The sequence below is a fragment of the Lissotriton helveticus genome, chromosome 12 (genome assembly GCF_964261635.1).
Source record: "Lissotriton helveticus chromosome 12, aLisHel1.1, whole genome shotgun sequence".
Classification (NCBI taxonomy): domain Eukaryota; kingdom Metazoa; phylum Chordata; class Amphibia; order Caudata; family Salamandridae; genus Lissotriton; species Lissotriton helveticus.
The window spans coordinates 116,886,678-117,030,856 of NC_136073.1; the positions used below are offsets into that span (position 1 = coordinate 116,886,678).

Sequence of the window (144,179 nt, forward strand, 5' to 3'; positions counted from 1 at the left end):
GCCCTGGGGACAACAATGGTATTCACACATTGTATACTCTCAACCTTTAAGGACATAGAAACACAACAAAGAATTGCTCTCTCTAAACATCTGTGCACATGATACTTTCCTACTTAGATAAAACACAGGGGCATATTACCAACGTTAAGCGATATTTATCGCTAACAATGCTTAGCAACGAATTTTTTAACGCTATGCATCGTCAGAAATTATCGCAGATAAACCTTGCTATTATCAAGGTTTATCGCAAATGCAATAAAAAACGGCCGCAATGCATGAATATCGCTGAAAAGTCAGCGATATTCATGCATTACCGAGCTAATGTTCTTAGCCATGTTATCCACCTCCCATTGGATAACATGGCTAAGAACTGCTCAGGGCAGGTGTTAGTTTTTGGAGATATTCGCGCTTAGCGCGAATATCTCCAAAAGTTGGTAATAGGAGATAGCGATGTTAGCGACTGTTTCCAGTCGCTAACATCTTGGCACGCCCACTTTGCATGTCATTAGTGATAAATATCACTGACATGCAAAGTGGGGCCCAAGATGGTCGCTATCTCCTACTAGCTGTCGCTAACTGGTGTTAGCGACAGCTAGGTAATAGGGAGATAATTTTATCTCCACTTTCTTGGCTTTTAAAGCAAAAAAAGCGGAGATAAACCCCCTTGATAATATGCCCCACAGTTCTTAGAGATGAAGATTAGAGATAACAGTCGGGGTTGGGGTTCACAAGAGTTCTTTCTTTCATTCATTTGTTTGTTCCTACCAATCATTCGCCTAGGAATACTGTAGCGCTTGTGGTAGGTCCTGCATGATTCGGCAGAGAGACTACATGTACTCACCAACATATGTCTTGTATTCTCTAGCCTCCCTGTATTACTATATTTGACATGTCTGAGATATAAAATACCTATTACATTTTTATTTTTTTAAAGTACCTTCTGTGGGGAAGAATAACTAAGGAAAATGCTGCAGCTGCACAATTGTGGCTTAGATTTAAGTGGCTTAACATGACTTGTTCAAGAAGCAAAAGAGGCCAGTGTCCCAAAGCGACCAGGATCTGTCAAGAGATGTTAGATTGTTGTGTGTGGCAGACAAAGGGCAGTTTTTTTATGTTCATGCAGACATATTAAGGTAAAGCAGGGTATAAATTAGCTGAGGCTCATGTGAACGAGATGCTGGCTCGACATTTGACCCTTAACAACATTCTGGACCCGTCTCAAAACGGCTTCAGAGCCGTGGAGGCCTTGTTGGCCTCCACGGAGTACCTAAGAACTACTCTAGACGCCGGTCAGAGTGCAGCGCTTATATTATTAGATCTTAGCGCTGCCTTTGATACAGTGTCTCATGACATCTTGCTGTACCGTCTGAAGGCAATTGGGATCACGGAGCAGGCTCTGGAATGGTTCCGTGCATTCTTGACGGGTAGATCCTTCCGGGTCTCGGCACCACCTTTTCTGTCTCAAGCCCATTCCATCTGCCAAGGGGTTCCGCAGGGCTCTGCGTTGAGCCCGACGTTGTTCAATCTTTATGTTCAACCTCTCGTGGCTGTGGCAAGAGAGTGGGGCCTAACGTTAGTTTCGTATGCTGACGATACTCAGCTGATTGTCACCTTGGCTGAAGGTCCCTCTGCCGCTGCCACTAGGTTCAGAGATGGGATGGCTGCAGTCGCCCAATCGATGGCTGAAAACTGCCTTCAACTGAATGCCACTAAAACCGAGGTGATGCTGGTAGGGGAAAAACACCTCCCTTTGGAACGAACACTGGTGGCCAGCTTCCTTAGGCATTATGCCTGCAGCCAAGCCAGTGGTTAAGAACTTGGGAGTGTGGCTGGACGCAGATCTCAATTTTCAGTGCCACACGAAGAAGGTGGCAGCGACATGTGTGGGCTTGTTGAGAGGCCTTCGCCCTATTCTGAAGTTCTTTAGTGCGCCTGTTCGGCAGCTTATCATCCAGGCCACAATTCTATCGCGCTTGGATTACGCTAGCGCGCTACTTTTAGGCGCAAATAAAGCTGAGATTCTGCGTTTACAGCGAGTTCAGAACTCGGCAGCCCGAGCTCTTGTCGGACTGCCCCGCAGATGTTCTGCTAGAGCCACTATTAGAGCCTTACATTGGCTGCCGATTCAAGCTAGAATCCAGTTTAAGACACTTTGCCTAGCATTTAAAATTTAAGGTACCAGCCCTGAGCTACTCCGCCCACTGTTAACTTCGTATACTCCTCAGCGCAATCTGCGCTCCTTGGGTCAACATCTGGTAAATACACCCAAGTTCAGACTTTGTCGTGTTGGAGGTCGTTCCTTTCGACTGTTGGCGGCCAAACTGTGGAACTCCTTGCCTGTATCTATCCGTAGTATCGATGAGCTTTTCCCTTTTCGGAAAGCCATTAAAACCTATCTTTTCCCTTTGATCTAAGGTTTCTCTCTCTCAGTTTAATTTTTTCGGTACAATGATACGGTCAGCGCCGGGACGTCCCTTAGCTGGGGCAGCTGTGCGCTCAAACAAACCTTTAACATAACATAACCTATAAAGTCTAGAGGGATTGCAGCGCTAAAATCTATCGCCCCAAGTAAGAATGCACCCCCGAACTTCCCCATTCCTCGGTCAGGTCAGGTTACCATTCCGTTTTTCTCTCATACTTGGACAGTACAACTTCTTTAAATGATTCACTGGTTCCGTAAAACATTGAATGGATTAGTAGTAAGCCATTTGTATTTATCTGACAAAATCACATGTGATAAACCTCGAAAAAACAAAAAGATACGAAATAAGGAAATATTTGAAACTGGTTACAAGTAGTTTTGTAAACTTATGGTGCAAAGCAGGTGCCCAAGAAATCTACATCAAATGCACATTTTTTATAGACCAGGTTTTATCAAGACTGAATAAAACTGATGCGTCAATACTAATATTGTTTTCTGGTGGGTTCGTGGGAGGAGAAGAATAGTTGTTGATGAGGAAATCCCTGTTGAAAATACCCTACTATATATGGTCTGTCTGTAGCAATATCGATCACACTATTGGGGCAACATTTGCATGATACACCACTTTTATGACACTGTAATCCACTCTATGCCATTCTGACACTTTACTCCATGACAATACGCTATTCTCCTCTTTTCCACTAGCTATTAGCCATGCTGGACAGCCACGCTGGTGTGCAATGTGGGTAAAACACAGGCTGAACTATCACTCCCTGAACCACTTTGCCCCAGATTGGAGATTAGGTTGACCTAATCGAACCGCACACCCCCGTCCAGAATCCCCACTGCTTTGTCATTCTCTCCTACAGCACACTAACTCCTCTTACTACTACCAATATTTCCACCACCTGCACAAACTCCTATATAAAAGATCAAAGCAACAAAAACTCTTTAAGCCCCTGCTTCAGTTGACATAGTTTCCTCCCTACCGATGAGACTATAGATGCATCAACAATCTCTCTACTAACTCATCTACGTGTAGAAGGAATTTAATACATTCTTTGTTCCCACCCTTCCTGAACCCCAGGAAACCACAAATACTCAAGTTGCTGTGCAGCCACCTTGCATACGCTATCCAAGTTTAAATGCGCTCTTACAGATAAAGTCCCGTTTCAATGAAACAAAGATCATAACCACAAAAATCTCAAGGCAATAGTCTATGGATTTCTATCATACTTGGACCTTGCTACCTACCTCACCCGGATGGTGATCTCCCCCATCTCCCACAAAGAAATGTATTCCTACTGGCTGATGACCAACATACTTCTGACAAGAAACACAATCTTGTGCTTAAAGTCCTGATCACACCCAAAGAGGACCTGGACCGAACTCCACCCTGCAGTTTAGGATTATCCCTGTTTGGTAGGAACTTCCAAGAAGCAGTCATACAACCATATGGTTAAGCCATAGAAGTCACATTAGATATTCCTCTAGTGTCTATGTCATACAAACTCACTCCTCTGCTAATTTACAATGCTCACTCGACAACTCCATGTCCGCTATCAAACACAAAACTGAAATTGCTGACTCGATTCTTGGAACTCCGAACAGCACGTTAAGTAAGTTCACGCAACTGCATGAAACTCCGTGCACTTTTTTTTGTTCACTTTTTTTTTTCGTTCATTTTCTTACGTTCACGTTTCTGAGCACTATTTTGCACCTCACCATCGCGTTTGCATGAGATCACGCGGCCCGCGCGCTTACGTGTGTTCACATTATACATGTTATTGATTGGCTATATCTTTTGATTTCGTAGAGCTCCTGGATAAAGGGCTGAGTAGCCCGAAATGCATTGGAGCACGGATAAATTTTGATGGATTTCATTGTATGAAGATATTATGTTATGGAACTTTTGATCTTTGATTGATATGATTCAAAATATCTAATGAACTATCGGAAAATAAAAAAGGATAATAAAAGGAAAAACCTGTTGCGGAGTCTAATATATAGAACCCAAGGAGTGCCCTAATTTGCAGGGATGCATCCATATCCTATGTTTGCACACACTTAGCAGCAAATGTTCAAAACGTGACGGACGGACACATTTCCTGCAGGAGCACCCGATCCTACACAGTGAATACAAACACAAAAATAAGTTGTCAAACAAATTGCTGTGCACCTTGCCCACTCTCTTAAATTCGATATTAAGTGAAAGAAAGCTCCCCCAGATTGGTGACATGCTCATGGTGATAACCACCCCTAGTAGATCATTGAATCTGAATTTTTTCAGATAGTCAAAGCAGTTAAAAAGTCCATGAGCAGCCCAAAAATATTAGATCCCAAAAAGAAATACGAGGAATTTGCACGCTTCTTGTATAACAAAAGCAAAAATATCAACTCATCCCTCCGTGCAAAATCTGTAACGCCTATTCTGCACTGGACAGCAAGTCTTCCTCCATTTGGTCAACTTTAAGAAACTTCTAAGTCGATCTACCAAATAATATCTACCCAATTAACCCATCCAGTCACTTCCTAGAATTTTTACCATCTAACTCAGCAAAAGAGATACAAAAACGTCTTAATGGCAAACTGGTCAATTCTCTCTTTACAACAAAGCATATTTCCTGTTTGCTTAAAATAGGGTGAGTCTCTCATAACAAGTTTTTTTTATTTTTTTTTTTAAAACCTCCTTCCCAGTTTCTTGACCAAAATACTGGATAGCTGTGTTAAGATTTGACATAAACAATTTGTTGAGAACAATAATCTGCTGGGTGAGTTCCAGTGTGGGTTTAGAGAAAGCCATAGTACAGAGAGAGCCTTCATGCAAATAACAGATGGTGATGTCAGATTCAAGGACGATGGAGACTCCTGCCTGCTCATCATCTTTGACCTCTCCTCTGCATTTGATACGGTCAACCATGAAATCCTTCTGCATAGCTCAAAAGATCAAATGGGCTTTGAGTGGAAAGTTGTGGAGCTGTTCAAACCTAGAGAACGTTTCTCAAGTGGTCAAAGTAGACCATGTCTCAAGAATCAAGAGGGAGGGAGAAGTTAAATGTCCACTCAAATTCCTGTAAAAATTAACATGTAAAATCAAAAGGAGTGGAAGAGTTGACTCCTTTTGAATTTACAAAGTAGAACATGCACTGTCAGATCCTGTCCCTGATTCTCAAGGGGTTCCTCAAGGCTCTGGCCTCGTTTACTCTCTACCTTGAGTCATTAGGTGATCTAATTGCCACTAATTCGCGAACGACACTCTGCTCTACCTGAAAGTCTGACATCTTCTGTCTGGCTTCAAATCTAGACAAAGTACATCATTGGATGACAACTCACCATCCAAAGTTCAACCCCGCAAAAGACCAAGTGTCTTTTCTTTGCACAAAAGTCATCATCCATAACAGTCCATGAATGGCTATGGTCTACTACTAACCTAGGCGTCTCCCCATCTATTTAAAAAAACACCAATACTCCGGCTTTCCTTTTAGTCAGTGGTTTAAATTCGATCAACTATATCAATACGGTACCAAAAAGTGCAAATTACATAATGGTATGCATGACTGTGATAAGCAATGTATTTCCTATGTGCTATAAGAGATACTTACATTACCCTTATATTATTATGCCTGTAACTTGATTTGAAAAATACAATAAATAATCAAATTAAAAAGTGCAAATTACCAATTCAAATTTATCCGAGGGAAACAAGGCCCTCCGACCCGCTCAAGACCTGAAAGAAGTTATTCAAGCACAGGTGCAATCCAGAATGGACTACCGAAATCTCATCTATCTGGTATTCCCAAAACTCCAGTGAAAGCCTCACAGCATACTACTGCTTGTCCAGCCTCTGGAGCTGATTGATTTGACCGGATCCTGTTTATGTAAACATTGAGTTGGCTACCTATAGAAGAGAGCTACATGTTAAAAACTGCCTGCCTAGCTCACAGAACCTTCCAAAAGTAAAGAAGCTACAATAATTGTCTAAAAGAAATCCACTCTGTGGTTCCTCTGGCAGGCATACTGACTCACTATTGCTTGAAAGCCTGTAATGAAGATTTTTTTCCATAAAAAGTCTTTTCAACTCGATCCCTCCTGAAATGCAGACTGCAAACCATCTACCAGTCTCCAAAGGACAACTCTAACTCTTCCACAAACGTTTCCCAAACATCACACAAATCTAGACCAACTGATGGTTCTGGAGCATATGAATGCTTTCAATCAAACATTTGTAAAGTGCACTACTCACCCGTAAGGGTCTCAAGGCGCTAGAGAGAGGGGCGGGGGGGGGGGGAAGCAGCTACTTGTTGAACAGCCAGGTCTTGAGAAGTCTCCTGAAGGTCAGCAAGTCCTGGGTTTGCCGCTGGTGGCTGGGGAGGGTATTCCATGTCTTGGCGGCGAGGTGGGAGAATGATCTGCTGCCGGTGGTCGTTCGGTGGATGAGTGGGACGAGGGCGAGGTCCGCGGAGCGAAGATGATGTATGGTGTTGTGGAGTGCTTTGTGAGCGTAGATGAGGAGCTTGAAGGTGATCCTCTTATTGAACAAGAGCCAGTGCAGGTCTGTCAGATGGGTGGTGCTGTGGCTGTGGCAAGGAATTCCAAGGATGAGGCGTGCGGAGGCGTTCTGTATGCATTGAAGTCTTTTCCGGAGTTTGGCCGTGGTTCCCGCGTAGAGGGCGTTGCCGTAGTCCAGACTGCTGCTGACGAGGGCTTGGGTGACTGTTCTGGTTTCGGTGGGGATCAATCTGTACATCTTGCGCAGCGTGTTGATGCAGGAGGAGGAGACTGCGTTGACTTGCTGGGCCATAGAGAGCGTTGAGTCCAGGATGAACCTCAGGTTGCGAGCGTGGTTGGTGGGTGTCGGGGCAGTTCCCAGCATGGCTGGTCACCAGGAGTCGTCCCATGCGTAGGGGGTGGAGCCGAGGATGAGGACCTCCATCTTGTCAGAGTTCAGTTTCAGGCGGCTGGTCTTCATCCACTCTGCAACGACCTTCATTCACTCGAGGAGGTTGGATTTGGCGGTGGCCGGGTCCTTGGTGAGGGAGAGGATCAGTTGGGTGTCAGCGGCATATGAGATGATGTTGAGGTGGTGCGCTCGGACGATGTTGGCGAGAGGTGCCATGTAGATGCTAAAAAGGGTTGGGCTGAGGGATGATCCTTGGGGTACACTGCAGGTGATCGTGGTGGCTTCGGATCGAAATGGGGGAGGCGGACTCTCTGGGTTCTGCTGGTGAGGAAGGAGGTGATCCAGTTCAGGGTTTGGTAGCGGATCCCTGCGTCGTGGAGACGTGTGCGCAGGGTGTGGTGGCAGACGGTGTCGAAGGCAGTCAAGAGGTCCAGGAGGATGAGGGCTGCGGTTATGCCATTGTCCAGCAGGGCACTTATGTCGTCGGTGGCAGCGAAGAGGGCGGTTTCGGTGCTGTGATTGCTTCGGAAGCCAGATTGGGAGGAGTCCAAGATGTTGTTCTCCTGAAGGAAGTGTGTCAGTTGTCTGTTGGCGGTCTTCTCAATGACTTTCGCCAGGAATGGGAGGAGGGAGATGGGTCAAAAGTTCTTTAGGTCCTTTGGGTCCGCCTTGAGTTTCTTGAGTAGGGCGTTCATCTCGGCGTGTTTTCAGCTCTCCGTGAAGGTAGCGGTCTCGAACCCGTTAATGATACTCCGGAGTTGGAGTGAGATGATGGCACTTGCTTTGTTGAAGATGTGGTGGGGGCAAGGGTCTGAAGGTGAGCCGGAGTGGATGGTGTTCATGTTTTTGATGATGTCGTTGACGTTGTTTTTCACAAAGCTTTGTGAAAGGACTTAATTTAGTCTATTGTTCCCTTTGGTTGTTATGGTCTCTCTAAGGAATCTTTCTGGGTGATACGACTATCATTCCTAGAGATGGGTAGGATGGTCACCATTTGCATCCTTGCTGCCTAAATGTTAACTATTTGTGTATAGTTTTTTATGCCTATCACCCTCCATTTTGTGTGTCCCCTTTTTTCATTTTACATAGCTTGCTTTCCTCAGTCTTTGTATAAGTTTTCATGCACAGCACTTTGATGGGATAGGACCTAATTCCAGTGGCGGCTGCTGTGGGACAGGGTGGTGAGGTTGGGGAGGATAGAGAAAAAATAAACACTTACCTGTGAACATCCGCGCCTCTCCTACGTCGTCTTCTCTTCTCAGCAGCATGTAACGGTAGCACACAGGTTCCCATCTCCCCATATCCAATCACGATGCTCCCTAACACATGCTACATAAAGCCTGTGGTACACTTGTGAGATGACTAAGAAAATAAGTTACTTAGAGCTGCAGACTATTTACCTGGCATTGAAAGCTTTTCAAAACAAATTTTTAAAAAACAAGACTGTCAATTCTGATAGACAATACGGTAGCACTGTTCTGTCTGAATAAGCATGGGGGAACAGTCTCTTGCCATCCTGAGTAAGAAGGGAATGCACTGACATGAAGCTAATCTGAGACTTTTGCTCATACTCCCTCGCCCCAAATACCATAAAACTTGTATTTGTAAAGCGCACTCATCACCCATGGGTCTCAAGGCGCTGAATAACAGATGTTTATTGTTATCCAACTCAATGGCACTAATTGACCTCAGATGGACGAAAAGCTGAGTGGACCAGCCAGAATTTTAACCTGTGACCATGAGGTCAAACACAGGACCCTGAAGTGGATGCATTAGTCCACTAAGCCACCAGACCCAGCACTGGTCTGGTGGCCATACCACTGATTCTAGTTGTCTTGAAGAGGTAATGAGTATTGGAAAGGCATGTAACAAGTAGAATTGAAATGTTAACATGTCCTTACAGGTACTATCACCCAAAAGCTATTTTCACTGAAGGAAGGCTGGCAGGCCCATGGAGAAAACCAGAGTGCAGTTTAAAATACTAATACTGCTACTTTGGGAAAGGGACCAGCTAGAAAAATAATTTAAAATCAATTTTTATAATCTTGTGTTTGTCTGAGGAACCTTGTATTACATGTTATCGTGTAAATCTTGTACCAAGCAGTGTTATAACCATAATGTAAGTAATTATTTTAGTGACCCAATTTTACAGTGCAACAACCTGACATTAGAAACATGAAGGTATATAGAACAAGAGATTATTCGACCCTAGTTCAAGCCTCAGGTCTCACTCTTATTCCTCAGATCATGATCCTGGATCTTAGAGGTGTCCGTTGAGATATCATCGAAACGGTCTAAAAAGCTTTTGAGGGATATGCAGTCACAGACAAAAGGTGGGCAGATCCTTGAGCTATAACACGGTATCTTGCAGGGCAAGCGAAAGAGTATTGGATGCCCAACGTTTTCATCCTTGGACGGAGCACTAGGAAGCTTTTCCTTGTTTAAACTGTTGCTTTCGAGTAGTCCTGTGAGATGAAGATTTTGTTCAAGTTCCAAAGCAAATGAGTTTGCTTCCTCATTAAAGCTAATATTACCTCTACGTGCTGGCACCGGAGCAGTTTGCAAACAGTTGGTCTGGGTTGAGACTCATGGACCATTACGGAGGAATGCACAACTCAAGCATATTGACCTGACACAGATCTGCCAAGTACAACTTGGCGTGTATGCGGTCTCCTCGAGGACTTGGTCATTAAGGCCTACTGCATTCAAAGGTTGCACACTCACTAACTTGTGTCCCTTTGCATTGATCCGATTGTAATGTACCGTCTGATCCACCGCTTGCTGTCTTCTGGTACTGGCGACATGGTTGATGTGACGTACACACAATACTTTGCACTGTCTTTTATGTGTTTTGTGTTTGTAAGGAAAATCAATAAAATGTCTTGGAATTTAAAAACATTTATTTTTAATAGCTATTAAAAATTAAATTCCGTGGTGAAGTTGAACTTTTAATAAAGTCCAAGGAAAAGTAACTTTTAAAAAGATACCTTATCCCTGTCTGAAGTTCCTGGAGACTAAGTTGCACTGGCTCTCCAGCTTTACCCAGCCAATGATTAGCCTTTGATAGTTGTGAAAAAGTGTTAAATCTCTCCCAGAAGTGAATAGGCTGACCTGAATGGGCAGAGATTGCTCCTCTGAACTCCAGACTATTCAGAGTGGGGCTGTGGTCATCCTGTGACACCACACTGTCAAATCCTGCTGGACAGGTCTGATGGCTTCACATATAGCACTGAGGCACACTTAATTGAGAAAGATCAAATGTTATGATTATTTGTAGAGTGTTGTGAGGTAGTGGTAGATGCACACCAAAAGAATAAACTGTAGTTAAGAAATTTGTGTTGAAATTCTGCGTGCAACCAGGGTATTGCTGACTGATCAGCAGCATAATGAAAATTAATTGAGGAAGCTTTATCCCACAGGGTAACGTCCCCTGGTTGCACAGCCAAACTCCCAAAGGAGATTCATCCAATGATATTCAAAAGTTGGACAGTAGATTGAAGTCTAATAGTGTTTATTCTACATAATAGTTTAAATCAATTTCAAATTCTTTCAACTGTGTTTCCAGTGAATTGTAACTGATCAGTCACAATTCACGGGAAACATCGTATGGGCAAATTAGTTGAAAGGTTTGCCCGAAATGCATTGGGTTTGAACAAATTGACTCATCTATGTCTATGATGACATTTTTTGTTGAAAGAATTCGAAATTGATTTCAACTATTATGTAGAATAAACACTATTTGACTCATCCACTCAAAACCGCACAACAGCACAAAAGAAAAAATGCGCCTTGGAGAAACTTAGAAATAAAAGACATAAAACAACAAGTTAGAAAGCTGCAACATACTTGGCTCAAAACAAACGCCAAACTTCACCTACAAAAAATTAACATATTATACAAGTCAGCTATCAAAAAAACTAAGAAAAGGTACTATTCAGACAGAATTCAAAATGCTAAATGTGCAAATAAAGAAGTCTATAAAATACTCAATGAATTTCGCAAACCAAATTGCCTAGAAGGACTCATCCTGTTACTCAAGATTTCACAGACAAACTGGCAAATCATTACACAGACAAAGCAGACACATTGGACTCGTACTTAAAACAGGAACAGAGCACCAGCACTAACCCCTGTACAAAATAATCCAGGAATACTCTAATCCAGCCTCTCCGTTCCTTCCGACACATCTCACACAATGAATTTATGGACCTGGTCAAAGCAAGCAGGCCTGCCGGCAGCCCTTCTGACCCCTGTCCACCACAAACTTTCAAGACAATTCTTTTAACAACCTCTGCTGCCACTCCAGTAAGAAAAATTATCATCAACGATTCCTTAACTACCGGAATATTTCCAGAACTCAAAATATCACGCATACGCCCTTTACTGAAGAAAACAAACTTGGACCCGCGGAACCCTGACAACTACAGACCCATTACAAATGGACCTTTCCTGGGCAAACTGATAGAAAGAGCAGGGTTCGCCCAGATGTAACAATTCATTGAAGAGAATGACATACTCTCAGACTTCCAAACAGGATTCCGTCCGGGAAGAGGCACTGAATCTGCCCTCCTTGCCATCTGGGATGACCTGAGGAATACAGCTGACCACCGCGGGGTTTCTGCGCTACTCCTCTTGGACCTCTCAGCTGCCTTTGACACGGTTGACCATGACACTCTGAAACAAAGACTATATGAACCCAGCACTGAGGGAACTACCTTCGAAACAGAACTAATGTCATCCATACCCCACCTTTCTCGTCCAAACCATACTGATGCCTAAGCGATGTTGACGAACCTATACTTCCACCTGGGCTTTAGGTTGTTCAGCACTGTGACCAAGGCTCGTGCCTATCCCATTCCTCGAACTGAGAAGCTTAAGGATAAGTCGGGCACAGGGTAATCAGATTGACCAGTGGCTACTGGCAAATTGCTTATCTTGTGTAGCCAAGGAAAGAGTGACATTTTAATGACCCCTGAAAGCATTCATAGGGTTGCACCATATGTATTAAAGAGAGTTTTTAAAGTTTGATGAGCTAGGCGCTGTCTTTCTTTTGCATATCTCCTCAAGGGTGTTGAGATCACCATATCAACAGCCACTTCTTTTCTCAGTAAATTTACCAGAAAGTTCCATATTGTTATTTTTGATCAGATCTACTCCACTTACCTTGTTCATTTGGGAGGTGGAATCCCCAGTTGGAATCTAGAATCACATGCTGTGCATAGATTATGTAGTAGTAATGCTTCCCAAGTGCGGGGGTTTGATAAGGGAGAATATGAGAATAAGGGTTTTATTACTGGTTGTCCCACTACGGCTTCCTTGCATGTTTCTGTATCTACATAATAGTGTCTTGTGTATTCTGAAGACCAGTTGGCTGCATTGCAGAAGTCCTGCAGTGAGACATCAGCCATTATTGCTAATGTTCCCTCTTTTTCGTGGTGGAATTGTGGCTTCAACCTCACCTCCAGTGCTTTGTTTGCCATGAAATGAAAGCACATTAATCCGCACTATCCATCTTGAGACATTCGTCATCACTGCTGTGCCCCGTGCCTGTGATAGGTGCCCTACAAACATCTGTGTGTTGTTCCTGCTGTACATTACTGGTCTCTTTCTATCAAAGGAGTGCAGTGCTTTCTCTGCTGTGTTACTCTGCTTCTGGCAGAAAGGTGGGTGGGTTATTGCCTGATTTTTTTTATCGGGGATAAAAAATGCATTTACTAATGCTGTGCAGCAATAAGTACTCGCAAATTGCGCATGCAATTTCAAGAGTGTCAAAATGACACCCTGTTGCACCCCTGAAATAGTAATGTGCACCCATATTGGGCACACACATGCCCCAAGGGCATGTGTGTGCGCAACATGAAACTTTGAAAAATGCATTAAAGTGCATTTTTCAAAGTATTTTGCAAATTACCATCAACTTCAACTTCATGGTAATTTGCGGCCTCTATTAGCGAAATCGCTATTCTAAAGTGGTTCTTGCATTGCATTTAAGGAATCGCAAATTGTGATTGCTTAAATGTGCATTGCAATTTGAAAAATCGCAAATAATTGCGAATTCTGAAATTGCGAGTGCCTTGAACCTTGATGCATTACAAATGCCCTTTTTTGCAGGCGCAAACGGGCGATTTTTGCTAATTGCATGGTTTGCGCTTGCAAAAAATGGTTGATGCAGGTGTCTGTCAGCCCCTCGTTGGTTGTTAAGACGAGCCTGTCATCGATACATCCTGTATTCGATATGTGGCCTTTCATTCCAACCCTCGCGGCGGAATGGTTAATGTGAAAGTCATTCTGAAAAGCTTGCTTGTCGGTGGTTTGTTTTACTGTATGTCCCTCCTGCTCATGGCTAGTTCCCTACCCTGGAGTATTGGCCAATTACAAGTCTCCTTTCTCTGTAGTCTTTTTCCCTTTGTGCTTACTCACTTTTTGTAATGTTTTCATTAAGCTTGTGCGTGATGCTTGTTTTTGTGAAGCTTGTGCACAATGCGTTCTATAGTTTTATTTCTATAATGTGCTAACTTGTTTAGATTGTCTACGTGACGTGTGCCATAAAGGCTTCGCGTAAACACTACTTTGTTCCTGACCGCCACACTTGATCATTGCGACCGCAGCTCCTGCTTAGTTTCTTGTTTCTGTTGGCGTATATTACGTTTTTGCTCTTATGGATAGTCTTTACAGCATGCCATCAAACATACAGCCAGCTCCACCCTTACGTTAGCAATCTTGTACAATATTGCAGTTTATTTTTACAGTAAGTTTCCCCGTTTACTGCAGCTTCCACTGCCATAATGCTTGTTACTGTTATTCCTTTCTCCGTCCCCAATACTGATCCACCACAAATTTAGCTTTTAACAATCAGGCTTCAGCCACCTCATGCCCCAGCTCACCCCCAACAAAAACTGGTCTAACATCAATGCGAAGCTGTGTGCACTCCTTCAGTTTCTCACCCTTCTTACCTGGACTTGTGATCGGGCCCTCACTGAAGCCTGGGGGCCTGCCACCTACCATCCTCCGACACTGATGCCTCTTCATTGTGCCTGATGGTTCCACTGCCTCCTGTAACGCCCCAAGCTCCTTCACCAGATCAGTGTCCACAGGCCTTCCAGTGTTTAATTTGAGCAGAGGGTTTCGGTGCTCGGCCCTAGCATTTAATTGTCAACCCCAGCGCTTTTGACAGTCTGCCACAAGACGGTGCTGTCTGGCTAATATACATTAGAAATGACGATTGCCCGTCGCCCAAACCATTCGTATAGCTTTGAGGGCCTGCAATAAGCTGCATTGTCACAACTGTAGGAGTGTGAAGGGTAGTCGTTGTGTTGGTACTGCCAATGGCAGCACTGAGAGGGGGCAATGTGTGGTGCAAGCAGCAGTGGCCTCCTGACGAGAGCACTTGCACTTATTTATTTACAAATTAAGCACTGCCTTTGCTGGCCACTCAAGTCCACCGGCGCCATTAGTCATCCCCCTCACCCTTCCGTTCGTTAAATGTGCTTTTTATTCCCCCCTTCTGCTTCGACCCCAGTACTACCTGTCTGGCCACCTGCCCAGGCAACTTCTTTCTTTACCTGCCAACCCACTTTGAGGCTGCATCTCTGTAGTGATGATGTCCACACAGAAGATGATGTAGAGATGTTTATTTGTAATCAAGTAGTTAAGATGGTAATAACGCCCCACCAGGAACATCTCACATGATGCTCAGCCCAATGCCAACTGAACTCTTCAGTCCACAGAGCCCCAACATTCTACAGTGCATCATAGCTGCAACATTCCACAAGCTGGGGTAGAGAGGGATATAACATGTAATGCATTAACAGGATACCAGAATACTACATTTCCCCTTTTGTCTGAAATGAAAACAAACAGAGAAAGAACACAGATCAAAAAGAACCTCGGTAAGAAAGAATCAAAGAAAGGTAAAATAAACAGAAGAATAAAACCCATTCTCCTTTAGAATAGAAACATGAATAAGTCAGGAAGACAAAAAGAAGTAAGCAAACTTACAAGAACCAATCCACTCTCCCTTCAATAATAGAAGAAAGATAAGGAAACAGTAGACAGGAAAACGAAGATAGAAAATACTAACGACTAACCGACATACACACCTATTGGCCAGACAGGAATGCAAAACGGATAGACAAAAGTATAAGAACCAAGATAGCGTTAAAAGACCAACCCTCAAATATATGTGGTAAAGAATTACAACATGAGAGTGAGAACAATATAAATACAAGAGAAAACAGATAAAATTGTAACATCAAAAGAAGACAATATTACCCATTTTCCCACCAAAAAGTTAAACATAAGCATGTAGAAAAATTATTACAATGAAGGAAACTCTCCCACAAGAGAGATCCAGTAGTGTCTCAAACAGAATAATAATAAATGTATAGGCATAAAATACTCAAATCCAACCCCAACAGAGGGATAAAAAAAGGTTCCTCATATAGAGAAGCAGAATGTAGACTGCGTATATGGGAATATAACCCAACAAAGTCCCTTAGTACTGAGAAAATGGAACTTAGATAAACATTTTAGAAACCTAGGTGGGACTAACACCCCAAAACAGGTAAGTCCCTTAATACTGTGAAAATGGGACTGAGACCAAAAATAGAAACAAAATGGGATTAACACTCCCTTGCCAGGTGGGACTGACACCCCTTAAACTTAGGTGGGACTAAAACCCCCTAAACAGGTGGGACTAACACCCCCATGTCAGGTGGGACTGACACCCCCTAAACTTAGGTGGGACTAACACCCCCTAAACAGGTGGGACTGACACCCCTTAAACTTAGGTGGGACTAAAACCCCCTAAACAGGTGGGACTAACACCCCCTTGTCAGGTGGGACTGACACCCCCTAAACTTAGGTGGGACTAAAACCCCCTAAACAGGTGGGACTAACACCCCCTAAACAGGTGGGACTGACACCCCCTTGTCAGGTGGGACTGACACCCCCTAAACCTAGGTGGGACTGACACCCCCTAAACACTAGATAAATAGAACTTAATCCAAAATAATGCATATAGGATATGGGACTTAAAACCCACTCCTAAGGATTTTGGGACTATAACCCTCTCCTACAAAAAACACATAGCGTCATTAATAAATAAATACAATATAAAGCACGAACTCCACTCCAAGACACAAGATGGCAGTGTAATCTATTTAGTGCCTTGTAAAACTGTTCATGTTTTTAAAAAAAGATATACGTCTCTCCACTGTTGGTGTAAACAAAAATCTCTGCCAAGAAAACAAGTTAATGTTGCGCCGGTGAGCGAACTAACTCACCCGAGATGGGAATTCCACGATCTCAGTCAAAGAATAACGAACATTTTAAAAGATTCGTTAATGTAAATTCATCCGGTTAATCAAAAGTGAAGTGCTTTTCCATTGTCAATCGTGAGATGTTTTTACTTTTAATTTGTCTTTACGGACAAAAAAAAAAACGTGAACAGTAGGCATTTCCTCATTCTCCGATTGTAGGGAGGACGTGACTTTCCAATATGGTGGCACGTTTTTTTGACGTAAGGCCGGGAGGTTCTGGTAGTGCTTCCGCAGCTCAAGACGTAAGTGCTGTATGACGAGAAAGACTGCGTCACAAGAGGCTGAGGCGAAGGTAGGCTTTCTGCGCTCCTCAATGTTTAAAATAAAAAGTTGACGGTTGAAAGAAAACAAATGTGCTGCTCAAAACAATGGTTTCCCTGCAAAACAAAAGTGCGTAGCACCCAGACAAGTATCGCCAACAGTGCCTCGTCAATTACACCCTCCAAACGCTTGACCATAAAGTGTGGTGAAGGTCTCGAACCGCTGTGAGAGGCACACAGATTTCTCTTCATTTTGAACTGATAACGGCTTTTAAACAACTTGAAAACAGACAGTTCCAAAAGCGATGTTAGAAACTAGTAAACTACTTCCTCGAATACACAATTGTCAAATTTCCTCGAATATACAGCTGACATCTATGGTGCACTCATCCTTGCACAGTAAATAACATGCAGGTCTTTTAAAATCGAAGATCAGACTGACATTTATATTCTATTTGTCAGGTGCGCAGTTTCAAACGTGCTGCTGCTAGAGATAGTGACGAACATCAGCTTCAAAGCATTAAATTAATTGGTTGCAGCATAAGCAAAAACATCGACAGTATCTTAAAATGAGTTCGCAAGACGCATGAACTTTTGAATTGTTTAAATAGTACGCATTAGCTGACGCAGAATATATTTTTTTTTTTAATGTCCTTGCGCCGGTTTCATTTGATTTATAGCAAACATAGACAAGGAACAAAAACGTGCTTACTCTTGTTGAGTGTCCAGGTGAGCACTGCACAACACGCTTGGGCAAGGCTGTCCGATCTGAGGGACACTGGTGGGGCTTTAAAGCGTGCTGATTTTCCCTTGGTGGCTCCTTGGTTTTTGGCTCTTTAAGTTCCTTAGTTTCTTCATTAGATTCATGTAGCTCACGTTTGTTGTGGCTTCTTGCTGAATTCTGCGTCATGTCTAGTTGCTGTAAACTGCACCAGTCGCTTTTTAGAAGTAATGTAGAGGTTTCTTTAGTCACTTGTACCTTGATTTAGGCGTAGGTTCTTCTAGTCCTCGTCGCCATAAATAATGTAGTGATGATGTCCACACAGAAGATGATGTAGAGATGTTTATTTGTAATCAAGTAGTTAAGATGGTAATAACGCCCCACCAGGAACATCTCACATGATGCTCAGCCCAATGCCAACTGAACTCTTCAGTCCACAGAGCCCCAACATTCTACAGTGCATCATAGCTGCAACATTCCACAAGCTGGGGTAGAGAGGGATATAACATGTAATGCATTAACAGGATAACAGAATATTACAATCTCTTCACCCTTTCCCCATTTCTGACCCCTTCTCTGCCCGATTACTGCTCTCTATTGCCACTCAGGTCCACTTCCATGTATTCATTCACCAACCAAAGACGCCCCATTGAGAACCAAGATTGTCTTCTCCCGCGCTCATCTGAGGGTGCATGGTCTTTAATTAGTTCCATGGGTGGAAAAAGGGACAGTTTACAGATAATGCACTGCAGACCATTTGTGAAAGGCATTAGTGAAAAGTGGAAGAGCGCTTGTAGCAGCCGCTCTGTCTCTCACAGTGGAGGCTAAACCTAGCCTTCTTTAGATAGGGGAGACAAAGATTCCCCCGGCAAGTAGTGCGGTGCAGTGAGTGACCATAGAACCCCCTTCTAGAGGACGCTCTCTGGGGGCTTTAACACGGTGTGCTGGGCACAACCAGGGATGATGTGCCCCATTACATATGGCAGCCTGAGGCAGCACATTAGTGAAAGGCAGAGTGGTTCTTTGAAGCTCTGGTTTTCACAACGCAGGTGGCTCTCAACTTGCACCTCTGAAGAGACAATGGTCCCACTGCAGGGGGATGCTTGGTTGGTCCACTCTCTTTTCCTCTTTTCGGAGGGCACACTAGTGAGGTGACCTTACTGCGCGCCACCTTTTTGTAATGCACCTCCTGGAGGCCGCTTAATCTCTGTGCCCGTATCCTTAATATGGAGTGGACACAAAGGCAAAGTGTTTCCCACAATTTACATGGAGATATGTCTCTATGCAAATAGAGTGCCCACTTGAGATAGTGCTGGTGCTATATGTGTGATGGCACCGACTGCATTACTGAGGGAGCTGCCAAGTGTCTACGGCTCCTTCTGTAAAACTACAGTGCATACAAAATGGGTGTGCGCACACACACTCCTTGCATCCCCAGGGCACTGTATGTTATACAGCCTCAGGTGTTCCCAGCTACCCTCTATGAAAAGTGCGTCTCCCCTGTGACCTGCCTCACTTTACAAAAGTGATTTTTCCACACTTTTCTGGCTCCTCTGTCAATTGTGCTCTTCTAAAGACACCCATGCTCTTCCACTGTACCCAGTGGTTTCAGTGTCTCACCACTCCTCCCCTCTACCAAGTACTGCTCTCTCCTGCCCCCCCTGGTGTCACAAGCGACTCAGTGCGGCTTCTCTCCCAGTGCTCTACCTGTGCCTACGGATGCTTCTACATCAACTTTGGGCCCACTGTCCCTTCCTGTCACTACTGCACTATTGTGCCAGGTGCAGCTTTTCTCCTCTTCCATCCTTTCTTCTTTTTAAATCATACATATATTAACAGAATATCTATGACACCTCTGTATGTTCTCCAACCTTACTGGGCATATGTTGTTCTCTTGAGAATTTGAAAATGTATTTGATTTTTAGAAATCTTGGGATACTTGTGTACCGTTGAATGTCCCCAGACAAAACATGACTATCTGTCACTTATGGAATCATTGCACAAGTTACTACTTGTGTAACAATATATCTGTAAGAGACATTAGTTAGTGATAGATTCCTTACTTTAGAATATCCCCAGGCGTCAGACTGGATCCGGAAATTTTTGAGTAGCAATACCCCTGCGCATCGGTAGGCGTCGTCTGCGGCTCCACGTCCGTCGTCGGCGTCGTTAGCGCCGGAATGACATCGTCGGAGTACTTAGACGCCGCCCATGCGCGCTGACGTCAGTTCTGATATACAGCTTTACCGCGCCAGATACGCAGAGCCATGATAGAACCAACACTGGTGCCAAGAAACTAGGGCCCTGAAAGGGGTTGACCTTAACCCTAGATATCGGTTCGCAGAACGGGGAGGATGGGTGGTCGGTAAGGAATCTATCACTAACTAATGTCTCTTACAGATATATCGTTACACAAGTAGTAACTTGTGCATCTGAAAGAGACACGTTAGTGATAGATTCCTTACCTTAGAATAGATACCCCAGCAATACCAACCCCGGTGGTGGGTCTGCGAACCAATAATCACACCAGAAAGTCCTGGAGGACGGAACGGCCAAAGAAGCCATCCCTCCGGACTTGACTGTCCAGGCAGTAGTGTCGTGCGAACGTGTGCAGCGAGGCTCACGTAGCTGCCTGGCAAATGTCCTGTAAGGGAACTCCCCGGCCCAGGGCAGTTGTAGTCGCCGTGGCCCGAGTGGAATGAGCCCTCAATCCAACAGGGGACTCCTTCTTAGCCATGGACTAACATGCCTGGATACACAAAATGATCCACCGGGAGATGGTCCGCTTGTGTACCGCCTTCCCCTTCTTAGCACCCACGTAGCCAACCAAGAGTTGGTCATCCACCCCGAACTGGCGTGTGCGATCCAAATAGAATGAGAGCGCACGTTTTGGGTCCAGACGGTGGAGCCGCTCTTCCTCTTTAGAGGGATGCGGAGGCGGAAAGAAGGTTGGCAAGGTGATGGACTGCCCAATGTGGAAGGCTGAGACAACCTTGGGCAGGAAAGATGGCTTGGTACGCAACACAACCTTGTCCAGATGGACAGAAAGGAAAGGTGGAGTACAAGAAAGGGCCTGGAGCTCACTCACTCTCCTGGCAGAGGTGACGGCAACCAGGAAAGCAGTCTTTAGAGTCAGAAGACGAAGAGGACAGTTGTGAAGTGGCTCAAAGGGAGCGCACATCAGGAAGGTAAGAACAAGGTTCAAGTCCCACTGGGGCATCACGAAGGGAACAGGAGGGAACATGTGCGTGATAACCTTAAGAAAACGATTTACAATAGGGGACTTGAACAAAGAAGGCTGATCAGGTAGCCTTAAGAAGGCAGAAAGGACAGAAAGGTAGCCCTTGACAGTGCCCAGAGCAGAGCCCTGCTGGGCAAGAGAAAGAAGGAAGAGGAGAACCTCAGAAAGGGGGGCAGAGAGTGGCTCCACAGCCTTTGCTGTGCACCATGCCACAAATCTGTTCCACCTGCAGGCGTATACCGACTTTGTGGAGGGACGCCTGGCTGCCAGAATGACATTACAGACTTCGGGAGGCAAGTCAAATGGCCTCAACTGTCGCCGCTCAATCTCCAAGCTTGTAGGTGGAGACTGGACAGGTTCGGGTGGAGGACCGTCCCCTGCTGCTGCGACAGAAGGTCCTCCCGAAGGGGCAGACGAATCGGGGGATCTACTGACATGCTGAGTAGCTCGGGATACCAGTATCTTCGTGCCCAGTCCGGAGCCACAAGGATAACCTGGGCCCGGTCGCGCCTGATCTTCTTCAGCACTCTGGGCAGAAGTGGTATAGGCGGAAAGGCGTACAACAGACCGCAACTCCACTCGCGACGAAAAGTGTCTCCGAGCGAGTGCCACCTTGGAAATTCCAACGCGCAGAATTGATGACATTGCGCGTTCTCTTCGGTGGCGAATAGATCTAACCAAGGCTCTCCCCATTGCTGAAAGAGGCCTTGCGCCACGTCCGAGTGCAGACGCCATTCGTGATCCATCATGCACCGATGGCTGAGCTCGTCCGCCCTGGCATTCAGAGAACCTGCCAGGTGTGGAACCACCAGGGTCACACCCTGACTTTCCAGCCACTGCCAGAGGCGCAGAGCCTCCTGGCATAGGGTCCACGACCCCACCCCGCCCTGTTTGTTGCAGTACCACATGGCGGTGGTGTTGTCCGTGAACACCTGCACTACACTCCACCGGACAGAGGGGAGGAATACCTTCAGCGCTAGACGAATCGCCCGTAACTCCAACAGGTTGATGTGGAGCCGGGCCTCCGCCGGAGACCAGAGTCCTCTGATCTCCGCCTCTCCCATGTGGCCACCCCAGCCCTGGAGGGACGCGTCCGTCACAACTACGTGCTCCGGGTGGGGTAGGGAGAGGGACCTGCCACTGACCCAATCGCGGTCCGTGAGCCACCACTGCAACTGTCTTGCAGTGCCCTCCGAGATCAAGACGTGATCGGACAAGTTGCCCTGATGCTGGGCCCACTGAAACTTCAGGTCCCACTGCAGAGCCTGCATCCGCCACCGGGCGTGACGCACCAGTAGGATGCAGGAGGCAATCAGCCCCAGAAGCCGCAGCGCCAACCTGACCGAGACTCGGGATAAAGGCCGAAAGATGGGAATATCCCGAACCCGCTGTTCGGGAGGGTAAACCCGAAACTGCGCCGAGTCTAGAACCGCTCCGATGAAGAGGAGCTTCTGAGAGGGACACAGGTGCGACTTCGGCACATTGATGGAGAACCCCAGCAAATGCAGGAGGTCGGCCGCAGTCTGGAGGTGGCGGACGACTGTTTGGGTCGAGCCCGCCTTCAACAACCAGTCGTCAAGGTAGGGGAAGACTGACACCCCTAACCTGCGCAGATGAGCTGCGACCACCGCCATCACCTTCGTGAACACCCGTGGGGCGCTGGTAAGGCCAAAGGGGAGCACGGTAAACTGAAAGTGCTCGTGGCCTACCGTGAACCGCAGGTAACGCCGGTGGGCCGGCAGGACGGGGATGTGAAAATAAGCGTCCTGCAAGTCCAACGCTACCATCCAGTCTCCGGGGTCCAGGGCAGCTATGACCTGAGCCAAAGTCAGCATCTTGAACTTCTCTTGACAGAGGAAGCCGTTGACGTTCCGTAGGTCCAAGATCGGGCGCAGGCCCCCCTTGCCTTTCTTGGGCACCAGAAAGTAGTGGGAGTAACATCCACACCCTACTTCTGGTCCAGGAACGCGCTCGATGGCCCCCTTGACCAAGGGGGCCGTGACTTCCTCTTGCAGAAGTTGCAAGTGATCCCCCGACACGCGGCGGAATTGAGGTGGCATGGCTGGAGAGGTCGCCTCGAAGGGGAGGGAGTAGCCCCTTCGGACGATTTGCAGCACCCACTTGTTCGATGTGACAGTGCGCCACTGGAAGTGGTGATGGCGAACCCTGCCTCCCACAGGCGTCACATGGGCCTGAAAGCTCGGACTAGGAAGGTTTGGAGGCAGGTGCTGCGGAGGGAGGTGTGGACTGGCCTCGCCACTGACCCCGACCGCCGCCGCCACGGCGGTTTCCACGGCCGCCACCGCGCTGCTGGGTATTCTGCGGTGCGTGGCTGGCAGCACGTGTGGGGACGCCCCTTCCGTGGCCGCGAAAGGCACCCGATTGCTGGCGCGTGGTCGAGAGACCTAAGGACTTGGCCGTAGCCCTGGAGTCCTTAAAGCGCTCCAGTGCATGGTCTGCCTTGTCCCCAAAAAGGCGACGGCCATCGAACGGCATATCCAGGAGGGTGGCCTGGACATCGGCCGAGAAATTGGCGGACCTCAACCAGGCGTGGCGTCGAACCGCCACCGTTGTTGCCATCGCCCTGCCCAGTGAGTCCGTGGTATCCAGTCAACACCGGATTGAGTATCGTGCCGCATCTCGACCCTCCACAAGGGCTTGGGCGAGTTTAGCCCGGACCTCCTCCGGGCATTGTGGCAGCACGTCCGCAACCGCATCCCACAGGGTGTGGGTGTAGCGGCCCAAGAGACATGCGGTGTTGACAGACCCAAACTCAGGGACGAGAACACTTTCTTTCCGAACTGTTCGTATCTCTTGGATTCCCGATCGGGCGGGGCCGTCGGGAATGCGGTCTGGGAAGTGGAGGCCTGGATAACCAGGCTCTCGGGGGTGGGGTGGGTGGACAAAAAGCAAGGGTCGCCCGGGGCCGGGCGGTAGCATCTGGCCACGTTCCTATCCACAGGCGGACCTGTGGCGGGCTTGGACCAAGTGCCCACAAGAACGTCACATAGGGCTTCATTAAACGGCAGCAGAGGCTCACTGGAGCTTGCCTGCGGTTTAAGAACCTCAGTGAGGTTAGTCCTCATGGCCGCGACGGGGAGCTCCAGGCCCAAGGCCTTGGCTGCCCTCATCAACACTACGCTGTAAGCAGCCCCCTCCTCCGTAGCCACAGTAGGAGGGGAGACAAATCCAGTGTCTGGCGAGGTGTCAATACCACTGGCCTCCCCAAGCTCATATGTCCAGTCCTCCTGTGACTGGCAATCCTGTGCCAGAGGGTCCTCAGACCCCTCCCAATCACCTCCGTCATCAGTCTCCTGTAATCCAGGGTTAACAGACTGGGCCTCCTCATGGAAATAGAAATCTCCAAAGGCCGTCGGAAGCGGCGCCCAACGGCGCCGTTCCGGCGCCAGAGTCGGACCGAAGGGAAGATTGGGGACGGCGTCCACAATGGGCGCCGGGGGCGACACCCTCGGGGCCGGCGCCGGTGAGGTCGTCCGGCAACGACCCAGATCCGAAGCGGATCCGGTGAGGTCCCGCGGCGCCGGGACCGAAGTCGCCGGCGGCGCCGGGGCCGAAGCACCCGGCGGCGCCGGGGCCGAAGCGCCCGACCCGCTAGGGCCTCCAGCCGGGACCGCTGGGCCCGGAGGCGCCGCGGGGCCCGGCCGAGGAGGGAGGGACTTCATGGCCATGAGGTACCGCTCGACCTCCTCAGGTGTCGCGCCGTGCCCAGGGACCCGAAGGTGTGGGGCCGGCGGTGATGCTTGCGACTCTCGCGGAGCCGCGTGGGCGGTGTCGCCCGAACCCCCGGCCGCATCGTGCGAGCGTCGGGGTGGGTCGGAGGAGCGATGATGCCGCTCCGACCTCTCATGCCTCTTACCTGAGGACTTGGATCCCGACGACCGATGTCCACTCCCGGAGCTGCGAGGACTCCGGTCCCTCGACCTCTTGTGGGACCGGGACCTGGAATGGCGCGGGCCGACTGACGGAGCTCGAGTCGCTTGCGGGACCGCTCCCGTCTAGCCTTCGACGTCAGGGCCCGGCAGTCGGAGCAGGTGCGGTCGTCGTGGTCGAGGCCTAAGCACTTCAGGCACCGGCGATGGGGGTCCATGACCGACATCAGTCGGTCGCACTTCGAACAGGGCTTGAACCCGGGCATCCCTACCGGCACCGATAGAGTCGAGGACTCAAGAAAGAAATGATTGAAAAAGATCAAAAAGTTTAGTCAAAAAATGACTAGGGGTAGAGCTTCTCCGGATCTGCGCTAGCTGGCGCGGAAAAAAGAAGAACTGACGTCAGCGCGCATGGCGGTGTCCAAGTACTCCGACGACGTCATTCTGGCGCTAACGACGCCGACGACGGACGTGGAGCCGCAGACGACGCCTACCGACGCGCAGGGGTATTGCTACCCAAAAATTTCCGGATCCAGTCTGACGCCTGGGGATATTCTAGGGTAAGGAATCTATCACTAACGTGTCTCTTTCAGATATCATCCTCTACCATTCCTGTGGTTGATGGAACCTCTCTAGATAGTGCTCAACACTCCAGAAGACCAACATTGACAATCATGTCCCTCCCTGAAACACAGATCAGTAAAACATAAGCCTTCCACACCATGGTAAGATCAACAACTGATCAAGAGGAAATGAGCCCATCTGCAAAATCAGACTTACCCAAGCCCTCTTACATCTTAAAATTCCCCACTCTAAACTCATCTTTAGTCAAAAGTTCTCCTGTTCTCAGTCTACAACCAGAGATGCACTCACAAATGGAAAGTCACCAAACGTTCACTCCACATGAAAATTCTTGCAGTGGACTAGTCGAACACTATCAATCTGGTCTTCATTAAGAAAATAGACAAAATCAGTCATCACATTGACAGATATGCAGTTAGTGCTCGCTCTACAAACAAAAAGTGTCACTGAAAAAGCACTAAATCCACTTCTCAACACAATCAAAGCAAACGTCATCTTCCCAATTTGACTGTAGCCAAACCATTGATGAATCAGACAACCACCCTTGCTTAGAAAGATTTCTGAGAAAGGCATCACGACTTGATTACCAAAATGAATCAAAGACAACTCCTTTGTGACTACCAGTCAGGCTTCGAAAGAGAGCGCAGCACTGAGACACCACCTTTCCAAGTTATCCATGACACCATTATTATAACAGAAAACAACAAACTGCACTTTCTGGATATGTTAGGTTGCTCTGCGAGCTTCAACACTCTGAAATGAAATGAAATGAAAAAGGTACTTAATAAAGCGCACTGTGACCAAGCGGCTTCCTGTCGCTAGAGGTGTGAAGCTGAGGGAGATAGGGGGAAGCCAGAACTGTTTTAGCAGGAATAAGCAATGGAAAACAAGTGGGTTTTTAAGGCCTTACGAAATTGGGAATAGATGGTGATGGATCTGATGGATAGAGGGAGAGTGTTCCAGAAGGAGGGACCCAAAACAGAGAATCTGGTGCCTCCGGTTTTGGATCTACGGAACCGAGGTACATTGGAGACGAACTGATTAGAGGAGCAGAGGGAACGGTTAGGGGTATAGGGAGTGATGAGAGAGTTAATAAACACTGGGCCGATGCGGGCTCGAGCCATGAAGACCAGACAGCCCATCTTAAAGAGAGATCTCTGAGAGATGGGGAGCCAATGCAGTGTTTTTAAAACGGGGGTGATGTGAGAGGACTTGGGAAGGTGGAGGAAGACGGGCGGCCTGGTTCTGAACAACCTGTAGGCGGCGAAGTTCATACGCTGGAATGCCCACATACAGGCTGTTCCCGTAATCGAGACGGGAAAGAATCATGGCCAAAATAATAAGTTTAAGAGCATCAGAAGAAAAGAAACGGGATACCTTTCGGATGATTCGGAGGGAAAGAAAACAGGAGGAGACAACCGAGCTGATATGGGCATGCATAGAGAGGTCCAGACTGACTCTTATGCCCAAGGTCTTAGCCGAGGCCACTGGTAAAGGTGGAGGGCTAGAGATGGAGGGCCAAAAGGCAGTCGACCAAGGGGAAGGAGAAGAGCCAGTCAGTACCAACTCCGTCTTGTCCAGATTGAGCTTCAGTTGATTCCGATTCATCCAGTCTGAAATAAAAACCAATGTGGAGTGAAATTTGGGAGGGGAGTGCAAGGGAGAGGAAAGATCAAAAACAAGCTGGAGGTCATCCGCGTAGTTATACACGGAGACCCCCATCTCAAGGAGGGAAAGAATGAGAGGACGGATATAAAGGTTAAAAAGAAGAGGGGACAAAGAGGAACCTTGGGGAACTCCACAGGGGACCGAGCGTGAAGGGGCGGAGTAGCAGGAAAGATGGACCGCCTGAGTTCGATCTTTAAGAAAAGAGGCGAGCCAAGAGAGGGCAGTACCCCGAACGCCCGCTGCGCTGACACGGTCGAGAAGGATGGCATGGTCGACCGTGTCAAACGCAGCGACAGATCGAGGAGCACCAGAGCTTGGGGCAGGTTAGAATCTGCCTTACTCTTTAGCTCGTCCAAGACGGACAGGACAACAGACTCAGTGGAGTGAGCCGGTCGGAAGCCCGCTTGGTGAGAAGCCAGGAGGTGGTTGTCCTCGATGTAAGAGGAGAGACCAGAAGTAATATAGCTCTCTAAGATCTTTCCGAGGTAGGGGAGGAGGGAGATGGGCCTAAAATTAGAAGGGAGGGAAGGATCTAGGCCGTTTTTTTTAAAAATAGGACGAACTATGGCGGATTTAAAGTACTTGGGGACAGAGCCAGAGGAGATAGAAAAGTTGGGGAGTGAGAGGGGAGGGTCGGGGCAATGGGTAAAGAGTACTTTCAGAAAGCGGGCTGGCACACAGTCAGCTGGTGAACCGGACTTGACTTTCTGGAGTAAGGCCAAGAACACATCCAAGGATCTCTCAACATCAAACACTATTTAACCCCTTGTAGAGAGTGATCACTCTCTATTAGTCTCCTCATTCCTCTCCAAATGACAACTCAGACAGATGAGGCCGGCAAATCCAAGCAATGATCAGTGAGCTGCAGGGTATCACATGGTTCCATCTTTTCACCTTAGGTGTTTACTCTCTTTATGGAACCTCTAGGATCCTTGCCAGCCATTTAATGAAGATATTAACTGAAGAAAGGCATTTTTCCAGCCTCCTGGAAGCAGGCCTTCTTAGTGCCGCTACTGAAAAAGCTTAATGCTGATTCAGCAGTACCAAGTTATTTTTGTCCAATCTCACTTCTCCCGGCACCGGCTAAGATGCTGGAGAAGCTAGCCCAGCAACAGCTAGCGGATTTCATCGAGACAATCAGCTTCCTACATGCCACTCAATCGGGCTTTTGTACTGGTTGTAGTACGGAAACAGCATTGATTGAAGTAGCGAGTCAGTGAGGAGGTCTGTCGATAGTGGCGCCTCTGCTATGCTAGTGTTGTTAGACCTGTTGGCAGCCTCACACTCAATGTGGCAGGATAGACTCAATCAGTCCGGTAAACAAGGAACGGCTCTTGCCTGGATCCAATCGTATCTTGAGGATCGTGCACAACAGTTGTTCTTGTGCCCTTTCCATTCTACACAAAAACTGTTAGTATGCAGAGTGCCTCAGGGCTCGGCGTCCGCTGCTTTTTGATTTATACTTGGCACCTTTTTCAGCTTTCATCGTAGAAAGGGGGTTGAAAATGGTTTCCTACGCTGACGATACCCAACTGGTGTCCTTTTTCAAAGAACAGTCCAATGACGCTTTTCATAACTTGAAGGAATGCCTGGCAAACCTTTCCGGCTAGATGAATATTAACTGCCTAAAATTAAATGCAGATAAGACAGAGGTGCTGCTGTTTGGCCAACTACCCCCTCCTGTAGCTTGCCTCTGGTAGCCCACTGAGATGGGTCCTCCGCCGATTCCAACAGTCAGCCAAAAACCTTGGTATTAAGTGGGATACGGACTTATACATTACTGCCCAAATACATCATATCTTGTCAACGTGCTTTGAGAAGCTACGTTGCATTAGGAAATTTCTCCACCTCGTCCATGAGGAGAGCCGCAGGATAATAGTCCATGCGTTAGTGACTTCCCAGTTGGACTATGCCAACAGCTTTTATTTGGGACTTCCTGCCAATATAAAACATTAGATGGTTCAAAAAGCCGCAGCTAGGTTGATTCGCCAAGTCCCTTTTCGGCAGCATATATTCCCCCATCTGAAATACTAACATTGGCTCCCAGTAGTCAGGAGAATTGAATTCAAGACCTTGATCTTGGCCTTTTGAGCAAGAGAGGACGGAGGTCCTGACTACATTAAGAACCGGCTCAGGCCATATCAACACGAACGGTCCCGGAGATCTAACCACCACCAGCTGCTTTGCGTCCCTCATTATGCAAAGGTGCGCCAGGTGGTAGATCCTTCTTGGTGAGGACCACAAGTCTGTGGAATGCTCTAGCAGCATACTTGCATCAACTTGACTCGGAACTCGAGTTCAGGAAGGCCTTAAAAACGTGGCTTCTCAAGCAGGGATAATACATATCAGCTATGTGCTCGCTGCTGTAGTCTGTGCAGCGCTGGGAAACCTCTGTTTGAGGTAGCTGTGCACTTTAGAAATGCTTTATTTGTATTATTATCTATCAACATACCAACAATCCAAATGTCTCCTCAAATGTTGACAAACTTAACACAAGAGTCAATACTCCCTCTTCCGGTCTTGAAAATCCACATCATACTTCCAAATGTAAAATCACCAGCAACAACGCCAAAAAGCGAACACATCCAGAACTAGTCTCCAACACAAAACTGGAGGAATATACTCTCCAATTCACCCAACACTAAAATAAACTGACAGTCTTGTGTCAACTTTCTTGTGAGAAACAAAAACCTTATCCCCTCCACAAAGCTGGCTTCCTTGCCACTGACCAAGTCCTGTTCCTTTTGCATCCAGCAACACTAGACACACACATGGCCCAATGAAGTTTGTTCTGTAAGCTGCTGTCCGCCTCATTAAACTTCACTTTAACCAGGCAAGAAAATGCACTGGCCATTCAGCTTCCAATCCTGCGTCAAAGAAGTAACCACATTCTTCCCTGTCTCATTATAAGAGGCCAACACAAGAAGCCATGACATCGCCAAATTAGAAATCAATTAAAAAAGGACAGCCCAGTAAAAAGCCTTTCTGAAGGTATGCACCAAGAATTAGGAGCGACTTTCTGAAAGATTAGGCTTACTTGTCCACTTCTGAAGATAGCTGAATACTCTCTTCAGAGGGCATCTTCTCCATTACCAGTGCAGGACCTCATGCTCCTCCATGCTGGAAACCAAAAATCCTCTCCCTAAGTCTACAAGGCCCTGATTCGCCCACCACTGCTCCCACCTATATCTCTCTGCTGCTCACCTTCCTTGTTTGTGCTTAACACTTTCCATCACATACACTAGGAAATATTTTGCAAATGTTCTAATAGATGCAGCGATGGTAAAATATCCTTCATATAACATTTTTAATACAAATGGGCTGCATCTTTCGACTGTAGGTGCATCACGAGTATGCAAACATATAATCTTGGTTTCCGTATGTTTTTCGCCTTTTAGGATTTAGAATCTCCAATGAACTTGCAAATTACTAACTTAATTTGAAAATGTTTGTTTGAAAGAACACTTTTGTATTTGTATGAAGTATGTTATTTTTGCAATTTGTGATGTGCGCATCTGAGGATTTGGACTAATAAAGAATAAAGGATAACAAAACCTCTGTGATTAAGCACACAGGAGTGAATATTAAGTACAGTGAACAAACAAATACAAAGTTCAAGAAACAAGTAGAGTCGCAGACAAAAAGTGCCTCCAGTGCATTTTAATCATGAAACATTATAGCCTTTGGGCCAGAATTTCTTTTCCCAGCCCGCAGGAACATGTTATAAATAAATTAACAATTAAACTTAAATAAAGTGCGTTAACTCAACTGAGAAATCTAAAACAGAACTCTAAGACAATGATGTAAGACTTAAGCACCCTGCACACATCCTTGTTGGTGCCTCAAAATGGTTCAGGTCTCCAGTGTAGGAAAAATAAATAACTCTGGGTGGTGACTAGGAATGCTCCCTTCTCCCTAGTCATGCTACCCATAAAGCTTCAGCAGGAATCGAAAGGCTTTCCAGAGTTACAGACACCGCACCATGCATGGGCTAGTGCAGGCTGTTAAGGACTTAGTGCTTTAACCCCTTCCGTGCTCATGTCATGAGGCACGGTGCTCGTGTGCTCATGACGAGCCAAGCTCGTCATGACCACACCCATTTGTATTGATCCTCAGCACAGGAGGGGAAAACTCAAAGCAGCCAAGGTGTTAACATGCAATTTAGGCACCTCTTTTAATTAAGTGGCTTTGTCGTGAAATGCACAAGACCATTGGATACCAGGAAGTGGGGCAGTGAACATTGTACAGCTTCCCTGCAATTACACAATCAGGAATGTATTAAGAAAGGTTGGACTAACGTGGCACGAGACATACCACAAAACTACTTGCTTTCCAAGGAGGATCTGGCAATCAAGTGACATACAGGTTTTCCATTGGCAGCATGCCAACACATAAAGTACACCCAGTGGCATTTCAAGATAAGTCAACTGTGGGCGCAGACTGTAAACATATGGCACTGGGCCAAACTAGCCCAAACCTCTGCCCAGACCTCTGCCCAGACCTACTTCACCAGTGGTAGGTGGCTGGCTATACATGATTTATAATAATCAGAACAATTGAAACACACAATTGCTCTCTCAATTCAATCCAGAACATTAGGACGCAATCCTGTGGGGGTCTGTATAAATAAATGCTATCAGTACCCCATCATTGCACAGGCACATATAACTGTCCAATGGTAGCCTGATCTTCTGAGAACTTCTCAAAACTGGTGTGGCATCCCTAATGCAGCCCTGTGTGAAGGCCAGAAGTAATGGAGCAACGGGAAGAATGAAAGAGCAGCTGTTTGGGGGGCTCACTGCCAGTTCAGCTGTTTAGCTTACCAATGAAACACAGTTTCCCACCACAACCGCAAAAAAACTACTAATATCTGTTAGAAAATATATTAAAGTACCACAGAATATAGTCGATTCATCACAGAACTGCTAGAAGATTAAGCAGACATACAGGGCGCAGCCACGGCTACCTGTGGTCCATGACGGAGTCATACACAATGGGTAGGGTGGCCTTGCTACTGATATGCAAAGCCTAATGTGTGCTTCTACACCAAGACCTCAACTTCACGTCCTTCAACCCTAACGCACATGGTGGGAAGAGAACATACCAGCATTTAAAAAAAACAAAAGAACATTTAACATTAAAAAAAAAAACTTATTAGAAACACTTTTGTAAACTCTTGTAAAATTATGACAAAGAGAAACACACTTAAGAATGTGGATGGGGAACAGCAGTAAAGATGCTAGTTTATCTCAGGATAGAAATGACTGTCAACCCAAAAACCTTGCTAGTGCTTAGAAATTCCACACAGCCGACTGGCTGAATTCTTCTAGTGTCTGTGGCAAGGCCGGTTTTCAGTTCACTCACAGGTGGCTTCCTGAAGTGGGAACTTTTCTTCATGCTAAATCTAAATATTGCTATACCAAGCGCTCTACGCACCCTAACATAGCATGTGCCTCAGAGGCATAGTTATCAATGGCTCAGGCGAAGATTTTCCCAAAACCAAACACAACATAGGGACTGTTAAACCAGTTCCAAACATAACATTTTATGATGTGGCAGTAAAGCCTCTTGTTTCATCCTGTCCTACAATACCCAATGAGGGTAGCATGAAATCAGAATTGGATTGGTAAAATAGCATGCAAGTACCTTTGTGGCGGGGCCGAAGTAGAGGGAGCAGTAAGAAACGCTCTGAAGCTCGCTAGTGGTGAGAGCGGTTAGTAAACAGTATGAATGGGCATTTGTTCCCTGAACACACAAACTGCGGCAGAAAAAGGTAGGGATTAAAAGCAGACAACCGTAAATGGAAGGTTCCATAGTTTGCGCCTCTGTCCTCGGCTCAATCCACCACTTTCAAAACACAATTTTTGGGAGCTGGAAATCATTAGTGAAACATTAAAACATAAAAGAGGAGTGTCCAAAAACCAGCAGAATCCAGGAGGCCTGGAGTGGGGACTGCACAGGTGAAGGGAGCTGGCAAGAGCACCACCATCAGGCCCAGCCTTAGTGGAGGGCATAAAGCAAACCAGGCCCATGAGATCTGCGTGCAAAAACCATCCCCTGGGAAGGGATTTGGTGAGTGCTGCCCTGCTTCATGCCAAGGGGGAAAGGGTAGAAACACCCTTCATGACCCTACTCCAAGTATCTACTCATGGCTGATTGTGCTCTGGTCATTCAAAAATGAAGACATCAGCGACAAATGTGGCAAAGCTTCTGCAAAAATACAGCCCTACCTGCTTGCTCCATACGGTTGTGCCTTTGCAAGCACTGAGTATTTAGTAGAACATTCATCACATAAGTTTGGTCCTTAATGTAAACACATATTCCAGATCCATGCCCCCACACACCCACAGGCAGAACCTTCCGCAGCCATGTCTACATATTATGGCATTAGTTGTGGGGCTTTGTACCAGCAAGAGCAAGGAGAGGAAACTTAAAAATTGCTTTGAAAAATAAAAGCAAAATGTTAAAACATGAAGAGGAATGATGGTTTGTCCCATCACGCTTCAGTGTGTACCTAAGGGAGCTACATCAATGCCTAAAACAAATCTGTACAGCAGCTGGCGGCCGGCGCAGTCCAGTCTTGCAATTACTACAACTATACAGGATAGTGGACAAGGAGGGCTTGTCCTTGGCATCTTCTGGAAGTCTCCTGTATCGAGACCACCGCAGAAAGAGGAAACATCTGGACATCAGCTGCTACTTCACTGGCTCCACTACCAGCACCTTGCACTCCCTCTTGGCGATCTTATCCAGTGACAACACAGCCCTTTCAGGGGGCAGGTAGAGGGGGCGTCCAACCGGTGACCCCACAGGAGGCGTGATGGCACGCCGCTCCATCACACTGCCAGTCCTACGGAGAGAGAAGACAGTTGAGAAAGTTAGAGAAGTGTAGTAATGTCTGCTCTTGTTTTGATGTAGGCCTTCAATATTTAGAATGTTCTTTCATCTTAGTTCTGATACAATCTTTGTACAGCATGGATTCTTACTTTGTCAGTTAACCTGTGGCTGGCGAGTGGAGGATCAGGTGTCATCTGGCTTTGCTTAAGTAAAGGTTTCTATTATTGAAAACCATAGTACAGAATTGAAGGGGACAGAGTTCGGACCGATCTTCAAAGCCATTCAGGGCTAGAGGGAAATGGCTCCATATCTTTGTGATGATCCTCCCTGGCTACCCGGCCCCAGAGGTGACCGGCTCGTTATCATTGGCAGTACCTCAAACCACACAGAGCTATAGGAGACAGGCTCTGCATCTCCGTCAATACCCCCAAACCAAACAATACAGTCCTAACGCCCTCTTTATCTGTGTGCCAATTCCTCAAGCCACTCCGTATTTGGTAGGGGCTGAATCTAAGTTTGTCCTCCACTAGCCCACCACACACTACAGGTGATAGGCTCAGCCTCTGTGTCGGTCTCGCCCCATTCAATCATATTGGTGACAGACTATGTAGCCTGTGCCAATTTTTAGGCCTTACAAGTCCTGAAGGGGAAAAGGCTCTACTCCACTCTCTCCAGAAAGGATCTGTGACACAATCAGCCCTGAGGAGAGAAGGTATGTAACCTGTGCCAATGTTCAAGACTGACTATAATTATACTCTGTGTGTAGGAAACATCTCACTCCTAGTATGGTATTTTATATAGCATTTTCCTGACTCTAGCGAGGACTAAATAGTTTTCTCTGTAGTCATATTGCATTATTTATATAATGCTCGAGACCCTAAAGAGGTCATGAAGCGTTGGATTTGCATTTGATTATTGATTCCATGGTGAAAAGAGTGTTCCGTGTGGCCTTTATAGGACATGTTAAGTGTGATGCATGAGATTTGACAGCGTGGTGGAGTCCAGATGCTTTGAATGTCTTTTTTCATATTCATGATGTGTGTTAAGAATAGACACAGTCTCACACGCAGGTACTTACCATCTTTAGGGATGAAAGGTATTATATGCTGAAATCTCGGTAGATTCCAATATCTGGGAATCTATGCGACATAGGCCCCTGGAGAGATGCCTCGAGCAGAACCTAACGAAAGTGTAGATGGCCTTCCATGCAGACGCAGACCGCTAGAGGGCGCTGGCCTGAATGATCATGGGAAGGGCGGCTAAGTTTAAGATGGTCACCCTCCCAAAGTTTCTAAACTCCCTACAAGATACTTACTATAAGATCCCTGATAAGTTCTTTGTGAAAAAAGACAACAAACTCCAGAAATTGATATGAATAACAAGCATCCCAAAGTGACCTTCAAGACACTGCATCAAAATCAGTACAACGGAGGTCCTGCTCTTCCTGATGTCAGACCCTATTTGAGGGCGTCCCATTTGATTGTCATAAATGATTGATGCTGCATGTCTGGAGATCGTCCCCCACCCCACTAGAAAAGACCAATTTTTAAAAGTGTCCCTTCCAACATTAAATTTATGGGGGAGCGGGATGGGACAATTCTTACCAGCAACTCAGGTGGCATTTGAGGCATGGTTCAAAATGAACAAATATATAGGGTGGGCACGTAGAGTTACTCGGGAGACCCTGCTGTGATTGGAACGAGCTTCAAGGAACTGGGAAAACTTTGGGGTTTGAAGCTGGGGCCTCATCAGTATATCCCACGGGTGAAGCTATTCTTCTGTAACTTGGGATTTGTGTTGGCGAAGAGGTATGTGGCAAAACGCTGAAGGGCTTCTGAAATACCGTCTATGTCCGAAAAAATATGATAGCAGAAAAAATCATTTATAGAAGTAGAGGGTGCCCACTTAAATTCTATAAGGTATGGGGCAGATAATACTTTCGGAAGAGGGAATCGAGACCCTGCCTGCTAAAACCGAACGGTACATCTGACTCCAATGACTGTAACTGCCTGATGTTTATTGCGTACCTAAATGTTCTCAGCTCACTATTGATGATGTATGTAATGATTACTGCTGCATCAATGCCCACCTGCACTGCATATTGGTTTGTCATGGGTATTTGTTCGTGCCCTTCTATGCGGTTTTCTCAAAAACGAAATAAAAATACTTTGGAGAAAAAACCAGTTGAGATGCATAAGTGGGGTACAATAGTGTGAAAGACCCGAAACGCTGGAGGTACTGTTAAACTACTAAGGGAGTTTGTCCAGGCGCAATGGACTACCCTTGCATGGTGGCATCGATGAACTACAAGATTACTATTAAGAGCCTAATCTGCAGCAATCAAGCAACTAGATATAATCAGATATTGAAACAATGACCTGGGGCTGGGTGGAGACAAGATGGCTGGGTCAGTGTGTTATTTATTTAAAATATTACAATACAGCATCCGTCATAATCTGGTGGATGTCCCAGCCGTTAAAAAACAAATAATTCAATATGCAAGTGTTCAAGGCTTGGGGCATTTACCTCTGCTAACAGGTTTTCTCATGAGAAGCTGCTCTTAAATCAAGGTGGTTAAATCAAGTCCACCGAAACGCCGAGTCGACAACTTGTTTTTATTATATATGTATTATTTATTTTGTTCTTGTAAAATTCTTTGTTCATATGGGGTTGATGGATATCTGATATATGTATCGACTGCAATTCGTGTTAAGAGACTCATATCAAAATCAGTGTACAACGAGATAACTGTTTAAATATGAGAATGATAAATTACAATTAATATATTGTTCATGAAAATTTCTGATTTACATATAGGATTTTCATCCCTATGATTCTTTGTGTGTATATATATGCCTTCATGTCTTAACAATGTATGTTTCTGTTATATGACAGCAACAATTTTTAATAACGGAGGAGATACTTTTTGCAAAAAACAGGACTTGTAGCATGATAGGAGTGTGTATGCATGAGTGGAAGAAGTTAGATTAACCCCTTCCATGCTGGTGACGAACCCCAGCCGTCACGCTCCACAGTGCTCGTGTGCTGATGACGGCTGGGGTTCATCACAGCCCTGCCCTGTTCGTGCGGCTGCCGCACACGGGGGGAATCGCGGCCGCACGGAAGGGGTTAAGAGCAGGTGGCTTCTTAAAGTATATGAATAAGCGCAGAGGGAAAAGGCATTGTTGTTGGGTTATCTGAACCCGGTTCCCTTTGATGTACAACAGGTTGCTCTCTATTTTTCAGGGATGCACTGGTATTCCATCATCTGGGACCTAGTCTATTATTTTGGAGCTGGTGCATCCAGTAGTCAACTAATTTGGGGAGCTGGCTGGTGATAGACTTCTCAAAATTCGAAGTCAGTATTCCTCTTGTATTAACTACAACAACCCCCCCCCCCCCAAAAAAAAAGATAACAGCACTCCTGAAGAGTAGCTATTGTTAACCCTGTTTTCAAGAAGTCTTCCTCAAACACACCAGAAGGTAGTTTTCTTACAACTGGGAACTGATCAGCATCCAAATTGGTGTATTGTCCTTTTCCTGTTTTGGGAAGCTGCAAAGAGACTTGATAAGTGAGTAAAAGACATACACAACACCAGGGTTCCATTTGCTTTACTGGGAATAGCTATGGGAGTTTACTGTAAACACTCTGTAAAACATTTTGGCCAGAAAGTTCTCTCTGTATCGCACAGGTTCACCAATTACTTGTTCTCTTTGTGCTTTCCATGAATATCCAGTTGGCGAAATAGGATTTCCCATGAGGGTTTAAGGAAGGATGTTAGTACGAAATCTTCCTAAATGAGTGTGTGTTGTGTGGAAGAAGTTTTATTTACCCTGTAGTTGACTTCCCTGGGAACATGTCATGCGACCTTCCATCTAAACATGCATCTAGCATGTTTGAGTTGTCCATGTGCAGTGGTGAATCGCAATGGAGATTTGCAAATGCCAGCTGTGGATGTGTCCTCTGGACTGTTTTCTAAACAGTGTGGAGAACTACCCTGTCTAACCTGTTGATTGAGTGATGGTGCAAGAGGTTGAGGTGCGGCCTAACTTGTTGAAAACCTCTGTGTAGGTTTTCTTCAACTGAACCTGGAGATACAACACTAGTTGTAAGGCTTGAGCTTTCCCTTGAAAATGGAAATTATATTGGTTTTCTAGCTTGGTCATGTTCAAAGTATTTTCTACTATTTTTGTTTAGTCTAGTCTATCCTAGCTGGTGTTCTGCCTAGTCCTGTGTTGCCCTGATCCCAACCTCTCCATTTTTGTTTCAAATGATTTCTATTTCTCCGGGCCTTGCTGTAGGGAGCTCAGACTGGTTTCAGTTCCTCTTTCAAAGATTTGTATTCTCTTTTTCGTTCCCTGCAGTTCTTCACACTCGTAACCCTAGCCACTATTTACTACTCCCCCCCCCCCCCCCCCCCTCATGGTATGTCTCACTGGCACCTTTTTTTGTAGGTTGTTGTCAGTTTAGAATATTGAGTTGGGCGATTGTTGTAGGGAGCTGGGTGCAAGAGAAATTGGTTGTCTTATTTGAGGAATTCCATTCAATAGTGGTGGTTGTACAATGTGATGTGATGTGATGTTATGCCCCAAATGATGTGGGTGTGCGGTGTGTCATGTTGGGTGTTGTCTTTGCGGCGCAGTGTTCATATGTGGTGGGGACGCTGCAAGTGGGGAACGGAATGATCAGCTCTTAGTTTTACTGACATTTCAACCAGAGGATTTGGACATCAGGAGAACTGGGACAGCTTCCTTAGAGAGATATTTCATGACCAGTTTAATATGTCGGGAAACACTCCACATAATAGATCACAGATTATTTCCTAAAACGCTGAAACATTGCACCACTTCTTGTACATTTTTAGGTCTGGTATTAGTCAAAACATTTTGTTTTTAATAGAACCACAAATCCTACTTATATAAAAAGACTTTCTATTGGTGCTTTTCTTCGATTGGTCTGCGGTAGGGTCATTCAGATTTAGCGTCCACCTATCAAAGTATACAGCACGGGGAAAAGGTTCAGCCCACATCAGCCAATGGTTTGCAGGACTGTTAGTGGCAGCATTCTGTTCTTATACAATGTGACATCCCCACAATAAGTAGTCCCATTCAGTATCAGGTGCTACTTGTACACTGCGTGCTTTTATGTTGAAAAAATTTGGCTTTTAGACATTGCTTTCCTTACTTAGGTGAGGGCCTAGCAACTTCCCCAACTCTGCTACTGGGCCCACTTCTGTGTCACTTGTCTACAGGCAAAAATATTCACAAATAAAATAAGGAATGGCAAAGCCAAAAGGTCAGCAGCCAACATATGACCTACTGGGTTTGCCAACATTTGTTACTTTGTGTGCCAACTGTCAATAGAACTTACCTTCATATTGTGTAAAAAGCATTTTAGCATAAGGGACAGGTTTGGTCTTTTTCCATCAATAAATGTGATGACTTCACCATGGTTTCATTCTGTGGGAAGCCTGGACAAACTACCCCGTTGTAAGAGAACTGATAAAATAATTGTCTTAAAAAAATATCTGCAAGTGCTACGTATGTCAGCACAATAGGCCAGTAACATTAGAAGCACAAGAGCAGTATTTCAATTACTTTATTAGTAGAGGGTTAAAATAACTAAACTGTCAGAATCTACCTTTTCGACATTAGTAAATATCTCTTGCAAACTAAATCAGCAGCTAGTATGTCCATAAGTCCCGCTGTAGCATGCAAAATGGTACCTGGAATGAGTTTTGTGAAGACAGGACTAACAAACTTCAGGTTTTGCTCTTGGGAAGGCAGCTTGCCTCTTCTACTCCCAGACTCATTTAGGCCACAGTCTAAACCAGCCGTCTCCAAGCTTTTTAGAAACAAGATCTACTTATGCTTATAAATAAAATCATTCCTACCTACTAATATTATTTGTGTTTCCCACATCAGACAAGACTGCGTTAGTGGCTACTGTATGCAAGATTACCAGCAACTATCGCTGTAGTCTGGGATTGCCAGCAGTAGTGTAAAAAGGCTCTGTCAACCTGAAATACTTCTACAAGGATAATACAAAACAGTGTATTTATATAATATGTACTACAATGCTCCTGGTACCAAGGTCATAATTTTAATAATAACTCTCCCAATGCAGCATGATTTAACATTCGAATATCCCTTTAAATAGATTTCAGATATTATGGATTTGAAAATACACACATTTTCGTCTTGAATACACACGTTTCTATTTTGGCATGCATATACTAATTCAACCAAGCTCCTAATTCAGTAGGCTGGGCTACACACTTAAGAGCTACTCACAGGTAGCAGGAGTGCTACTCCTTGAAGAAGCTGTGCTTAACAGACCTCTTAGTACTTATAGCTTTAGTGACGTCATGATAGGTCACCCCTTTGCAAAATAACGGACTCTCTGCCTCAGGGGGCTGGACAGTACGAGAACAGATATGCTCCGTTACTCTCAATGTGACTGTGGGTACCAGGGGGATATGCTGCTTGCCGGAGGGGACTGTATACGAGGCAGGTCATACCCCCTATGTTATAGTTTGACTGAGGATTCCAAGAGACGTCACAGCTCCTACCTCATGAGATGACTGCGCGACGGCTGTTGGTGCGAGAAGGACTGCGAGCGCCCCAGGTTGGCTTGGTTCCTCTCCACTAGATCACGCATGGCTGGGCTGCTTGGGCTGCTTTTGCGCGACACGGGCCGAGCATCTGGTGGCGGATTGGAGACGCTGGCTGTAAACTGGAGTTTAAGCTTCATGTGCTGACTGAGCTAGTAGACGAAGAAAGAATAGAAGGCAGAAAAACGGGCCAGTGAGCCAAAGCAGAATAATTGAAAACAGTCTTTAAATAAAAAACAAAAAACGCCATCAACCAACCCTTACCTCAAACAGCCCGGTTCGCAGGATCTGAAAGCCTACACTAAAGGTGCGCGAGCTCCCTTTTCTGCAGTAGCCGAGGTTGTTTAGTGGAGTGTGGCACACAACTGAATCCAGGGCAGCCTGCATGGCCCGTTTCTCCTCCTCCGAAAGCTTTTTGCCTAACAAAAGATGGAAACGGGTAAATTAAAATCAAGGAAAAGAAAGTTAATAACCTGTGAGAGTAGTTTTGAAACTTAACTATTTCCTAGATTCACACGCTGTGTACAGAGCCAATAAAAGTAAGCTTTTATTAATGACGCAAACTAAATTTTAGAACTGCATTTTAAATTCTGTGGTACTACAGTGGCCCAGCAAGTGATGAACTGAAAAATAGAATTAACTTTATGTTTTGCAAATGATCTGAATCTAGTTTTAAACTCTAGTTTATGCTGAGCACGGGCACATCCATAGTAGAACTTTCCTAAGATGTGTATATCTCAATGGCTCGACCAAGATTTATAAATAGCAATTAGCATACTTTGTTCATTGCACCTAATGGGACTAAGTGCTTTGCCGCCTAGAAAGTGTGACGCACTTTTAATTTCATTGAAAATGCTTGACGGAAGCCCCTGGTATGTGTGGACCAGGCGATCGAAGGAAAATTTGACATATATAGCTGGCGCAGAACCGAGGGATAGATGACATCAGCTTAGCTGAAAGGCCGAGGAAGATCATACATACGAAAGAAAGAAAGAAGCTGGGTGAAGGAGGTACAGCATTGGAGACGTGGACACTTAACCAGCATTCATGTGGAGGAAACTTAAGTGTGACGGATTCTTCAGTCAAATAGCTTAGTAGGCACTAGTTGACATCGCAAGCTATGGAAAGATCAGTCAAAGTCATCCATTGCTTTTGCTGTGAAAGAAACCTTCAGCCCAGCATTCAGGTCCTGAATTATTTGTAAACATGTATCCATAAAAGCTCTGTAGCACAAAATACAGCATGACTCATAGGAAACAAGCTGGATAATCTGGAAGAGGCTACAATGTGAAAAAAACTAAGAAATGTGTTTAGTTGGGTAACTAAAAGAGAGCTGGAAATCCATAACTAAGTGTGCGAAGAAACCAAGATGCGATTAAAGTTATTAACTGCACTTAAACTTCATTTATATGTACAGTCTGACTACATGGTGAAGGCATACAGGCCTCGTATGAAACCTGCATCAGGATCAATGCATACCTTTTACAACTGAATGAACACGGATTCATTTATTTGGAAAACATCCCAAGCAGAGGTTTATCAAGGATTAAATCATTTCATCACAGCAGCCCAAGCAAGCAGATTACCAAGGGAATTGATTTTACACTGTTTTACTTACTTCCTCTGCAAGGTAGTTCTCAAACTACACCTCGTTGGCGACGGGATACTCATTTCTGGGTAGCGTTTGTGTTCTACAAATACCGGTATTATTACAACAAACTTTGTATGCAAAGGACAACCATAGATTTTTAACTTTGTTTATACAAGTAGGACTGGGTCACTGAACCGCATACCTCATTTACAGCTCAGAAAGTGAGAGCCCCTCCTGTTTTACACCCAGAGCACCAAACTACATAGAAGGGGGACTGTCCTAGCTGCTGTTGGGAAGCAGTTTGCTGTAGTCGGTGAAGGTGAAGGGGGTAGATCCTTCTCCCACCTCGCTGCCAAGACCTGGAACACCCTCCCCACCAAACTACGGCAGACCCAAGACCAACTGGCCTTCAGAAGACTTCTCAAGACCTGGCTCATCGATCAGTAGCAGCACCCCTCCCCCCCTTTCCCCACCTCCCCCCCCTTCCCCACCTCCCCCAGCGCCTTGAAACCCTCATGGGTATGAGTATGGGTATGTAGTGTAATTAGAATAGAGTTTTTTGCCATTAACTGTAGGCAGAGTGTAGACGCCATATTTTTTGTATGATACCAAATGCTGGAAGCTTTTAGGCCCTGGTATGGGTATGTAGTGTGCTTTACAAATATCTTGATTGATTGATTGATTGAAGGTTCCCCAAAGATATACCCAAATCACCACACTGGTGCTAGATATGCACTGTTCCGCCATTTCTTGGGGGAAGTCCGAAAGGTAATTAGAATAGAGTTTTTTTGCGTTTAAATATAGGCAGAGTATGAATTTAACGACAATGGATTCTACCCGCCGCTTAAACTATCCTACAATATATACACCATCTTCAACCTACTGATCCCCTGTTGGTTTGTTGTGAGGAGTAGAATTTAAAAGTGATTCATTACAACATTTTGCAACATTGATCTTGACTGGAGAGGCCCAAGGATGTCCTGTGAATGTAAAACTGATGCAAGGAGCAAAACTGGAGTTACAGAGAAGAACTTTTCTTTTGTAGCGTGAAATGGTTATAGATTTATATTCATATCACGGTTTACTTGTCTTGCTCGAAAATCCAGACTGTAATATTTGTGTGAACAAATGACCAGGTAGCACACATTCTTTTCTCCTGGAAAGTACTTAGCTATTGACAGTATCCAGTCCTGAATCCCATATTGCTAAATGGTTTGAGCAAGCCATGATCGTAGGACAAACTTCACCCCCTACCAACTTGGATAGAACAATGTTCGGCTGTTGTCTCTGAATACTGGAACAACCAGAATACAAGTGAGGACTGGAACAACATCATGGAAAGCCCTACTTTCTGCTGCTCTAGGAGACGGACAGGTTCTGTCCGAGACCACAGATCCCTGCCCGTGCTTAGAACAGTAATAATAGGAACACATTTTGTGGTGTCCACCATTGCGGACTCTTTACCATCTTCTGCGACACTCAATCACTCAAGAATGTGAGATCAGGCACTCATGAGCTACTTCTGAAGCGCCTTCATGCACACAGGTGAGTGCAGTATTAGGTGAGTGCAGGGTACCATTATTTCTAGATTGCGGTCTCTTCTAGAGCCACAAACATTTGGCAAAAGGGCAATTGTGTTTATTTTTTTAATTGCTCTTTATTGAAATGTTTACATGTTAAAAACACAAAACTCACAAATACCATTGCAGGTGCTACACAAACAGGGCAAGCCTGGCTTTTTACCAAAGCTCCACGAAGGGGAATTGTGTTTATTAATTCCAGTAGTACCTCACTTTGTGAGGAACCACCAGTTCCAGTCTTGATATCCTTCCCGCAGATATTAATCTATCAAGTAGAGATCAGAGATTACTTCTGCATGCCGGCTGAGAAGTCCAGCAGGTACAAAACTTTTATGATGTGGTTTGCGCTACTGATGCATTGCTCTGACGTGCACCAACAAATCGTCCAGGTGAAGGCACACATGCATCGTCTTATTTTGAAGATGTGCTGCCACAACCAACAGAAATTTTGTGATCACATCTGGTGCTAATGTTTTTACAAATGAAAGTACAAGGAACTGATGTTTGCCACCTACCTAAAGATTGTGATCCGTCTGGTACATTGGGATGTGGACGTACACAATTTACATAAGTATGTGAAGAGAATCTCTGAGAATGCTAGGACATGTTGAAAAGGTAACATCTTGATTTTTTTGTCAATATGTAGCTATTCAGTGGATCTTCTAGTACACTACCTAACTTTGCTCATGTATTGATACTTCCTCCTGGCCAACTTTCGCAAACGTATCTCTACTAAGTCTAGCAAGACAGGCATGTGATGTAGTCAAAATGTCTCTTCTCCTTATTGTGGCTGCTACGTTTAGTGGAGAATCCATTGTGAACAACCTGCAGACTATATTGATCCGATATTCTCTCTTTCCAGAGCTCTGTGAAGCGCCTGAGATGTTTCCCCACAAGGGTGGAATTGTCACAGGGAATTAAAGATGTTTTAACAACTGGAGCTTTTGGCTTCTTCCATAGATTTACAATGACTACCAGAGTCTTGTAGTTCATGTGTTTCCTAGCTATTGTTGGTTGTTCTATGAGGCATAAATGGATGTAGTGGATACCTCTGATTGATGTAGCATGGCCTGCCCTGTAGTCTATACAGTGATGTCCATTCCCCTATATAGAGTGTCTCTTTACAGGAAGGAACCTACAACTTTATCTGTTTCAATGCAATTTGTACTCCGTTTCAGTAGTTCAACAATTCTGCGGGTGGAAGTATCCATCAGAAATGCCTTCACCCTTAGGTTTCAACCTTGAAAGGGGAAAGCATGTGCAACGTTGCAGCGCTACACGCACGGAGAGCGTCTGCTGTCAGTATCCATTGCATCTAATGTTCTTTAATATGAATTAAGTGTCAGCTTTCACGCTTGGATAACTGACCCTTCTGTTTTCAGATTCAACAAGCAAGTGCTGTATCAGTTCCTTAATGGTGTCCCATTGCTGAGGAGCAAAGCGATTAAGCAATGCTTTGGAATGGAACAGATCTCTCACAATCAGTGATGCACTTGGCAGCAGTAGGCCTTTGCACTATAATTGACAATGTTTTAAGAAGGAAAACTAGATTCCCCAGCACCTCTGCAGTTAAAAAGTGATGCAAGGGAAGTTTTAGAAGAAACAAACTTGTAAAACAACTGTTACAGCTGTTCAAGAGCCCATCTCTGCATCACCCAGTAGATATTGCTCTCCACGATCCCAAATTCAAAAGTCTCTTCCTGATGTCACAGGAGGGCACACAACATTGTGATATTGATACTATGATCCTTCCACCAATAATAATCCACATTTGTAAAGCGCACAATCACCCGTAAGGGTCTCTAGGCGCTGGGGGCCGTAGGGAAGATTAAGCAAGCTATTGCCCAGAGTCACATGGTGCTGGGCTAATCTGCCGCCGGTGCCAAGGATCGACCCGTGATCCCCAGATTCCGGAGTCAGTCGCCCTAGCCGCGGCGCCACACCTCTTCCTCACCACACCAATCACCACCACAACCATTTTTCAAAAGTAAAAAAATGGCAACAATCTAAGTGAAACTGTTAAGAAATAACACAGATGAGAGGCTAATTAAGTTGCCAATAGTTACAATCTCAAAAAAGTGCTCGAATAATTCCTTTACTTCTAGAATAACAATGCTCTGAGAATATTTGCTAGTTTTCAATCCCTGAAGCAGTTTCTGCTCAGTCTAAAAATAATCTACTCAGACACAAAAGCCTGATTATACTAGGCCCTCCTGATAAAAGAACTTCACAATTGATTCTTCTAATTTTTTCTTCATACATTACAAAGAGTCTGTTGTGAAAATCCAAGTTTGTTTCTTTAGCAGAGGGACTTCGTTTTGCATCCAGGAATTGAAGAAAATCAAATGTATCTTCGACAACACTACGCAACAAACAGGTTTACTTTGTTTCTTTTTGTATGTACATAGAAAGGGAATTGGGTCAACTTTGGCTACTGTCTGCATACAGAGATAATATATATATACATAGATTATATATATTAGTCGATCTACTTTACATTTATAATAATATTTAGATTCAGTTCATCCAAAAAATGATGACAGAGAGAATTGTGTTGTTGCGATCGCTGTAATGTGTAGGTTGTGATTTTATCTGCATGTTGCTTGTACCCCGGGGCATATTTTGTTTGTGATACTATGAGCAACAAATTGCGTGGAGAGGTTTTGCATTTAGTAACAGATTGAAATGTACATGGTAAAGGCACATCTTAGAAATATTTCTAAGTTACAGCAGATTTCTGATTGCATAGGAAGAAACAGTCTTTTTTGTAGTGTTAGGATACCATGTACCTTAAGGTTTGAGGAAAAACAATTGTTTGTTGTTAATGATAGAAATACCTGCACCACTTTTGTGTCATATGTCTTCCTAGTAAGGCATCCAGGAGGCATGTGGAGTATAAATCTCCCTATTTTTTGTAAAATTATTCGGCTTAACATACAGTATCAGGACTGTTATCTCTTTCCCACCTGAGATTCTCCTTTGTCATTCCCTCTCGTCACTTCACTTCTTACGTTAGCTTGATGTACATGTTCTAGAGTCCTCTGACCAGATCTCTTTAACACCGAAAAAACCACACCCATGCTCCATCGTGCTCACCTGCTCCAGCATTCTCCGGAGTCCACACGAGCCGCACAGCCAGGAAGTCCTGCAGTTCATTCAGCAATGTATAGGTCACGTTAAAGCGTTTGTGCACTTGCACAGGAGATTCGCACGATGCAGTCATGACGAAGCGAGGGCGGTCCAAGCGAATGTTTGGCAACCTATGGAAGAACGAAGGAAATTGAGCACTGTACATCAATAGTTTCGCATAACTGTACAGACACATGCACAAACACACAGTCAGATCAAATGTTATTGCACTTCAATATTACTAGGAGTCCAGCCCCTTATTAATGCGCCGAAAGCTGTCCAGGAAGTGTCTAACTGCTATACAAATTCCAGAGGCACCTCAATAACCATACACCTGCTATACAGACCCCAGAAGCTGTGCAGAGAGAATTTAACTACCTGAACTTGAAAGCTGCTCAGTGAGAATCCATCTCCTCAAACACAGAAGCTATTACAAATGGACAAGCTGTGAAGCAAGGATCCTGCTTGGATATCTTTCAGTAATTGGCAGCTCCCATTTATACAACCCAAAGCAATGATGAAGTGGTTGGTACTACTGCTTAAACAGGCTAGGCAGTGCCAGCCCTATACTCGATAACTGGAGTGTCCTGGTCCTGTTCGACAAACATGCAGAAGAAGCGGTCATAGGAGGACCCAGGCCTTAGGATCTGCCACTAAAGGACCATTCACGTTTTCAGATACTCAGTGGGAATCCCACCCTTTACAGGGAACCCAAACCCTGCGTGGTGGTCTCCTGAACCCCTGCACAGACCAATAGCTGCTCATCAAATATACTAGTAACTGTATAGCGCCCACACATTTCTTAGTAATAGACCAAGCACATGTTCAGGCTACTAGGAGTTAAATCTTAAAAGGTTAGAAATTAATAAGAATAAAAACAGGGTTGAATTTTAATTAGATGGTCACGTTAGTGTTTTATGTGTTTCCGACAAAATGCATACTTGGTTAAAACGAATTTGTTTGATCACCCTTTTTGACAGTTTTTTCTTTGACAATGGTTTTACCCAATAAGACAAAAAAAACAGGGTTAAGGGTGGAGACAAAGTTAAGTCAATGCTAGAGTCAGGGTTAGGATTAATACAGAGTACAATTTGGCATGTGGAAGTCAGTATCACAGAACTATGTATCAAAAAAATTAGAGTCCGGATTATAATTTATGGTAAAAAAGTAGTATTTTCTCATTTACATTTTCTAGCTGATAGTAATTACATGTTTTAGCATGTTTGAGATTATGCTTCTAAACTACAATTATTTTAAACTGTAATCTACAATCGTGGATGGATCTTTCGTATTTTGAAATATGGAGCTACTTCTTCGTAGTGACCACAGAAGCTGCTAAGTGATGGCTCCGAATGGTCTTACAAACACAACAATCATCGGCTAAGCCTATAGGTCTCAGCTTTGGGACACATTGGCGTTGTCAATCATTTTTAGCCGTGCTGCACAGCATCTTTGATGCTGTGCAGCATGACTAATGAATAAAAAGAAGAAATAAAGCTTTTGACTGAGGCGAAAATAGAAAAAAAAGTGGTTGTGTCATTTTGAAGGCATGCACACCAGGCATGCACAGGCCTACAAGTAATGTATGGGCTCAAAGCCCAATGCAAGCAAACAATACGTCCTGCAACAGACGGCGAATATCCTTTCTAGTAGGCGAGATCTAAAAAGCGGATTGGTGATGAGACAACCACCTGTATGGATTCAAGAATGTGTACATTGATCATCCAACAGCTTGCAGGGACTAAGGTCTATCCCCTCATACATATTTTGAAACTGTTACAGACTTAAGACGCTGGGCTGCGATTGACCTGCCAGTTGCACATCCTCCGTACGAAGTCAGTGGCAATGTGATTTCTGATAATATTACCATCCACTGCTGCAACCAGATAGCAGATCTCACCTGTAGTGAGTGTAGATGCTGGAAGTGAATGGTAGCTTTGGCGTTGACCACTGGACTATGGCAACTAAGGGTACTTCCAGACCCTAAGAAGAGAAGCAAAGAGATCAGCTCAAATTAGAAAAATCAGCAGCAACATCTCCAAAAGCAGAGGATTTTTGTATACAAGTATCCCTAGGTACCAATCTAGCAGGCCAGTGTCCATCAAGTGAAAGGTTTCTCTGTCATATTTAGGCATTACTAAAAAAACAATGCTTCATATATTCAAGACAAGACTCACCCAAGTGGACTCTGTTTGCTTCTCACCTCTTTTGTGTCCTCCTGCGGTCGCTCAACCACCTGCAACTGGAACAGGTAGTTCTGCTCTTCAAGGGCACTGAGCACGCTGGGAAGGCAGGAGGAGACACTATCCACGCGGTAGAAGGATGCCATGGACACGTCGCCAGACTGGTGACTGCAAAATGAAAACAGAGATGAAGAGTGAACTAAAAGAGATTAGGCCCACACAATGGCCAAGGTCTCAACCCAACCTCTATGATTTAGGTAGACTTTAGAGACCATCTGAAGTGTTAACTCATTTAATTGTGGGCATCTATCTTTCTTCTTTCTCTGATTAGCAGGGACCCAGTACTCTACAGTCAAAGTTGCATCAAAAGCCAGGCAAAAAGAGTGTGTGTGTGTGTGTGGGGGGGTACTGCAACAGAAACCCACTTTCTTGCAATCCTGGTACGTGTGACCAGTGTGAAGAGTAGAACTAGCATATGTTTATTCAGTCTGGTTTGGAAAAAGTGGATGCAGGAGCCATAGCGAACCTTCATCTTTAGAAGGATCATGCATCTCTCTGAAACCTGCTAAGTTAACCTCATGAAAGTTGATTGAGATCTGCTCACTATCGGTGGCAGGTGGGAATGTCTGCGCATAAAACCAGCCCCTGATATTGGAGGCAAAGACCGAGGACTGCATTTGCCTTGCTGTAATGTATATTTGGGCCCAAAGAGCTGCCTTGCAGACATGGAACCAGACTAAGCGAGATCTTGGCTAACACAGGTTTTTATTTTCTTATTTTACATGTCACCTATGCTTTTTGGCGCTCAGTGAAACAATGCGTTTTGAGTGCTGGAGATGGCCTGCAGTCAGCTAACATTCATCCCTCTTCCTCATGGTACTAGAGTCACGATTTTGAAATCTTAGTTAGATGTTGTGAAATCTAAAACAACTTGTTCTGTTCCGATTGGGGAGAGACTGGGACCAATACAGCCTCACCCACCCAAACATCCTCCTGTTACACAACAAGGGATGCAGTAACTAAACGAATGTCCTATCCAGCAACACTAGGTTTGCTTGGATTCACTGCTCAGATGAATACTGAACGTACGTTTGTCCTCCTTGGAACCACGATAAAAAAGGCTTTGCAGAAGGCATGTTTGGGTGGATTATCGAAGTTATAAAGAGATCTGGGGGAGGGGGGGGGGGAGGGGAGTGCGCGAGAGAGCCAAAATTAGCGCTGGAAAGTGTTTAATGCCAAAGCTACATTTCACTTTTTAAGAAGGCATGATGAGCAAGTCTTCTCTGGGGGATCTCCTGGGGGGCATGGTAGGATTCTCCCATAAGACAAAGGCTACCAATAGCCACTGATTAGAACAGCTAAGCCAACAAGCTGGAGCTGCCAGGCTGAGACCTCAGGCCCAAGAGCTGCCAGGCCCCAGAGACCTTGGGGACCCAGAACTACCGGGCCCCCAGAGACCTCAAACCCCCAGAGCCAGTACCCAGACCTTTAGGACCCAGAGCCAGGCCCCCAGAAACCTCAGGTCTACAAATTCTGGGCCCCCAGAGACCTCTGGCTCCCAAACCTTTGGCATACAGAGTCGGGACCCAAACCTCTGGTACCAAGAGCTGGGCCCCCAGAGACCTTGGGGCCCCCGAGATCTCGGGGACCCAGAGATCTCGGGGACCCAGAGATCTCAGGGACCCAGGGATCTCATGGCCACAGAGCTATCCCCCAGGCCTCTGGCCCCCAGGCCCGGGCACCAGAGACCATGGGGTCCTAGACAACTTGGGCCCCCCGGAGACCTCGGGCCCCAGTCCATGGGGCCCCAGAGACCTCAGACCACCAGAAATCATGGGCCCCAAAGAGCTCGACCCCCAGAGACATGCCGGGTCTCAGACACCAGGCCCACAGAGCCGGCACCTAGAGACCGAGAGCCGGCACCCAGAGCCGGGCCCCCAGAGACCTAGGGTCTACAAAAGCTGGGCTCCACAGACCTCAGGCTCCCGGAACTTTGGCACCCAGAGCCGGTACCCAGACCTCTGGCACCCTGAGCCGGGACCCAGACCTCTGGCACCCTGAGCCGGGACCCAGACCTCTGGCACCCAGAGCCGGGACCCAGACCTCTGGCACCCAGAGCCGGGACCCAGACCTCTGGCACCCAGAGCCGGGACCCAGACCTCTGGCACCCAGAGCCGGGACCCAGACCTCTGGCACCCAGAGCCGGGACCCAGACCTCTGGCACCCAGAGCCGGGACCCAGACCTCTGGCACCCAGAGCCGGGGCCCAGACCTCTGGCACCCTGAGCCGGGACCCAGACCTCTGGCTCTGGCACCCAGAGCCGGGACCCAGACCTCTGGCTCTGGCACCCTGAGCCGGGACCCAGACCTCTGGCACCCAGAGCCGGGACCCAGACCTCTGGCACCCAGAGCCGGGACCCAGACCTCTGGCACCCAGAGCCGGGACCCAGACCTCTGGCACCCAGAGCCGGGACCCAGACCTCTGGCACCCAGAGCCGGGACCCAGACCTCTGGCACCCAGAGCCGGGACCCAGACCTCTGGCACCCAGAGCCGGGACCCAGACCTCTGGCACCCTGAGCCGGGACCCAGACCTCTGGCACCCTGAGCCGGGACCCAGACCTCTGGCACCCTGAGCCGGGACCCAGACCTCTGGCACCCTGAGCCGGGACCCAGACCTCTGGCACCCTGAGCCGGGACCCAGACCTCTGGCACCCTGAGCCGGGACCCAGACCTCTGGCACCCAGAGCCGGGACCCAGACCTCTGGCACCCAGAGCCGGGACCCAGACCTCTGGCACCCAGAGCCGGGACCCAGACCTCTGGCACCCAGAGCCGGGACCCAGACCTCTGGCACCCAGAGCCGGGACCCAGACCTCTGGCACCCAGAGCCGGGACCCAGACCTCTGGCACCCAGAGCCGGGGCCCAGACCTCTGGCACCCAGAGCCGGGGCCCAGACCTCTGGCACCCAGAGCCGGGACCCAGACCTCTGGCACCCAGAGCCGGGACCCAGACCTCTGGCACCCAGAGCCGGGACCCAGACCTCTGGCACCCAGAGCCGGGACCCAGACCTCTGGCACCCAGAGCCGGGACCCAGACCTCTGGCACCCAGAGCCGGCACCCAGACCTCTGGCACCCAGAGCCGGGACCCAGACCTCTGGCACCCTGAGCCGGGACCCAGACCTCTGGCACCCTGAGCCGGGACCCAGACCTCTGGCACCCTGAGCCGGGACCCAGACCTCTGGCACCCTGAGCCGGGACCCAGACCTCTGGCACCCTGAGCCGGGACCCAGACCTCTGGCACCCTGAGCCGGGACCCAGACCTCTGGCACCCTGAGCCGGGACCCAGACCTCTGGCACCCTGAGCCGGGACCCAGACCTCTGGCACCCTGAGCCGGGACCCAGACCTCTGGCACCCTGAGCCGGGACCCAGACCTCTGGCACCCTGAGCCGGGACCCAGACCTCTGGCACCCTGAGCCGGGACCCAGACCTCTGGCACCCTGAGCCGGGACCCAGACCTCTGGCACCCTGAGCCGGGACCCAGACCTCTGGCACCCTGAGCCGGGACCCAGACCTCTGGCACCCAGAGCCGGGACCCAGACCTCTGGCACCCAGAGCCGGGACCCAGACCTCTGGCACCCAGAGCCGGGACCCAGACCTCTGGCACCCAGAGCCGGGACCCAGACCTCTGGCACCCAGAGCCGGGACCCAGACCTCTGGCACCCAGAGCCGGGACCCAGACCTCTGGCACCCAGAGCCGGGACCCAGACCTCTGGCACCCAGAGCCGGGACCCAGACCTCTGGCACCCAGAGCCGGGACCCAGACCTCTGGCACCCAGAGCCGGGACCCAGACCTCTGGCACCCAGAGCCGGGACCCAGACCTCTGGCACCCAGAGCCGGGACCCAGACCTCTGGCACCCAGAGCCGGGACCCAGACCTCTGGCACCCAGAGCCGGGACCCAGACCTCTGGCACCCAGAGCCGGGACCCAGACCTCTGGCACCCAGAGCCGGGACCCAGACCTCTGGCACCCAGAGCCGGGACCTCTGAGATCTCAGGGACCCCGAGACCTCAGGCCCCCAGAGACAGCCAGCCCTCAGAGCCGGGACCCAGACCTCTGGCACCCTGAGACCTTGGGGCCCCAGAGATCTCAGGGACCCAGAGACCTCGGATCCCCAGAGACCGCCAGGACCCCAGAAACAGCCAGGACCCCAGAAACAGCCAGGACCCCAGAAACAGCCAGGACCCCAGAAACAGCCAGGACCCCAGAAACAGCCAGGACCCCAGAAACAGCCAGGACCCCAGAGACCGCCAGGACCCCAGAAACAGCCAGGACCCCAGAAACAGCCAGGACCCCAGAGACCGCCAGGACCCCAGAGACCGCCAGGACCCCAGAGACCGCCAGGACCCTAGAGACCGCCAGGACCCCAGAAACAGCCAGGACCCCAGAGACCGCCAGGACCCCAGAGACCGCCAGGACCCCAGAGACCGCCAGGACCCCAGAAACAGCCAGGACCCCAGAGACCTCAGGCCCTCAGAGCCAGAACACAGACCATTGGCTCCCAGAGCCCGGCCTCCAGAGATCTCAAGGGCCCCAGAGCTCTTCGGGGCCCCAGAGTCCTCAGACCCCCAGAGCCAGGACCCAGAGACCTCGGGCACCTAGAGCAGGGATTCAGACTTCTAGAACCCAGAGACCTTGGGCCCCCAGAGACATCGGACCCCCCTGAGACAACTGGGCCCCAGAGACCTCAGATCCCCAGAGCCGGGACTCAGACCTCTGGAATCTAGAGACCTCGGGCCCCCCAGAGACCTCGGGCCCCCTGAGCTGGAACCCAGAGACATAGGGGACCCCAGAGACCTCGGGCCCTGGAGCTGCCAGGCCCCAGAGACCTTGAAGACCCAGAACTACCGGGCCCCCAGAGACACTGGGCCCACAGAACCAGGACCCAGACCTCTGGCCCCCAGAGCCAGGACCTAGACCTTGGGACCCCAGAGCTGGGACCCAGACCTAAGGGCCCCAGAGCTGTCGGGCCCCACATACCTCAGGGGCCCCCAAGACCTCAGGGGCCCCCAGAGTTGCTGGGCCCCCAAGACCTCAGGGGCCCCCAGAGTTGCTAGGCCCCCAGAGACCTAAGGGGCCCGAAACCTCGGGCCCCACAGCTGCCCCCCCCCCCGAGACCTGAGGGCCCGTAGAGTTGCTGAGCCCCCAGATACCTCAGGGGCCCCTAGAGTTGTTAGGCCGCACAGAGACCTAAGGGTCCCCCAGAGCTGGGACTCCCACAGAGACCTCTGGGGTCCAGAGCTGCCGCGCCTTCCAGAGACCAAGGGGCCCCTCGATTCGCAAGGCCCCCAGAGACCTCAGGAGCTCCAAATGCTGCCACCCCCCCCTCCCCCAAGAGCTGCTGGGCCCCCTGAAACCTCAGGCCCCAGAGCTACCACGCCCCCAGAGACCTCAGGGGCCCCTAAAGTTGCTGGGCCCCAGAGACCTCAGGCCCCAGAGCTGCCGGGTCTCCCAAAACTTCGGGGCCCCAGAGCTGCCAGGCCCTCACGAAAACCTTGGGGCACCAGAGCTGCTGGGCCCCCCAAACCTAAGGGGCTCCCAGAGTTGCTGGGTCTGTAGAAACCTCAGGGGCCCCCTGAAACCTCAGGGCCCCAGAGCTGCCGAGACTTCAGGGGCCCCAAAAGATCCTGAGCGGCCCTTAGAGTTGCTGGGCCCATGAGACCTGAGACTTCAGGGGCCCCCAGAGCTGCTAGGCCCCAGGAGACCTGGGGGGCCCCTAGAGTTGCTGGGCCCCCACCGTCCTCAGGGGCCCCCAGAGTTAGTGGGCCCCCAGAGACCTCAAGAACCCCTAGAGTTGCCAGGTCCCCAGAGACCTTGGGGGCACCAGAGCTGACAGGCTCCCAGAGACCTCTGGGGTCCCGGCGGCTGCCGGGCCCCCTGAGCTGGGACTCAGACCTTGGGGCCCCAGAGCTGTGACCCAGACACCTCAGGTCTCCAGAGCGGAGTCTCCCACAGAGACCTCCGGGCCCCAGAGCTGCCGACCTCCCAGAGACCCCAGTGACCCCTAGAGTTGCCAGGCCCCCGGAGACCTCAAGGGCCCCATGAGGCCTTGGGGACCCCAGAGCTGCCAGGCCCCCAGAGACCTCGGGCCCCCAAAGACCTCGGGCCCCCAGAGACCTCAGGGGCCCCAAAAGCTGCCAGCAGCCCCAGAGTTGCCGGGCCCCCTGAAACCTCAGGGCCCCAGAGTTGCCAGGCCCCCAGAGACCTCAGGTGCCCCCTGGGACATTCTGGGCCCCAGAGCTGCCGGGCCCCTGAAACCTCAGGGGCCCCCAGAGCTGCAGGGCCCCCCAAAACTTCAGGGACCCGAGCTGCCGGGTCCTCGGAAACCTAATGACCGGCAGACCTCAGGGGCCCCAAAAGCTGCCAGGGTCCCCAAAAGCTGCCAGGCACCCCCAGAGCTGCCTGGCCCCCTGAAGCCTCGGGGCCACAGAGCTGCCAGGTCCCCAGAGACCTCAGGTGTCCCCTGAGAACTTGGGGGATCCAGAGCTGCCAGGCCCCCATAAACCTCAGGGATCCCCAGAGCTGCTGGGCTGCCCGAGATGTCAGGGGCCCCCAGAGCTACCGGGCCCCCTGAAACCTTGGAACCCCAGAGCTGCTGGGCCCCCTGAAACCTTGGGGTCCCGGAGCTGCATTGGCAGAGCTCCATGTGATGGTCAGTTGTGGAACAGGAAAGGATGCTACATGGTGTGACTGATGCACTGGGGGAGCTCCAGGTGATGGACAGTTGTGGAACAGCAAAGGATGTTGCGTGGTATGACTGATGCACTGGGGGAGCTCCAGGTGATGGTCAGCTGTGGAACAGCAAAGGATGCTAAATGGTGTGACTGATGCACTGGGGGAGCTCCAGGTGATGGTCAGCTGTGGAACAGCAAAGGATGCTACATGGTGTGACTGATTCACTGGGGGAGCTCCAGGTGACGGTCAGTTGTGTAACAGCAAAGGATGCTGCGTGGTATGACTGATACACTGGGGGAGCTCCAGGTGATGGTCAGCTGTGGAACAGCAAAGGATGCTACATGGTGTGACTGATGCACTGGGGGAGCTCCAGGTGATGGTCAGCTGTGGAACAGCAAAGGATGCTACATGGTGTGACTGATTCACTGGGGGAGCTCCAGGTGACGGTCAGTTGTGTAACAGCAAAGGATGCTGCGTGGTATGACTGATACACTGGGGGAGCTCCAGGTGATGGTCAGCTGTGGAACAGCAAAGGATGCTACATGGTGTGACTGATGCACTGGGGGAGCTCCAGGTGATGGTCAGCTGTGGAACAGCAAAGGATGCTACATGGTGTGACTGATTCACTGGGGGAGCTCCAGGTGACGGTCAGTTGTGTAACAGCAAAGGATGCTGCGTGGTATGACTGATACACTGGGGGAGCTCCAGGTGATGGTCAGCTGTGGAACAGCAAAGGATGCTACATGGTGTGACTGATGCACTGGGGGAGCTCCAGGTGATGGTCAGCTGTGGAACAGCAAAGGATGCTACATGGTGTGACTGATTCACTGGGGGAGCTCCAGGTGACGGTCAGTTGTGTAACAGCAAAGGATGCTGCGTGGTACGACTGATACACTGGGGGAGCTCCAGGTGATGGTCAGCTGTGGAACAGCAAAGGATGCTACATGGTGTGACTGATGCACTGGGGGAGCTTCAGGTGATGGTCAGCTGTGGAACAGCAAAGGATGCTACATGGTGTGACTGATTCACTGGGGGAGCTCCAGGTGACGGTCAGTTGTGGAACAGCAAAAGATGCTGCATGGTGTGAGGGGCAGAGCTCCAGGTGACAGTCAGTTGTGGAACAGCAAAGTATGCTGCGTGGTGTGACTGATGCACTGGGGGAGCTCCAGGCGACGGTCAGTTGCGGAACAGCAAAGGATGCTGTGTGGTGTGACGGATGCATTGACAGAGCAGTGTTAGAAAAGCAAGGGTACAGCAGGCCACCTGTGGCGTGTATGGGCACAACTGGATGAGGTGTTAGTACAAGAATAGGAGGAGCTGTGAGAGGATCCCAGTACTGTACTAAGGAGTGCATTATGTGCTGAGTATGTGGGGCGTATATTGGAAAAGCAGTGTGAAGTACATGGGAACAGTTAAGGACTAGCAGGAAAAAATCAGAAGATACAAAATGGAGGACATAAAAAGGGGCATATTTTGAGATTATGAAACAGGAAGCAAGTGAGTAGAAAATCAAGAGACAACACTGCACTACTTTAAAGGGGAAATCCACAGTCCTCACAAATGATTGAAGCTCCCTTTAATACCCCATTGACACACACTGTGGGACAGCACCTGAATACAAGCACACAGGGCTGCAGGGAGTGCTGGCACATAAGTAGAGCCTCCAGCCATACAACGGATCAGAAGGCGCTTGCTGCCCATGCTGGTCACTCTCCCTTCAACCTCCCTTTACACTCACCAGACATTGTCCACTAGCAGCACAGAGCCGTCGGGCATCATGGGGAGGTAACTGGCATTGAAGTTTGGCAAAATACGAATGTCCCAGACAGAGATTTCCTCCTGGCTCGAACTGTTTAACACTGCAAGGGAAGCAGGCAAGACCATCAGGCCAACACCAAGCCAGGCAGCCTGCCCTGAGACGAGCCAGTCTGCAGGCAGGGCAGCACCGGACTCACCTGGGGTAAAAGGACTGCGCCACTTACCTTTTAAGGCTGTGAGATACTTTCCGGAGACAGTGATCTGGCGGCATTTCAGCGCAGGTGGAGGAAGCACTGTTAACAGGGTGCTCACTGCAGAGAAAGAAGGGGACGAATATGAGTGTGGTGCACCAGGGCCAGGCTTCTGTTCACTCTTTAGTTTCAAAACCAGCACCTTTAGGAAGCTATGGACAGGCCACATTAGGGTTTCAGTCGCACTGGGTAATACATTCATTATTTCTCAGAATTTACATAACTTATTTTGTATACAATGGTTCCTACTGCACTCTTGTCGCTTCCCATGGCCAGGTGGTCCATAGATGACCTGAAATATCCTATCCCCCGTAAACGTCTATATCTTCTTTATAAAAGAATAGCCCTAATATGCCCTTTTAAGAACTGATTAATAATTGTGTAAAGAGTTTGCCTAATTTTCAAGCATAAAGAAAACCACAGAGAGTTGTACATTGTATTATTTTGAACTGAGTCATGGCCTCTGAAACATGTGTTCTACACGCAAGGACACTTCTTCCTAAAAGGTGTTCCATCCCTCGTTTCTTTAGCACCGACTATGGGCTAGAAGGGGTTCATACTCACCTCTTCCTGAGGAGATACAGTGAGTAATTTGTGGAAGAATATCATTTTCTGGCCCGTGTTACTTTAAATAAACTGCATTGACGTGTGAAGAGAGCTAGGCATTGCTTTTGTTTCTTTTACTCAATCACTGATGACCCACACCCTCATGCATACAAGATTTTCTGCACAGGTGGTCTCAAAGACTGCAAACACTATTCATTACATTGCATATCTACGCAAATAAATTACAATATGCACCAAACCGTCTTAATTAAAATAAAGCTTTGTTTAGCTTTTAAAAATGCAGATTTTGGCATTTCTAAGTGATGTGTTCCATGAGGGCTTGGAAGCATTGCTTATGCCAAAAATCCTGGTGCAAAAAAAGTTGGAATTTCCCAGTTCAAAATATGATCTGGGTTACTTGCCCACAAAGCTTGCAAGAGCGATAAAAGTCTGCTAACAATTTGCTGGTTTGCATCTCAGTAGAGGGATAAAGTTCTTTTTATGTAGGACCATTGGATGTGCTGTTTTTTGTTTAAAAAAATAAAATAAGTCAGGGGGCCAGCCTACTGTCGACAATGGACGGTGTTGGTGTAAATACAGACAAAGTGACTAGTTAGGAAATCATTGCACCGCTTGTACTCTAGGTTTAATTAATATTTTATTATTGGGTCCTGTTCAGATACATTAAATGCGGATATTATTTTAAAGACCTGGGTTTTTATACCATTAAAATAAGCACAATGTTTGATGCATTCAACTATTCATCAAATACTGTAAACATTTGCTATTAATTGTCATCTTAAATTGTTCCCAGAAATACACATCAACTGTTTTCCTAAGACATGCAGATTTAAAATGTAATTTAAAAATGTATTTCAGAACAATGGAATGCTGAGAAGCTCCACTGAAGACCATGAAGAGGCACAGAGACAATAATAGTGGATACAGGCGTTCCTTCTGCTCTATCAATCCAACCTGTGTCTTGCTGTGTCTCCTCTTTTAAATCGATAAGATTCCAACTCCCGTGGGACGTTGAATGTCCTGACTGTTTGTAGTTCTAGGACTTTGGTTGGGGGCCTTGAACAACAGTTATTGCCCTCGGTAGCATGCTACAGCACTTAATTATTCTTTATAACTATGCTCTAATAAAGAAACTTTTTAAGAACGCTACATAATATGATTCGGTTACGCAATTAAACACTACTCAATTTATCGACCACAGAAGGCTAAATGGCTGAGCTAATGTTGCCAAGATTTACATTTAGGACCTGTATATCACAGGCATTGGCGACAAGTGCTTATCTCGATGAGCCACTTAATTGGCATTCATAACTGCCTGCATCCCAGCACAAGAACCCATGTCAACCAATGCAATTTTGCAATAAAAACTACTCTGCACCCAGTCCCAAAAGGTTGCAGAAGACTCAGGAACAGCAACTCTCAACATCTTTCAATGTTCATGCAGTTAGCTGGGTTTTCTGCAGGAACTGAATATTGTGAGGGGTGCTGGAAACCCTGCATGTCAGAGGGTAAACCTCAGAAAATCAATGGTCCATCATGATCATTTCTCGCTGACTGGATATGGATTACAAATGCTAGAACAGGGGTCTCCAGTCTTTTCACCAAGAGCTACTTATGCTCAATGAAAATCATCCTGAGCTACTGAAATGATTACAGCTGAACACATCAGACAAGATAACATTAGAGGCCCCCTATGCAAGTGTTCACCTCAGGGCAGGATTGCTAGCAGTAACATGTAAAAAAGGCCTAGTCGATTTGGATAAATATTTTTGGAAAATTATGGCTCTGAAAAAACACACATTTTTATATCAAATACACACTTTTCAATTATGGTATACATACATTAATTCAACCAACCCAAACCTCCTAATTTAGTAGGCTGCGATGCACACAGGCAAGCTACTCACAGGTAGTCGGCGAGCTACGTGTTGTGGAAGCCTGTGCTAAAATTAGGACTTGGCCTTCTTTGTGGAACTAGGAGGCTGACCGCAAGCGTGGGACACACACTGCTTTCATTCCACCTGGTGGTGTGACAAACATCAACGTGGCCAGTGTGAGGAAAAAAAGAGGAGCAATTATCACTGTGAGTGGGGGCAAAGCGTGAGCTGGAGGCCAAACATATATTACAATGATGCTGCAGGCGTGAAAGATCCGCAGATGACCCAAGCCTGGTGAAACCTACCTGCTGTCAATTTCCATGTATATTTAAAAAAAAGGCTCCATGATGACTTTCCCCTCACATCTCAAGCCAGTCAGACCTTGTCCTACCACTCCCACCTCCCAAGCTCACCATCCTCCAAGCTCCTCACCTACCCTGGGCTTTGAAGGTGTTCTGCTCCTCCCGGAAGATCTGCGTGGGGGAGCGGTTCTGAAGGATCGCAAGGTAGCCACACTCCCGCACCTCTGCCTTCTCGGAATCCCGCTTCCAGACAGTGACGATGATCTGCAGAGAGGTGATCGAAAGGCAGCTGAGCAGATCAAAGCAGCGGAAAACTTAAGGAGTGGTCTAATTGAAAAGATGTATAGATGTTAGGCGAGGTGCCAAGACCAGAGGTCGGCTTAGCCATCTGGTGGCAGAAGAAAGGTGTGTAGCTTCCTAGGCTATGAATTAGACGCAGGAGTGCTCAGGGCACCACAAACCCAACCTTTCCATCAATGAGGATGATAGACCATTCTAATGTTGCAGCTCTCACACTTCATGTTGCCATGGTTCTGGCCTCATACTGTTATCAATGGCTTTCTACAAGCACCATTAAAAATAACATGCACAAGTAAAAAGATGGTAGTCAGATCTCGGCTGTAGGCTTATGGGGCCCTTAAACTTCATCTAATGGTTAAGCCAGGTCTGCCATGGCAGGGTATGCTTCGTGGACAGCGCCTGCAGGGTAGAAGTGCAAGAAGCAGATTCAGTACCCTCACCACCCAAAAAAAAGTGCCAGGTTGCAGCCTTATAACTAGCCCCTTCTGACAGAGAAGCTCACTAATGGGTGGTATGTAGCTGACCACATGCCCAAGACACCAATTTGCAATGGAACATATACCAAAACAGAATCATGGTTATATAAAACAAGCAATGAAGGTCTGCACCCCGCATATCTGGTTGACAAGCTCACATCTCAGGTGGCTCTCCGCACACCCACAGCCAGGATATCATCAATCTGGAGGAAAATAAGGGCAAAAAGCAAACAACTATTGGCACAGCTAATAGGTCTTGCCTTTCTGACCCACTGGAACGCCCAATTTACCAATGCTTTTTGCCGATGCTGTGCAGCAGACAAAAAAATACAATGACTAGTACATGTATCATAATATACGTGCTTGCAAGCATCATCATGCATGCAGTATGATACCAGGCTGCCATTTTACTAATATATATATATATATATTTAATAAATGCAATGGGATGATGGGAGGGGCAGGGGCGCTATTGAGGAGCACTTGAGAGACGCTAAAAAAGCAAACACAAAAATTGACAAAGCCAATAGGCATGGCTTTAAAGTACCAATTTATGAATAGAGAGACATTCTCCAAAGTAGTTTGTTGCATTTTATGCACAAATGTTGTTTCTCACATTAAAGCCTGTCCTACTTGCCAATTCTGGGGGGAAAGGAGCAAAAAAGTATTGCTTTCCTTGTTGAATTCAGAAATAAATGTGAAACAGTATAGTTGAGTTTCTTTTTCAGATTTTGAGTAATCCCTTCCATATTCTAATGGAAACACTTCCTTAAAGGTGGAATGATCCATTTCCAGCTGATGGCATCAGGCGAGACTAATGCTACTCTAGGTGGAACCAAGCCAAAGCCCACTCTAATGAAGCACTGGGGTTTGCCCCAATACCCCTCCACCATCTAGGCACAGAAGCATAAAACTATACAAAACAATGATGTGGAGGAATAAATACATTTATACTAACAACAAGATACATTAAATTAACCCTATTCAATGGTACATAGTCCCATTATATTTGTTTGCACTTTAGTAAAGGACATACCAACATTTATTCCCGATTGGAACAATTAGTAAATTCTTTTAATTATTCTCAAATTAATGCACATCCAAAACAATACACAACAAGCATTTGCAATGCAATAGGTCTCGCATTAGGAAAGTTTGAGCTATTGGTCTTGTACATGACAATTCTTTTATTTATGTGTTGGTTTTGAAAATAGCTAAATTAATAGCTTTGTTATTTACAATGCCAATAGTTCTAACTTTCGCAAATGTGACACCTATAACCTGGGTTGCGCTGAGTGATGCTGTGGTGGTGCGGAGTGGTGCTAACACACAACCTAACACACAAATGTCCGTAAATTTCCCAAAAAATGACTGACTCGATCCCAGCCCTGGTGTACTTTCCGAGGCAGTAGTCTGTCACACAATATCCCCGTTTCCCAACAGGCTAGTGGGTTACAGACCTTTCGCTAGCCAGTGTCTTAGATGAAAACGTCTTATGACGCTATGAGGTCTCTAAGCGAGAAAGGGCTTTGCCTCGGGCTCCATGGCCTACGGAGCAGGGGCCAGGGACGGTAATGACCAACTGTGTACACAGTCCCTTGTGAGAAAGAAATCATTAACAAGCTAAAGCCCTACAGGTTTTATTTGGAAGAATCTGCGTTCAAACAGGACTGCGCTAAATCGTGTTTACAATGCATGGATAAGATTCAATGCAAGCGCTGCAGTCCTCCGAGACGTGTGACATCGCGCCTTCATCTCGAGACGCTTAGCGCTCACATTCTATCTGGCATCATCTGCTGGTTCTGAGCGGTGCGTGAAGATATGGGTTACAGGGAACTTGGATCGGGAGGGTGCACGGAGATGCTTTCTATAGGCCACCGGGTGTGTTATGTTCAAAGGTATAACGTTGTCTAACACATCAGTGTGTGAGACTGCAAAGGATCTTTGTGCAATATATAAAAGCCTTTTTGGGAGTGGGATAGAGATTTCCAACTCACAAAATGGCATTTGCAAAATAGGAAACTTAAAAATAAAAATACAAAAAAATAACTACACAATAAAGTGATGCGACTGTAGCATGGAGGTCTGTTGCCCCTAACAGTACTTCTTCTCTGCATTCACAGGAAGCTGCAAAATTCCTCCTGCTCATTAATATTCATGAGGCAGGAAACTGTGTGACCTACTGCAAATATCCATGTATCCATTTTCCAGGCTATGATTTAATACATCTAATGCATCGCATAATGCTGGTCAGGATGCAATTTATCAGTGTGCAATCATGCTAGTTCGCGACTTGCCCAATAATAGATCAAGCACATGTTTAACCTATTAAATTTGAGCCCCCTGTTAACACATCTTAGTCATGCATCCCTCCTAATCTTGGAGAGTATAATGCCCCCAGAACCCAAACTTATAGTATGGTGGGCGCAAGAACTCATGGCATGTTACTCTGAGACTCCTCCCTGCTTATGCTTGATAACACATTAGCACGTAGTTCTAGTCTTGCTAAACATAGATATCATTTACCTGTTTACATAGTACAGGGTCCTATTGTTGTGAGTTTTCTAATCTGAACCTTTCAGACCTTCTTATTGTTCAGTTCTTCGTAAAAACGTGGATGAGGAGTTTCATTATATTGTATGGTTATGGGCTCAAATAACATCATTTATTGCTACCAATTGTTTTTATATTTACCATCTCTTGGTAGTCCTTTATTTGTTGGAAGCCGCCTCTCATTTATCTAAACACCTGTTTGTCACACTTTACTTCCTATAAGAAAAAGGGACAAGCTCACCCTCAGCTCTAGTCTAAATGCTGAATTCGTTTTCTATCATTTATCAGACTATTAGTTTTTACCTTTTGTTTTGTATTACTGTGTTTATATGTGGTCCAATGGTGGGTCTTCTATTAAATTAATGCCCCTCTGTCTTGGGTTAAAAACATTATACTTTACAGTTATCTGCAAAAATAGGAAAAAAAAATTCGGTCTGTGAAATGGTCAACACAAGTAAGACTCAGCGCTGTTGGTTAATGTGCCATCAATATCACCTATCTCGCAATGGGTTGCACGTTGTTAAATGCTCGGGTCTGGGGTGGGTATTGTTAGCTGGCTTTATCCTGGAGCAATGAGAAACGAATACGCGGGATCAGTCTTCGATTTGTAAAAAATATATGGACATTAGCGCTCTACTAGTTAGAAGGGGGGCTGTCCTCACCTCGAATTTTCCAGTTTCGATTTTCCGCACCCCGCGCTGTCTACAGAGGTCCTCTGGAGCACCGACCGCGTCCCGTGGGAGTTGAAAAGGGACGTACTGCACTGCTGCAGCTTTATTTAAACCCCTCTTCTATCCGTTAATTGTTTCCAGGTGCGGCTTATTTTATTTATTATTAGAGAGTGAGAGGGCGGGGGCTGCCCGCGCATGCGCGCTCCGAGCCCCGGCGCCAAAGCGGAGTGCGGCATCTGAAGTCCCGGGTCCCAGGAGGGGGCCCGGGTGAAGACCAGCGCTGCGGAGGAGACACGGAACACGCCGACAGAGCCCGGTGAGTGGTGGAGGGGGGGGTTTGGTTGGGGGGGGGGGGGGGGGGGGGTGTACGCGCGTGTGTCTGTTCGAGTGTGTGTGTCTGTGTCTGTGCGTGTGTCTTTCTGTGTGCGCGGGGGTCTGTTTAAGGGGGGGTGCGGGTGTGTATGCAGTGTGTGTGTGCCTGTGTATGCGTGTGGCTGTGTATGTGCGCATGCGTGAGTGTGGCTGTGTGAGTGTGTTTGCGCTTGGGAATATGAGGCACGAGAGGGGCACGGCGCCGTGCGCGCCCACGAGGTGACATCTGCGCTCGTGCCCCTTTCGTGTCTACATTCCCAAATGCGGCTGACAATAGGTCTTTCGCTGACGCTCGACCTAAAAATGACACAATTACATGTAATCACTTAATCATATATTGTTTCCTAGCCCCCAATTTTTAGTATTGTGCTTGCTCTTTAACAGCTATCCCCTGCGAGGTAATCCTAAACACACAAGAGGTACAAACGAAACCTCTGAAACCATTTTACAGTGTCTATGTCAAATTTTAACAGAACTTTTTTTATTCAATGTATTCCTCCATGTACCAACAGTCGACGTGTTTCAGCCCTTTCATCGAGGCATCATCAGGACATGGGTATAAGTAGCAACCTAAAGAATTATAATCGAAATAAAACATCAGTTAGCTATGTGTGTGTTCAACGATATGCTGATCACCCAAGTGTGTATATGTACCCATAGGTGAAAGCAAACTCATGCAAGGTTATTTCAAGCCAGACGTTCCGTCAACTTGGGTGACCCTATTTATTTTATACTATGTGCCAAACAACCAGATCATTGACCAAATAAATATATAATAATATAAAAAAAAAAAAAATATATATATATATATATATATATATATATATATATATATATATATATATATATATATATATATATTTTCCACAATTATCCAAGTTAGACGCGCACTCAGAGGTAAAGTGGTACACAGTGTCGCTTTATTGCTGTAACGCGTTTCGGAAGCCTCAACTCCCTTACTCACACAGCAAACCATTAGCTTTCCACCAGTTACATACACACTGCGTGATAGCCATAGAAACAGGACTGTACATTTTCCATTTTGGCTGACATCTTTGAGTGTACATGTTCCACAATGTTCAACATTGTGGAACATGTACACTCAAAGATGTCAGCCAAAATGGAAAATGTACAGTCCTGTTTCTATGGCTATCACGCAGTGTGTATGTAACTGGTGGAAAGCTAATGGTTTGCTGTGTGAGCAAGGGAGTTGAGGCTTCCGAAACGCGTTACAGCAATAAAGCGACACTGTGTACCACTTTACCTCTGAGTGCGCGTCTAACTTGGATAATTGTGGAAAAGTGATTGACTGGCGGGGCTCTGCCAGCCGTAAACGCGCCACCAGACTGTGGGAGGTTCCGCCGTGAAAGAGCCGTGGAAAGTATATATATATATATATATATATATATATATATATATATATATATATATATATATATTCAAAGATTGCCCTTCAGCGTCCTGAGAGCACACAACAGCTCTTCGCTCTCCAGCATTCTTTTCAAACCTGCCTTCATGCTCAACATTTTTTATCATTTTGCCGACGCGTTTCAGGGCTACCATCCACCTTATTCCTGGGCTGCACAAACTGCACGGGAAATGTGCACTAATCTGCATTTCCGATTTTATTTGGTGAAACACACCCCTCAGTGGGCGTTAGCTCAGTGCACTACCCCTGATGTGTTGTGGGGTATGAAGTCCTTTAGTGTACAATAGCATTATCGACTTTAGGTAAGTTCCAGTATCAGTTTGTCATTAATGCTTATTATTTTGTACCTTAAGTAGGCTGCTTAACATTCTGGCAAGAAATTTAAAATTTGAAGCGCTGTACTCTGGAATCTTGCAAAGTTGTAGATTCGAGTCTCTCCCTGCAGGCAGCTTCGGTTTGCTCTCCGTGGGTGATGGTGCCTCTCAGCGCGAGAGTACCTCACGGTCGTAACACCCGAGGGGGTTGCCGGTTTAGCAATATCCGGTATACCCACTTCTCATCATTGGTTACTCTCTCTACATGAAAGAAAAGATGTGCACACATATAGACTAGTACATACAGTGAGAATAGTAACGGAATAACAAACACCACATTGAGTGAATTTAGACAATACTGTGACAACATGTATACAATGTATACAAACTCAGACCCCAAAACAACCAACAGGTAAATAAAAACTGGAAAAGTCTTGCTGGCAGTTTCCTTTCTTTATTCTGGTGCTGCAAGACCCTCCATTAAAAACGGATATTGCTAAACCGGCAACCCCCTCGGGTGTTACGACCGTGATGCACTCTCTCTACTCTTCACACTTTTTCTAGTACACGTCGACCTGTGGTTTTAATTGGTTCTTGTTGATTTATTGAGACATCCTGGCCTAAGGGGGAGTGTGAATGCACACACCCAGGGTATAGATATAGACACTGCGGTCACTTACCCATGTTATGGTCAAAAAGTTGAGGGTGTGTTGATTGAGGTAGGGCTACATTGTGTTGGACTGTGGTTGTGTTACACCAGGAAAAGAATGAATACATCTTGGCAGTTTACAGCATTAGCAGAAAAAAAAGATACAACTTACTTGCATGACGAGATTCCAGGTCGGGGTGACTGACGGGTAGAATGAAGAGAGAGGAGGGGAGCGGATTGGGAGAAGCAGGTAAGAATAGTGAGAGAGGCGGGTGCAGAGGTGAGAGCGATAGGTGGACGGGGGACCGCGGGCCGATGGGTGAGTAAACGGACTGAGGGATGAAAAGCGGACGAGTGACTACTTGAGGAGAAATGAGCGGTTGGAAAGTGTTACGGGGTGGGGGGGGAGGAGTGGAACGGTCCAATGGTCGAAGGATGTGTGGGTGAGTAGACGGAGCCAGGGTGGAATGGTAGAGCATGGCTGACAGTGGTGAAAGGGGGAGACGTGCAAGAATGTTGTGATGGACGGAGGGGGAGGCAGGGTAATAGTGTGAGCGGCTTAGGCAGGACGAAGGGCTGAAGTGTGTGGGGAATGCTCTTGTACCAGTATTGGTGCCTGCTGCAGAAGGCCTCGCCCGTCCATGGAATGAGACGTCTCCCTGAGCACCCATTAATCGGCCAGCACGGCCCCCGCCCGTCCTCGTAAAAGCCGAGATTACCTTGCTGCGCGCGCGGCCCTGCTGACGAGCTTACCAAAGCCATTGCAGTCAATGGCTGTGACCGCGCGCTTTAGGAGACGCGTGCTGTGAAAGTGAAAGTGTGGGAGAGTGCGAGAAGAGACGCACGCGTCTCCTAAAGCACGCGCGTTCACAGCGCGTGTCTCCTAAATCGCGCAGTCACAGCCATTAACTGCAATGGGTTTATTAAGCTCGTGCGCCTCTCCTGTCCCACTTCGCTACCTACACGGCAACAATAAGTCTCGCTGGCGACAGCGCTTCGCGCTGCGACGCCAGCAAGACCTAAAAAGAGCCGAGAAGGTGAACAATGAACTACAGAAGGAGAGAGGGAGCTAGATAGATGAAAAGTCAGAACTCAAAGGAGAGAGGAACAAAAGAAGACAGAGGGAAAGGGACGAAGGGCAGCTAAGGAGGGGAGGGTTATGAGTTTACTAAGTACGTGGAATGGAGAACAGGTCCATCAGAAGATAGAACATAGAAAAGGAGTGTGAGCGGGCCAAGAGAGTTGAAGGAAGAAACAATAAGCTGATGGAAGGGAGAGTAAAATGGCAACTGGAAATGGAAAAGATGGAAAACAAACCAGGAGATTAAGGACACAGAAGAAGTGAATATAGGAAACAAGGTCGAGAGACAAGAGCAGAGAAGCAGTAAAAAGGGAAAGAAAACAGAGAAAGAGCAGATGAGAGTTAAGAAGAAAAGATGTTATTAGGCTATGCTATTATTGAATAAGCAGGCAGATGAAATAGACAAGAACGCCGACCAGTGATAATCAAAGGGCTGAGGCAAAGACCAGTGTAAGTATTGCTATTGTCCACAAAAGGTCTTTGACAACACAAAGTTAAAGCTGTCTGTAGGCAAGACCTAAAAACAATGATAGCAGGGGGAAACAGAAAGGAACAGAGGGGTGAAAGGATAAAAGCCAAAGGGAATGAGGGAAGGTAAAAGAAGACTGTGGGCAGGAGGTGGCGAGAATAAAGGATAAGGTGATTCATGGGGTGAGATGTATTCAAGGCTACAGAGAAAGGAAAGTGAGGAAGAACCCAGGGAGAGAGTGGGTGGAGCCAGGCTAGTTTGCATCTGGTGGCACAGCGAGCAAGGTACCCATGTCTGGGAGTAAATACTCTTGGCCACTTAGGGTGAGCATAGCAAACAACTATTGATGAAAGGAAGGCTGAATAAATCATACATTCATCCCCAGTCAAGAAATCTGGGGTTGGAGGAGGAGCTTCGCGCGCATCCGTGATGGCCACGTGAGCACAGGGCTCCCGAGGACCCTCGCTGCCTCCCGCATTTATCCTGTCCAATATCCTGATCTGATGGAAGATCATTGAAGACATAACCCGGCTGATGTACTAGCAGGTTTCTTGATCGAAATCGGACGCAGGGTCCCCGAGCTTTGCCGTCTTGAACTTTGCGGCCTTCTCCATGGACCAGCCTGGACCTTGAGTGGTGGCAGTGCCCGGGTCGTAATTCAACAACAACGGCTCGAGGAGGTCGGCCCTCGGGCACACTTCACTTTCGGTTTTGTTTCTCCGGCGCACTGCCTCATGTATGCGGTGTGTCTGTTGATCGGACTGATGCCAACTCATTGAGTTTCGAGCAGACGACTGTTTGGCTGTGGCCTCCACTTGCTCAACTTGGTCTCCTGTGTTCCCATGTGTGCCTTTACGGAGCCATTTGGACCAGATCCCAAGCCTCCCTCCGGGGCACCCGATTCGCCATGACGGGCAAGCCTTAGGGTGAGAAACAGAAGGTTAAGACCACCATCCGGGGAGGTTCTACCCAGACGAACGTCATGGATCGCTATACACTTTCTAAAGGATCCCCCGGAGGCGCACCTAAGACCCGGGAGGAGGTTGTCGATGATCCTGCTGTGTTGGCGGACTTAACACTACAAGACGTGATGGGCGCCATTGCTGGGATACAGTCCTCCATTGGCCAACAATATGAAGCCCTGGCTATGAAGTTGGACACGGTGGCTATCGATGTCAACCTCATTCGCACTGACTTAGCCAAGACGAATGAGAAAGTGAAGTCATTAGACCTGAAGACATCCAGCCTCACCACGGACGTGTCCGACTTGCAAACGGAAGTGCGCAACTTAAGACCTGCCAATGACTTTTTTGCTCGTCGCTTGGAGGATTTTGAAGGCCGTGCGCGGCGCAATAACGTGCGTATTATTGGGGTCCCGGAAGAATCTAGTCCACTCGCCATTGATCTTCGAGTGGAGGACCTCATTCTAAATCATCTGGCTCCAAAGGGCCTAAGCAATTTTTTTGCCATCGAACGTGCGCACAGAGTGCCAGGGGGACAAGCGAAGCCTGGTTCCCCCCCCCCCACGTCCGATTATTGCACGGATCTTCAATTTTAGAGATCGCGACGCCATTTTGCAGACGGCACGGACAAGCGGCCCTACGCAGTTCGAAAACGCTGCTGTGAATTTTTATCCAGACTTTTCTCAGTCGGTCCAGAAACAACGTATGGGATTTCAAGGTGTGAAAAGGCGACTAAGAGACATGGAACTAAAATATGCTATGTTATTCCCGGCCTGACTACGTGTTGAGTATGACAATCGAACATTTTTCTTTGTCAGGCCTGAGGAAGTGAGTGATTGGTTGGACACTTTGCCGACACGCCGCGCTGGCCAAGAACATGCTGGTGGTGCGGAAGGGGGACTGATGGACCAAGAATGACTAGGGTGACTGTGTCCGGAACCATTTTCAGCGTGATCAGCCGGAGTTTCACAGACTTTCTTTGATCATTCCATTCGTATCCTCGGAGGTAGCGGGGATGGCGGGACCCTTTCCTCCTCTGGGGTTTTCTTTGTGTAGATTAGTTCATGTTTGTATTTGCTAGGGCGACAGGCACACTGCAAATTGGGGTGGCTTTTGAGTCGGTGCAGGGGTGCAGGGTGGGGGGAAGTTGTGTTGGGAATCTTGGAGGGAGGGACACGTTCAGGGATTGTTTGTTTTTTCTTTTTCAAGGCAAGGTACTTTCATTATCATTGACGTTTGTGTGATGCTCGTTTTGCGATGGGAGTTCATTTTGGATTTGGATGGGGGGTAGAGGGTTGAAGGTATTATGCTGGAATGTGAATGGGTTGGGTGATCGCATAAAGAGAGGGGTGGTTATGCAGCTGTTGCGGCGCCTTTCGCCTGATGTCGTCCTGTTACAAGAGACGCATTTGATAGGGAACACTTGTCATGCTCTTAATAGGAGGGGTTGTCGTCTGGCTGCCCATTCGGGATTTACGTCCAGTTCTAGAGGAGTGGGTATTTTGCTCAAGGTTTCCCTCCCCCTCGAAGTTGATGATGTGATCCTCGATGCCAGGGGTCGATATGTTGCACCAGTCGGGCGGCGGGAGGGAAAGCCAATCTCGTTGGTGTCAGTTTATGTCCCCCCGGGCTTGCAATCCACGACATTTACGGACCTGGGGCGGATGGTTCTGGGTCTCCCCGAGGGTGTTTTGATACTGGGTGGTGATTTTAACTCCGTCATTTCTGGCAGGATCGATCGCTATCCCCCCCGAGATCTTCCTTCTGCACAATCCTGGTTAGGCGACTTCCTGAAAACCCTGGGCCTCATAGACTGTTGGAGACTAATGCACTCAGAGCAAACACAGTTTACTTTCCACTCGGGAGCTCATGGCAGTCTTTCTCGATTAGATTACATCCTGATACCGGCGGCACTGTCCCCCTCGATTGGAGAGGTTAGACACCTGGCCCGGGTCATATCGGACCATTCCCCTATTTGGTTTCATTTTCATCTTAGCATCGGGGCCGAAGGCAGGGTGGCTCCGATTAACCCATGGTATCTTCTCAACCCCAAGACGCGCACTGAATTGATTAAATCATTTGATTTGTATTTTGCTGAAAATGTTGGTTCTGTATCATCACCTGTCTCGTTGTGGGAAGCTTTTAAGACTGTGATCAGGGGACAGGCATTGTCTTTGGTGGGGTGTGCTAAGAAATGTAAGAACGAGGCAGTTGTTCAACTCAAAACTGAAATCACAGACCTGGAGACTGCATTGGAGCGGGGGGTATCTCGAGAAGCCTTACATGTCCTCCGCCTTAAACAACTAGAATATAAAACTTTGGTTACTGATGCGGCAAAGACGATGAGTAGGGAACAGCAGGGACGGCTCTATGACGTGGGTGATAAAGCAGGGAAATTGATTGCCTGGCTGGACAGAAGGGAGAGAGCGAATCGAGTGGTTCCGGTGATTGTAACGTGTGATGGTGTGAGTGTAACTGATCCAGTTGACATTGTTGAATGCTTTGCTGAGTATTTTCGAGAGGTATATACTTCGGTGTCCGACAGGCCTGAAGGGGATTCGCACTTGTTGCTTCGGGACATAGCGCTCCCATGTTTGTCCGACTCGGAGCGTGATTGCCTGGATGCCACGCCCTCGGTGGATGAAGTGGCTCTCGCGCTGCGCTCCCTTCGCTCTGGCAAGGCTCTGGGTCCCAATGGCCTTCCTGTGGAACTGTATAAGTTACGCCCTGATACTTTAGCTCCCCATCTACGTGCTATGTTTTTGGCTGCGCGAGACAATGGCTCCCTCCCTAGAGATCAGCGTCTTGCGACCATTGTGGTGATCCATAAGGAGGGTAAACCACGGGATCGTTGCTCGTCTTATAGACCCATTTCGCTCTTAAATGCGGAGCCCAAGATCCTCGCCAAGTTGCTTGCTAATCGTTTGATTACGGTTATCGGCGACTTGATTCATCCGGATCAATCCGGTTTTATCCCGCACCGTAACACGGCACTAAATTTACGACGTCTGCATGGTGTTCTCACGAGGGCCCCGACGCTGCGTGAACCGGCCATCTTGGCGTCCTTGGACGCCACGATGGCCTTTGATACAATCGAGTGGTCTTATCTCTGGGCGGTACTCGCCAAGTTTGGTTTCGGCGCCGGTTTTATCGGTTGGGTCAAACTCCTGTATGAAACACCACTAGCCCAGGTGGTGGTTAATGGCTGCGTCTCCGTGCCTTTTACTCTAGGTAGGGGCACGCGACAGGGCTGTCCGTTGTCCCCGCTCCTTTTTGCTTTGGCGTTGGAGCCTCTTGCTGCTTGGCTGTGGTGGGAGCCCTCGCTTAAGGGTATACGCTGGACGCCGGAATTTGAGGATCGCATTTCCTTATACGCGGATGATATTTTATTGTACCTTACCTCTCCCCAAAAATCGCTTAATGTGTTTGACGTACTTACCTCCTTTGGGGAGAACTCGGGCCTCATCATTAATTGGTCGAAATCCTACATTTATGTACTCGCGGGTGATGTCCCTCGTTTACCACGGGGCTGTCCTATCCAGCTGTCGCAATCTGGTTTCAAGTACCTGGGTGTGTTTATCTCTATGGATCCGGCGGTTCGCTACGAACGTAATTTGCTTCCCCCACTTCAGCGGCTACGCTCCGATGTAGCACGTTGGCGTAAATTACCGTTGTCTCCACTAGGACGTGCGGCCCTTTTTAAGATGATGTCCCTACCTCGGTTCCTATATGCCCTCCAGAATAGTCCTGATGTCACCCGTCGACGTATTTTCGGGAAATAGAATCGTTACAGAGGCAACTAATATGGGACGGACGTTCGCGTATAGCTCTTCCGAAATTGACACTCCCCTGGTATGATGGTGGTATAGCGCTCCCGGATATTCGTAGGTATTATTGGGCTTCCCACCTTGCGGCTATCAACCACGGGATGTATGGCCCGGCGTTGAACCCAGCATTTGAGATGGACAAATGGCTGCTCCCGGGGGGTGATTACTATAGGGCACTTTATTCGGGACCCTCCCGTTCACAACTCACCGGACCTACCGCTATAACTGTGCGAGTATGGCATAGCGCAACGGCGGCTATGGGCTGGAGTGATAAATTAACGGGTGCCACACCGCTCTATGCCTCTGCGAAGTTGGGTAGCCTCTGGAGGACGAAGGGATTTGATAAGTGGGACGTGATCGGTATAAGTAAAGTGCGTGATCTCTGGGTTAAAGAAAAGGTTAAGGCCTTCTCTGAACTGCAAACAGAGTATAAGCTGAGTGACAGGGAGAGATTTCGTTACATCCAGGTGCGTCATGCTCTAAATTCTGTGTTGCCAGTGGGTAGTGCTGTTCCGGATTCCTCCCCCCTCGAAGATCGTATACTAGACGGCTATGTGCCGGATAGCACTATCTCACTGTTCTACAAAAAAATGATTAATGATAGATCGGGTCTGCTTGATCGCCTTCGTGAGGCCTGGATTGCTGATGGTATTGAACTGGATGATGAGGATTGGCAGTCCGCGATCTCCTCTACCAAGGAGGTGGCGATTCCGGCCCGCCTCCGTTTGGTCCAACTCAAGATCCTCCACAGAATCTATGTCACTGGCCCCCGTCTAATTCATATGGGTTTTTCTACAGATGGCATGTGTCGGCGTGGGTGTGGTCTCCTTGGCACCTATCTTCACATCATTTGGGAATGCCCTGAGGTGGTGCGATTCTGGAAACGTATACATGAGATTATGGATGATATCACGGGTGCTGTTATGATGCCGGAAGCCCGGCAATGCTTATTGAATGTATGGGGTCCGAATGATTATGACGTGTCACAGCTTCGGTGGGTAACCTTGGCCAATATGGTTGCGAAGAGAGATATTGCCCAGCTGTGGGGATCACCGAGGCCGCCTACAGTGACTGCTTGGAAAGAGAGTCTGGACTGGTGCATGTTTCGAGAGAAAACAGTGTATATTGCAAGAGGCAGACCCCGAAAATGGGGGAAGATTTGGACTCCTTGGAACACATACCGTGGAGATATTTGTACACCCCCGCTCACCGCCTCCCAGAGTCCTCCTCAGTCACCCTGACCTACATCCCTTCCAGCTGTGATATGTCGCACTGTTCCTATGCAACTCTGCCTGTGCCTCCCTCCCCCCTGTATTAAAATAATTTTCTTCTCCTGTTAACATGTGTCTCCCGTCCTCCTTGAGCACATATCTAATGTCTGTATTCATATTGTACTGCCTTGCTTGTTTGTTTGATGTTTTGTTCCTTTGTGTTTCAAATAATAAAAAGTTACCAAAAAAAAAAAAAGAAATCTGGGGTTAATCCATCATTTTTTTGCCCACCATGCCACCTGGTCCAGGCCTCCCTGGACCGGATCAAGCATCCTGGGACCGGTTTCGGGGTATCACCCTTCATCAGCCAGGCTAGCTTGAATCCAATGGCAAAGTGAGCAAGGGACCAACGTCTGGGCATACCCTGCCAACTTAGGCCGATTGAAGCAAACACAAGACGATGGACAGAGTGCTGAAACTTTTCAAACACTCACCCCAGTCATCTGTTCTTTTGCACTTGTAACCCTAAGTGGGCAGAGTACGCCCCAGACGTGAGCCCCTTGCTCACTGCCAACTGGATTCGAGCTAGCCTGGCTGATGAGTGGTGATGCCCCGAAACTGGTCCAAGGATGCTTGTTTCCTGTCTAGGTAGGACCTGGCCTTTTCCCAGGGAGAGCAGGATCAAGACATTCTGTCCATCATCTGTTCTTTTTGCAATACTCTGAAAATACCAGCAACAATACCCCTCCCCCGCCGCTTATTGGACATCAGTAATCTGCATTTGCTCCTGCTGGAGCCTCCCCCGGTCCCAGCGTAGGAGAAGGGTCCAAGACAGCCCTCCAAAGACCATCACCTTCCCAGCATGCCACATTGCCACCGTCGCGCGACGACCACATGTTAATAAATGACAATTAAGAGCAGACGGCAGCACTGGAGGCCGCGGGACCTCCCCGCCAAAAGTCCCGCTAATGAGGGTCCGGCGGGAAGAGGACTCTCCCCGGGGGCACCATTAGCGGCCCCCCTACTGCCAACTGCACCTACCCAGGAGATGCTACCCGACTCCGGGGAGAGGCCTCTGGCAGACGTGCCTGCGTCACCTCAGGTGAGGCCGCATTGGAAACGGTGTGTGTGCGTGAGTGGGGGTCTAGGGTAAAATAGCGTTGCATGAATGTTTGAATGAATCAAAGGCTGCCACTGCTCTGTGGTTTATAACCACCAGAATTGCCCCGAGTCGCCCTAGAATGGGGCCTAAAGGCTCAGACAAAATCTGCATGGTTGCCAAGCGACCTCGTGCCATGCCAAAACCCTTCAAAAGCAGGCATGACTTTTTGCCATCGGGACCGTGCATTCTGGGACATGTGGTCCACACTCGCAATGGCATACAAGTCACACCATGAAACCCACCGCACGCTAAGAAGCCAAGACTGGTGAACACGTGTCACATGCTACGGGTGTTTGACACCTCTGGAAGTGACGCAGTGACCGTCCAAATTAGGCCGGGGGAGTAAATGACCACTCAAACTTCAGCGACAGTGCAAACTGTCTAAAGGGTTTAATATTGCCTGAAATCTGAGTTTTCCAGCGGTGTCACAAGTCTGCCCTCGCCACATTGTGTAGGCTTCTTACCCACAGAGAGTGGGCACTGTACCCATCCCGACCTGAGCAGTGGTCACTGCACACTCCCAGGACAGTGGTACCCAAGCGCACAGGGACACTGCATCCTCTCAGACCTGCGCAGTGTGCCCACAGCCCTGCACCTACATTGCGGGGCAGCTCTTGTTGTTGGCATAAACCCAACGAGATCCTGGCAGTAGTGTGAGGGGAAGCAGCCAATGAGAACTGCCCAAATCCAGGCGAACCGGTTCCCTGGCCCGGCTCAGAAACAACCGGCCTTTCTTCCGCTCTCTTTGTTAGAGCAATCCTGCTGCGGTTGCAAAACGGGAAGGAGGGGGGGGAGGAGGAGAGTAGGGGGGGGAGAAGAGTGGGAAGGCACAAGGGGGGCGGAGAGGAGATAAGACGTCAGTGGAGGAGAAGAGAGCAGGGGGAGGGGTGACAGAGCAACGGGGTGGAAACGGGACGGGCAGAAATCCAGGGAGAGAATGAAGCCGGAAGTAGAGACGAGTTCATCAGGGGAGTATAGGTCTAGGGCCGGAAGTGACGCAAGGAAAACATGATAGAGAGCAAAGGTGGACAAGAGGACGGGGTAGGAGGGACAAGGGTGGGAAGCAGACAGAGGGCGCAAGAGCGAAAGAGGAGAAGAAGAAAGACTGGTGAGAAAGGAGAGTGAAAATCTGCAGCCCACGAAAAGAAGGGCAAAGCAGCAGGGTAAAAGAAACAGGGAAGGGTGATGGACAAGACCACTAAATGGGGGGGGGGATACGGAGATGATGAATGGAAAAGAGGGAGGGAGAGACGGGCATGACTGAGAAGGCGAGGCAGTGTGTATCGCAATACAAAAACAACAAATAAGACTAGGTGAATGTAGGAATGTAGGAATGAAGAGAGGGAGGGAGAGACGGGCATGACTGAGAAGGCGAGGCAGTGTGTATCGCAATACAAAAACAAGAAATAAGACTAGGTGAATGTAGGAATATAGGAATGAAGACAGAAAAGAAGGACAAACCACAAGACGGAAACAGCGAGGGAACGAAGTGAAGGAAGAAAGGGGACGGAATAATCAGGAAAGAAATGCCAAAGTGAATCATATGGAAGGAAGGAAAAGAGAGGCCAAGAAATAAGGAAGGTGGAAGTTATAGAGGGTGGGAAGGGCGGCTGTAGATTAAGGAAACTGAAGCCGATGAAGTAACAAAAGGGTAAGAGCATAGAACAAGCCTTGAGCGTGCACATCCCGAAACCGGAAGTTTGGGAGCCTGTCGTGGGGCGGGACTTCTGTCTTCTGCGAGAAGCCCGCGCCCACGGAGTGGATGGCCCAGAGGAGCAGTGGTGACGCGGGGCTCCCATGCCTGAGGAAGAGCCCCGCGCTGGCAGCAGAAGTCAGGAGTGGCGGCCGAGGCAGCTGATGCGGTAAGTGGGGCTTAGTTGTGGGGGGAGGGGGTGTGGGGGGGCTGCGGCGGCGGTGTGTGTGTGTGTCTGTGTGTGTGCGCGCAAGGGGGGGGCAGCATGTGTGTGTGCGCACATCTGTCTGTGTGTGTATGCGCGTGTGTGCGTGCCTTCGGCCGGCCTGCGTAAGCGCGTCCACAGACCCTAATCGGCTCCTGCACCGGTCTGTGCCACTTGGGAATGGAAAACAACAATAGGTCTCGCTGGTGACAGCGCTTTCGCGCTGCAATGCCAGGCGAGACCTAAAAAGGAATATGAGTTTTTGAATACCACAACTATGTACCACTGAATAGGGTTAATTTATTGTATCCTAATGTTAGTATGCATGTATTTATTCCTCCACTTCATTGGTTTGTATAGTTCTAAGCATATTTGTAATGATTGATAAAAACAGGTCTTCAAGACAGCTACTCTGGCAAACCAGAACGAAAAAGAGATGCTTACCTTGCCTACATAGCCCACTATTACATAAAGATTCAGAATATTCATGCGCTAATGTGTGCTGTATTTTACCATCCATGGTCATACTACTTTGGGAGTCCTTAATAATATGTGGACAGTTTTTTCAGTCCACTTACCGCTAATTTTTAATTAAGAGGAAAATATGGCATTCTGTGACTATTAGTACTAGAGCAAAACCAAAAAACTGATGCTAATTTTACACCAATAATTGCAGGGCAACCATCATGTGATTTCTGTAAATTTGCACATTTGTCTCTATATGTGTTGTGCTGTCCTGATTAAAAAAAAAAAAAGATGGTAATGTTATTACCGAATTGTGGTATAACAGAAAAACATCTGACAATCTGTAAATTACTCCAGTGATGGAACGGGCTCATTTCGACCAAGTCGCAGTGCAGCACAGCTCCACTGCTCATACACAGCAGAATGTGGTCCTAAAAGTGCTTGCACAGATGTTCTAGAAAACCTTCTTCTAACTCTTTGAGTAGGCAAGCTTTTCTGTGCTGCTTGACACCACTAAGGGCCTTATAACGGTGTACCTAATCTATCACCCAAACTCCTCCCGAGTACCAAGGCCCTGAAAACTGCGGGGAGCAAGGTGGCGACAGAAGTAACAGGGATCACAAGTGGGACCCTGAGAGTCATCTTAGAAATGAGCAATTACAGGGAAAGCCAGTACTTGTATCCCCAATTCTTCCCAGGATGTCACCCATAGGCTCTCCTTGGTCTCAGCAGGCAGAGTCCCAGAATGACGATTACGGGGTAGTAAGGAGTTTGCATGGTTCACGAAAGGGTGGCAAGGGCTTTCACACTGTCAGGGAAGGGGTACTGTGAAGGGGCAGTAAGGAGATTTTACAGTCCAAGGAAAAGTAGTGTTAAGGGGTAGTAATAGGTTTTTAGAGTTCAAGAAAGGGTAGTGTTTTCAGGGTACGTGGGGCTCAGAGATGGGTAGCATTAAGAGACAGTAAAGGGCTTTTAGAGCTCAGGGAAGGGTAGTGGTAGCTTTAATGGGTAGTGTTTTTTAGGGTTCAGAGGTAGGCAGCATAAGGGATAGCATGAGCTTTTTAAGGCTTGGGAAAGGATTGTTAAGGGCTAGTACACTAGGGAAGAGCAGCGTTGAGGTAGTAAGGTTTTATTTTACAGGGAAGTTAAAAAGTAGCACGGAGTTTGTGGGGTTCATAAAAGGGTAGCATTAAGGGGTAACTAAGGGGTTTTAGGGTTCAGGGATGGGTAGCATTAAGGGTAGTAACGGTTTTGTAAGGTTCAGAAAAGAATACTTAAGGGGATTGTAGGGTTCACACAAGTATACATTAAGGTGTAGGCAGCAGCTTTTAGTGTTTAGTGAAGGGTAGCCTAAGAATTCAGGGATAGTTACATAAGAGGCAGCAAGTTGTTTTGAAGGTTCACAGAAGGTTACAGTTAATGGCAGTAAAATAAAAAAAATTCAGAGTTCAGGGAAAGGTAGCATTAAGGGGTAGTAAGGGTTTGTAGAGTTCAGTGAAAGATAGTGTTAAGCGTTAGCAAGGGTTCTAGGCAGTGCTTAACTTGTTGAAGACTAAGTTGTGATACCCAAAGGTTTGCTCAGAAGCCCACGGCTGCCACCGGCACACAGAATGCTGTCAAAGCTGCACAGACCTTGTGCCTCTTTAATTGAATTTCAGACACTGCTTCCCCTCCCCCTTTATCTCTCTCTTGCATGTCCCTGCCTTCTCTGTATAGGTTTTTCCATCTTTTTTCTTTCTTTCTCTATTGTGCATTTTCCCTATCTTGCTCTCTATAAATTATGGATAAGGAAAAATAATTGCCAGTAGGCCCCACTAGCACCAGAAATGAGTGCCAGTGGTCCTCACCGTTAACCACCAGCTAAAATTAGGAACTGGCTTTAGTGTTCAGGCAGTATCAATAAAGGATGGTAAAGAGTTTTTTGTGCAGGTTGGAGTTGAGCAGTAGCAAGAATTTTTAACGTTCAAATCATACTTCCCCTTCCAGCTTATCTCCCTGACTACTAGAGTCCACTTCTTGGCTCTGGGTACAAGAGGGAGCAGGTCCAGTCCTTCAGGGCTCCTCTCAGGTCACAGACAGTATGTCCATTGCGCTTCTCATCTTCTCCAGGTCCAGAAAGATCCTCTGAGTATTATATTTATGGATAGTACTAGCCAGTGGGAATGTGACCCCTGGACACTCTCTAACCAATGGAGACAAAGATCCCATGGGCAACCTGCTCTACTTTTGCCACTCATCTCGTTCTCCTTACTGCAAACACTTACACATTGCAACTCACTTCTAAAATTAAAGACAGAGAAATCTGTTCTGCCTTGTGTCGAACTTGTGTGCTCACCCAGAGATGCTGCCAGGGAAATGGACACCCCCACTTCCTTGTGGTCCCTCAGACTGGTTCTGGGTGTAGCACCCATCTCACTGTGTTTGGTGACAGCCTGATTTGGGGGAGAACAAAGTGTCACCTTCTCCAGGTTTCACCTCACACTTACGTGTGAAAGGTAAGGTCTCTTTACATGTAAATGAAGTACCTGGATCCACTCTAACTAGTGTTCCTACATGGGGAAGAAAAACACCTCCCCATACCTTGGCCATTGTTCCTGCCCTGGGAACAGTTTTCACGCCTCATTAAGGTTAAGCACTTGCCTGGCAGCTGCTGGACAACTAAGGCAAATAAGCTTCCAGGATCTTCAGTAAGGGAATAGTCATCTTTCTAAAAGTTGCTTTTGTCAACTAGTTATTACATTTCTGATTTCACAAATGAATCGGGATTTAAATAAATATGAAAAATAGTTTTTGCATTACTATTTTAGCTGGTTCCTAACAAAAGTTATAGATTACAGTTTATAATCTGTTCTTTGCCATTCTCTGGGATACAGCTCCAACCCTACCAGTGAAAATAGCTTTTGTGGGTAGGGCCCTGGAGGAACATGTCAACTTTGATTTTGCAAATGTTCAATTTAAGCATCAGGCACCCTGTGTTATGGCAAACAAGGAGGACTCACAGGTGGTCACATTGTTTCCTGCCTATTGAAAGGGTTTATTTTGACAAAAAGGATTTTAGGCTGCGGCAGTTAGACAACAAATAGTATGGATGAAGCAATATTTTATGAGCCAACCCTCAGGATGGCACCATTGGTGCTAAGTCCACAGGTGGCATTTAAAGTCTAAGCCCTGGGTGTATTTCTTACATCATATACTATGGACTTATAAGCAAGATACCTATGTCAATCAAGGGGAAGGCGATTTAACTTGATTTGTAGAGGCAGCGCAGGCACAGTGCCCATGGGTACCGGAGGTAATGTGCATAGAGTTTTTTTTTTAAAACGGTAAAAATAATGTACTGAAAAAGCTGAAACATCTGGAGTGACTATGCGGAAAAAGCGGATTTGGTACAGCAGCTTTAAGGATTTTTAGGGTGCAAGGATGGGTAGTGTTCAGGGAAGGGGCGTGTTAAGGAATATAAAGGCATTTGCAGAGTTCATGGAAGGGTAGGCCATAAATTTAAGGGAGGCCATAATTAGTTAGAACTGAGTTTTTTGGGGTTCAGGGATGCCTAGCGTTACGGGGTAGTAAGATTTTGTAGTTAAGCTAAGAATAGCATTAAGGGGGTGGTATGGGGATTTTAGGGATCAGGAAAGACTAGCTGTAAGGGGTAGGAAGGGGTTTTAGGATCTGGGATGGATAGCATTAAGGGGTAGTAACTTTTTGGGGGGGGTTCAGGGAAAGGTAGCTGTTAGAAATGGGATCTCCGGCTGGCTAGGGCTTGCGCCAAAACCAGTCAGAGACCACCACTCTAAGTCAGGGCAAGGGAGTTACACGCCAAGATAACCCCTGCTCACTCCCTTGGTAACGTGACATGAGCAGTAAGGCTAAACTCGGAGGCTATGTAAGTTAAGCGTTTGCGCGTGCACCCAGAAACAACACCCAAGGCCTACCACAAAGGAAACTCCACACAAGGTTATGTATAAAAATAGCCTTGTATTGTAGCAAACACATTAGATAAAAACACACACTTTACAATGTGCCAACAGGCACGGGCAGAATTTACAGGGGATATGTACAGGACAGGGACCACATGGACCACTGTCAGGAATATGCACTTTTAGTCTTAGAATACTTGTTAGAAATAGCACTTGGTACATAGAATAATAATCACTTTAGTACAAAATAGAAAATAGGGCACACAACCAGTAACTACTGGTAACAGATAAGTACCACCCACGCAACCCTAACCACCTTAGGAGAATATTACGCAGGGAACCTGGACCTCATTAGCAACACCTGTACTAGGAAGAACAACCACCCAAGGATCACAATACATTTAGGGGTATAGGAATGAACACATTTACACATGATGCATCGCAACATTCAGAGGTGTAGGGAAAAGCACATGACGCATAAAAACACATTCAGAGGTGCAGCAAAGAACAATTGCGGGAAAACATATAGACCACAACCTGTGACTGTCCCCAGGCCAACTGGCCACTCTGAGGCTAGGACGCCCTGTGTCCGTAATTTCAGGGGCCTAAACGGAGCAGCTGCCCACTAAGTGCTGGGCAGCTGTGGAGATGATGTGCCCTGTGGGGCAAGTGGGAGCGGCCCGCTGCCTTCCGGGGCCGCTCTACCACGAAAGAACAATGCCCCCTTTGACGCTGGAGTCCCTCTCGGGGGACTCGAGAACAAGTGCGGCCTTCAAGAGCCTCGGGGGCCCTAGAACATAATGCCCCCACGAGCCTCTCGGGGCTCGTCAACAAATGGGCCGCCTGGGTGGAGCCTCTCAGGGCTCAAAAACAAAGCAATGCCCCTGAGCCTCTCTGGGCTCTTCAACAAATATGCCCGGTCGTTGGAGTCCCTCCCTGGGGGAGTCGAAATCAAGTAAGGCCCCACGGGCCTCCCAACACTACGGCCCTCGCACTGGAGGGGGGCAGGCACCGGCAATGTGCCCCGACGCCCCCCTCTCCTTCACGGGCACTCACCGGGTCTCGCGGCGGCTGGGGTTGGAGAGCTCCCGCTCCTCGGGGGCCTCCTACGTCGCGGTCTCCTCTCACTCCTCGGGGTTCTCCCTTGCTCTTGGGAGCCCCGGGGGGTGAGGGCGGCGTTCACACCGGCAGTGCAGGAGTGCGGGGTAGGCTCCCGCCGCTTCCTGCTTCTTCTCTTGCTGGGGGCAGCCAATCACCGCTCATGTCGCCCGGCGAGCCTACCGCAGCCTCAACCAATGGCAGCGCGGGTGACGTCAGCGGCTGCTCCCTCGGCTTCTCCTCGGCCCCGGTGCTGCGGCGGTGATCTCGGGGGCCAAGATGAGGGGTGGGCTCCCTCGCTCAAATATCAATAAATGCCGGCAATGTCCCTGGCGGGGTGGGCACCCGCCAGGGGTCAAATTAAACTTAGGAACCCGGCAACATGCGGCGTGGGCAGCCGCAAAAGTGGAAATAAAGTGCTCTGAGCGCTAGGGGCAAGTCCAGCGCTCCCAGGCGCTGGAGGCTTCAGAAAAGTAAAAGTAAAGCGCTAGTGCCCCCAAAGTCTAGCACAAAGTCCTTCAGGGGGTGGGGGGCAAGGCTGGGCCCAGGATCCAGCTCACAGGGCCCTCCAGGCAGGGAGTCAATCCCCAGTGGCGGTCCTCCTGGCGCCCAGCAGCAGCAGGCCCCCCTCCAAAATAAGATCAGCAAGGAAAACTTTTTGTAAGAGGTCACAGCCTCTTTTACACAGTAAATCCCTTTGTCTCAGGGTGCAGGGTGGGGGAAAAACCAGTCGCAGCTGGTTTTGGAGCACTTTGTTTTCCTCAGCCACCCTTTCCATTCACTAGGCAGGCTAGGGTCATTAGACGCACCACAGGGGGCGGAGCCAGCATTGTGTGTAGTAAGCCCAGCCCTATTCAGGTCCCAGGTGTACTCCTTCCTCACATTACTCATGCTAATCTCAACACTCACCACCGGGGCAGACCCATCATGACTCATGGAGCCAGGCTCACCAGCCAGCTCCAGCCAATCACAAGCCAGACATAACTTACACAAACATGCCAAATTCTAGAAGTGGCACTTCCACACTAGACACAATCACGCCGCACACATCATTGCGCAGCATTTAATCACACGAGTCCGCACATACCAAACTCGAAGATGCACACCCCACACATCAGGAACTAACATGGACAGATACATTCCTCATGCATTCCTATGGGAGGGAAGGCCAACCTCACCACACGCACACACTTTACCCTGGGACACAGTGGTAAAGTGCGCAGAAACCAAAAATCACTATCACCAGGTCACCATTAAAAAGCAAAAAGTTCAGGGGTGAACCTGCCAGAAAGGCCAAATCCAACAGTAGCTAAAGGGATTTTTGGGTTCATGGAAGTGTAGTATTCAGTTGTAAGAAGTTTTTAGGGTTCATCAAAGGGTAGTGTTAAATTATAAGGAGTTGGGTTCATGGAAGAGGAGCATTAGCCAGTAACAGGTTTTTAGTGTTTACTGGAGGGTAGCATTGATGGGTATGTAGGAGTTTTTAGGATTCAGGTAAGGCAAATTTAAAATTACAGTATATTATACAAGTACATTAAATATATAAAAAATATTACATTTGAAGCAAGTTAAATATAATATTAGTACTATAATTAAAAATATAAACTACATTTAATAATTACATTCACTTTTGGAAGGCCAGGAGCATACAATAATCTCCCCAGTCCATAAATCTTAAGACTAGGAATGAGAAAGAAAAACAAACTGAAGTTTCTCAAGAAGTGCCATTTTAAGGTATTTCTGAAGTGGATGACGGGAATGAAAGGGCTGGGACTGCAACACATTCCCCCTGACTACACTCTTCCCATCTGTGCAGATGTCGGACAATAACAAACACTATAATTATTTAACTATCTAAAATCCATATCATTGCAGTGGCATGTGTTTCACCTAAGGTCAAGCCCTATTGGGGCACAATACCTTTGCTTCATAAATTGCTCTGGCTTGATTACCAGTGATTACAGTTCTTGAAGGGTAAGCACGTTTTAATGAAAGCACATAATTTCTACCCAATCAAAATATGTACTCCAGGCATATCAAGTTTTGGGCAGAACCAAAGTCCTTTTCTGTAGTACTCCGAAAAACTTTTTTTTGATTGAGCCTAGCGCAGCGCGCATGCGCTGCTCCAGGAGAGGTCCTCTTGGAAACACTCCAGACTTTCGCTAAACTCGTGCATGTAGCTTTTTATTTTCCACACATTCTATTGGCCTTTGCGTGTGGCTTTCAAAAATCAAAGAACGCAATTGGCTAAAGGCGGATGCATGACCCACCTTTTCTGTAAATGTTCACTCCCACGGCCTACAGCTGTGGAGAGCAAGCAGCGGCGTGCAGGGTGCCATCTGTTGGTGGATCATGCTACTTTCGCTCTGACATGTCGCTCTCACTTTTGCGGCCACACTTGTATCTGCTTTCCTATCTCTCAGCATTATAAACTGCATCCCATTAAGGGATGAAAGTGAAGCTCTCGGGCTCGGTGACAGATGCTTTACAATCTACTAAACGCTGTGCGCTGATCTAAGCCCCCCCCACTCCCTTCTCCAGCAGCACACTGGAAGAACATTCGCTTAATAGGAGCGTAATCTGGGCGCTTTAAATTGTAACCACACAGTCAAAGGCTGCCCATTGGAACAATTAGGCAGCAACGCTGCGCGCAGCCACAGCTAAGTAAAAAGATCAGAGGGCGTAAGCTTGGGAAAACAGAGGACACGGCGGCAGACACTACCCGGACCTCTGACGCCGCTTGTTGGCATATACCAGCCACGTTCCCTATGCCTGAGGCACCTCCCGGAAGCTCCGGACATACCCGTCTGTGAACTCCGTTTCCCCTGCTTATCACGGGGTACCCGGCGTCCTTACACTTCGGCTCCCGACCTACGTGGCCGGCATCACACCCGATACCGCCATCCCCGATCTGGACTACTTCTAGCCCACAGCCCTGATGAGTCGCAGCTACCTTCACGGTGTGACGAAACACGTGTCGACTGGCTATTATTTTCTGTACTGACCAACAATTGACTTATAAACATTCTTCACCTACACGAACTTTTGTGCTGGACGCTTTATTTGGAACCCTCATGTACTTCTTATCTTGCACGTAACTCCGAGTCCTGACATCAGGGCCACGTGTCTCACTAGCGTGTGCACAGGACCAGCTTTGCTTCTACTTTTGGTATAGGCCTCCCTACACCACTACAGGGGTTGTTTTCCATTGGGTTTGTGTCCCCCTGACCTGTTCTGCACCGCGTGCCTACTGCACAAATATTCAAAACCAGAGATCACACAGCTCAGAGCGCCAGTGCTTCCTGTTCTTTAAACTCAAACCCATTCTCCCTTTGTAAACACAGTCAAAGGCTGCCCATTGGAACAATTAGGCAGCAACGCTGCGCGCAGCCACAGCTACTTAAAAAGATCAGAGGGCGTAAGCTTGGGTAAACAGAGGACACGGCGGCAGGCACCGGAGTCTGGGCTGGGAGGGATGTGACGTTTGCTGGGCACCACCTGTGTCATTAAAATGTACCATTAATCTGCATTGAATTCTGTGTGTCAGTGGAAGAACCAGAAAATAGAAGCACAAGTCCCCCGCCTCGTGGGGTCGAGAGAGGGAGTATTAGCCACCACCAGTCTCCCTGGCACTCACACTGATTCATAACTCCCTGAAGCTGAGAAACATCCTTGTAAATCAATGCAGAGACTTCCACCTTTCTCTGAAAACGCAGCCGCTTTTTATTAGTAAAGAGTTATACGTTATTATACGTTATTTTTACACAGGATTTAGTACGAGCGCCGATGAGAAGTTAAAGCGTGTTGTATAATGCAGTGCTGCTCGCTGATTACTTCGCCTCTTGGCGCTTTTTGTTGTCTGACCAAATTCTGTATTTTTCTTTAATAGTAACACAGCAAAGCAACGAAAAACCTCCCTATCGCTTTAGGAAATAGCCATAGTCCAATGTAATATTAACAGTTTTAGCGTCCTGAAACGTGACATTTTTTGTAATACCACTGTGCGTTCACATTCCCAGCGAAGTGTCACTTTATTGTCAAAATGGCTGCGGCTGGTCGGTTCCTCTCAGACGCAGCCCTTGATCAGAGGCTCAGCTGGTAGCTAGACACAAGCATTGGCAAAGCACATCTTGCATGCAAGTTAATGCACGTCAGTGTGTACCAATGAGCCTATTGGATTTGCCAATGCTTGTTTTTCCCGGCAGCATAGGTGTTCCATAATGTTCTTCTCCCACTTACCATGTATGCGAGCCCCTACTTAGTGCATCAGTACCCTCAATGTGAATCAGTGCTCCTGCTCACGAGCTAGTCTACCTCTTCCCTCCCCTCCCCGAGTAGAGTACCTGAGCGCACTGCCCCAGTTCACTCCTACCCTCACTGCATGACTAACCACTTATAAGGTCCCAAAGGCGAGAACACTTGGCTATGCCAATGCTTGTTTTTAGTTTGATCACATAAGGTACAGTACCAGCTGCACTGTCAAGCCAGACCTACAAAAAGGCAGGGATAAGTGGGGGGGAGCAAGGGACAAGTTGAGGGAAGGAGGGAGCAACATGGGGCAGGGAGATTTGAAGGGGGAAGCAGCACACCAGAGAGACTAAGAGCACCCTCATGAACTCGGACGCAGATGTCTCTCAGATAGGCAAGTCTTTAAAAAAATGAAATTTTAAGTGTACAAAAGTGCTTTTTGTGTAGTAAAGCACCTGGCAGAAATGGCAGTTGCCAGGCCCGACAAAAATATTAGTGCAAAAAAATTTACATTTCTGTAAATGGGTGAAAGTGCAATGGAAGAGTGGGCTGGGGCTCTTGGAGGATAGCAAAGGGGATTGGGTGGGAGGATTCAGGAAGCAATCCCAGATTGGGGGGGGGGAAGCCTCACATAAGGGAGAGCGCAACATGGAGTGCAAACAGGACTTTGACAAGGAGAGAGACAAACAAGAGGGACTTGAAAACACGTGCACTCTCATTGAGTGCTCAACAAAAAAATAAACAAGCATTTGCAATGCAATAGGTCTTGCATTTGTGAGAGTTCGAGCTATTGGTGCTGTCGATGCTCGACCTACAAAATGTGAAAATGCCAATACCATGCACAAAGTTGTGAAGAACTTCTGAGGGTAGCTACTGCTGCTTAAAGCTAGTAAAGATTAATGCTGTGAAATCTCCATGCTTCATGTTGCTGGAGGAGGGGAATTAAGGATTTAAAAATGCTTTCAGTAAAATGCTAATGGATCCAGAATTATGCAACACCTTCTTATAGTTTGTTTTACTAACAATATGTATTCTGAGATCTGTAGTTTGACTTTTGCCACTATACGTTTGGTGTCAAAAATCAAATAAGAGTGCTGTTGTGCAAAATTTCAAGGCGGCGTAACAGTGCCACATATGCGGCTACATATGGTTTCTTGAGTGTTTTGATGGTAGTAGGTATAATGACTAAGCCAGTTTCTGGGCAAATGACTTGAAGGAGTGTCGCATTAGGTCCCAGGCATTTCATGTATCCTTGTCGGACACAGATCTTGGGCACATCTCCTCCTCTGCAATTGGAAACTTGCAGTGATTCAAAAGCGCTTATGTTTGTGTTTGCAGATTATCATGTATTAGCCTGCCATTCACTTACTTGGTTGCTAGTCGGCGCTGTTCCACGTGCAGTTCTGGACTAGGAAGCTGCTTGCAGTGTGGTCATTTCAAAGTTGTACAGAACTGGCAATAATAAACTATTTTGATGTTACAGCAAAGCTCAGAGTGAGAAACAATATCTGTAATATATAGTGTAAAATTCCACTGTGCCACAAGACATCTCCTTGCACAGACTATTTAGGAGGGATGTCAACCCAAAGTCAAACTAAATGTAGTCCGCGTGGCAACACACATTTAGTCTATAAAACGGTTACTTGTTCTCGTGATGACCCAGGTGTGTGATATGACGGCTCGGCTACAGGTGCATCGTGGCGTTTTTAGATCACAAAGGAGGTTGAAGATTTACCACTAAAAAATTGGCACCAAGCTGTGGATTTTGAAGAGTGATAAACATTGGTATCATCAACTCTGATTTTCAGGAATAGACGACAACGTTGCTATAGAAATAGAAAGAGGACTATGGGTGCTCGGGATCCGTACCGCATTGTTGCGAGATGCAGGCCGTTGGCTCTGGTGCAGAGAGTGATTTTCAGAGCTGATACAGATTCAACTATTGCTTTAATGTTTAGATTACTGGCAAAAGACACTAAGCTGTTTTGTGGGAAGAGTGAGGAGGTGGATGGGACGGTACGGTGAGAGTAGGTGGATGGCGCATAACACGAGCAGACAAAAAAAAATAACAGTCCCCTTCTGATCACAAGCAGTGTTGTGAGGGTGCAGTACCAGAGGATGTCACTAGGTGTCCCTTGGGACGTCTTTTGGCCACAGATGGTACTGTATCCCGCAACATGGCTAGGGAAAGGAAATGGCTCAGCAGTGAGAGCTGCCGACTGGGAAGCGGAGGATAAGGCTCAGCGGTGAGAGCTGGGGACTGGGAAGCTGGGGGATCTGTGTTCGAGTCTGGGGTTGGCTCAACCTTGAGCGCATGGATAGGTGCGCCATATAAATAAAAGCGACTCATTTAAAATAACACAAGAATTCAAAGCAGTGATCTCGTGACAGGCAAGTAGTGTTATGCAAGGGGGTGGGGATAGACTGCATAAATTGACCAAACGAGCAAAACAGCAGTGGCCTCAGAGGGGTGGTGGGGGCCTGCGAGCCGTGTTGTGGGAGGTGTGAGGTGGAGATAAGAGACCGAAGCAGTATTGTGGGAGGGGAGAGGAGGAGGCACACGGCAAGCAATTGAAACAACCAAAGTTTCAATGCACATGTAAACAGAACAGTTAAGGAGCAAAGAGGCAGGCCAAATAAAAATAATTAAATAAAAGAGTTCTCTTAAGTATAAATAACCTGAACAGTAAGAACACATACAAGATGGCCAGTCCTCATGGAAGGATACAAAATTCTAAAAGGAGGGGCTATTAAGTATTCACCAATGAAAAGCCAGCATTTCTAAAAGGACAACAAGAGGAACCAATGAAACAGATGGGCATTTTTTCAAGCCCATATCCTAAATATAGCATATCTCAAAGAGACGGCGCATGCGCTGCCTAGGCAAGACCTAAAAAGTAGTTCCCTAAACAAGAGCAGGATTTGCTAGAGGGAAGGGACAAATGTAAGAAAAGGATGGAAGAGTAAGTAATACCACTGAATAAAAAAAAAAAATTAAATGAGAGTGAAAATAAGCCAAGCAAAGCCAAGCCAAGGAAGCAACCAGACAACGAAAAGCTGTGTGGTACGTAAGACCTAAAAATTAGTTTCCAGAGAGTCAGAAGAAAGTCAAACAATGATAAACAGTGGGTTGGCTGTGAGCAGACCAAGTTTTTTGGATGGCCCACGAGAGGTCTTTGCACAACAGACAGATAACCTGTAGGGGAGACTGAAAAACAAGGCAACAGGCATTCTGCATCTAGGCACTCAGGACCTTGATCAATATCCCTCAGTCCTATTGGGCCACCCAACCCTGCTCCATTTTAGCAAAGAACTGAAGGCGCACCTCTTTGAAGAACACTATCACAATGCTATAACAGACCACTTGTGCTCTCCAAGCCCAGAATACCACATACATACATGCATAAATATGAGACATCACTACAACAGACAAAACAAAGGAAATAGGAACACAGGTTTGGAAGAGCATTATACAATGCTGAAGGAAGGCACAGAGACTATGAGTCGATCCGAGACTTGAAATATGCATAGTGCAGTACAATAGAACCTCTGAAAAGATTTAGAGTAATTGACAAGCAACTCCCTAAAGTTCTCCACCATATTAATTACCTTAGCTTTGAGAGTTCCAGGAGGCAGCCTGTCCAGTGAGATCGTTAGTGGGAAAATGACCTCATCGCTGGAGACAATGGGATCCTCATCAGACACCTGGGAACAGGTAAGAAGTTGAATTAGCAAAGCAGAGTCTGCGCACCATGCACGCTTTATTAGCAAATATCTCTTAGTGTCAAACACCGACTGAGAAATGGTGACGCAAATCAGTGTGCTGTGCCACATACATTCCTATTATTGACTTGTATGCCTCTTCATTGACTGCCCTGTTTTCTCTTCTTCAACAACATGCTTTCACTTTGTTAGTATCAATTACTCACTAGTGGTCAATCCATCTAAACCGTTGGATTTTCTCTTGGATGGCTCGGTTTATAAGGTAACATTTGCCTTACACATGCAAATGGGAAATATATGGATGTAGCTTAGCAAGCACATAATATCAGCGATATAAATGACCACTTCATTGCTTCACAACAGACAAGTCAGCTATCTGAACAATGTGTGACATTCAGAACTGCCATCATATGTATAATATTGTACTGCAAAAAAATATATATATCGCCAATATTAGAACTTGTTGCCCTTAACTAAGGAAATCTATTCAACTGATACTCCTAAAGTGGGGCCTAAGAGAAGAAGTTATAAGAGTTAACATTTGCTTCCTACTCCCAGAGTGCCTCTAATGCTGCTGTGGTACAAGGCGCACTGCTGATGCACACTGTTGCCGCACTGATCCCATTTCATGCAAATCAGTACTTAACAGGAAGCGGGAAGCTGTCTACTGGCATTTGTGTACCATAAAAATGAATCGAGCTAAGAACCAAGTGCATCATTCTCCTGAAACACATTACAGCGCCAAAGAATACTGCATTTGTTAATGCCATTTTTTTATTGCACACTAGAAAAGCACAAATGTTTAAGCCACGGAGTGACAAAGCTGGAGGAAGAGGGAATCTGTTTCCTCCCAGCGTTAGGTTAGTGGCTATGAAATAAGGACAGAGTTCGGAAACACAATGCCTTTCAAACATCTTTAAAACAACGCTTTCATAAAGCTGCTTAACTTTTCCCTTACAGGAGAAATTATTTTTATAATGTACATGAAAAGAACTATGCCTTTTTGTCTTTGGGAATTCTGCTGCCCAATGCTGCACTTCTACAGTACCTAAGGGAAGCTTGCACTGCTGATAAGAGTCTATGTGCTATGTGCCTGAAGGACACTCACCCTTCTGCTACTCATGCCATTTCTGTTCTGCGCAAGGGAAGCTTGCACTGCTGCAAAAAGCACTTTTTTGCGTAATACTGAAGGGGTAAGAAAACCTTTCACACGCAATTACCAAGGCTAATAACTTTGTCAATGCTTGTTTGGCAAGCAGCTGCTCAAACCTTTAACTCTAAGAACATCCACATTATATTAGAGACTAGGCATTTTACTTCCTTTTGAGCTTGTTAGTTTCTCTAGAAATAGTGACGTTTCTAGGGTTCTGTCTTTTTGGAAAACATATTTTCTTCTTTCTTGCTTGTACGGTGAATCATTTCACTGCTGGTAACTGAGAATCGGAAGACAGCCGGCATCTGACTGCATTTTATGGAAGGATTTCCAGTTTGCCATTGGTGCACGTTCAGGATCAAGCTCTGTCTCTCTGTGTTCTAAAGGTTTATCCAGGTCAAGTTCCACATTCACACTCGTGGAGCCCAAATATACCTCAATCTCACTCAATGTTCGTCTGCTCTGTTCGTCTGCTCTACACCTCACTTAGGGGTACAGAGTCTGTTATGCTACATGGCTATCAGACGTGACACGGGTTTGGAGCTACATTTCGGCGTCGCTCAGTCATTACCAACGTTCTGTGACAAAGTCTAGAAAACACAGCAGCTACAATTCAGCAAACCTCCCACGTGGACTCAGCAGGGCCGCGGAGTGGGACCGTCCTGTCTCACAGACCAATGGCAGACCAGATCAAAATTCCAAATTTAGATAGCTGTCTTGCAAATACTGACAAGTAGCTTATACATCTGTTTATTACTTGACTACATCTGAATTGCTAGATGGTGTTTATTCTAGCATTCATGGATTTTGTATTTCAGATGAGTTATGACTTTAAATTGCTGTACAACTATGGGGAATGTATGTTAATTTAATTTTTAAAAAGAAAATAAGCATTGACAAAGTCAACATGTCTGTTTTTCACAAACATGTGCGATTTTTTTAATTGCAAGTATAACCCACAAAATATAAAGGAAATAAGAAAACATGCAGCCACCTAAGCCTAACCACCACATGCTTACAATAAAAACAAATTTAAAAACTAACTGCTGTGGCCCTTTTACTAGTGATTTTTTTTTTTAAATAACAAGCCTTTCAGGAGCGCCATGCATTTTAATATCATTATTTGTGAAGGCGAAAAGAACAAATCACTGCATGATCAAGCACTCAAACTGCATGCAGGTACAATGTGACATTGTTACTTATATACTTTATGATAGCAAAGTTCAGAAGAAGGTGAAAAATAAATCGCCATATAGCTTGGCATTCAAAGTGCAGGTGAAAATAAATGCTGGTATTTAAAGTTAATATAAAAAAAACTAAGTACAACACGCTTTGAGCCAGATGTGTCAGTAAAGACAAATGAATTGTTTTAAGTGGATGTGAACAATGTGCACAAGCGTTATGCAATAACTCAAAGTGATGGGAGGGTTGGAGGGTTAGAATGGACTGACCCATGTTGTAGGTGGAACCAAAATGTGAATGACAATTTGACAGACCAAGATGAAGACTGCGGACCAAAAGCTCCTCTATTTACGTACATTTGTTTATTTTTTTGGTTATGATCAAAAAGTCTGGTGAGACAGCTAAAGCCATCTGAAAAGGTCTGACCTAAAAATATCCAAATTATTTCTGTGGAGCCTGAATAAAAACAATACAAGATCCAGTTTTTCTGGAATTGCGTATCAGCCTGATGTCTCACAGCGGCCTATGCCTCTACACACAATCAAAGGCAACCCGTTGCCTGCTTTCAGACTTTACAGGTTTGATGTGGTTATTTTTAAAGGCTCTTATTTGAACAGTAACGTTAACTATCAGAAAATGTTTACCAGACTGCTAGGCTTCAGAGGCAAAAAACAAATCTAAAGGGCTGCCTGTTCCTCTTTATCTCTGTGCCTCGCTACGAAAGAAGAAGTTGCCCAGTACACATCCTGTACACAAGGCCCCTCTCACCCACAAACGCCCAGGAAGTTGTGGCATGGATTCATAGGTCCAGCAGAGATGCATTCTGCACCCCATTTTGAAAACATCACAGAGCTGGGTAAGAAAAATTGATCTCAGGGGACTTCCATCAACCATACAAGCTAACATGTGTGATCACATCTCAGACCCAAGAAGATGCTCTCATAGAATGCGTCTTACACATAAGCAGCAAAGTCTCACTTCTTGTGTGGGAGACTCACATGCTGACCCACAGTTTCCCTCTTTAGGATGTTGTGTAGAAACATTTAGCACAGAGGGCTGACATGGATGTGATCCTAATCTCGAGGAACTGTTTCACGCATTGGGTGTTGAGTCGCAAACCATGACCCTCAGCGGGTCGGAGTATCATACCATGGAGCACAGTTATGCTCCAGACAGTGAGAGTCTAACGCCTCAGCCTTCAGTACTATCCATTAGGCACGAGACTCTGCTTGGAGCAGTCTTAGTCAATGTAAGGGGAACTTCTTCGAGCTATGTCATTCACTGACTTTAAAGCTCACACACTGAATCAAAGTCGTACTTGTTAAGCGAAAATCTCATACCATTGAGCACAGTCTCTTTCAGGTTAAAGTCTAATATCAGCTTGTAGTCTTGGTCACTAAACATTTCACTTTTTAGTGTCAGTTTCACTGACTGTGGAACTCAGCCTCACTCATTGTGAGTTACACTCATTTAGTCACATTCTCAGTTCAACTCAAGTTGTGTGGCAGTTCTTGCCTCCATAACGCCATGAGCATACTAAGTGGACACTTATCACTATACAACCCCCCAACAACCACTGACCACCCCAAACCTCCAACCCCTGGATTGTGCCATCTCCTGACAACCTAAATGGCATATTGACCTTCTTATCTGATGAACAAGCAGTCAATTTTGCAGAGGGCCCAAGCCACCGAATTGTCACAGCTGTGACCACAAACATGCACTGTTTGTAGCCATAAAGCAGATTGTGAAGTGAAAATAAAAAGCTATATGCCCCAACACTGCAAAGGTTTCTATTTATTAACAGTCAGTTGCAGAGACAGGGCAGAGGAAGAAGGTACCTGGATCACAGGACCCCCGGTGCAAGTCTGCTGCCAAACGCATGGTACCAGGTGTGAACTACTCTACTTAACCGAGCTATAACTAGACTAAAACCTGCAGACACCCGTTAAACATAATGCACTTGTTATCACCAGTGAAGGCTGCCCTTACCTCTGCTCCAGGTGCCACGGCGGTACCGGGGGACCTGTGATGGGTCAGCAGCGGCCGGCACTCCCGGTAGCCCTCCGGTGCGGGGGTCTCCGGGTCTTCTGCCGCAGGCTCCTCCTCGGGGCCCCCAGCACTAACACTGGCCCGGGCGCACAGCGCCCCGCCTAGGGCTCCCCAGCCTCCCTCCCCGGGCCCCACCCGCAGCACCAGCAGGAAGCGCACCGTCTCGCCCAGGTACAGGTGGTTGCGACGCGGGAGCGTCCGGTACCGGCCCGGCGCCTGCGCCAGATCCCGCCGCACGAAGGGCACGGCAGGGAAGTACATGGAGTACTCGCACTGAGCCTCCATGGCTGCCGGGCTGCAGAGGAGCCCAGGCGCGCCGGCCGAGTGCAGAGCCAGCGAGCCCGCAGCCGTCAGGCGCAGGCTCGCGAGACTCGCTAGCCGAGCCCAGAGCAGCCGAGCGCATGTTCTAACTGTTCAAGTCCCCCGTCTGTCCATGCCTCCCGGAAGTGGAAGGGGAGCTTAGAAATACTGCTGCATCCCGTGATTTGGTCCCTACCTGTTCTATGCCGTCCCGGACCTGATGACATGGAAGGCGAGGAGAGGCACAGAAATGCTGTTACAGGCAACATTGTTAACTGTGTATGCTCTTCCGTTTCCCTGAATCAACTTTAAAATGATTCAAATCTCTGCATGAAAATATTGCTGTAAGCTACGTTTTAAAGGACATTGGGCACTCTTAAAGCACATAAGATACATAGAAACGTAAGTGCATCTTTTCATCGTGGAAATTTGACATTTGCAGCAGTGAAAGAAAACTGGAGGTTTGAAGAACCCTGGTGTTAAATTACTATTTAAACTGGTGTATGTAGAGAGCCACACGGGCTCTCCCATACAATGTTGCCAGACTAACACGCATCCACGCATACCCCGGGGCGGGCTCGCACCGGGGTATAAATAAAGAAGGCGGAAGACCGCTCGGGGTCTTTCTGGCTAACCAGTAATCCTGTGTCTGTGTCCCTATTGTTCATAGCCCAGCGCCCACGTGTCAGGCCCTGACCTGGCCCTCCACACTGGCGACGAGGCCGGTCTACATGCACGCGTGCCCAGCTGCCCTTATCCAGAGAGCTACGGCGTGCTTGCTTCCTGCTGCGGAGCCCACCCGCCTATGCTCTGGTGCCCGCTCCGGCTCTGAGGCCCGCCCACGTGTCTCCCCGTCGGGAGCGCCTTCAGCTGGCGGGACTCGCCGGGTGCTCTCCCCTAGGCCTCGTGGCTCCTGGAAGGTGGGGGTGAGTCTGCCCCTCCTGCCCCGCCTGCGCATTGACGTGCGGCTCACCTGGCCCTGGGTGTTTCCTCCGAGGCGCGAAGAGATCAGCCGCGCGGAGGCCTGCGTGCGCCGAAACCTGTCCTCAGCCGAGGGGAGGGGCGACGCGCAGCACGAGGCGGCAGAGCCGCGCGTAGGAGCTGGGAGGCCCCAGGTTCGCCCCCCATCTGCGCAAAAGGCCGCGAAGGCACTGGCAGGAAGAGAACGCTACCCCAGGCTCTCACAGCAGCAACAAGCATTGGCAAGACCAGGGGTCTACACGGCCACCCCAGAGCCATTCGCAACAAGCACTGGCTAGCACAAGGGTGTTTCTCAGACATTTCTGGCCCCTTTCACGCGGCGGCCCAGGACAGCACTCAAATTAAACCACGCAGGTGAACACAGAAAGACCAGTGAATAGCCTGAAGAATGTCCAACCCAGCACCGGGAGCAGACCAAACCGGGGCAGGACAGAATCCACCCGTGGTGGTCGCCCCAACACCCGTGGTAGTCGCACCACCGCCACCAGGCCAGAACCAGGCCGGGCCATTGCACCAATGCCACACAACCACATGCACTCTGGCGCAGCGCCAATTCCACCATTCAGTGAGGCAGCAGACCCTGCAACAGCGGCGCCGAGATGGAAGGCGTGGGTAGGAAGACTAAACCTGTACTTCAAAGGCACCCGGGAGACCGATGGGACGGTCAAGAGGTCGCTCCTCATCCTGCATGGGGTCCAGAGATCTACGACCTATTCGAGACACTCCCCAACACCGGACCTGAGAACGACTACGATGCCGCGGTCGCGGCACTCGACGCTCACTTTGATCCTCAACTCAACAACGATTTCGAAAAATTCAAATTCAAAAGGGCGTGGCAGACCGAATCTGAGTCAATGGACATATTCTACGCCCGGCTGCGCCGGCTGGCCGAAACCTGCCCGTTCATCAACCCGAGGGAAGAAATCCGTGACCAGATAATAGTGGGGTGTCGCTCCAAACTATTGAGGAAACTTATTCTCCGACAGCCCGGCATATCGCTCGATGAGATACTGATCCTGGCGAGATCACACGAGCTTTCGGACGCAAGAGCGGAAGAAATGGAGGTCGCTCTACGCACACCGGTGGTCGCACCGGCTATGACCAGAACAACGCCGATCAAGGAGGAGAAGGTCGACGCTATCCAGAAGAGACCCCAGACAGCCCGCCTACGGGCCCCCACCTCCCGAGGGAACCAGTGCGGATACTGTGGGGAAGACCACCCAGCGGCGGCGACGTGTGGGGCGAAAGGAAAGACATGTTTGAAATGTGGTTGACTAAACCATTTCGCTGCAGTATGCCGAGGAGGAAAGTATAGACCAGCAGGTCAGAGGCCCAGGACCATGACGCAACCCGTTCGGCAGCTGTCGCTAGACCAAGAACCGCCTCCTCCAGACAGTCAAGCCCAAGGGAGACGACCCCGATATGAGGATGACGAGGACGATGAAGTATATGTCATCTCGTACGTCAGCAGAGCGTCTACCATGTGCTCCATCTCCATAGAAGGCACCGAGATAGAAGCCCTTATAGACACGGGAGCCTCAGTAAATGTAATGGACTCAGACCAGTACGACAAGATGTCTCCCAAGCCTCATCTTGCACCTTCTAATGCCAGGATTTATACATACGGTGGCACCGAGCCGCTGCCACTGAGAGGGGTTATCCAGACGACAGTTGTAAATGGCGAATACTCAACGGAAACACGTTTTCACATCACGGAAGGGAAGAAAGGTACCCTGCTGAGCTGCCACACGGCAGAGGACCTTGGGCTAGTATTCTTTGCGAACCAGGTACACCAGGCGCATGCAGACATCCTCTTGAAGGAATTCCCAGCACTGTTCCAAGGCCTTGGAAAACTGAAAGGGAGAAAATTCAAACTCCACATCGACACCTCCGTGAAACCAGTAGCCCTCCGACACAGACGAGTGCCATTCAATCTGAGACCGCAGGTGGAAGAAGAGCTCCAGAAATTGGAAGACCTGGGAGTGATAGAAAAGGTGTCGGGCCCGACACCCTGGGTATCCCCGCTGGTAGTAGCGCCCAAGCCAAAACAGCCTGGGGCGATCAGGCTGTGTGTAGATATGAGGTTGCCCAACGTGGCTGTCAAACGGGAGAGACGCATCACCCCTACCATGGACGACATAGTGGCCGACCTGAATGGGGCCAAATGGTTCTCGAAATTGGACCTAAACTCGGGATACCATCAGCTTGAACTGGAGCCAGCGAGTCGGTACATAACTACCTTCTCAACCCATGTAAGACTACGTCGCTACAGATGGCTGAGTTTTGGCGTGTCCTCCGCTGCAGAAGTATTTCAAAACGCCATACGTGAAGTGTTGTCCGGGCTGAGTGGAGTGATCAACCTCAGTGACGACATCCTGGTATACTCGGCAACACTGGAAAAACACCATGCACACCTGAGGGCAACTCTCCAAAGACTAGTAGACTGTGGACTGACCCTACACCGGTCAAAGTGCTCTTTTTATCAGGAGTCCATAGATTTCTTCGGGTATACCTTCATGAGAGAGGGACTGAAAGTTGACCCCAAAAAGGCGGAAGCGATCAAAGCAGCCAGCACTCCGCGGAACCCCACAGAAGTGCGCAGCTTTCTGGGCATGGCCACGGTTCATCCTGAACCTGGCCGCTCTCGCTGAGCCCTTAAGAGCCCTCACGTGGCTGGACCACAAGTGGGAATGGACGGCGGCAGCGAACAAAGCATTTCAAGATATAAAAGCCAATCTCCTAGACATGACAGTGATGGTTTACTTCCAACCTCGTCGCAAAACAGAACTGATAGTGGATGCCAGCCCAGTGGGCCAAGGGGCAGTACTCCTGCAGGAACATGGACCGGATACATGGAAGCCAGTAGCGTACGCAAGCAAAGCGTTATCAGACACAGAAACTTGGTACACCCAAATCGAAAGAGAAGCACTGGCCATAAAATGGGCGTGTCAGCATTTCCACCTGTATCTGTGTGGCCAAGAATTCACCGTGGTGACGGACCACAAACCACTTCTACCACTGTTCGCGGGGGTCCTCTAGGCTGGCCCCCCCACGGATAGAGCGCTTGGCCGTCCAACTACAAGGGTACAACTTTAGAATTGTCTTCCGACCTGGATCACATAACCCGGTGATTATCTATCCCGGCACCCCGACGCCGCCAGTCAAAGTCCGCCACAGGAAGACGGAACGGAAGCAGAAGAATTTGTCCACATGGTCTCGCAAGCCGCGTGTCCAGAAACCATGACACTGAAGGAGATAGGGGAAATGACTGCAAAGGATGAAACACTATCCAGAGTGCGCCACACTCTCGAAGGAAACCGCTGGGTACACTTCCTTGACGGAGCGCAAACCCTTCGACTGGAGGTCAGACACACGCGCCAACAGCTGTGGCAGGTTAGGAGCGAGCTAAGCGGGGGAGATGAAGGGGTCATCCTTAGAGGACATCTGATCGTAATACCTGAGAGTCTTCAGCAGAGGATACTAGCGCTGGCTCACATAGGTCATCAAGGAATGGCCAAGACAAAAGCCCGCCTGAGAAGCAAGGTCTGGTTCCCCGCCATGGACAGTCTGGTCGACGAGATGGTACGCTCCTGCCACGCCTGCACCATCACCGGCAGCGATCCGGCACCCGCACCAGTGATCACAGAAGAGGCTACCCAGACGCCGTGGTCACACCTCAGCATTGCTTTTGGGAGTTTTCCCGACAGACGGCACATGCTAGTCCTGGTTGACTCGTTCTCCAAATTCCTGGTGGTGGAAGTAATATCCTCAACGGCTTTTCCCCAGGTCAAGAAAGCCCTGAACCGCATCTTCGCCACTATGGGACTTCCAGACGAAGTCAAATCGGACAATGGGCCACCCTTCCAAGGCAGAGAATTTCAGAACTATCTCGAGAGTCTCCAGATCAAACATCGGAAGATTACCCCTCTGTGGCCCCAGGTTGAAAGACTGATGAGGACACTCAATCGAGCCCTGAGGATCGCAGTGGACAATGGAGAGGACCCCGATACGGCCCTTGATCAGTTTCTAGGGGCCTATTGGCAAACGCCGCATAGCACCACCAAATGTGCCCCAGCACATATACTGTTCAAGAGAGCACCCCGAGACAGCATCCTGACAGACAGCACGTGGGTGCCTGGAGACAGGAATAACGAGGCCATTCAGGCTCGGAGGCAAGCCACCAATCAGAAAGCAAGCGAGGCACGTCGCGCCAAAGAGCCTACACTGCAAGTTGGAGACACCGTAGTGGTTCGGGATCGACACCCGGGATGGAAATTCCGAACACCCTACGAGCCCGAGGTGTGGGTCGTAGACCGGATTCAAGGGACCATGGTCACCGCCCGGCGAAATGGGCAGGTAGTAACACGCAACGTGTTGTGTTTCAAGAAGGCGAGAGGACCGACAACGGGCCATGAAACAACAGAACATCCAGAGACAGGAGAGGACGGAGGTCTGGATCTTGGAGCATCGTTCCCAGGATCACCGGTGACAAGGCCTTACGGGGAGAGCTCACCCAGGGCGGCGACGTAAAACACCACGTTCGAGTCCAGTCGACCGAGCACGTCCCTGAGCGGTGAGATTGAAGAGACAACCCCGGCTGGGGTTGCCGTGTCCCCGTTTGCCAGAAGTCAGCGGTACAGTCTGCGATCCAACCCAAGACCCAGCCAGAAGCTGAGAGACTTTGTTTGGACATCTCCCTAAGGCGAAGATTTTGATTCCTGAAAAGAACAGACTAAATTGAAGGAGGGATGTAGAGAGCCACAAGGGCTCTCCCATACAATGTTGCCAGACTAACACGCATCCACTCATACCCCGGGGCGGGCTCGCACCGGGGTATAAATAAAGAAGGCGGAAGACCGCTCGGGGTCTTTCCGGCTAACCAGTAATCCTGTGTCTGTGTCCCTATTGTTCATAGCCCAGCGCCCACGTGTCAAGTTTTGCCAATTGTGATTTATTTCTGTGTATACTAGCAAGTAAGGCAATTCTGACAGGTTTGCTGTACACTTGCCAATTAAATATGCCATAATCTGCTGACAAATTCCAATCCAGCAGAGGACAATCAGCCTCTCATTCCTCCAAGGTTTCTAAATTGAGTACCAATAAATTGAGTAGCTTAGAAACTGCATAAGTGCATTATGAAGTGCTACCTCGAGATGAGAGGCGATGTGGCCTAATGGCCAGCGTGTCTGACTTTGGAACTAGAGCACCAGTTTCAAAATCACTGACGGGGCTATTCATAAAGGTAAATTACACTTGTGAGTAATTTACATTAGTAATTTACTCTTACACTTTTCAGTTACTACTAATTTTGGGTAGTCAGAAAATTTAAGAGTGTGAAGTTACTCAAAAGTGTAAACTTACACAACTCTGCCCCTGAAAAAGGTGGCATGGGGTGTAGTCAAAGTTACGAGTGTAAGTTACTACTACCAAACAAGGATTGCAAAGCCAATAGGTTTTGCCTATGCAAGATCTATTGACTTCACCAACGTTTTTAGACCTGTTGCACAGCAGCTCAGGCTGCTGTACAACATGGCGTAAAGTAAAAAAAAAAATTCTTTTTGATGTGGCCAGCATTGATAGCGTCATAGCGCTTTTTTTAAAGCCTTGCTGCACAGCAGCCCAAGTTGCTGTGCAATATGTCTAAAAAACATTAAACAAAGCCAAGTACCATCCACAGTTGTGATAGTGATTTTGGTGCAGCACAATAGCAGCTGGATTAGCAAACCAAGAAGCACATCAAAAGTAAAGCAGTGATCGTAATAATGAAGGGGGTCGCACAACCTCACTGATACTACACGCAAGTGATCCAAAACAATTGTAATTTCACTCTGTGGCATGCAACAGCAGTCCCCCGAAAATTAATTTTTTTCAATTGTTAACTTAGCATTTTATGAAGTTTGTATTACATACTACTGCTTCCTTAGCAGTAAAATGGCTTTATGCCCCATTTCTGATTGGTTAATATAGATCCCTGACAAGAGTACATCCCAAGAGAGCAATTTCAAAGTTTCTCCGACCAGCGAAACCATACACTGAAACAAGATGTGCTAAAAATCTAGAAGGCATTGTTCATACATTGTTCCTTTGACTTTTCAGACACTTAACCCAAATAGCAGGCATTTATATTGCAAGAGTTTATGTTACCTAAATCAATAAAGCTATAATGCTGGCATTCCATGTAAGGATTATTTTGAAGTGAGAGTTACACGCTTACCAATGATTTTACTATTTTTTCTCCCTATCTATTAAAATCGAGGCAGCACTTGTAGGGGATGGGAGGTTTGGAGGAGGCAGTGGGAACTGTGGAGGGTCAGCAACACAACGGTTATGGGGTGGAGGGCGTAAGACTAGCAACATGAGGAAGGTATGGGAGAGGAGAGAGGCAGCAGTTACACAATGGAGGGCGGGGGATTGCGGAGGGCAAGCAATGCAAAGGAGATATGCTGGAGGAGAGAGGGAGAAGCAACACAACGGAGTGCTGGGAGAGTACATTAGTTTTAATTACCTCTATGCATCACTTTTAATTATTATTAATGGTAATAAAAAAATTACTTTAGGTGGGAATATATTTTTATATTTAAAAATCCAGAAAAATGATTTGTTTTAAATGTAATACATTTTAATAATTTGACTTAAAATTACGTTAATGGTGCTGTAAAATTTCTTCTTTTGATCTACATTTAAAATAAACATAACATTATTTTACATTCATATTTACTAACAAAAATATTGTTACTATTTTTTTCTAATTAAATAGGCTTTTTACTTTTACCTATGTTTTATTATACTGAGATTTATGCCCTGACTGTGGAGTCTCCCTATGGTAAAGTAAGGAAAAAAGTAAAACAGTTTATTTACCTAAAAAAATAGCAAGAATAATATTATTTGAAATATTCATGTAAATACATTGTATATGTTTATATTAAATGTAGAACAAAAGAAATGCTATAGTAACTTATTTTTTAATACAATCTTTAAATAATTTACATATATTAAATTAGTTAACAATTATTTTGCTGACATTTAAACCAACAATTTATTCCCACGTAAAGTAAAAAATCTGCATGAATAATTATAAACACTGATGTAAGAAATGTATTAAAGTAATGTAATTATATTTTTATAAAGATTATTTGTTCAATTAATTTTTACATTATAAAAGGGTTATTAAAATGTTTTATAATTAAATATTAAATATGTATTAAAATAAAATTGTGTAACCTTAAATTAGATGTATTTATATTTCTAACTATTTTACACAATGTAGTTTAATTTAACATTATTTTCAAATGTGATTTATCGTAAGTCCCTATCTCCATTATTGTCTAAGGTAGGAAGTTGCAGTCCTAGTGGTTGACCATGTGTAGTGCTGGACTTACCGCAGCTCTGAGCTATGTTATATTATGTCAATATGTAGAGCACACTAATCATCCATGAGGGTTTCCAAGCACATTATACTTTACTACTGTTTTGAGTCCCTTTTCAGCCATAGTAACTTTAGAAGTGCAGTTTGTGAATTGCAATTGACTTACCCTTTTGTGGATGGGTGCATGCCCCTCTCTAAACGCTTCCTTACTCCTCTCTGAGCCCCTCCCATTTAGAAGTAAGTATGCACCTTTTATCAGCCACTCTCCCTGGTCCCTACCACATTTACTACTAAGAGCCTGATTAGGATGCGGTAAGAAATGGCTCCGACAGTCGGTCGGTGCCATTCTTACCGCATCATAATCTCCTGTTTGGAATAATTTCCGACTTATCCATTTTGATGGAGTTGGTCGGAAATTATTCCAAACAGGAATGGCTTACTAGGGGCACGGAGAGCCCGTCCGTCATTCAGAAGGCCTTCAGTATTCCCTCGGCCGGCTTTTTCCGGCCGAGGGATTCCGATGGCAGCTTCCCACTGCCTTTCTGTGCCGTCCTTTCCAACATAGAAAGGCATTGGGAATCTGTCTTTGGGGGCCACCTGCAGGGCCACCTTCGGTGCAAGGTCACCGAATGGCACCCACCTGTTGATCCCTGCTCCCGGTGGCAGGAACCTTGAGGTGCCTGCCATGGGGTGCAGGGATGAACTGTACCACTGCTCTTTGCAATGAGAGCATGCATTCCATTCGGAATGCATGCTCCCATTGTAAAATATAGCATTGCTACCGAACAGGGTTCGGTCGCATCCTACTTCCTGGGATGGAACCGATGACAGAAGTGTAGAGAGCCACCCGGCCTCTTGACAACATTGTATCCACACACACACACGCACGCCTTCACCCTCATGACGGGCGCGCCCCGAGGTATATAATAAAAGCGCGGTAGACCGCTCGGGGTCTTTCCGGCATACCCTCCAGCTAGTGTGTGTGTCCGTTTATGTGCAGTGCATTACCACGCGTGAGGCCCTGACCTCGCGCTCTACACTGGCGACGAGGCCGGTTCCGCCCCCGCGCGTGCCTGGCCGCCTGTCGGAGCTGCTCGCTCCCTACCTGCTGTCTGCTGCCGGCCGCTTCTGCCTGGCGCTATCTCCGGCCGCGGAGCTCGTCCGCCGGCCTGCTGCCGCTGCTCGAAGTCGGCTCCCCGCCCACGTGCCTCCGAGGTCGGAGCGTGTTCAGCTGGCGGGAGCTGCATGGTGAGTGCCCCGCTCCCTGCGGCCTGACCCGGCCCTCCCGCGCTGCGTGCGCTGCTGTCCGGGGGGCTCGCCCCGCTCTGCGCGCAGCGCGAGCGCGCTTCCTGAGCGTGCTGCCCCGGCGGGGGAGGGGCGAAGTGGGGAGACGCTGCACGTCAGCCCCGAAGCCCGACCACGCAGCGCCTCCAACGCCTGCCCTGCCTCCCTGCCTTCACACGCTCCACTCTGCACTACGGACGCGGCCTGCCCAGACCCTGCAGGAGACAGAGGAAAAAGGGGAAATATAGTGCAAGAAAAAAAAAATCGTTAATAAACAAGCACAAGCTAATCCAACTGCCGCCTCGCTTTGGGCCTACATGCAAGGAGGCTGAACGGCCACTGTCCACGCCAGCTCCTCCAGAGAACATCCGCGAGTGTCCCTCTGCCTGCTCTTGCGCCAACCACGCCCCGCATCGCGCCGTGCAGACTGCGCAGGGGTGGAGTGATTCAACGGAGAGATCTCCAGCATGCCCGACGACGCCACAGGGGGCGCACCCACAGCGCCGGCCACAAATGCCGCAGTGCCAGGGCCCGCAGGCCCACCTCCACGTCGCGATGCGGACACGCACGTGGTCGGTCACTCCCATACCGGGGTGGCCCCCATCCCACCGTTTAGCGAGACTGCAGACCCCGCAACTGCGGCGCCGCAATGGAAGGCGTGGCTGGGGCGTCTAAACCTGTACTGTAGAGGGACCCGAGAAACCGATGACACCGTAAAGAGATCGCTCTTGATCCTCTATGGAGGCCCAGAAATATACGACCTCTTCGAGTCTCTCCCAAACACCGGTGAGGATGATGACTATGACGCGGCGGTGGCCGCGCTGAATACCCACTTTGACCCACAGGTGAACACCGACTATGAGAAGTTCAAATTTAAGCGGCCGTGGCAGACTGAGACTGAATCCGTGGACATGTACTACGCGAGGCTGCGCCGGCTGGCCAGCAGCTGCCCATTCGCCGACCCGCGTGAGGAAATCAGGGACCAAATCATCGTGGGATGCAAATCGAAACTACTCCGAAAGCTCATCCTCAGGCAACCGGGAATCACATTGGACGCCATTCTTGTCCTTGCTCGCTCCCACGAACTGTCGGACTCCAGAGCAGACGAAATGGAGCTGGCGCTCCGGTCCCCCATAGCTCCGCCGGCAGTGCCCAAAATGGCGCCCATCAAGGAGGAAACCGTTGACGCGATACAAAGAAGACCGACGGGCGGAAGAGCACGACAGTGGCAACCCCGGGACGCGCAGTGTGCATACTGCGGTGGAGACCACGCAGCGACCGCCGTGTGCAACGCGAAGGGGAAGACGTGCTCGAAGTGTGGCAGGCTCAATCATTTTGCCGCTGTGTGCCAAGGAGGAAGGTACAGGCCCAATGCACAGAGATCGCGAGGCGGATATGGGTCTCGGTCGACGACCTCCAGGGTGAGACAACTATCACTAGAGCAAGAACACCCACCTCCAGACACGCAGGCCCAAGGCCGGAGGCCGTATTATGAAGATGAGGAGGACGATGAGGTGTATGTAATATCCTATGTCAGCCGGATTGCCACCCGAAAGAGGCCACCACCCATGTGCACGATATCCGTGGAAGGCTCCGAAATCAGAGCTCTGATCGACACGGGAGCCTCCGTCAACGTCATGGACTCGGACCAGTATGACCAAATGTCGCCAAAACCCACACTTACCCCGTCGAACGCCCGGATATATACCTATGGGGGCACAGAACCCATGCCGCTACGCGGTGTCATTAGCACCACAATCAGCAATGGAGAATACACGACAGAGGCCCGGTTCCACATAACCGAAGGAAAGAAAGGAACACTACTCAGCTGCAACACAGCGGAAGATCTAGGATTGGTTTTCTTCGCCAACCAAGTCCATCAATCACACGCCGACAACCTGCTAGAAGAATTCCCTGCGCTTTTCAGTGGCCTTGGAAAGCTCAAGGGCAAGAAAGTCAAACTGCATATAGACACTTCCATCCGTCCTGTTGCCCTGCGACACAGAAGAGTGCCATTTAACCTTCGCCCTCAGGTGGAAGAAGAGCTAAAGAAGCTCGAAGACCTTGACGTCATCGAGAAGGTGTCGGGACCGACCCCATGGGTGTCCCCACTGGTGGTAGCCCCCAAACCTAAACAGCCTGGCGCAATCAGACTGTGCGTCGACATGAGATTGCCAAACACTGCCGTGAAGAGGGAGCACCACAGCACGCCCACCATGGATGACATTGTCGCCGACCTCAACGGGGTGAAGTGGTTTTCTAAACTTGACCTCAATGCGGATTACCACCAGTTGGAACTTGACCAAAGCAGCCGGTATATCATGACTTTCTCCACCCATGTCGGACTCCGGCGGTACAAGAGGTTAAGCTTCGGAGTGTCATCAGCGGCCGAGGTATTTCAGAACGCGATTAAGGAAGTTCTGTCAGGGCTGAGTGGGGTCATCAACTTGAGCGATGACATTCTCATCTACTCAAACACGCTGGAGGAACATCACGCACATCTGAGGGCCACCCTACAAAGACTACAGGAGCACGGACTAACCCTCCACAGAGCAAAGTGCTCATTCTACCAGGAAGCAGTAGACTTCTTCGGCTACAGATTCACGCGCGAAGGACTCCGGGTAGACCCGAAAAAGGCGGAAGCCATCCAGAATGCCAGCACGCCCAGGAACCCTACTGAAGTGAGGAGCTTCCTCGGGATGGCCACGTACTGTGGCCGATTCATACCCAACCTGGCTGACCTGGCCGAGCCCCTTCGTGCACTCACAAGACAGGATCAGGAATGGGAATGGACATGCGCGGCGAACCAGGCCTTCCAGGAAATCAAGGCAAGCCTTCTGGATAAGGCCACGATGGCTTACTTCCAACCGCGCAGGAAGACCGAATTGGTCGTGGACGCCAGCCCGGTGGGTCTCGGCGCCGTTCTACTGCAGGAATATGGCCCGAATGAGTGGAAGCCCGTGGCATATGCGAGCAAGGCCCTCACAGACACTGAAACGCGGTATGCTCAAATCGAGCGAGAGGCGCTAGCCATCAAGTGGGCCTGCCAACATTTTCACTTATATCTCTGCGGCCAACCTTTCACCATCGTAACCGACCACAAGCCACTCTTACCACTGTTCACCGGATCCTCCAGACTCGCCCCCCCGTGAATTAAACGATGGGCAGTCCAGCTACAAGGCTACAATTTCACCCTGATCTTCCGGCCGGGCGCCCATAATCCAGCAGACTATCTGTCCAGGCACCCAGATGTGACCAGAAAAGCAACCCCACTGGCGGATGGGCAAGTAGTGGAGGAGTTCGTCCACATGGTGTCCGTGGCCGCTTGCCCGGAGACCCTCACCTTGCCGGAGATAGGAGAAGCCACCGCTGAAGATGAGACTCTGACCCGAGTCAAGAAATCCTTGGAGAACGGAAGCTGGACTCGGTTTCTGGATGGATCGCAAGGACTTCGACCGGAAGTAAGCCATGCCCGACAACAGCTATGGCAGATCCGCCATGAGCTGAGCGTCGGAGATGAGGGCGTTGTACTGCGAGGACATCTCATTGTGGTGCCTGCAAGCCTCCAACAACAAATACTCACGATAGCCCACGCGGGCCACCAAGGAACAGCCAAAACAAAAGCCCGCTTACGCAATAAGGTATGGTTTCCAGCCATGGATCGCATGGTGGACGATATGGTGCGCTCCTGCCACGCCTGCACCATCACAGGGTCAGATCCGGCTCCGGCCCCAGTTATCACCGAAGGAGCGGCGACCACACCCTGGACTCAGCTGAGCGTAGACTTCGGGAGCTTCCCGGACGGTCGACACACGCTGGTGGTTGTGGACTCCTTTTCGAAATTCCCCATCGTGGAATCGCTTTCTTCCACAGCATTCGGAAAAGTCAAGAAAGCGCTGGACCACATCTTTGCCACAATGGGACTCCCAGAAGAAGTGAAATCGGACAACGGGCCCCCTTTCCAGGGGCGAGAGTTCCAAGCATATCTGGAAGGACTAGGGATAAAGCACCGAAGAATCACTCCGTTGTGGCCGCAGGCGAATGGCGAAGTGGAGAGGCTCATGCGGACTCTCAACAGGGCCCTCCGCATCGCCGTCAACGATGGAAAAGTCCCGGAAGCCGCGTTGGACCAATTCCTGAGTGCATATCGACAGACTCCACATTGCACCACGAAATGTGCACCTGCACATGTCCTGTTCAAAAGGGCACCAAGAGGTAACATCCCCACGTCTTCTACGTGGACCCCGGAAGAGAGAGACAGTGCTGCCATCCAGTCAAGGAGAACTGTCACCAATCAGAAAGCAAGCGAGGGGAGACATGCAAAACAGTCTGGATTACAGGAAGGAGACACCGTGGTGGTGCAAGATCGACACCCCGGGTGGAAGTTCAGAACCCCGTTTGAACCGGAAAGATGGATCATTGAGAAGATTCGGGGAACAATGGTGACTGCCCGTCTCGGCCAACAGACCGTCACCCGCAACGTGTCTTGCTTCAAAAGAATAGGGAAGCCGGATGGTGTTCCCAGGGACGCTGATGAGACAATTAATGCCGACTCAGGCTGTCAGGACGATGCAAGAACGAGGAATCAAAACTCGGTGCCCCTCCCAAACCATGACAAGCCAAGAGAAGAAGGACGTCAACTCGTCAGGCCCCGAAGTGAGACACCAGGGCATACATCTTCCGCCCGAGACGACGAAACAACCCCGGCCGGGGCTGTTGGGTCTCCTGTCCGGCACAACCACAGATATCACCTGCGGCCCAATCCTGGGCCCAGCCAAAGACTCCGAGACTTTGTGTGTACCTCCCCTTAGACACGTGCATGAGCAGTCTAAGACATGAACTAAATTGAAGGAGGGATGTAGAGAGCCACCCGGCCTCTTGACAACATTGTATCCACACACACACACGCACGCCTTAACCCTCGGGACGGGCGCGCCCGAGGTATATAATAAAAGCGCGGTAGACCGCTCGGGGTCTTTCCGGCATACCCTCCAGCTAGTGTGTGTGTCCGTTTATGTGCAGTGCATTACCACGTGTGAGGCCCTGACCTCACGCTCTACAAGAAGGTGGTTCAGGTCCGTTCCAAATCAATGTCAGACGGACTCCGGTCCATCCAACATCGGAACCAGGCCCCAAATAGTAAACTTACATGTGTAAGGATTTCCCCATAGAAAAGATAGGATAGGTGGAGATTTATACTCACAGGTTTGTCAATCACCTTTTGTCGTGCTTTACTAGTAGTATTATAGAACTACTGAATGTACTGCATAATACAGTTTGTAAATACGTATCTTAATTTTGCTGTGCCCAAAACACACACAAAACCCTCCAATAAAAGAATCTGTCTGTTTTTAATGTAATCTGGTGCTCATGTAAAGCACTCTAATGTCCTTGGGCCAAGTGCGCTATATGAAACAACAAAAAAAATCATATTTTTAAGACTGCAAAAGCTATAGCATATAAAGCATTATTCCATTGAACATTCACACATGGGAGCGCAGGGTGGTAGAAATTGTGCTGATCCCTGCAAATTCCAGAGTGTTACTTCACAGAAATATTAGGAAAGAGCATAATTTATCCCCGCTCTGACATATTGACCTAAGAGATCCAAACAATTTGTGGATTTAAGGGAAGGATAGTAATCTTGAAAAGAGATGAGATGGAATGTAACGTAGTTGCAGACGTGGCAGGAATATCAGTTTGGGGAAAGCATTATTACCAGATTGTGAGGTGAGGTGTAAATGTATGTTTATTTATAGCGTGGAACTTGTGTGAAGATGAAACGAGTTAACTAGTGGGTACAATGCTATTTTGATAGAATGTGCAAGATCGGTGAATTACTGCTAATTTAAGATCTTGTATTTTTATATATCTATTTGTAATTATTATAATAAGAGGGTTTTTTGTAGCTTTAAAAGAAATATTTTGTGGGATTTTAGGAGAATTATCAATGTAAACAATCGACTGCTGTGGCGATTCTTTACATTAGTGAAGGTATGATGTTTAATTTTTAGACTCCTTTGCGTTCCTTTAGTGTTGAATATATGAAGATTCCTAGAATTATAATGTGGTTGATATATACATATATAGTATTTGGTTTTGAATTAAGACAAATGGGCACTCATCAACTAATATGTAATGTAATGACTTGAAATGAATATAATAGTTGAGTATTAAATGTATATATAGGACACGATGTTGTCAAACGGGAATAATGAACTGAGCCATGTGATTAGGCTATTGAATGGTTATTTAAAGCGTTTTAGTTATGTATTGTTCAACGCAATCAGAATAAACTTTATATTCAAGATGATATTCGAAATGACTGGGTACTATAATGATATACGCAGGAGGGTTTGATGAATATCACAGTGGAAATCATCACAATACAGCAATTATTGATTGATATGTGTTTTCTTTCAGACCGAAGAAGCGTTTGGGTATACCACGAAACACGCATTGGCTGAGGCTGGTTATGTGCATAAGACTGTAATTGTTTTGATGACTTTGGTTTTAACTGAATGTGGTTGCGGACTTTGAACAGTACAAATCAAGAGTAGCATTTTAATGTTAAACAATACTCGTTTTGGATATGATGTTCACAAATGAGAAGATGAGGACATTATAATAGATCGTTTCCATCTTTTTTATATTTGTATTTCTTCTAAATTAAAGTTTGAGCAAAAACTGAATGTATATAGCTAGTGTGAGCTCCCTACACTTTTTGAATCGTTTGAACTTAAACTTATGAGTCAGATAAGGCTCACCTCGGCAGGTAGGAGATAGCGTAGGGCCTTTGTGATCCCAATACCGAAATTAGATAGGTAACACTTTACCTGCCTCCATGTATTAGGCCTGCGTGCAGAGGTGGAGCACTGTCTGATACCACTTGTGTCTGGTCGCGCTGACCGGTGACTGGACAGTGATGAGACCAGCACCACATGACACATTTCAATAGACTCCATCCCAGCTCTGCTCAATATCAATGGATTTGCAGCAGTGAGTACCAGCATATTACTAGCCCCAAGAGAACCTCTGCCTCCCACAGTAAGCACCAAGCACCACAGCAGCATCAGGCCAGTTTAGACCACAGCAGGCAGGTGTATGCCACCACTCCCTGCCTGGACGTCGGCCATCAAGTTGCTGTGCAGCACTGAGTAAGCGCCTCAGAGGGACCCTCTGCCGTCCTACTCCAGCAGCAGGACATCAGCAGCGATTAAGGCGACATTCAGCAGAGCTGAGCACAGCTGTGGTAAATGGCCAGTCCACTCCAGGAACTGCTTTTGAAGGGATGCAATAAAGGCTACAATCAAAAGAGCCAGTCCAGCCCTGATCTCACCAAGCTTCTTTTTAGTGTGGGTGGAGGGAGTATGATAAGTGCAGATGTAGCAGCCACTTTGAAGCATTTGGCTACCTCAGTTGCTCACCAGTCCAGGCCTGGTCTGGAGGTTCTTAGTATAAAACATGTACGGGAGAAGAGCGGTTGTTATAAGCGCAGAGCACTTAGCTTGCCCAGTTGGTAGTGTGTCCAGTCCAGCCCTGAATCTTGTGTCCAGTCCAGCCTTGAATCATGGTGGTGGGAAAGAGGCCTTAAATTACTCATAAGCTGACATTTGTGGCAGCGGCTGACTCTTAGTGTCAGATGGCATTAAGATCTCATAAGTTCACAAAAGGGTTGTAGGTTAGTTACCCTCCATTTCAAGTTCTTTGCAGCAGTTTAAAGCTTAGAGCTTTTTGTTGCTCAAAACAGTATAAATTCTGAAATTATCTCTTTGTATGGACTTCATTGGTTGGTTTTACTTGCAAGAAAGTGTTACTCTATGTATAACATTTTTGGTCGTTGAAGCTCACTCATAAGTACACAGAAACCAAGTACATAAGCAACCTGAAAACTTAGCAGCTATACTGACACCACTTGTGTCCGGTTGCACTGACTTGTGACTGTACAGAGATGAGCACAGCACCACATGGCACATTGCAATGAAATCCATATCAGCTGTGCTCTAGATCAATGGACTAGCAGGATTTAGTAGCAGTTCACTATTAGCCCGAAGAGAGCCTCTGCCTGTCCAACCTCAGCAGTGTGACTGCAGCAGCATTAGTGGCAACATTGAGCAGATCTGAGCACAGATGTGGTAAGTGGGCCAGCTCTGTCCAGGAGCTAGCTTTCAAGTGGTGCAGCCAGGTTTATAATCCAAAGTACCAGTCCTGCTCTGCTGTCACTGAGCTTCTTTTGATTGTAGGGGGGGGTGATAAGTTTGGACTTAGCAACATTGCTGCAACATTTGACTAGCTCGGTTGCTTGCTAGCCCAGGCCTGGTCTGGACGTTCTTAGTATAATGATTGTGGGGGGAGATAAGTGGTCATTGTAAAGAGAGCACTTAGCTAGCCCAGTTGTTAGTGTGGCCGGTCCAGCCCTAGAGCTGGTTATCATGATGATAGAAAGGAGGCCTGTAGGCTATGTTTTAAATAAAAAAAACTCGGGAGCAAGTGCAGTTCTATTTCTTTATTAAACTTTCTTCAACTCAAATATAGGATTTTATTTCACACAACTCTACAAACTCCAAAGAGAAACTGGTCCTTCTCTATATTGATCCTTTTCTCCTGGTGAAGGGTGCTTAGTGGGGTTCTCTTGTCAGGAACGTTATTCTCTCTTTCTCTTGCTCTCCCTATAATGAAGAATCCTGTTCGGAATCCCTTGGAAACAAAAGAAAACCCATAAGGTATATTGCGTTCTTCTCTCTCTTTTCTATCCTTTCCTGCTTCTATGTGAGCAGGAAGTTTCCCTTTTCTGAGAAGGAATAGTCTTGTCTTTGCTCTTGCTTGTAAATATATCCGCAAGCATTGACTGTGATCGTTCTAAGTCGTTTATCCGCAAGCATTGACTGTGATCGTTCTAAGTCGTTTATCCGCAAGCATTGACTGTGATCGTTCTAAGTCGTTTATCCGCAAGCATTGACTGTGATCGTTCTAAGTCGTTTATATAGGTATTTCCTCAATTCAGGGTTTGTAACCAAAAGGCCAGAATAAACAAAAAAAGTATTGCCACTATTGCGGTTTTATGTATTTCACGGTTTATAGGTACAGATAACCCTTTTCACACGAGTCCCTCTCTGGTCCTTTGGTTTCCTTTTTAGGTCTCGACTATTTTATCACGTAAGTGATAAATAGACGAGAGTATTGAGGGCCAAATAAGCTCTGAAACCAACTGCAGATTTGCCACAGTTCATGTGCTCCGTGCGCGTGCACAAACCAGCTACGTCACAAACCACCATTTGTCTGTCAGTGCCTCACACACTTCAAAGGCTCCTCCCCGCCCCCCGCCTGCACATCGCACTCTCCTACTTCCCTCCCACCTCCCACAGCCGCTCTTCCCAATCACGCGCTCTGCAGGTCACCAGTCACAGACAGTGTACGCTCTGAGCAGTTGGTTAAGGCAGTAGGCATTTAAAAGAGCACTCCTTTGCACATGGTCAGATCTCGCTTTCTGTGTAGACTGCGTATTCTTTCAGATGGTTTTCTTCACAATTCTCTTTCCACATGGACCGACTGCTTCAAATCGTTCACTGTCATCACAGAAAGGAAGTTGCTGTAAGTACTTCACACTCCATTCAAGAATAGAAATGGAGCTATAATTATCAGACCTTGGATCCAAAATATTTCCTTTTTTTTTTTTTTTTTTTAAATATCTTTATTCAGACAAAATTTTCTCCCCCCACATTTTTCTTTTACATCTGGTGTGTTTACAACATTACCTAGTCATTTGCAACAGATACAGATTTGTATTAACCAGCAAATAAACAAACAAAAGATAAGCAAAAAAAAATAAAAAAAACAGGAAATTAAACAGCACCGGAGAGAAGAGAGCCAAAATGCATGTACAGAACAGCCATAGATCCTACATTCTCTCCATGCACCTTATAGGGTTAACAAATTTCTCCACTACTATCAGAAACAGAGTTCCTACATTTCCATTTCTCGATAGGTAGCCATATCTTATCCCCCAGAGCTTTTGCCTTCCTTCCTCTTCTATCGTATATGGCCCTCTCCAGGTTGTATGTAGATAGTAGTCTTGCTACCCACGTCTGAAATGACGGTGCAGATTTCTCCTTCCATGCTTTAGCTACAATTATCCTAAATACTGCGGTGGCCATGAATAAAAATTCTGAATAGGCTATATTTACCTCTAAGCTTACCCCCAGGATTATCAGCTCCTCAGTTAATTTTATTTGTATTCCCAGTGATTTATCCAGAAACTCTTCTATCGCCAGTTTTAGAGTATACAATTGTGGACAGTTTGCAAACATATGTGTTATATTAGCCTCTGTAGAGTTACACCTTGGGCACGTTATTCCAGAGGAGCCGCCCCAACTGGCAATTCTGGCTGGTGTAAAATATAGTGAATAAACTGTTTTATAATGTTGAGTTTGAAGTGTCGCTGAGCATAAAATAGTTCGACCATAATCTAATGAAATTTGTAGCCCTTCTGGTCGGGCTTTTATCTGTTCTCTCCATTTGTTACTATATTTTTCTCTATCATCTATCTTATAGACTTGGAGCTCTGCATACAGCTGCCTTATCGAGCATGCGAGGCTGCTTCCCAGATATTCCATTATCCTGCAACTCTTCATCCCTCCTACACCCCCTGTTTTAGTGTGAAAATAACTCCTCACTTGAAGGTATTTAAAGAAGTTATTCCCAGGTATGTTGTATCTTTGCTGTATATCTTGGAATGTTAAAATTACCCCCTCTACATCCATTAGGTCCCCCAGTTTCTTAATCCCTTTTACATCCCATTCCCTCATAACTGTGTCCCGGAAGATTTCCATTGGAAGATCGTTGTTACTATACAGCCTTAAATACCTGTTATACCTTCCCAGTCCCAGTCTTTTCTTTATTGCTTTCCAGACTTTATAAATCGCACTCAGGGTCTTAAATTTTGTATGCTTAAAATATGCAAAGTCCACTGTTGTTACTAAGGCGTTTTCTGCCGCATTGCCTAAGAGGGCTTCATATACATTAGCCGGACCCTTTCTTCCCTCCTCCTCCTCCTGAGCACTTCCACCTAGTAGCCCTTTAGAGTATTGTAGAGCTGTTGCCCAGTAATAAAATCTAAAGTCAGGTGCTCCCCACCCTCCCCTCTCACGTGACAGAGTTAAAAAGCGGTATGCCCTACGTGTCTTCCCCTGTGCCCAGATTAATTTATTAACTACTGATTCTATTTTATTAAACCATATCCCTTCGATAAAAAGTGGAATTGCCCTAAACAAATATAAAAATTTCGGAAAAGTAACCATTTTAACAAAATTAATTCTACCCATAAGAGTCAGGTGTAAATTATTGACCCTTTCCAAATTGGTTTTGACTTTATCTAATAATGGTTCCATATTTATCTCTACTAGCTTTCCCACTTCCGCTGTCACCCTAATACCCAGGTATTTTGTGTCTGAGACAACTCTTACATCTACATATGTAGTATGTCTGTTCTGAACTATTTGTGTTTTTCCCTTATTTATTGAGTATCCTGACACCTCTCCGAACTTTCTTGCCTCCTGTTCTATCTCGGCCAATGACTCCTCTGGTGTAGGTGTTATAACAGCCACGTCGTCTGCGTAAGCAAATATTTTGTAATTCTTTCCATGCAAAAAAACTGGCTTAATCCTCCTATTTTCTGTAAGCCTTCTCAGATAGGGATCTAAATAAATTGCAAATAATAGGGGTGAAGCTGGACATCCCTGCCTGGTTCCCCGTCTGATCTGTACTGCGTTGGAATATGATCTATTAATGCGTATCCTAGCATTAGGATGTTTATATAATGCCTGGATTGCAGTTATATACCCTCTACCAATACCAGCCCACTCCATAGCCTTCCATAGGTAGACCCAAGAGACCCTGTCGAAAGCCTTTTCAGCATCCAGAAAGATAGCCGCGACAGGGTCCCCCGAGGCTGCTTCAGCATCCAGAACGGTAATTAGCTGTCTAATATGTTCAGTAGTTCCTTTCCCGGGTATAAACCCATGCTGCGTAGGGGCCACCACCTTCTCTATCACCCTACTCAGTCTATTAGCCAGTGCTTTAGAAAATATTTTTGCATCGGCGTTGAGCAGGGTGATAGGTCTGTAAGAGCCCGGCTCTGTGGGGGGTTTGTCTTTTTTTAATATGACAATTATATCAGCGCCCGCCCAAGATTGAGGAACTATTCTGCCTCCCTGTGCCAGGCAGCAGATTGACCAGATATCTTTAGCTAATACCTCCCAAAAAACTTTATAAAACTCTACCGGGATCTGATCCTGGCCTGTTGCTTTGCCAGAGGGTAAGCTGAATATTGCGTCCCTTATCTCCTGCACCGTTAGCTGCATATCCAATTTATCCCTTTCTTCTATGCTCAGTCCCTCTTGTATACTTTCTCTTAGATATTCCAGGCTTTTCAGCTCTATCTCTCCATCATTTTTATCCTGATCATACAGCCTCTCATAAAATCTTCTGAACACCTCCTGTACCTCTTCTACTTTATTCACGATTACCCCATTATCGTCCTTGATTTCTTTGATCTCCCCTGCAGCTAACGTTTGCCTAGTTCTTATTGCAAGCAAGTGCCCCACCCTCTCGTTATATTCGTAGCATTTTTCTTTATTAGCTAGATATTTTCTTGCGGTTTTTTGTGCCAAGGTAGTCCCTGTTTCCGCCTTCTGCGCCTCTATATTCACTAATATCTGGTCGATAGGCTCTTGTCTTTCTATTGCACTTAATAGCATGTTTTCCAGCTCCCTCAGAATTCTGATTTCCTCTTCCACCTTTTCCTTTTCTTTTTTATTTCTTCGTAATGTGTAGCTCAGTGTCTCTCCCCTTATTCCTGCTTTAAAGCTGTCCCAGACCATATCTGCCGAGGCTGAGTATCTATTTATATCCCAAAATTGAGTCATCCATTCTTTCATCCTTCCAATATAATCCTCTTCTTTCAACAACCCTCTCTCAAATGTCCATATTGGTTTAGTTTTCCCTGTTTTTTGTGTCGTAGCTATACTTAATACCAGCGGATTGTGATCCGACATTATTCTTGGAAGACATTCTATTTTAGCCCTACTGACTAAAGAGCTAGAGATGAAGAAGTAGTCCAGACGAGCTACTGTTTGATGGGGTGCTGAGTAAAAAGTACTGCCAGTGCCTAATGGATTAGATTCCAGCCATATATCCACCAGCGAGTTATGTCTGGCAAGGTTTAGTGCAGATTTATACACCTTCTTTTTTCTTCCCTGATAAATACCGCCACTTGCCTCCAATATTCCATTCAGCCCATTGATATTGAAATCCCCACAACAGATCACTGGCTCTGGCCACAAGGCTAATTCCCTATCAATAAAATCTAATAATGCCGGATCATCATCATTTGGACCATATAACGAGACCAAAGTACATTTTCCCATGGGTGTTCCTATATCTAGTATCACCCATCTTCCATCAGAATCCTCTTTTTTCTTTTTAATTTGGACTACCCCTTTTCTGGCCAGAATTGCCACCCCCTTATGTCTTCCCTCTTGGCCTGTACTAGCGAGAATCTCAAATCCCATTTGGGCAAGTAGGAACTTTTCTTCCGCTGCTATGTGTGTTTCCTGTATACAGGTTATGTCTATTTTCCAGTATCGCAGCAGTGAAGATAGCTTCTGTCTTTTTTCCATGTTATTCAGCCCACAGATATTAATCGACATTATCCTGACTGCCATAGTTCTAGCTTAGGATTTGCCATCTCCACATCTACATTTTTGTCTTTTTCTATGCTTCCTTTAAGTGCTACACTCCAAACTTTACAAATCTGTATTATTTTACACCACCACCTTTCCACCATGACTTCTTCCCTTCCCTCCCCCCCCTTTAAAGCCCCCCGCCCCGAGAGCTCCCCCCCTGTGACAGGCAAATAGGTCATCCCTGACCTATGCGTGTCCGCTTATCGCTGCAGAGTCGCACCCCCTCCCCTGCCCTCTTGTCACCTCCTACATTTCCTATCAGGCGTGATCCGATGTCCTTAATTATTTCCTTCTGGGCCCTCTTTGTTCTTTTAGTTCTTTTAGTTCTGACAAGAATTCTCCCGCTTTTATTTCCGAGAAGAACATTCTAGTTCGACCTGCTACTATGACCTTCAATTTCGCTGGGAACATTAAGTATGCCTCTGCTCCCTGGGACTGAAACTCATTAATCAGCTGACGTAGCCTCCATCGCCTCTCCACTGTTATGTGGCAAAAGTCAGGTCTCGCAAAAAAAGTCACCCCTTCCACCGATTTTTTAGCATCCGGCCTGGCTCTCTCCATAAGTTCTTGTCTTGCCAGGTAGTTTCCGAAGAACACTAGTATGGCCCTAGGTAGTGATCCCGAGCCTTCCTTATGATTTTTCCTCACAAAGAGTGGATATCTATGAGCCCTCTGTACCTCTTGTTCCCAGTTCCATGATACCTCCGGGAATGCCCCTTTTAGCAGCTTGACCACAAAGCCTCTGGGATCTTGGCCTTCGATCCCTTCCTCAATTCCCAGAAGTCTAGCATTATTCCGTCTCTGGCGGTTCTCCAAATCCTCCACCTTCCACTGCAGATCTTCCACGGCCTTAGTCTGTCCCTCTTTAGACGCTTGCCACTCATTTACTTCGTCTTCTAAGCGGCCAGTTCTTTCCTCCACTTCGATGACCCTTTCCTCCACCTCTTCAAATTTTTTATTTATTTTCCTAATTGAGGCTTGGATTTTTTTTGTGTCGTGTCTAGCTCTTCGGCTTTCCACCCTTGCCTCCATTTGTATCTGTTTCAATGTGGCAAACATTAAATCCAGCTTCCCTCCATCGTTTTGTGGCTCTTTTTCCTCTTCCTTGTATATGCTAGAGGTAGCGGAATAGTCCCACACTAGTCTTTTATTTGTTCCCCTCTGCATATTCTGGGGTGAGCCTGCTCTCCTGGTTACTGTTTTGCACTTCTTTTGCGTGCCTCTCCCCCTAGAAGAGTCGCTATCCTCCGAGCTTGAGAGTGTCCCTGATGAGCCTTTCTCCTCCTCACTACTTGCTAGTAGTGACTCCGGTTCTGACTCGGTTTCATCAGGGATAGAGAAGAACCCATCGCCGTCCGCCCCTTCAGCCCCCTCAGCACCAGCCGTCTCTGCCATATTGCCATCATATATTTCCTGTGCGATATTAACTTTGTCCATGGCTTGATGCTGCTCTTTCCGAATTTCTTTTTCTACATCTTTAATGGCCTCGAGCATTTGCCCTGTGTTTGACATCAAACCCCCACGGATTGTCTCTCTCACCTCTTGAGTCGGATCGTGATCCTGTGGCTCCAGCGTCTGTATTTGCTCCAAGGGGCCGCCGCCGTCTGCCTGTGCCCGTACTGCTACCTGAAACTCCGACGGCTCCGCAGGCAGCGTGAGCTCCGTAGATTCCGGTTGCCTAGCAACGCTTTGGCTTGCGTCCTCGAGGACGTTCTGCGCTGAGCCTGGGCCTGCGGCCAGCATGGCCGATGCATCTTGCAGATTTCCTGGCGCTCCAAGGCTTCCCAGTGCCTCCGCTCTCGCCCTGATGCCAAAAGCCTCGGACACCGAGGGCTGTCGGTAGACGGTATCGTTTCTCTTTCCTTCCGCTGCTTCTCGTGTCCCTGGAGCGCTGCTAGCGCTTCTCATGTCTCTATTTTGATTTTGCATTTTCTCCTTTTCTCCGACTTTCTCCAGCTTCTCCAATTTCCGTAGCTGTGTCTTTGTTAAGGTGGAGACCGTGGGGGTTATCTTCTTGTTGTTAGATGGCGCTTTTGTTTTGGGAATAGCGCCCGATCTGTTTGCTTCCTTTTGAGATGTTTTGTTGGTTGTAGCGCTCGACATAGGCTGCATTTTCTCTTTTCCTCTCATGGCCATCTCTGCCATCAATATGTTAAGGACTCCGAGATACCACGATTTTGCTTTCTTGAATAGATTGACAAAGTTAGTAAAGCCTCCTCGGTAAATCGAAACTGTGGTCTGCATGCTGCTTGCAGTTATCCATTAGTGCCTGGAGATTTACTCATCAGCAGGAGAGGGGTCTGAGTGCGACTTACTCCTGCAGTGCCTCGGCGGCCATCTTGCCCTAGTGACTCGGATCCAAAATATTTCCTGATCAAACCACGAATAGTTTTTGTCCCTATTCTGATCTTAACCAGTGTCTTTCAGTCACCAGTTTCCCTGTCTCAGATGCGGAAATGAAGGTCTTGTTGAAGGTTCTTACAGCGCTGCGGACGGAAACTTGCCTGAAAACTAAATAAGATACTTGCTTTACAAATTGATACAGTACCTGGTTTAATATGTGAAAACGATAACCTTCGAAAACAATTATCCCTATCTCACCTCAGAGACTGTCTATATGAACAACATATTTTACACGAAGTCTGTTATGTGCATTTGTGTTGTGCATTTTTTATTATTGCCGGTCTCTTGTCCATAGCAAAAACTCGCATAGGCCTACTTCTGCCTTCTTTCCCGGTCAACTCCTGCTGCCTCCCCTGCCTCTTCCAACTCTGTGTCCTCATCGCTCTCTCTCTCCTCTCCTCTCCATTTCACTCTGCCTCTGCCCTCTTATTTTCCACCATCTCTCCACTCTGCTTTTCCACTTCCCTCCTTCCTTGTTCCTTTCTTCTCTCTCATGACTGCATTTAAGCAGTTCTCGCCTCTCTTCCTTTATTTTCTTCCACGCTCCCTACTCCTTGAACTTATTTTCTCAGTTTCTCCGTGCCTCTTTTGCCCGTCCACTTTCTTATTACGCCTTCATCTTACTTCTCCCACTGCTCTTTGATCCTTATCTTTTTTGCTTCACTAAACGTCCGTGCTTCTCTCAGCTCCCTGCTCCTCACACCTTCTTCCCTCTTCACCTCTATGCTTCGCCCTTTGCTTTTTAGCCTCCTTATCCGCTCCCCCTTTGAAACATGACCCCCCCCCCTTCTTTCCGACCTGGCCCCCTTTTATTTTCCAGCGATTTTTGTCTGCCTCAATGCCCTACCTCACTTTTTGCCCACTTCCCTCCCTCCGCCTCACGTGTCATCATTCTCCCTCTCTACCTCTGGCCATTCCTCTCACCCTCTTACTACCTGCTACACACCTCTTCAATCTACGCTCTCCCCTCAGGCTCTCTCCACCCCCTCGCCTCCTCCCCCACCCCACCTCCTGTGCTGGGGTTCACCCAGCATGCTGCTGCCGCTGCCGCTGCCTTTGCTCGCAGCCCCTGGTAGACACATTCTGATCTGTTCTAGCAGCTGGCTGCAAGGGTGCTGGCCCCGTACTGATCACTAAACCAGTGCATACGTGTAGACAAATGTTGTCAGATGACCACCTATACCCCCTGACTTCCCTCAAAGTACCCTGATAGCTTGTCACAACTTGTTTACAATACTTCGGTGACTTCTCACCCATCCCTGGGCGAACAGCACCATCATAAGGCACAGTATCTACTGGTTATATTAGAAGTGCTTCAGTTTATAAGCTTGGTAAGGAAGTGCCGGTATATACTTTATTAAATGCCGTACACAAGAGCAACACTTGTTTTAAAATTGAATAATATAATCCTAGATGGTTCTTCTGGTCGGCAAAAGTGGTAAATAGCAGACAGCTGCCATGATTTATTTCCTTGTGGGAAACCTCCCCTCAAGCAATCCGTTTGACAGTCCAGCAGGAAGGCCTTTGATCACTATCTGTGTCACCATCTTTTGTTAATCTGCGAGCAGGAGCCCCAACCTAAACATTGATTGCTTTTCACCACATGCTGACACACTTAACACTTCCCTCTCAAATCCCAGACACTGGTCTACATTCTTTGTATGCTTCCCCAACTGCATTTTAAATATATTTACTTTATTCTTCATGCTGACTTCTGATGCAACTTAGGGCCTTACTTCTGCTTCACATACTTTTATGCTTCCCCGAGTATAATGCAGTTGTGAAGGAAAGAATTTTTTAGGGATTAAGGCAGAGACGTTTGCACCACTATTTAAATACCATATCTAAGTCCAAAGAATGAAGGTGCTAGAACCAGGAATGTAATCCCTATACAGACCCAACAAGGAAGATGAGGGAAACCCACTTCCTTGATTCACTAGACTTTGAAAAAATGGACAGCACCCTTCGAAAATAAATACACAGTTTGTGATAAATGATGTCTCAATATTTGTTACAAAAAAATATATATAACAAAGGCATGGTTGTTTTCCCAATGAATATATAAACAAGAGACTTCAAATTTTCGATTTTCTTTCTTTTATTCAGTTTTTCATTTTCTTTAAGATATTCGCTGATAGCTAATAGCTGATAGAAAATGAAAAACTGAATAAAAGAAAGAAAATCGAAAACTGTGTATTTATTTTCGAAGGGTGCTGTCCATTTTTTCAAAGTATAATGCAGTTGTGTACCGCTATGAACTTCCCCTACTGTGTAAGGTAATTTTTCATCAAGCCCAGGGTTTATGTGCACTCGGATATACCGCACACTACATAACATTGTTTAAATAAGTTACAGTGCGTTCTAGCTTTTTAATATTTTCACTATGGAACACCATTTTAACACACTTTTATGCTTCCCTTAATATAGTGCATTTTATTAACAGTTCCAAGTTTATAAACTATTAAACCTTATGTTGTTTTGTGCATTTTAAAGGAACGTTACAACCACATCCACCACCATGTCCACCACCACTACCACCACCACGTCCACCACCACCACATCCACAATCACTACCTCCACCACATCCACCACCACTACGTCCACCACCACCAAATCCACCACCACATCCACCACCACCATGTCCACGAATACCACCACCACCACCACCACATCCACAATCACTACCTCCATTACATCCACCACCACTACGTCCACGACCACCAAATCCACCACCACATCCACCGCCACTACGTCCACCACCACCAAATCCACCACCACATCCACCACCACATCCACCACCACCACGTCCACGACCACCACCACCACGTCCACCACCACCACGGCCAGCACCATTACGGCGGCCAGCACCACCACGGCCAGCACCACCACGGCCAGCGCCACCACCACCACGTCCACCACCACCACCACGTCCACCACCACCATGTCCACCACCACCATGACCACCATCACCATGTCCACCACCATCACCACACCCACCTCCACCTCCACCACACCCACCTCCACCACCACCACATCCATCACCACCACCACCACGTCCACCACCACGTCCACCACCACCACATCCACCACCACGTGCACCACCACCACCACGTCCACCACCACCACCACTTCTACCACCACCACGTCCACCACCACCTCGTCCACCACCACCACGTCCACATCCACCATCACGTCCACCACCACCACGCCCACCACCACCACCACCACGTCCACCACCACCACCATGTCCACCACCACATTCACCACCACCACACCCACCTCCACCACCACGTCCCCCACCACCACCACGTCCACCATGTCCACCACCACCAGGTCCACCACATCCACCACCACATCCACTGCCACCATGTCCACCACATCCACCACCACCATGTCCACCACACCCACCACCACCATGTCCACCACCACCACGACGGCCACCACCACGTCCACCACGAGGCCACTACCACGTCCACCACCACCACATCTACCTCCACCACCACCACATCCACTACTGCACCCACTACCACCACCACCAAGTCCACCACTACATCCACCACGTCCACCACCACCACATCCACCACCATCACATCCACCACCACCACCACCATATCCACCACCACCACCACCACGTCCACCACCACCACGTCCACCACCACCACCACATCCACCACTACGTCCACCACCACCACGTCCACCACCACCATGTCCACCACCACCACGTCCACATCCACCACCACCACATCCACCACCACCACGCCCACCACCCCTACCACCACCACCACCACTACCACCACCACCACCACGTCCACCACCACCACCACGTCCACGTCCACCACCACACCCACCTCCACCACCACATACCCCACCACCACCACATCCACCAGGCCACTACCACCATGTCCACCACATCCACCACCACGTCCACCACCACCATGTCCACCAGACCCACCACCACCACCATGTCCACCACACCCACCACCACCATGTCCACCACCACCACGACGGCCACCACCACGTCCACCACAAGGCCACTACCACATCCACCACCACCACATCTACCTCCACCACCACCACATCCACTACCGCATCTACTACCACCACCACCAAGTCCACCACTACATCCACCACGTCCACCACCACCACCACGTCCACCACCACCACCACCACCACCACCACCACGTCCACCACCACCACGTCCCCCACCACCACATGTCCACCACCACCACATGTCCACCACCACCACACGTCAACCACCACCACACGTCCACCACCACCACGCGTCCACCACCACCACGTCCACCACCACGTCCACCACCACATCCACCACCACCACGTCCACCACCACCACGTCCACCACCATCACATACACCACCACTCCCACCACATCCACCACCACTCCCACCACATCCACCACCACTCACACCACATCCACCACCACCATGTCCACCACTACCACATCCACTACCACTGCGACCACCACCGCGTCCACCACCATGTCCACAACCACCACCAGTCCAAATACCACTCACTGCCACATAATGATATGCTACATAATTACACTGTGCTCAACGAAATATACCTCCAAATACCACTCAGTGCCACATAATTACACGCCGCACAATTACACTCTACTGAATACAACATACACTCCTCATAATACCACTCAGTGCCACATAATTATATGCCACATAATTACACTGCACTCAATGAAACATACACTCCAAATACCACTCAGTGCCACATAATTACATGCAACATAATTACACTATCCATCACCACTCACTCCATCGCCCCTCACTCCATCACCCCTCACTCCATCCCCCTATCTCCATCGCCCCTCACTCCATCGCCCCTCACCTCATCGCCCCTCACTCTATCGCCCCTCACTCTATCGCCCCTCACTCTATCGCCCCTCATTCTATCGCCCTCCCTCCATCTATCGCCCTCCCTCCATCTATCACCCTCCCTCCATCTATCTCCCTCCCTCCATCTATCGCACTCCCTCCATCTATCGCACTCCCTCCATCTATCGTACTCCCTCCATCTATCGCACTCCCTCCATCTATCGCACTCCCTCTATCTATCGCACTCCCTCTATCTATCGCACTCCCTCTATCTATCGCACTCATTCTATCTATCGCATCACCACAGCATCACTCAGCACCACCACAGCATCACTCTGGGTCACCACAACATCACTCTGCGCTACCACAGCATCTCTGAACGCCACAGCATCACTCGTCGCCACCACAACATCACTCAGTGCCACCACAGCATCAATCTGTGCAACCATTCAACAACAACTGGTTCAAATATGTTCTCACAATGTTTCAAGCTTTATTACAAATGTCACAAAAAGATGTTAATATTTCACTTCTGTTCTTGGATTTGTGTCACAATAAAATACACTGGACATAATCTTCACAAAAGTTATTTACAAAAGTTTAAGCTATTGCCACTATAAATTACAATAACTTTTCTTTAAGTATTAAGTATTAAAAAAAAAAAACATTGTTATTTGTAATATCAGTACATCTACGTCACGTAAATACAACACATATTGCATTACAAATGCTATAGGTGTCACATTTGCGAAAGTTATAACTATTGGCTTTGTAAATGATAAAGTTATTAATTTCGTTATTTTCAAAACCAACACATAAATAAAAAATGTGTCATTTACAAGACCAATAGCTCAAACTTTCCTAATGCGAGACTTATTGCATTGCAAATGCTTGTTTCTATTTTAGGTGCTAGGTTTCTTTTTGTCGTCTTTTTAAATATATATAGTATAGGGTTGCGGGGAGGGGTAGAACAGAAACAATTTCCTTGTTTGGTTCATCAGGTTCAATGTTCAAGTATCTTTAATATCTTTTACCATCCTGTATCCGCCACCCCCATATTAGCTACTCACCTGGGGCAGCCACGCTCCCTCTGGAGAATGGTGGGACCGAGGGCCTCTCTGGAAGTTTCTCTCTACAGCAGACTCTTCGAGTTGTGCGTTTGCATCCTGAGTCGACAGAGCTACTTGGGTCCCCGCCGAGTACCTTCGGGTAGCATCTCCTCCATTTCCTCCTCATCCCTAGTTGCTCTCCCTGCATCCTTCTCTTCGAACATCCCTGTGTCCTTCTCACCTTACCCCTGCTATGCCCCCATCCTTCCTCAATATCTAACCATGTCTGCTCCTCCTGTGGAGAAAATAGAAGTCTGTTTTCGATTTTGCTTTCTCCTCTTTGTCCTTTTCCCCTGTTGATTACTGGTTTTTCCTTTTTCAGATGCTGGAGCGGTGACCTTTCATAGAGGGATTTCAGGTAAGTCATCCTCCTCTCTACTAAGGCCTGGATTGTGATGTGCGTCGGAGTTGCCTCTGACCGACATCGCTGCGGATGGGGAACGGGCCTACATCAGGTCAGCAGTTCCGACACTGCAATTAGGCATGTGCGCTTGTGATAGCGCGTCATGATATTCTGGAAATTGTAGGGGTGCATCATAGTCACGGATAGTCCGCACCCCCATATATTCTTCTGTTGAACTAAGGATTGATCATTATGTGAATGTAATAATAAACAAATGTAAGAGTAATGTTAGAAAAATTAGTTTGTGTTACTTAAGAAAGTAAAATGGCATTTAATTGTAACCGCCTATTGCAAGATGCCTAATGAATTAGTTCATGTGTAATATATTGCATTAGATTTAAATGTGCACCATAAAGTCTGCACGTGTAGAGATGATTAAATGTGCCTTGCGGTGAAGAAATGTCCTGCTTATATATGCAATGTTTATTAATGCGTGTAATTCTTGATGTGTGAAGGCTTAAATGAATGTTCACGTTTCCTATGAAAGGCCTATTCGTAATTTCTTATGTTAGCTGAATTCCGTAGGCTGAAATGTGCTTCCCTAGAAGAGCTCTCAGTTGAAGGCAGTCAGCGGATTTCTTGTTTTGTTCACATGCTTTCCGTTGCAGGTGCAAGGACATCGTTCTCGTTAGTTGGACTGGTGCTCTTTTTTTTCCGGAGTTAGGTATGGAGGAGACCTGCTACAGTGTATCTTGGAATGACGATAATTGGAAGCTCGCTGGAGAAGCCTAGGACCCAAGGACATATCAACCGTTGCTGGACGGAGTACAAGTTTCAGTGGAAAGTTACCTACGAGAGGTGCCTGGCCAGAGGAGGTATTTCAGGGGCCTGTTCTACTAAATGTTCATTTTGTATTAGGGACAGTGCCCCGAGGGATGAGTTAGCAGAGAGCCGTTAGGAGGGTAGGAGAAGGGATCGATTCTTAGAAGGAAGACTTAGCTTCAGCTACGGACCCTTGCAACGTGAGTGTACTTCTTAGGAAGTCTTCACTAGCTGACATATTTTCTCGATCTTGCCTCGGAAAAATGCTAAGTAGGGATGTCACCTTAGTGGTAGTGTAGGGACAGAGTTAACTGATTCTTTCCTTTTACTTTTCCTTTTCCTTTTTGTAGCAACTAATGAAGACTTATCTAAATATTGGAGCAGTCGTTGCCTGTTTAGTCTTTTAGAGGTGCATATTCTTTTTATGCTACAACAGATCAGACTGGTGCGTAGGATGAACTTTGTATTAGTGCCCATGTATTTCTTCAAACTCGTCATGAGGTGCTTGTATGTTCAGTCATTTTTGGATTTGTAATAAAACTCCTAAATTGTAAGTCGGAGTCAGTGGTCATTTCCGAGTCCAAATTGATTAGTCCATACTGATGGTGGTGAATGTATTGGTTTTCTCCCCTTTACACTTCTCAGCAGATAAAAAGATCCAGTCGGCTGAGGATTCTTAGGAGTGGTAGGAGAAGATAAAATGAAATAAGAATCCGCTGCAATCAGTTGGAAGCAGAGTAGGATGGTTATCTCTGGTGTAAGGGGAAACGTAGAAAAGGATAGTCATTGAGTCTCCATAGCCGTACAGCCCAGGTGATGGTTGTCCGGCGGATCGTGAGCGGAGCCAACGGATGGAAATTGATGCAGACTGATGGTGCGGCAGAAGCAGCAGTTTGTGGTAGACTGAGTATGAACAGGGAATTGTGTCTATTAGATTATGATGTTGTTTTGATTGTGTGATGTCTTGCGGAGTTGGAATGAGAGTTGAGTGATTGTGGTTTCGGGACGAACTTGTGCGGTCCATGAGATTTGATTTTTGATATCCAGGGATAAGAGATTGTGGTGCAGAAAACACCCGGAGTTGAAATTGTCTGACCAGTAATTGTGGGAGTCATGAGACATCGTTGACTGACCCACCGGTGATAGGGAAATATGTGTATGAGTGCATGAGTAACCAACGCATGTTGTTGGTTACTGAATGTGGAAAAATGTGAATGATTGGATCCTATCGATTAAGTACACGACTGTCTGGCCATTCGTGGGCAGATAGTCTGAGGCAGTTGTCAGGTCATTTTGTTGACAGATGATTGCCAGAGTTGAGATCGACAATTGTGAGAGACTGTACAGTCGTTTGGTGGACAGACAGTCAGAGAAGTGACTGTTCGGTCGTTTCGCGTGGACAAACAGTTATTTCATTGTATGAAAGAGACGTATGAGTGTGTGAGAGATGAATTGTAAAGGAGGGAAACTGCTGTATGCGGAGGAAGAGTGACGTCAGAGAGTGCCGTGCTGCGATAGGTCGGTTGGTGTGAAGCCGCGCTGGTATTGGTGGATTGCCATCAGGTAGTAGACCGAAAACAATTGAAGATTAGAAGTTGATTTCACCATGAAATGTCTTTACGTTTTACGAGATATGCGCAGAGGGGATAGAAGGGTGGTTACTCGAGGAGAAGAAGAAGCTCCACCCGAGGATACCCCAGCCCATTACATGGCCACAAATGTGGGATTGCATACCATACTTTGGCTCGAAAATTGGCATAAAATGACAGAAGGAAAGAAAGAATTGACTTTTCCGTGTTATGGTGCTTTCAGGCTGGAAGTGTTGTATCAGTTGAAAACAGGGATATCTTCATTGAGACCGCTACCCAGACCAACACAGTTTAAGGTGCTACATGCATGGATTAGAGCAGCACATGCCAGAAAGAGAGATCAAAGTCAGGAAAGGGTGAAAAAGTCAATCAGGGCATTTCCAGATGCACGATGGGATGCATGGGAATATAAATGGAGAATGGAAACTATTGAAGGGGATAGGCTGTTTCCGTTGATGGTAAAAGTAGGAGATACCCAAAAGATGTGTGGTGAGGAAGACAATAGTGACACCTATGACAGCCTGACAGATAGACTGTTGTCAGAGAGACCACCTCCATACAATCCAGATTCAGTGGAGGGAAAGGCAGAACTAACGAAGGGAAATGGAGGGTCACAGACTCAACCTAGTGCAAGAGTGGTTGGAAAAATCTCAACAGGAGCAGAAGGGATGGGAACGCAGACTCCAGCAGGTTTGGATCTAATGGAGTTACAGATGTTACAAGGTTGCCAGATGCTCTTATGGTACCTGTTGCTTTGGCCCCATAGTGTCAGTATACGACCCAGATCAAGTGAGAAATGGAAGTTTGGCACAGACAGCAGTAGGAGAGGGGACTGGCTCTGGAGGGAATGACACAGTGAGTGGAATAGCTCACCAATAAGACCCTTAGAATCAAGTACGCCATTGCCAGCCACTGCAGACTCCTCTACAGCAGCGTTTCCCAAACTGTGGTCCGCGGACGCCCAGGGGTCCGTGAGACATTCCCAGGGGGTTCACAGGACTCGAGTGCCTGTCGTCGTAGTGAAAAATGAAACGATCATGCGTCCTCACACCACACAAGAGCTGTGAATGTTGGCGCAGGGGAGGCGAGACCACAACAATTCAATCGGAAGCGGGGGCTGCAAATGGGCAGTGGACAGTCAGGGGGCGGGGCCGCAGGGGGCACAGCGGCTGGAGAAACGAGTGGAACAGACGGCAAAAGGGGCACAAAAACAATGAAAAAACGAGTGGCGCAGAAGGCAGAAGGGCACAAAAAACGAGTGGAACAGAGGGCAGAAGGGCACAAAAAACAAGGAAACAAACAAGTGGAAAAGAGGGCAGAAAGGCACAAAAAACGAGTGGAACAGAGGGCAGAAGGGCACACAAAATGAGGGAAAAACGAGTGGAACAGAGGGCAGAAAGGCACAAAAAACGAGGGAAAAAGGAGTGGCACAGAGGGCAGAAAAGCACAAAAAACAAGTGGAACAGAGGGCAGAAGGGCACAAAAAACGAGTGGAACGGAGGGCAGAAAGGCACAAAAAACGAGTGGCACAGAGGGCAGAAATGCACAAAAAGCGAATGGAACAGAGGGCAGAAGGGCACAAAAAACAAGGGGAAAACGAGTGGAACAGAGGGCAGAAATGCACAAAAAACGAGGGAAAAACGAGTGGCACAGAGGGCAGAAAGGCACAAAAAACTAGGGGAAAACGAGTGGAACAGAGGGCAGAAAGGCACAAAAAACGAGTGGAACAGAGGGCAGAAAGGCACAAAAAACGAGTGGAACAGAGGGCAAAAATGAAAGGATCAATCAATCAATCAGAGTACTGGTAAAGCGCGCTACTTACCCGTGAGGGTCCCAAGGCGCTGAGGGGAGAGGGGGGTGCTGCTACTGCTCAAAGAGCCAGGTCTTGAGGAGTCTTCTGAGGGCGAGTAGGTCTTGGGTCTGCCGTATGTGGGTAGGGAGGGTGTTCCAGGTCTTGGCGGCGAGGTAGGAGAAGGATCTGACGCCGGAGGTCGTTCGTTGGATGCGGGGGACAGTGGCGAGGGCGAGGCTGGTGGAACTAGTGGAACAGTGGGCAGAAAGGCACAAAAAACTAGTGGAAAAACAAGTGACACAGAGGGCAGAAAGGCACAAAAAACGAGGGAAAAACGAGTGGAACAGAGAGTAGAAAGGCACAAAAAACGAAGGAAAAACAAGTGGAACAGAGGGCAGAAAGGCACAAAAAACAAGGGAAAAACGAGTGGAACAGAGGGCAGAAAGGCACAAAAAACTAGTGGAACAGAAGGCAGAAATGCACAAAAAACGAGTGGAACAAAGGGCAGAAAGGCACAAAAAATGAGGAAAAAATGAGTGGAACAGAGGGCAGAGAGGCACAAAAAACGAGGGGAACAGAGGGCAGAAAGGCACAAAAAACGAGGGAAAAACGAGTGGAACAGAAGGCAAAAGGGGCACAAAAACGAGGGAAAAACAAGTGGCACAGAGGGCAGACGGGTACAAAAAACGAGTGGCACAGAGGCAAAATACAGAAATATAGGGGCAGCTAAGAACAGAAGGCAGAACGGGCAGAGAGGCACGGGGCAGCGAGGGGAACAGAAGGGAAAACCGGTTAGAGACACGGGGCAGCGAGGGGTACAGAAGGAAAGACCGGGCAGAGAGAGCACGGGGACAGCGAGGGGAACAGAGGGAAGTAAAAGGGGCACGGACCACATACAGGCAGCGGGGGAAGACAGACAATAGCAGTCAAAGACACAACAATGAAAATACAGGCAATACAATAAAAGCAATAAAGTGTTGAAAGGCACATGTGTATAGGTTACCGTTACTTGGCAGGCAGGTAAAAATAGATGCAGCCAGGATCAACAGTAGGATTTTCGTGCTGCTGTCTGATTGCTTACTTTCCACAAACCCTTGGGTGAATTATGTGTGCTGTCAAGCTTTCATATTCAGACATATCAAGCTCTTATTCTGTGTAGCCTTTGCAGTTTATTTTTGGCAAGGGACGGGGCAGTGGGCATCCTAACAGGAGAGGGTAATGTCAGGTGCCTCGCGAGGCCTCTCTGAAATAGGCTTAAACTGCACTGCTCACCCCTTGGTGGTAAAATGTTGTTCTGCTGTCTGTGACTAAAGATTATGTCTAATAGGGGTTTATGGTAATTGGCATAGCATTGTTCCTTGATCTCGCTGAAACAATATGCCTCCTGTGCAGATACCTTCCTGCCATCTCCTGCACTTCCATGATGAACTCCTAATATAGACCTCGAATTTGCTCTGTACACTAGACTCATCGCTTTGTGCACTATCTTGTTAGAATTTTCACAATATCCGTTGCTCCTTGGGGAATGTCTTTATTATAAAATGCTTCATAATTGTATAATATTTTAGAGCTTCTTAAACTGTGAATAGGTAAAAATGCTAATAATTCACAATCATTCAACCTATTGCTGTAAGGAAGGGTCGCCACTCCAAGGCTCTGGAATGAGAATGTAGAGGTGCTGCAATGGCTGAGAGCCGGATACTTGTACCACTAAATAATACACTGCTGTATGCATACATGTCCTGGCCAATAGACCCAATTCAGGCTGTCTCCCTCTTGAAATTGCCTCTGCTTCAAAAGGCATTTTTAAAAAGAAATTTAAATTGTACAAATTGCTTGGGGGTCCCCAGCTTCCAGTAGTGATTCAGTGGGGGTCCTTAGGAGTCAAAAGTTTGGGAACCACTGCTCTAGAGGACAGGTGGATGTAAGGATGGCGAGACCAAGGTCTTTGGCCTTTTCAGTATCTGACTTAAGGATGTGGGAACCACCAGTGAGGAATCAGAATGACAGGATGACAGGAGACTGGGATCAGGGAAATTCAGGAAACCGACCAATCCTTAGGGACATAGCAGGAGGGCACCGATGTGGAGATCAGACCAGTGAGAATGAAGAATTGAGTAGAGCATCTAGTCGAGGGACCCTGAAAGTTGCTATTAGAGCAAAAATGTTGGACATGGTGAGGTTGAAAGCTGAGGTAGGTGAGATAATTATTGGGAATCTGCCTTTGGAAAGAATGGAACTTTACGAACCAGAGAAGTTACTGTTTGTAGCAACGGACGTAAGTCGCAAGGCAAGGTTAGCACATGAGAAACTGACAGACTTTGCAAAAAGATAAGAGGTGGATCTGTCCAAAACAAAGATGTTACAGGGAAGTCACAGATTTCAGTACAGTGACCAGGAATTGGAAGAGACATAATAGGGCTGAAAGCTCACATTCGAGAATTGATTATAGGGATACGCGCATGGAGAATGCTTGATTAGTGGGAGGAAAGATGGTCCAAAAAGAAGAGCACCAAAAAGAGTGTAGGAGAGACATCGCCTCCAGGAGGCGGTATAGTAGGAGTGAAGAATTACCCATTGCGAGATATCCAACGGAGGATATGTGCATGTGACTTGGAGTAGAGGTAATTTGGCAGCATTTACGAACGAATTTCCTCGGCTGAGGGAGAAACCTTTCGAATGGTACAAGCAGGTTGATCGTTTTGTTGAGATCTCGAAAGTATTGTGGGTTGATTTGAATACATTGTTTGACATTGTAGTACCAAGTGACTTGTGGGCAGCTTATAAAGTTGCAGTTGATTGGCCAACTTCTGAACCAGACATGGATCCTGTTACAAATGGTCCTTCACCTATTGTCATGAAAAAGTTTGAACAGGCTGAAATCCAAAATCTCGTCGCAGGATATTGATTGGGTTAAGATAGATCGAACAATTCAGGAAGCGAAGGATTCTGTAAACGAGTACTACGAGAGGCTCCTACAAGCCTTTAAGCAGTACAGTGGGCTAGATACCTCAGATCCCAAAGACATGGGACAGCTTTTTTCCAAGTTTGTCTTGGGTTTGAGACCAGAAATTAGCTTCATGATTCAGCAGCACCTGATCTGCTGGCAGAACAAGTCAGTGGACAAAATACTGCGATATGCAAGGTACTGCAGCGATGAGGTGGATTCGAAACACAGAAAGCTTAAAAATAAGCTGATTCTAGTCCAAAGGCAACTGCTGACAGGGAACTCCAACTACAGCCAGGTGGAGGGACACTAGGGAGAAGACAGGGGAACAATCAAGGAGGAACCCAGAATGCACAGGGTCAAGGAAAAGGGAAACCTGTAGACCCCAAGACAGGGATGGATGTGGCAACACTGAAAAAGACTACTGCGTGTCACCATTGTCACAAAATCGGGCATTGGAAGCGAGAGTGTAGGTTGAATCCAGCTAACCAGGTCCAACAGGAGGAAGAGACGGTGCAGGTACCTGAGGTCGTCACTACAGTGACGAGACCCAGGTCGATGCAAGGGGGGACATTGGCCCCGCAGGTACAAGTTCCGCAACCTCCAAAAATTCCGCAGGGAATTCGAACGTACCAGCAGATGCCCCTTTTTAGGTCTAGCCTGCATAGGAAAAAGACCTCTTGTAATCGGCACTGCTTTGCAGCCTAAAACATGCACGCGTTGCATTGCTTTCAATGGCAACGCGTGCACGTTTGGCGATTCCCTTGCGGGAGCGAGTTTTTATATACCGTTCCTGCTCGCTCCCGCAAGGGAATCCGGCGCAGGCCCCCTCCTCTCCCCCCCCCCTGCTGCCTCCTCCTCTCCTCGTCAGTGCGAGGCACGCACGCTTGTCATACATGACAATACTACACATGGCAGAAAGTGTCAACTTCAATAAGTTAATGGCAGACGTTTGCCAGCAAACATACATTATTTGCTAGCCGTGAGCGGGTGTATTCAGTTGAATGTTTAGAACGAAAATAACCTCAGTAAACTTTTTCGCCCGAGAGGTGAGACAAAAAATCCTTCAAAATCATAATTTAGCGTATACGATTACCTATCCCATTTAAACCATGTAATGGAAGGTACTAGCTTAAATATTGCAGCTTGACATATATCGTATTTATTTAACTACTGAGCGGGGAGAGACTGCACAATAAACCTATGCTAAAGCCACTTGTAACACTATCGTCACAGAACATTCTTTTCCCCACAAATGGCGATTGAGGTAAGAAAATGCCTGCCATGTCGCTTATTGGTCATAGATGGCACTGTTTTCGCGTTTCCTTCAGGTTTGACGTGTAATGCTGCAGCTATGTGAAGAATAGTCAAAACTTGATTATATGAGGGGGTGCTGAATCTTTTACATTCTTCGTGAGCGGAAGCAAATGCGGGGGCAAATCTGTGTTACTTCCTGGGCATCCCCGAGCAGCGTGTGGGAAGGAGTTCTGCAACATTCCCAGCCGACACGTGCCGCAGATATGTATCATTCCACAGCCCTGGCCTATAACCTGTCCACAGGACAAATGCTTCCTAGACCTTGGTGAAGCGCTTGCTGTTTCGCCAGACTCAGGATTCAAAAGCAGCCCTGGCAAAGATGCTCAAACCCGCCCTGCTCCAATCATGTCATGCTGTATCTTTTTCCAGCTCTCCTCCCTATCGCTCTACCTTTTTTTTTGTTTTGCAGATTCATATTGCGCGAACTCGACCCGAAGGTATTGGAGTGCTTTACATGAGCACCAGTTATATTACACACAAGGACACATTAATTTTTGGAAGGCATGGGGAGATTAAGTGATCTGCCCAGAATCACAGGATGCTGAGCCTATGCCGAGGCTCGAACCTGGTTCCCACATTCTCTCCTCTTCCACATCTTCCACCTCCTCTCTCTCTTTCTAGGAGACCCCCGGATGCCTGCTGCAGTGCAGTTAACATCGTTGAGCTGGGGAAAGTGACAGCTCCAACAGTGGCCCTGGGCTTTTAAAACCGGCCTCTGCTGGCGCCAGTGCACTGGGGAAATAAAAGCGCTGCTGTCAGTGGTCCCTAGCTGGCATATGTGTAGGGTGACTCGGCATCACAGATTTGCCCGGACAGTCCCATTTTTTTTGTCAGCTGTCCCGGCAAATTTCAGGAAATTAGGCTCATGTCCTGGTTTTTAGAGAGGGTCGACTTAAAACGGGAAGTATCTTTTTAATGTTTTGCAAAGCAGGGATGTCAACAGCTGTTATAAGGACACAATTTACTTAACAGGCATGCTACTGACTTTAAAAATGACATTTTATGTATGTTCTTACTCCCTTTTCTTTAACTCTCTGCCAAGAAGAACTGTTATTCTGTGCGCTGGCTTGAAGTAAAATTGTAGTCCTTTTTCAATTTTTTGGAAATGCCCCGGTTTTTGGCTTTAAAATTCTGGTCACCCTACATATGTGCTGCTTGGATTTTGAGGATAATTGAGACCCATGCTTCAGTATGCTTTTTGAATGGCAAAGAGTACCTTGCATCAATATGTCAATTTCATATTAAGTATACACGGGTGCCAGATGTAGATTTCCGTGTCCAAAACTGTGTTACTTCCAGTTCTGCTCCAGTTTATTTGTAAATAAGGTGACGTTTCATAGAGCAAGTAGAGTTTTTGTATCATTTAACATTTTTTTTTGAGACATGAGACCCAAGTCAAAATTTTAGGTTATTTCTCTGTTTTTGGAGTTGTGCTTGGGCAGTTCCCAAGCCATATAGTATAAAATTGAATAGTTCTGGGCTTGGTGTCAACAAACCAGCTCCAATAACTGTTTTAACATCATACAGACAGAAAAATGTCTCCTTTGTCCAGAAGTTAATAGAGCTGCTCTATCGTAGACATTTTGAGATTGTAGCTCAAATCCCCAATTCATTTTCCCGACAGAAGTGAACTTATGAAACAGAACCTGATGGTTATTTAGTTCCTGTGCCAGTAAATCAAGAAACACGTCCTAATAATTATGTGTTTGTGTGTTGGGGAAACAAATTAGCATAAGCAATCTGCAGTGGTATGACACGACATCACTGAAAGCGATGTAATATACACAGGGGTTTGCCCACATCACCTCACATAACCTGGGCTACATGCAATACAGAAACAAGTATTGGCATATGTTAAAGGCCTATTTTTTGAGCGCACGGCTGCCCAAGGGGGCGTCCCGGCGCTTTTGCAAAGAGGCCTGAGATCTACAGACACATAGAGGAGCAGCACAGTTATCAAAAGAATTACGCAGAAAAGAGGAGAGTCTTCAACTCTTTCCTAAACGCCAGGAGGTTCGTAGCTTTGCGTAGAGGGAGAGGGAGCTCATTCCAACATCGGGCTGCCACAAATTGAAAGGCTCGTTCTCCCATCCGAACACGCTTAGCCAGAGGCACCTCCAATTTGGCCAGATCAGCAGATCGTAACACCCTCCGAGGCACATAGAAAGCAATCCGCTTCCTAATGTAATTAGGACCGATGGAGTGAAGGGCTTTGAAGGCCAGCGTCAGAATTTTAAATCTAATTCTTTTCGAAATAGGCAGCCAATGCAGCCTATTCAAAAGCAGTTGTGCGCTTGTTCTCCTTGGCAGGCCGAAGATAGCTCTGGCCGCCGAATTTTGCACAACTTGCAGTCTGGCCAGCAGATACTTGGGCAGACCTGCAAAGAGTGCATTGGCGTAATCTAATCTAGATCCCACCAACGCCTGCACTACTGTCTTCCGATATTGTACGGACAGCAGAGGAAGAAATTTCCTCAACATCTTGAGGATGCCAAAACATTTCCCCGATAGCCCCATAACATGGGGACTAAACGAGAGCGCATCATCAAGCAGCACTCCCAGATTTTTTGCTTGGGAAGATGCTTGCTCAGGGGGAAACATGTCCTGGGGCCACCAGGACTTCCAGTCCGGATCAGGAGCACAGCCGAAGAAAAGCAACTCAGACTTATCTGAGTTGCACTTCAGGCTGTGCCTCAGAAACCACGCGAATACTGCACTCAAACAGCGCTTTATCCTGTCGCCATCAAAAGCCTCACCTTTGCTGCAAGTGAACAAAAGCTGGGTGTCATCAGCATATGAGATGACCCGGGCCCCATAAGTCTCCGCTACAAGCGCCAGAGGAGCCATATAGATATTAAATATGGTGGGGCTCAGAATGGATCCTTGAGGAACCCCAACCTCTAGCGCTTGCATTTCCGCGGAGAACGGAGGAGCCCAGATCACCTGCCGGCGGCCTGATAGGAAAGACCTAAACCAGTCCAACACCGTCCCCCGCAAGCCGATCTCCCTGAGTCTTAAAAGGAGACCCGCATGAGGGACGGTGTCAAAGGCCGCCGACAAGTCCAACAGGACTAACATAGCCTTCCCCCCCCGATCGAGCGTCTCCCTGATGGCGTCGGTTACCTCCACGAGGGCCGTCTCCGTGCTGTAATTCGCACGGAAACCAGATTGAGAATCATGCAGAATATTATTCTTCTCAATAAAGGTGGTAAGAGTGAGTTGTACATGCTTCTCAACTACCTTCGCCAGAGCAGGGAGGAGGGAAATCGGTCTATAGTTAGTCCATTGCAGCGGATCTAACTGAGGCTTTTTGATAAGCGGCAGAATGAGTGCATGTTTCCACTCCCGCGGCACCGCTCCGGAGCTCAAAGATAGATTAAGCAGGGGGTTCAGCAAGTTGTTAAGTGCCGGAGCCACCCTGCCTAGACAACGCGCTGGACACACATCCAGCGGTGAGCCCGATTGCAGCCGTGTCAGTAGCTCCAGGGAGGTTGTGCAGGTCATTTGCGGAAAGACCGATAGTGTGGGTTGACTTTCGGCCTCTGAGGCTGGTACCAGTCCATTCTGGACAAGAGCATCAGCTACCCCAGATACATCCCCAGGGGGAAAGGAGTCCTGAATGGTTTGAATCTTAGTGACAAAAAAGTCCGCAAGCTGTCGAATCCACCCTTCGGTGTGAGATTGAGGAGAAGCTCCTGCAGCAGGATCTGAAAACTCCTTAACAATTCTAAAGAGTTCCCTGCTAGTATTGTCCGCACGATCGATCCTCCGCTCAAGGTATTCCTTTTTGGCTTCCGCAATCTTTTTATGGTAGCCTTTAATGGCCACACGATATTTAGATTTCTCCAGTAGATCATATTTACGGCGCCAAAGACGTTCCGCCTTTTTACAGTCTTGACGCATGGAGTGTAGTGTAGCCGTAAACCAAGGAGCAGAGTCGTGACGAGGAACAATTCTCGTGGGCTTCACAGGAGCTAGCTCCATAAATCTCAATCGCAGCCATTCCTGAACCAGGGTTAGATCCGTTTCTAAAGACCCCGTCAGCTTACAAGGATATTGACAAAGAGCATCGGATAACATATCCGCTGTCACTAAGTGGAAGGCTCTAGATTGGCGAGACCCCTCCTTCTGTGATCTTTGTCTGGACCTCGTCTCATAAGACATAACAAATTTTAATAAAAAATGATCAGACCAAAGGACTGGAAGCGGCGGAGAAACTGCTATCGGCGCCGTAGAAAAAAGTACATCCAACGTATGTCCTTTGACATGAGTAGGGCTATCTATAAAAGCTTCAAGTCCCAAGGCTGCAGTTATTTCCAATAATTTTGATGCATTAGCATCCGATGGTGAGTCCAAATGTAGGTTTAGATCACCCACCAGCATACAGTGCGCAGAGCGCAAACAGGGTACGGAAAGAGCTGCCTGCAGGTCTTCTAAAAACGAACCTATCGGGCCAGGAGGTCTGTATACCAGAATCCCGGTACACGTCTGGGAGGACGAGAGGTTAAGAGTGAAGCCTAAAGCTTCACAACCTGCAATGTTCTCCACAGGGAAGGTGGAACAACCCAAGGACTTGTCCACTATCAGGGCCACTCCACCTCCACGACCCCCTACTCTGTCCTTCCTCCAGATGGTATAATTAGGCGGCAGAGCACAAACAACATCAGGTTCGGAGCCTGGCCCCAGCCATGTCTCCGTTAAAAAAAGACATGACATACCAGAGTTAGCAAGCAAGCCCCAAATATCCGTTGCATGGCACGCCAGCGACCTTGTGTTCAAGAGAGCACAATGGTAATTGTGGATAAGAGGAGGACGAGCAAGAGCAGGCATCGCCAAAGGGCGCCAGCCACATGTGGGACAGCCTTTCCCCAGAAGACGCCCTCCGGGGAAAAGACATTTACATCCCAATGGATGAGTGCGCAAAGAAGTCAAGACAGCTGCGCTGTACGACAGCACCCCAGATAGTGGAGGTCGACACATCCCCCGCACAAACAGTTAAATCTGCTATACCTGTAATATCGACCAGAGTCCCGCCACGTACGCCTCCGAGACGCTGACGAGCGCAGACGGGCAGGACTCTGGCACGACTCAGGCGCAGGGAAGGCGCGACCGCTGCGCTTAACCGCTGCGCGTAGAGTGGGAGCTTTAAATAGGACTCCCCAAGGGCGTGAGGAGCGCTAGACCGCTCCCTCTGGAGTGACTCGGTGTCCAGCCCACTCCAAGATGGCGCCCGTCTCTAATCACCGCCCGGGAACCGGACCCGCGAAAACGCGGTGCAATTTCCTTTATGGTGCAGGTAAGGGGCCCTGGATGGCGCTGCTAAAATCAGGGGATAATTCAAAAATAAAATATAACACAAATAGCCAAAATGAGGTATTTTTAAAAGCGTGCTGCGCGCTAGCGTTTTTAAGCTCCAATAGCGCTGTAGGCTAAAGCATCAATGCCGAGGGCTTACCGGCAAGTGCTCGCCTTAAATAGGACTCCCCAAGGGCGTGAGGAGCGCTAGACCGCTCCCTCTGGAGTGACTCGGTGTCCAGCCCACTCCAAGATGGCGCCCGTCTCTAATCACCGCCCGGGAACCGGACCCGCGAAAACGCGGTGCAATTTCCTTTATGGTGCAGGTAAGGGGCCCTGGATGGCGCTGCTAAAATCAGGGGATAATTCAAAAATAAAATATAACACAAATAGCCAAAATGAGGTATTTTTAAAAGCGTGCTGCGCGCTAGCGTTTTTAAGCTCCAATAGCGCTGTAGGCTAAAGCATCAATGCCGAGGGCTTACCGGCAAGTGCTCGCCTTAAATAGGACTCCCCAAGGGCGTGAGGAGCGCTAGACCGCTCCCTCTGGAGTGACTCGGTGTCCAGCCCACTCCAAGATGGCGCCCGTCTCTAATCACCGCCCGGGAACCGGACCCGCGAAAACGCGGTGCAATTTCCTTTATGGTGCAGGTAAGGGGCCCTGGATGGCGCTGCTAAAATCAGGGGATAATTCAAAAATAAAATATAACACAAATAGCCAAAATGAGGTATTTTTAAAAGCGTGCTGCGCGCTAGCGTTTTTAAGCTCCAATAGCGCTGTAGGCTAAAGCATCAATGCCGAGGGCTTACCGGCAAGTGCTCGCCTTAAATAGGACTCCCCAAGGGCGTGAGGAGCGCTAGACCGCTCCCTCTGGAGTGACTCGGTGTCCAGCCCACTCCAAGATGGCGCCCGTCTCTAATCACCGCCCGGGAACCGGACCCGCGAAAACGCGGTGCAATTTCCTTTATGGTGCAGGTAAGGGGCCCTGGATGGCGCTGCTAAAATCAGGGGATAATTCAAAAATAAAATATAACACAAATAGCCAAAATGAGGTATTTTTAAAAGCGTGCTGCGCGCTAGCGTTTTTAAGCTCCAATAGCGCTGTAGGCTAAAGCATCAATGCCGAGGGCTTACCGGCAAGTGCTCGCCTTAAATAGGACTCCCCAAGGGCGTGAGGAGCGCTAGACCGCTCCCTCTGGAGTGACTCGGTGTCCAGCCCACTCCAAGATGGCGCCCGTCTCTAATCACCGCCCGGGAACCGGACCCGCGAAAACGCGGTGCAATTTCCTTTATGGTGCAGGTAAGGGGCCCTGGATGGCGCTGCTAAAATCAGGGGATAATTCAAAAATAAAATATAACACAAATAGCCAAAATGAGGTATTTTTAAAAGCGTGCTGCGCGCTAGCGTTTTTAAGCTCCAATAGCGCTGTAGGCTAAAGCATCAATGCCCACCACCAGCATAGCCAATAGTTCTCGCCTTTGGGACCTTATAAGTGTTTAGCCATGTAACAGTTGCTGTTGTTGCACCAAGGATATTGTGCTGGATAACTAAACACGTATAAGGTCTCAAAGGCGAGACCTATTGGCTATGCCAATGCTTGTTGAGAATTATGTTGAGTATAGCTCAGACCCATTGACATGACGGTGCCTGAGGGCGGAGGAAGACTGCACTCTTGGGGAAGTCTTAGAGCTAGACCACAGGAGACCGTTCGTAAAGGCGGATGTTGACGGTCATCCCACCACCTTTTTGGTTGAAACTGGTGCTACCCGTTTTACTGTGAGATATGCAGTAGTTCCCAATCTACCCCTCTTGGGACAATCAATCCAAGTTGTAGGAGTGGCAAATAAGAAAATGACTAACCCATTAACCGAACCGATTCCTGTGAGAATATGAACCTTCCGAGATCGACACCAGTTTTTGGTGTGTGACTCAAGTCCAGTTTGCCCGTTAGGACGAGATCTTTTGTGCAAGCTCAATTGTACCATCTGTTGTACCCCCAAGGGAGTGGAATTGCAGACCATCGATGATGATGCCACCTTTAAGGTTACAAATCAGTGTTAGTGCATTTAGATGTACCCTGTGTTAACAGTGGAGGAGCATCCAGTGAGACTCTGTCTCACTGGATGTGTGGGACTTTACAGGAGAAGAGATCGGATTGATCAAAGGGGTTGAACCAGTTAAGATCCAGATTAAGCCGAACGTTGAGTTCCCAAGAACACCCCAGTGCAATTTGTCACCAGAGACGATTGCAGGGATCAAACCTGTAATCGATTCCAGGATTAAGCAGGGAATCCTGAAGGAGATAATGGGCAGTCCATGCAACCCACCCATTATGGGATTACAGAAGCCGAGTGGGAATTTCAGAACCGTGCAGGACCTGCGAAAGGTCAACACAATTGTAG

At 47.5% G+C, this 144,179-nt stretch overlaps 1 protein-coding gene across 1 annotated transcript; it reads right to left on the reverse strand.

Moving 5' to 3' along the window:
• Positions 1-30,649: 30,649 nt before the first annotated feature.
• TRAPPC14 (trafficking protein particle complex subunit 14) lies at positions 30,650-95,998 on the reverse strand. Its single transcript, XM_078671171.1, has 11 exons — positions 95,579-95,998; positions 91,138-91,233; positions 60,561-60,690; positions 57,654-57,740; positions 57,410-57,530; positions 48,959-49,106; positions 48,656-48,738; positions 46,723-46,886; positions 40,720-40,874; positions 40,414-40,607; positions 30,650-33,854 (listed from the first exon to the last, which is right to left on the reverse strand). The coding sequence occupies exons 1-11, from the start codon at positions 95,921-95,923 to the stop codon at positions 33,701-33,703; spliced, it is 1,677 nt and encodes a 558-aa protein (XP_078527297.1). The 5' UTR covers positions 95,924-95,998; the 3' UTR covers positions 30,650-33,700.
• Between the last annotated feature and the right edge of the window lie 48,181 nt (positions 95,999-144,179).

Excerpts from the sequence above, each read along its gene's own strand:
- TRAPPC14 (XM_078671171.1), bottom strand. The coding sequence starts at position 95,923 with ATGGAGGCTCAGTGCGAGTACTCCATGTACTTCCCTGCCGTGCCCTTC. Across the intron at positions 91,234-95,578 it reads CCGTGGCACCTGGAGCAGAG|GTGTCTGATGAGGATCCCAT; the intron begins GTAAGGGCAGCC and ends ACCTGTTCCCAG. Across the intron at positions 40,875-46,722 it reads TCCGGAGAATGCTGGAGCAG|GCAAAAAGCTTTCGGAGGAG; the intron begins GTGAGCACGATG and ends ATCTTTTGTTAG.